At 46.2% G+C, this 121,896-nt stretch overlaps 2 protein-coding genes and 1 long non-coding RNA gene across 12 annotated transcripts; 2 read left to right on the top strand and 1 right to left on the bottom strand.

Moving 5' to 3' along the window:
- The first annotated feature begins 9,095 nt into the window (after positions 1-9,095).
- On the top strand, positions 9,096-71,921 carry MXI1 (MAX interactor 1, dimerization protein). Of its 6 annotated transcripts, none has more exons than XR_014227851.1 (8): positions 9,096-9,315; positions 19,884-20,016; positions 36,630-36,659; positions 61,862-61,976; positions 63,156-63,327; positions 64,715-64,884; positions 69,614-70,696; positions 71,832-71,921. XR_014227851.1 is itself a non-coding variant. In XM_082308613.1 (7 exons), exons 1-6 carry the CDS (start codon positions 9,132-9,134, stop codon positions 64,876-64,878), a joined length of 798 nt encoding a protein of 265 aa, XP_082164739.1. In that variant the 5' UTR covers positions 9,096-9,131; the 3' UTR covers positions 64,879-64,884; positions 69,614-71,825. The 6 variants fall into 6 exon arrangements, 4 of the variants coding, with proteins under 4 accessions (XP_082164739.1, XP_082164740.1, XP_082164738.1 ...); XR_014227852.1 differs by lacking the exon at positions 71,832-71,921 and adding an exon at positions 67,320-67,393 and having other exon boundaries at positions 69,614-71,825; XM_082308613.1 differs by lacking the exon at positions 71,832-71,921 and having other exon boundaries at positions 69,614-71,825.
- Positions 71,922-72,024: 103 nt separating this feature from the next.
- On the bottom strand, positions 72,025-84,662 carry SMNDC1 (survival motor neuron domain containing 1). 5 transcript variants are annotated; one of them, XR_014227853.1, is made up of 7 exons: positions 84,523-84,662; positions 83,699-83,818; positions 79,670-79,812; positions 77,597-77,758; positions 76,557-76,710; positions 73,856-75,795; positions 72,025-72,198 (listed from the first exon to the last, which is right to left on the bottom strand). XR_014227853.1 is itself a non-coding variant. In XM_082308616.1 (6 exons), exons 2-6 carry the CDS (start codon positions 83,816-83,818, stop codon positions 75,658-75,660), a joined length of 717 nt encoding a protein of 238 aa, XP_082164742.1. In that variant the 5' UTR covers positions 84,523-84,662; the 3' UTR covers positions 73,089-75,657. The 5 variants fall into 5 exon arrangements, 3 of the variants coding, with proteins under 3 accessions (XP_082164742.1, XP_082164744.1, XP_082164743.1); XR_014227854.1 differs by having other exon boundaries at positions 74,659-75,795; XM_082308616.1 differs by lacking the exon at positions 72,025-72,198 and having other exon boundaries at positions 73,089-75,795.
- Positions 76,718-79,663, top strand: LOC309588872. Its single transcript, XR_014227855.1, has 3 exons — positions 76,718-77,208; positions 77,652-77,785; positions 78,532-79,663. It is a non-coding gene; the product is annotated as an uncharacterized lncRNA (long non-coding RNA).
- Positions 84,663-121,896: the final 37,234 nt, after the last annotated feature.

Here is a 121,896-nt window from a genome sequence, read left to right as displayed (position 1 = left end):
GTGGCATGGCTGTGGGCGGCACAGCGGGAGCCAAGATGCCGCCACTTGCCAGCGGTGCGGGCGAAAGGGTCAGCCATGTCTGGGGCGAAGGCGGGGATGCTGGGTGGGATCAGCCTGGGAGGGTGCACGATCCTTCTCCTTAGTTACAGCGGGAGAGGGAAGCCCCAGGGAAATACTGGGGAGAGAGAACAGCTTTTAAACTGCAGATAATATGTTGGCACACGAACAAATGGGTATTAACTGGTGGGGGCTGCTCGGAGGCTGGGAAATTTGTGACGGGGATTATATGACGTGGCTGCTCAGAATAGCAGAAGTTGGACTAAATGACCCAGCAGATCCCCTCCGGTTTCGCCCTCCCCTTACGACACCAAGTGCTCTGAGCAGCAGCAGGGCCAGTCTGTTTGTATTTGAATATTATGATGTCAAGCAAGTAAAGATGAGCGAAACTGCATCCAAACGCTGCTGTGCTTTTTCTGTTCTTGGGATGTGCCGGGAAACCCTCCTGCCTCAGCTCCTGGGGTCAAACCCTGCCTGCCAGCGCCCCGCAGAGGCACAGCGAGCCGTCCCACAGGCCACCCAGGCGCTGGAGGGAGATGCTGGTGAAAAATGAAGGAAATCATAAGGCAACCGTAATTATTCTGCGAGACTCACGAGTTGTCTCTCAATGCATCGCTCCCACATTAACCTGGCAGAGCCGGTGGCTGGTGGCACCGGCTGCTCCCCAGGTTCCTCCCGAAGCGGAGCTCCTCCCAAAAGCGCTGTCACCTCCCAGCCACATGCTCCCTTCCCCAGCCCGTCCCCATCACCGCAGCCGGGAGCTGCCTTTCCCCTGCCCACCATGGCCTGGCAGTGGGGCCAAGAGCATCCTTGTGTCCCCGGCCCCCAAAACCACCCCAGCAGCCTGTGCTCATCAGGCTCCTGCAGACTTTCGCTGGGCACTGACCCCTTCTCCTGGCAGCAGGCAAGGAATAACACCAGGTCTGGGCATGACCCCTTTAGCACATGACATTTTTTCTAAAATTTAATTTATTTTAAAAATTAAACCTTTGAAGGGCATCAGGTAATTTTTCACTATTATTTTATTGCTACCATTACTGGAGTCAAGTATCGGCTGTGCCCTGATGGATTTCCCCACCTTAACACCAGCCCCAGCTATTGCAAAGCCCAATTTAGCCACGACATCCGAGGGAACTAACTTGTCTGTGCATACGCCGGGATCTCCTCTTTGTACGGACTGTGCGATGAGTCCAAGCTCTGAAAGCTTCGGCAAAGCAGAAATAAGGTATTGCTGAAGGGACGGCCCTGGGGAGGGCGAAACCAAGGCCCCATCCCTCCGAACCCCTGCACACCATTTCCATGCGCCCCATCATCTTGTGGGAGAACAGCTGGAAACCTCCCAGGACATTTCTCCTCACAAAGCCACTGCCTTTCTCTTCCTCTAGGCTTTATTTTCTGCAGCCAGCTCGCCAAGACACAAGACCCAGCAGGGGTGAAAGCAAAAAATGAGGCACCTGAGCAGCTAAAATTTGTGCCCGGTCCCAGGGATGCACGGTTTCATAGCTGTCAGCGCCTTGGGAAGCCCGTCCTGAGCTAACACACCAAAACACAGGGGGATCGGGAGGTTATTTGCTATGAAATCAGTTAAAAATCCAGCTGGGGGGGACAGAATGACAAGGGATTCAAAAGCAAGAAGAGGCTCAAACTACCGTCCATTGGGAGGTGTGGGTCCCTCTTTCCGTGCTCTTCCCCCAGTGCACCCTGCAGGGCAGGGCTTGTCCTACTGGCCCCAGCCCAGAGCACAAATCTCAGCAACATGTTGGATGTCACAGATATAGAGTTTAACATAAAAACCCAAAGCCAGAGCATGCAAAATTGCACACTGCGAATATTACAAGTTCTTCCTGCCTGGAGGAATGTCAACCAACCTTCTCTTTGTCCGCAAGCCTAGACTCAAGGATCAATCGGTGTATTCCTAGGAGCGGTGCAGTTTTCAGTTCAGCAGCCAGAGAACTAGATCCTCCTCTTGGCCCATTCCACCAGGGACACGCTCCGGAGCCTTTCACCGCGTCCATCCTCCCACCCGCCTCGGCAGATCCCATCCACTCCTTATAGAGCCACACAGACCCGCCGGGAATATTCAGCAGTGAATCCACCCACCAAGAGATGTGCTTTTTTCTGCTAGCACAATGCAATTTTAGACCATATGTGTGCTTTCCCTTAAGGGTGGGCAAGAAAAAATTCTTTATTATTTTTATATCAGTACTGTGTAGCAACTACTGTGAAAGGCCAAGCACGAACGGCGAAGAACTAGTAAGAGCCAAGAAGAGCTTGTGCCAGCTCACAGCCTCTGAGACAGAAAACTTAAAATTGCAAAGATGGAGGGCGAGGAGGGCAATTAGGAGGCTGGGGGCGAAATTAAAAAATGCTTATTGTAAAAGGAAAGATCATAGCTCAGGTTTGCTTAATGAATGCCGGAGGAGATGGGGAGGCACCACATAGGTAGCTTGTAAGGAGGGATTTAAAAAAAAAAGGAAGTAGAAGCTTTAGAGGTACTAGAAGGATGAAACTGCAAATAGTAGCAGCATAAATGGATCTGAGATAAACAGTATGGCTGGGCAGGGCAGGAGCAGGCAAGAGGGAACATCAACACCATTTCTAGCTTAGTTATTTCTAGCACACAAAAAAAGAGCATCAAACGACAGATCGCAAAGGCAATGCACCCTGCCCGCTGCCCGCTGTGCCCGCTGCAGCGTCGGGCAGCAGGGGATCCGCCAGCGACAGCACCGTGCTTCCCGAGCCCCAGCAAAGAGCCGCCAGGACGGCTCATCAGCCTAAGGAGCAACCCCATGCGTGAGGGCTGCTGGAGCAGGCACCCGAAACACGGAGAGGTGTCGTTCTCCTGGGGCACCTCTAAGTCATTCTGATCTCTCGTTCAAATTCAGGGAGCACTTGGGGAAGCGAAAGGTCATGGTAACGATGGCTTCGGACAGAAGGCTGGATGCATCCCCCCGCTCCGGGTCTGGCCAAGTGAGACTCGGGCTCTGACAGCATCTCTAAGGAGAGACACAACCCTTGGCTGAAAACATCTGCCTGCCTCGCAGAAGGACGTGTGGCCCTGCTGCACATCCCAGTCCCGTCTCACGCCTCGGGACCGGGGACAACAGGCGGCAATAGCAGGTGACAGCCAAGGGCCCGGCAGGAGAGCCTGCAGCCCATGCCGGGGAGAGTTAGGTTTATTAATTACTGACTAGCGAAGGATAATCAGGAGCAGAAATACTCACAGGCCATTAAACATTGCTCACAAAACTTCCCTGCTGACTCCTTGCAAAATCCATGGGTTGAACTGGAAACTTTCATCTAAAAGTTTGAAACAAGTCAGATCAATATCATAGAGGAATGAGAACAGCAGCACTCCTCCTCTTCTGCCTTTCCTCTTCCAAATGAGGATAGGTGTTTGAGGGCCCATGAGGTTTATCGGTGCTTTGAAAAAGTGAAAAAAAATACTCTGATTGGAACATGAAGAAATACATCTTCTTTAAACCTCTCCTCAAGTTTTTTTTCTTGCCATGAGCCTTTTCCCTTTTTTTTTGAACAAGGGAATATTTGATCAGTAACACTGGATTCTTCCCCATAAATAAACCATCGACAGAACGAGTGTCATCAGGAGAGAGGGAGCACTGGACGTGTCCAAGAGCTGGCCGGGTCCCCAACATCTAGAGAAACGCTGGTGCTTTGATGGATCATTGCACCCACACCCGGGGGCTCGGGAGCTGTTTTATGGGTGTGCTGTGGGCGCGCAGGGGACAGAGGCTGGCGGGGAAGCCCAGTGCTGGTGACCACTCCTTCCCTGACCTCCTAAAGCCCAAACCTGTTGGCAGCCAGACCCCAAGGCTGGGTTTGGCTACCCTATAGAGACCACACTTTGGACCTGTGATGGTGGAGAAGACTTTCAGCAGTGGCCTTAGCAGAATCATGAATTGTCTCCAACGAAGATGGGAAACCAAAAAAATGAAATACAAGATTTCACTGACCTCTCTGCATCGCTCTGTGCTGGCAGATTTCTGTACCCCAACTAAATCGTGCCTGGATGCCTGGGTGAGGAGCCAGGCGCGACCTCTGCTCACCGTCAGGCTGGGGCCGCTTGGCTGACCACAAACAGCGATGCTAGTAACACATCTCCTGGGATGGAGCTCATCTGCAAAGCAAGTCCCTACGGCCTGACACACCGCTGAGTGCCAAGTCCAGGGGCTGATTTTTTTGCAAACCAGGTTGCAAATGAAAAAATGAGCGCCTGGATATTTGGAAGTGAAAAGGCTGGTATCAGAGCAGGAAAAGACATGCTGAAAAACGAAATGCTCTTCCTCGTAACCGTGCTTCTTAGCAGGGATGGAGGCTTTCTGCTTCCCTGCCGCAATCCACAGCGTGTCCCAGTGAAGGTGGCGGTGCAGGAAGATCCCAACCCACAGACAGCAGTCGCTGGGGCACTGCTGGGCATCCCACATGGGTGCCCAGAGGGGCTGCGAGGACAAATGGTGCCCGCTCACGCTGCTGGAATAACCATCCTCATAGCAGCAGCTGCTTCTTGGCTCGGGCCTGAGCTCATAAACTTCCCGGGTCCAACAGTAAAGTCGAGTCACCCAGAATTCATCAGAGATCTGCTCCCCCTCCAGGGTACAACTGCTCCAGACCAGCTCTAGCCCACCACCACCACCACCACAACTGTGTCCATAAAAAAAAAAAAAAAAGAGATGTGATAGCCCTCCAAACAAATTTTTAATATATTGATATCACTCTTGCGCAGTGAGAAATGCCTGCCCTTGGCAGATGGGCAGTGCAATTATTGCTCGGAAAACAGGTTCGTCCTTCCAAAAGGGCAGCAGCAGACTTTTCAAGGCAGGTGAAATTTTATAAAAGGATTACAATGGAATTAGCCAGAAAGGAGAGAGAGGAGGTGTCTCTGGGAGCCTTTGCAGACCAAAATCCAGAGTTGTCCTGGCCGCCACCCTTTCAAACCCTCTCCAAACCCTGTCAGGTTTGTCCCAGGCCTGATTTACACTGGTGCTGCCACTGGAACAAACTGAACAGACACCACCTGCGATGTGGGGAAATAGCGGCTGTGAGCACATGAAACCACCAGAACAATGTCAAAATACACCCACCAGAGGGGACTCACCAGTCGTGCTCAGGGCACGATCCGATCCCAGAAGGATGGGGTGGATATTTTTCCCACTTCTGTGAGTGTGAATTTGGCAGCAGCACCACGGGCACCCGACCCCGCGTGCCCAGGCCACGCTCCCCTCGCCGTGCCATGCTGTACCGAGGGCAGCGTGTGGCCACAGGCTGCTGATAAAAGGCCCGGGGATCTCCCACATGGTGAGCAATGCTTTGGCGACGTGCCCGGCAGCGGCGGCCGTGCCGACGGCGTGGGCAGTGGGGCTGTGCCAGTGGCTCGCCCCGGCTCACCCCATCTCCCGTTCCCATGGGCCCAGGGAGCTGCACTCGGTCCCTCCACTTTTGTCCGAGAAGGAGCTCCACCATTGCCTTGCAGAGAAAAAATTGACCGTAAGACTTCAGGGTGAGCTCAAAGGTTAAACAAAGTAAAAGAGAAGGCAAATAAAGAGAGCACACCCTTAACTGGCCGTATTTAGAAGGCTGCGGTGGATGAGGGTGCCAGACCACAGCTGCTGGACGTGCAGAGCTGGTGATACTGCAAAACCTCCGCCCTTATCGCTCCTTCTGTGTTGCCTCTCCGATCTGTGTGCTTTCCCCTGCCCACCCCTTTTTTTGCAGTGCACCCCCCCAGCCCATATCCCCTAGAAACCCCATTTCTTCTGAGCCAGTTCCCTTGCAAATCCTGCCCTTGGGCCATTCCCTTGGAAATGCTGCTGTCTCCCTACCCCATTCCATAGCAAATGCCGTAACCCCCCACCGTCCCAGGAGCAGACAGGACAGGCAAGAGCTCTTGCACCTCCTGGCATCACCGACGGACGAGAGCCCGAGCTGTGCCTTGCCCTGGGCCACCTCTGAGTGCAAACCTCATGGGACAAGGACCATCCCCATGGGAGGCCTCCAGGCACAGCCTCCAACACTTCTCCCCCAAGGACCCAGCCGTGCGCGGGCTGCCGGCGCTCAGATGGGAGCTGCGATTTGGGGCTGCTACAGCAAAGCACGAGGACGGCCAGGCCAATTCAGCGTCCTGCCACCGGCGGACAAGGATGGACGCCCAGAGAAAAAATGTTAGAAGAAACAGAGCACCAAAGGGTGCGGGGCATGGTCCCCTCCCAGACAGGAGCTCTGGGGCTGGCAGCAGGGCTCAAAGCTGGGCCAGACCCACCACGGTTCTCAGGGGCATCTGGGACATCCCGCAGCCCGGCCAGCCACGGCAGAGCTGCTCGAACCCTTCCAGCACGAGCTGTTTGGGGAGACTTATAATTCAGATCACTTTTCTCTGTGATTTTTTCACTTTAAAGAAAAAAAATCTCAGAATTAAGCTAGAAGGGAAGGGAATCAAAATTATGATTATTCTGGCTTCGAACCCTGGGGATTCACACTGGGAAAAGCAGCACCCACTACCAACAGCTGAATCAGCACCGATTCACACAAAGCATTCAAAAAAATCCCAGAAGGGTTGCACAGGTGCATGAGGAGGATCAAGAAATGCAGTGGGTAAGAGAGGATGCTGCCGTTAGGCACGAGATCCACAGTATGAACTCCAGATGACCATAGGCATCCTCAGCTGCTTCTGGGAGAGGGGCCGAGATTTTTAAATCATGTGATTTTTAAGCAATCTGCCTTTGACGTGTTCTCAGTAACGACTTCTTGTACTTTAAGCTCCAGTCACGGAAAGTCTTCTCCCTGTTGGTAAGCAGGCAGAAAGATGCCCTCAGCACTACACCGAGCTGGGCACCCGCTTGTGCTCGGTTTTCTGGTGAAAGCAGAGTCACGTCCCTGGCTCGGTCTCGGTGCAGTTAGAAAGCCGTAGACTTTCTGCCTGACATTTTGATGGGAGTGTTTGCCAGCGCACACTTGTAAAGCGGGAATCGTGTCTTATCTCAGCTAGTTAGTGGAGTTAATAAAAGCCAAGTACACTTTGAGTCCTTTGCTTGCCTGAATGTACTTTATGGCTCAGCCTGGCTCCTGCCTCCACCCCTGCCCTGGTCAGCCCCTGCTCTTCCAGCCAAAATCCTGCTCTTGCGGATGGCCAGACGCCTGCGGGTGCTGAGCACCCCCAGCCCAGCAGCGGCGTGCCATCCTGCTCTGCTCCCGGCACACCAGGCTCCCACCTCTGCCTTCCCCACTCTTCTCCAGGCCACGTCTGAATCCAGCTGATGTTTTGTGCCCCTCCGCTTCCTAATTTTCCAGGGACTTTCCAGCTCCGGGCGCTGCCGGCCCATCCTGTGCCATCCATCAGCCCATTTCGGGTGTCAGTGGGAGCACTCTGCCAAATGCAGCCATGGGACAAGTCGTGGGATCGTTGATGCAGCAACAGCCTGGGAAGAACGAGTCGGCCACAGGGTGCTGCTGGCACGGAGGTGCCACGCGGCCACGGGAGAGGCTGGGCTGAGCCGCCCGGAGAGCCGGCCCGGCTCCGACATGTGCCCTGGGAAGGGCGTGTGACCGATGACATCCTGCAGCCATGCTTCCCAAAAATAGCCTGCTGGCCCCCAGCAATTGGGAGCCGGAGGGACTTCATTGCATGCGCTGCCGTCTGGGGCATCGTCCCCTCTCAGTGATTCAGGTCCCCGTCATCGTCCCCTCTTGGGTGATTCAGGTCCCCGTGGCACCGCAGGCTCCAGGTACCAATTAACACTTACTAACACGGCATCTTTTAAACACCACCACGACCTCTCTTCTCTCCTTACCTCCAGCCAGTGCTGGGCCCTGTGAGGCCGCTGAGCCCAGCGAAGGCCCGCGGAGCCCCACGGCAGCCGGGCATTAGCAGGTCCCCGCACCCCAGCACACCTCTGGGGCGATGCTTCACCCCGGCCGCTCACACGGGGCTCCTCGGCGGATCCAGACCAACCCGACCGGCCGGGCAGGAGCGGGGTTTCACGCTGCCGGCGTAGCACCGTGGCTCGGGCGTTGCCACCACGGGTGGAAGCGGAGCCAGGAGGGTGTTGGAGGGCACCCGCTGCCAGCCCAGTGCCAGCAAGGTCCCCTCCTGCAGCCCACTCAAAACTCACGGGCCTGAGATCGCAGATGGCTTGTGGAAGTGCGAAGGCTCACCCTCCTCCACCTCCTGCTCCCCAGGCCAGGTCAGGTCCTGCGCTCTCTCCCCGGGGCGCAGGAGCTCTTTCTCCACCTGCCCGGCTGCAAAACAAGGGGGAAATAAGGATACAGCCCAGGCGCCCTGTGCCCGGCCCTGACCCCGGGCCTGCAGGGGAGGACACGGCGGGGTGGGGGAGGCTGGCGCATCCCCTGCCTGCTCTCCAGCTTTTATTTGCTTTGGAAAAAAATTAATTTATTAATTGCTTTTGGAGTCTGAACCCAGAGAGGGCTTTCTGCGGGGGCACCGCTCAAAAGAGGAGGAGTGATTTGATATTCAACCGCTGGCGCTTCGTGCCGGGGGCTCTGCTGGGGCGGGGGGCTGCGCCTCCGGGGCTGGGCGCAGCAGAGCCCCCCGGCCCGCCTGCCACCCCGGAGCGGGGAGGGACCCTGCGGCAGCCGCGGGAGGTGACACGGGAGGTGACAGGAGCACCGCGGGCCTGGCTGCGCCCCTGCGTGCTGGGTGGGGGTGCAGCGGGGCCCCCACCGCTAGCGCCGTGCCACCGTCCCGGGGGGGGGGGGGTGCCACCACCGCCACAGCCCCCCCGTTTCCAGGGGGTCGTTTGCCGCTGGGGGGGGGGGTGTGCGTGCAGGACATCCCGGGGCTGCGGGTGGGGGTCCCGCCGGTCCCCCCCACCCCGGGACAAGCCCGCCCCAGCCCCGCCGCCCGCTCCCCCCCCCGCTCCCGGCGCAGCCGCCGGCGCTCGCACTCCGCAGGCGCGGCCGGGCCGGGCCGCCCCGCCGGGGCGCGGGGGGGGCGGGACGGCGGCGGCGGCAGCGCTAGGACCGCGGCGGCCGCCGGGCGCTCCGGCAGACGGACAGACGGACGGGCAGCGCCGCACGGGGAGGCGGCGGCGCGGCGGGGCATGGGGAAGCGCGGGCGGCCGCGGAGGGAGCCGCGGGGAGCGGGGGAGGCCGGCGGGGCCCGGTGCCCCCTCGGGGACATCTGCAACACGGGCCCCGCGGCGGGCATGGACACCTTCCTCTACAACGTGCAGGTGCTGCTGGAGGCCGCCAGCTACCTGGAGCGGATCGAGAAGGAGAATAAAAGTAAGTGGGGGCTTGTGGCCGCGGTCGCGCGTGTGCGTGGCCGGCGGGGGGGTGAAGGGGGGCGAAAAATAATAACCCAAACTTTTGGCTGGCCGCAGGGGCCGGGGGCACGGTGACAAAGAGCGCCGGGGCCGGCCTCCCCCCCCCCCCCCCGCCGCGGCGGAGGCAGGCGTGGGACCCCCCCTCCGCGACCACGGGGGCCGGGGCCGGGGGGAAAGTTTGGGATGGAGAGCGGAGCGGGACGGCGCGGGGGGCGCGGAGAGGGGCCGGGGGGGCGGCGGAGCCGGTGGCGGAGCCGGAGCGGCGGGGGAGGAGGCGGTGACACGTCCCCGCTCCCCCCGCCGGGGCATGGGCAGAGTCACGTAGGCAAGCGGCAGCGCTCGCCAGGTAGCCGGCGGGGAGGGCGGGGAGGGCAGGGCAGGGCGAGCGCCCGGTGCGGAGCGGCGGCCAGCCGCCCCGCCGGCCTCCTGCTCCGCGGGCGCGGAGGCTGCGCGTAGCCCGCGCCTTCCCCCCCCCCCCCCCGCGGAGCGGGTCCGCCCGAGCGGAGCGGGGGCGGCAGCGCGGGGAACGGGCGCCTGGGGAACAAAGGGGCCGCCGTGCCCCCGCGGCGGGGGCTGCGCGGCCGCGGAGCCCCAGGCGCGGCGCGGAGCGGACACCCGCGGCCCCGCGCCCGCCGGCGCCCCGCCCCCGCGGCCACATGGTTCGCACATGGAGCCGGCCCGCCGCGCTCATTGGCGGCGGCCTCCCGAGGGGCGGGGCCGCCCGGGCCGCTCCGCCAATGCGCGGCGTCGGGGTCCCCCGTGTGACGTCACGCGTTGCCGAGCGGGGCGCGGAGCGGCGGGGGGAGCCCGGGGCCGCGCTGCCCCGGGCCGTCCCCCGCAGGCGGCCCCGGGAGCCCCGGGCTGCGCTCCCCGGCGCTGGGCCCTCGCTTCCCTCTGGTGGTCTTTCTTCTAGTCTTTATTTGGGGCTCCTTTATTTTCTCTTTTTTTTATTTCTTTTCTTTTCCCTCCTTTATTTTTCCTCTTTCCTCCCCGGTTTTGGTTTTTGTTTTTTTCCTTTTTTCCTCCTCTTGACGGAGCGCGCGCTGCGTTTTCCTCTTCGTTTAACTTTGCAGAGGGATCAGCGAGCCCCTCGCCACGCGTCTGCGTCGCAGCGTCGCCCCCTCCTCGCCGCTCACCCCCTATGGCACCTATAGGTGCCACGCAGGTGCGGGCGCAGGGCGCCCGTGTGCTGCGGGAAGGGCTGCGGGCAGGCGGGCCATGGGCCGAAAGCCCTCGTTCTCCGCTCGCCCAGAACAAATCCAGGCTGTTTTGGTTTTTGTTTTGATTTCCAAAGTTGAATTCATGTGGAGGTGTTGGGTTTTTTTCTTTTCCCTCACGTGCGAATTGTTGTTTCGTAATGAATCTGCAAAGCCGTGCGTCTGCGGAGCTGAGCGGCACCGCGGCCGGCGGCCGCGAGCAGGAAAATGACGGGAGTTACCAGCAAAAATCGGGCTTGCGTGTGAAAGCAGCAGCACCGCTGCTTGGGAAATCAAGTGTGAGACCGCTGCCTGCGTTCTGTTTTTTCTTTAAGAGCGCTCTTGGCTTGAAGAGGAACTGTCAAAAGCGTGGGTTTTTTCCTGGGCGGGGGGGGGGACAGCAGAATTTTTCTTGCCCTTGAGGTGGATAGTATCTGATCTTTTATACGCTGCACTTAAAAATCCATCATTTTTTGCGGTTCCTTGTTTGGAACCAGAAAATGGGCTGACCAGTATCACTTGCTGGCTCTCCTGCGTAAGCAGGACAGCAGGATACAGGGGTTTTTTATTGCTAAATTTTGAAAAGAGGTGTTTGCATCCAAGCAACTCCATTCCTGAGCTCTTGTTTTCACTGAAGCTTTCACTAACAATCGTCGTGGTCATAGTACTGAAAATCCTCGCTTTTATTAGGCAATTCTGCAAAACCTTTCAATATTTTAATTTGCCATCAGGACATTTTAGGTTGAAAAGTCCCATTTAACCAAAGGCTCAACTATTGAACGTGCTGTTCAGAATGTGACCGTCGTAAACCAGGCAGCTTTTACGTGTCGCTCCCAAACAAAGAAAAATGCTGCTGGGATTGGAAAACAATCTCTGAGCATTACGGGCTCTGTCTAAACTGAGGAATAGCTGCAGAAGCGGGAGGGCTATATCCTAACGTATAGACGTAGTTTTACCGGGAAGAGATTTGCATGCGGAGCGCAGGTTATTGCACTAAGAGGATACCATGCCCTTTCGCCTGCCAGTGCAGAGGTGATTGCTCAGCGCACCCCGTGCTGGTGGCTTGGCAGAGACGCTGGTAACGACTCGTCACTCCTCGTTACAGTCTCTGGCCTGGTAATTAGCAATAACAGAGGAGACCGGCGCAAAAAAGTTTGGTGATGGAGACTGCAGCCGAACTCGGTCGCAGACAGGCTCGGTGCTCACCTGCTTCCTGCAGGATGCCCAGGTGGTTTGTCCTCGGTGTTACGCAGGGCTGTAACGAGCTATTTTGGTGTTACTCCCATCAGGAAGGCGGCTGAGTCACAGCCCTGTTGTGCTAGGTGCTGTACACGTAGGGGAATGACAGTGCCCTGCCCCAAGGAAACGTCGTCTTAAAAAAAACCCAGAGGTAACAGAGAGGTGTTTGTCTCCTCCTGGCCAGGACGGGGGACGGGGACGGGGCTGGGTGGAGCGCCAGGGTGCTGGCTGGGATCAGCATCACGGCTGTGTGGAAGCTGAAGGGCTTCGGGAGCCAGAGGCAGGAATTTAAGGAAGGGCTGCTATGGCTGGGTGAGCTCCAGTGGTTTTCCTCGTAGTTTTACGCAGTTTCTGATAAACCATGGTCAGCATCAGCGTTCATTCTTCCGAGCCCTTGGTGGCCGTACCAGGTTTTTCACCTTTTTAAAACCCTGTCCCAAGCAGGAGTGGATACTGTTTGGTGGAGGAGCCCCCTGAGAGGTGGAGGCGGCCCCGTCTTGTGTGGGTCCAAGCTCTTGGATATCCCAGAGTGTACGTGTCACGTATTCTGGTGGCAGAGGAGCAGCTACAAGGCCCTTTTCAGCCCCCAAAACCCACCGGTTTCCCACCTCTGCCTGCACGTCAGTGGTGTGAGGTGGGTGGTGGAGCCTTCCATGTCTAGGGCAGGACTTTCAGTTAAGGGAGGAGTTTCCTGGCTGCTTGGTGCCCAGGGAGAAGTAAGGAGATGATTTTTTTTTTACATTTATAGGTCCCACATCCCATCGTCGTGGTCGTGAATAATAGCAGAGGGGCCATGGGTTGGCTGGATGGTGTGGAAACAGAAGCACCGGGCTGAGAGCCACGGAGCAGAGTAGGATGTACCGTCGGGACTATGGCAGCGGGAGACTGCACTGCAGCAGTGCCCTTTGAGCACCTCTGCCCAGCAGTGAAACCACCCTTTTCCTGTTCACTCACCTTTAAAAAAAATTGCAATAAAAATTGTCTGTCTTACAGTACAGTGACTGGGGAGGCTAGAGTCCTGTTACCAGACTGCTTGGGTAAACTGGAGTGTTTTAGCTACTGAAATATAGCTGAATTATTTTTCCAGTTGAGCCTCTGGAAATGAGTAACAGTGCTGCCTGCCTGCTTGCTGCAGTTCTCATGGCGAGACCGCAAAACCCAATCCCAACACACCTTGCTAACTGACATGTACAGGTTTCCAAATGACCTGTTTCTAGAAATTTAAGCTTGGTATCTAAGGAATAGAAACGTCACATGAAAAAAATTACAGTGGCTGTTTTCAGAAATGAAAGTTGTACTGAGGGCAGCTCGGTTGGTCTATCTGTAACCTCTGCAAATGCCACTTCATGAATAAGCCCGGCTGGAAATCTGTAGCAGCTGAAATGTTGGAGTTCAGAAGATGTTGTTAGAGGGACCTGGAGTAAACTCAGCTGAGGTTTAGTATGTGCCAAGCATCCCCTGTGTGTGTGTGGACTCACGCTTTGTCAGTAGGAGTTGCGTAAACACATGATGAATTCTTCGGATATGATGACTTATCTGTAATAGACATGGTATGTGATATATACTGATCTCACTACAGATACAGACCTATGTTGCCATATCCTCTTCTATAAGCATGAAGGCAAGCAAGCCACTGTAACAGCGGTGTCCTTATTCACAGCTCTAGTAGAGGTGTGCATGCATGGGGCAGTGGACTTTGGCCCCTCACAGAAGACAGCTAGATCTTCTTCAAGTGCTGGCTGTGTTTATTGACCTTCTGACCAGGAATAACAAATGAGTGACCTTAGATTTGTCTCTTGCTCCTGAATAATCCTCTCTGAAGGAGAGAAAAACTGAGCCTTGAGGGTGAGTCAACAAGTATCTTCATCATGTGGCTCCTTCCATTGTTTATGTGCTGTTTGGGGTCTTTTTTTGACAAGCCGAAGTAAAGATGTATCAGAAACCTATAATTAGCAGAGGGCAGAAGGAGACAAGACTGCCTTTAGTCTGTGTGCTGAGCTCCCATTGAATCAATGAGAGCTGAACATGTGGCTCAAGGTCAGTAGAGATGGTCGTGGATCTTACGGTGATGTGATATCTGGAGCAGTACAGGGCTCCTTTATTTATATATTTTTCGTCCAGCTCACAATAAACCCCTTTCATTCCTCCTGGTTCGTGACCTGGCCACAGTGACTCACATGTTAGCCACTTCCAGGTTGGGTTATTTTGACTCACGCTGTTTGGACCTCAGCATAAAATTCAGAAGGAAGCCACAGCAGGAGGAATGATAGGGCAGAGGTAAAAACTGTGGGACTGTGCCAGGAGCGCTGCTGAGAACCGATCGCATCCTTTGTCAGCAGAGCATCCTGAGAGCTGGCGGAGAGGCACCTTCTGCTGTTGGCTGGAGAATCCTACCTTCTTATTTCGCTGAGGGACCCCATCCTGTATGTGATGTATTTTTTTCTCGTGGGAGGTCCTCTTACTTAATTTTGCAGCCAGGTCAGTCAAGTGACTTGACCAAAGTCACAGAATAAGTCACTGACTCAGAATAAACTGGGGCACAGCGCAGGTCTGAAAACAGAGCAACACGTCTCCCAGAGGAAGGGAGCAAGCAGCCTGAAGAGCTGGTGCATCTGTGGCTTTTGCCTTATTGATTGGCAGAGCTTGGTCTTTGAATCAGAGTGAGGTATACAGCATGCGCTTCATTCCTGTTCAAGCTCTCAGATATCCAGGTGGTCTGGCTCTGAGAAACGTCTGTCCTCACCAGTGGAAGGGTTCCAGGCACCAGTGGGAGTGCTGAAAGGGATTATCTGATGCCTTGCGAAAGAATGAGGCTCCCGGACGAGAAACGAGGCCATGTCCTGTAGGCAGTGTAGGTCCCTTGCTGAAGGCATTGCAAGCATCGGAAGGGTGTTGAGTAGGTGGGACTTGGGGTGTTCTCCAGCCCGCTGCTGCAAGTCCTCCGATGCTGAGCTGTTACTCACGAGTACAAGAATGGAGACCTGCTTGTTACAGTGTGTGTTGGTAGGTGGGATATTCAGGTGTGCCAGAGACAACGTTCCCCTGGCTAGAAAAACAGGAGTTTTATGGATCTGCTGTCCCCAGCAATTCGGGGAATGGGTGAATCTTTTCACTGCTTTGAGAGCAGCAGAGGATGGTTCCTACCAGGGGTCTCTGTTCATGCCTTGGTTGCAGGAGTGTCAGGTTTCAAGGCTTTGAAAGCAATATTAAGAATTTGCAGGGTTTGTGCAAAGGAAGCTCTTGCAACTGTTGCCATCTTTATGTTCCTCCCAGAGGTTGCAAAGAGTTGGGCACAGGAAGATTTTAGAAAAAGCCAAAGGCAGGATGGAAAACTAGGCAGTTTAGCCGAAAGGATTGCCCTTATTGAAAATAACTTCCACGTTGCAAAGCATTGTGTTATTTCTAAGCCTTGTGTTCAAAGCAGAGGGTTGGGCATCTTGATTCGCGAGCTGTGTTCCTGTTCCACCTCTAGCTTCGGGTGTGTCTTCATGAGAGCGATTATGCTGCTTACACCTCAGTTTCCCTTCCTGCAGAGTGGAAAGGAAAGAGCTAAAGTCATTGCAGGTTTGAGAAGCTTAAAACATTACTTTCTGGAAAGCTCTTAGAAGATTTCCCTGATGGAAGATGCTGGTTTAATGCTAGTGATGGTGGTGTTGGTGAAAAACAGACCACATCTGTTCTGCTTGATTAAAATAGTACAGCAGCGTTTCAGATGTAAATATTAATTGATTTCTGCACTGCAGATTTCTTCTTGGATATTTAAATTGTTGCTAAGGAGGAGGGAAAGGCTATCAGGGAGATTAACAAATCCATTATTAAGGCTGGAAATGGAGGGCTGCCGAAGTGCCATTTAATAAAATGTAAAAAGCCCTTTTCTAAAGGGCGAAGCAGCAGAACACACAATGAAAGTGAATCACAGCTGCCAGAAGGGATGCCAAGCAGCAAGCACTTATAATCAGAAAACTGTACTTACAGATCATTCGGAGCCACTAAATTAAATGATCTCATTCTCCCCTAAAATACTCTTCCCTTAGCCCCTCCCCAGCGTTGCCTGTGGATTGCTCAACCACATTTTTAATGTGACTTTGGGGGGTTTTTGGTGAGCAGTTGAATAGCATCGGGCCTCTTCGTGCCATTCACTTTCCACCCACTTTTGTTTCTGTCACATACGACTCTGGCATTTTGCAGGCTGACCTGCCCACACGAGCACTTGGGATGGCAACTGAAAGATTTTGCTGTGGCTCTGCAGTCGGCTTGCCTGCCTCTTCAGGGCTCCTTCTTTGGGAAGATGTCCCACAGCTTACTCTCAAATTTGTCTTTGTTTCACACAGATTTTTTTTTTTTTCTAATTGTACATTGTTTACTTCAGAAACAAAGACTTGGAAGCTGAGCTGATGTGTAAATGGAAGAGCTGATCCTACATCATCTCACACAGAACTGATCCTGCTGTTACTTCATTCCAGTGCTTATTTAACTCACCGTGTCTATCAGCCTCCCCTTCCTTCACGCTCTCTTATTTTCTGTCTTGAACTTTAGCGTCAGGAGGCTGACACTTTGACATGCTCCTAGACTATCCCTTCGTTTTCCAGCCGTGGCTTTCCCCGTTTCATCCCTAGAGTGGCACCACGTACCTCCAAATGTGCCATCACAAAAGTTAGTGCAGTGGAGGCTGACAAGAACCTGGCTTGCAGTGATTTGGGGGCTTCATCTTGGGGGTTTTTTTGAGGGGGGGGTGTGGGGGTGGTTTAATGTTTAGTATTGCTAATCCTGAGAGGCAAATGGCTCCCTGGTTGTGGAAGCAGGTTAGAGGAAGCACCGTTAGAGCCCAGAAATGCTCTCGCGTTAACCCTGCTGTTGCAGAGAGGTGCGTGCATCTGTGTCCCGTTCCCTTTGTGAGTAATCCAAGATCATATAAGTAGTCCCTGAGACTGCTCAAATTTGAAACTTTCCATGTGGTTTTAACAGTCTGCTCTATCGGCAGTTTCCAGTGTAGAAAAAACAGGTGGGGAGAGAGAGAACACTGCCTTCCCCTAGTTCTGCCCCAGACAAAAGCCAGTCTTTACACGTGCTGTGATCTGGCTCAGTGTAGGTACGTGAATGGAGGCCGTCCTGCCTGAGCGAGGGCTGGGGCTTGCTTTTCCTCAGTGCAGAAGGAGGGAGGTATGGCCCTGAAGGTGGCCCAGCTTCCTTTGGTCTTCTGCTATCCCATCTTAAGAGAAACAAACCAAATCAACCCTTTGAGATTCGGAGATGAAAGGGGCTGTGTAAGAACTGAATAGTGGTATTATTTTTACCTCCATCAGCTGCAAGCCTGCAGTTTTCTGAGGAAACCTCAGAAATGGTGAATCAGCGAAATGTGTTTAAAGAAAAGTTAGCTACCCTGAATCCGCTTTTTTCCAGGCCTTCTCAAGTTGAGTGCTGCCAACTCTTGCAACTTCATCACGAGTCCCTGATACTTTGTGCTCTGCTTAAAGCTCTTGCTACCAGACACAAGCCATTAATTGAGGGTCTCGGCTTTTCTGGGGTTTTTCAAGGTACTTTTCCAGCTCCCATTCTGATGGAGGAATGCTTGCAAATGTAACCAGTCACAGCCTAAAGGTTCAGACCCATGAAAATAACCCCAATTAGAACTACAGAACAAACCCTCCTACCGCTGCAGGGTTTCTCAGTCAGTGTCATTTTGAGATTCAGACTTTTACTCTGAATGTTCTGATTCTGATTTTGAATGTTCTCTGATTGTGCCCTTTTCGAGAGTAGATCAAATATTTTAGAGGCTGGTATCATACGATTAAATGTTAACAGGTTTTTAAGCTACATTCCAGCAAACGTTGGAGCTGGTAAAATTCAGAATCACAGAAGTGATCTCGAGGGTTTGTGCCTGTATGAAAATCAGGATGTGAATAGAGCTGAGAAGAGTGATCAGACTGCAAGGTATAGGTGTGGCAGTATTCGTTCAAATGTTGAGATGGTCACCATTGTTACTTGTTTATGTGCTGCTTCAAATATAGTGAGATTGCTGTCTGTGGCATCTTTTGTCTATGATCTCAAAGGGCTGTGTTCACATTAAAAAATGGATTTTGCACCTCTGTCTCCCATCAGAAGCCCTGTAACAGTCACTCCAGGTGACTTCCCCGAGCCTGGCACCTTGTCTTTAGCTACATCTCCACAGGTGAGGTGTGGAAAGCTCCCACCCTGTGGCTGCAGCTTTTTCTTTTGTAGCCTGTCTTTGCTTTATTCTTGCCACAGTTCTGGCACTTCCACGTGCGGAAAGCCCTGCTCTTTGTAAGGAGAGGGATGAAGTGGCTGCAGGTCACTCCTGCCTCCTGGGCGATGTCCGTCTCGCCCCTAGCGCGTTGGTGGAGTGTGGAGCTCTGGCCTGCAGGCTGCTGTGGTGTGGCAGCGGCTTCCCCAGCCGGTGGTGGTGGTGGCCCGGGGGAAGCCGTGCCCACTCATCACCTCAGGGCCTGAGTGGGCAAACAGCCATTGCCTCACGGCCTGGCCACCATCACCTCAGGGCCTGAGTGGGCACACGGCCATCGCCTCAGGGCCTGGCTGCTGCCACCTCAGGGCCTGGGTGGGCACACGGCCATCGCCTCAGGGCCTGGCCACCATCACCTCAGGGCCTGGGAGGGCGCCCGGCCATCGCCTCAGGCGTGAGGGCACGCAGCCGTTGCCCGTGGAGGCGCGGGGCCCGGCGCTGACCCCAGGCAGCCGCCGTCCCGCCGTGCTGGGCGGCAGCCGCGGAACTACATTTCCCAGGCAGCCCCGCGGCGGCGCCCGCCCCCCCCTCCCGTGAGCGCCGGGCAGAGGTAAACAAAGTGGTGCGGGGCGGGGCGGGGCGGTCTGAGGGGCCGGTCCCGCCGCGGGGCTGAGGGGCCGGTCCGGGCGGGGGGCGAGCCCAGGCGGGGGCCGAGGGGGTTGGATCCTGGCAGGGCCCGAAGCGGGGGTAAATCCGGGCCGGGACCGGCGCGGGGGGGTGGCTGCGGGCCGGGCCGGAGCGGGGGTGGCGGGTAGGGGCAGCGCTCGGCCGGGTGTGGGTCAGGAATAGCTCTCGCCTGGCCGCCTCCCCCGGCGGGAGGGTCCCGGTCCCGGTCCTTCCCCCGGCCTTTCCTCGCGTGTTCCCCTGCCACCCCTGGCCCTCCCGGGAGAGCCGCCCCCCCACCCCGGGACGAAAGGGCTGTCGGTGTGAGGAGGCCCGGGGGCTGGGGAGAGACGGCGATCCCTCCTCGCTCCTTCCCCCCGCAGCCGCCCCCGTTTCCAGCGGGGGAGCCGGGAGCGTGGGGGCGGAGGGGGGCCCGGGGCTGCGGAGTCCCCCGGCTGCCGGCCTGGGGGCCATGGAGCAGGTCCAGATGATCAACATCCAGCGGCTGCTGGAGGCGGCCGAGTATCTGGAGCGAAGGGAGAGAGGTAATGGGGGGAGGAGGGGTGCTGGGGTAGCAGCCCTCGGGGGGAGCGGGGTTGGGGTCGGAGATCCCGGCGGAGGGGCGAGAGCGGCCCTGGCAAAGGGGATCGGAGCGAGTGCTGGCTGGTGGGGCATCACCAGAGAGTGAGGGGTTTGGCGAGGGGCAGGGCTGACAGGTCCTCTGGAGGTGGTGGCCGAGGTGGAAGGTTTTTTGCAGAGAGGGGGAGGTTGAGGTGAAGGTGTTTTCTGGCAGGAAAAGTGAAAGTTTCCCAGTGGGCAGGAAGGATGGCGGTGGGTGGCTCTGGCGTTGCAGAGAACTCGATGGCACAGTGAAATACGCCTGGTTTGCCCGGTTCAGAGAGCTTGGACAGGAGGAGAGGGACGAGGCGCTCTCTGGGCTGTCATGTTCTCTTTTGATGTTTTCAGGTGTTTGAGTGGTGTTGTCCTTCCTCCAAGGTTGGCAGAGCCTTTACACTCCCCTTCCTCTCTTTTCTCCACCTCCCAGTCCACTTCCCTCTAAACACATCATCAGTCATTTCCCTGAGCTGTTGTGCTTAAGGGCCTCCCCAGCTAGGCTGACGGGTTAGCGGCGAGGCCTGCCTGCTGACTTCTTTTTTTTTCTTTTTTCTTTTTTTTTTTTTTTTTTAAATGACCCTTTTTTTTATGCCTTGCCTGTTGATTCTCCTGCAGAATGTGAACATGGCTATGCCTCAACCTTCCCCTCAGTTCCAAGTCCTGGACTACAAGACCCAAAGCCCACGCGGAGGCTGAGCCGGGCGAGGAAACACAGCGGCAGTGGCAGCAATGCAAGTATTGCCAACAGGTACGATACGGGCAGGAAAGCGTGGGGTGCAGGGCTGGCTGGGAGGATGAAGCTGAAGAGGAAGGCTGGAGGCAGAGGAGAGAAACTTACCCTGTGGGGAAAAAGGGAAGAGTCTTGAGTGCAGGGGGATTCAGAGCTGGGACACACAAATACAGCATCCCTTCTGGATCCATAGCACTGAGAGCAGAGGGGACACAGGGGAGCTGTATCTGAAGTGGCACTGCCAGCTGACTCTGTGCCAAGGCTCAGATGCTGCAGAGGGAAGGGGAATAGGGAGATCTGTTCATAGGGTTCAGGGAGGAGGCAGGCAATAGCTATTCCCATTATACACAGCTGATGTCTTTCCAACCCAGAAGTCACTGCTTTTAAGGGATAGCGTGCGTGCAGCCTCAGTGCTTTGGGACTGTAATGACAGGCATGATTTGAGGCAAGGAAATGATGTTTTGAAATGGATCCCCTACAACAAATGGGAGAAAGGGAGATGACTGGCTGCTATGTACAACGTGTTAAAAATTCAGTTCAGGAAAACGAAGCTGTCTTTCACTCTGCCTTCCAGGGCAGTGGGATTTCCCAGCTTTCTGATTGCTTGGTAATTGTAGAACTCCATGTTTTTGACACTTCTCTCTTTATACAATGCCATATTTCTTGGTTTCTTAAATCTAGAAGAGACAACAGGATTAAGCCTATCACTTAATGCTGTGATACGATCTGCCTCTCCCCTCGTTCCTGGGGTTTTTTTTATTTTCTTTTGCTCCCTTCTGTAGAATTGTTCAGACCTTGTTGAGACCTTCTGGGATAGAGAAACTTTGGAAAATAAAGTATAATTTTGAAGAGGCAATTGCAAGCTTGCTTTTACTGCAGCAAGGCCTGTGCAATCCATAAAATGGTGGCAGGTGGCTCAGGTGATTAAAGCTTTCTTAAGGCCATTGGGAAGGACCTGAAAAGGCCTGGGGGAAAGGTGCCTTTGCTTGCAGTGATTCTGCTTCGGCAGCACTTGATAATAAAGGTTGTTTGAAGTGATGTTAGGACACCTTGCTGTGGGGAAGTTTTCTTCGTGAGGATCAGCATATCCTGAGCTCTTTGTATGCTACATATTTACATTTGCTTCCCTCCTTCATCCAGCCTCTCCTGATTTCAGGGCAATTGTAGCCCTTTACTGTTTCCCATGAACCAAAGTCCCAGATTCCAGTGACTTTGTGTTGGGAAATGATGGCAAATGCTGAATTGAGATCTGTATTTTTCCCTCTAGGTTTCTCACATACTATTTTTCTATCCCACACCTCTTTCTCTCAAAGGCCTTTGTCATGGCAACCTGCCCTTCTCCAGAGGAGGGCTGGAAGCACATCCCCCTCAGGAGCTCCTTAGCACCGAATCCAGCAGCCCGTAGGGTAGAGAGGGATGCAGAGCACTCCCGGTCCCTGGGGCCTGGGTGCTCAGCGTGCCCTGCCGGCACAGAGCCCCCAGGCACAGCTCTCATGGGGCACCTTTCTGTGCTGAGACCAGCCTGCTGGGCTGTTTAGCATGACAGGCTGAATATATTGATGTGGGGGGAAAGGCAACAGAGCAGCAGAAAAGATACTTTCTAGTCTTATTTAAAACCTTCATTATACATGAAATACTGAGGCCAAATTGAACCTTTAAAGTGAGTGTGTTACCCAGTGTGTTGCCTCCCATACTTGTTTCGGCCTCAGGGAGTGACCAGCGTCAGGTCTGCTCCTGGCAGAGACCAGAGCGGTTCTTTTGGGGGAGCTCAGGCCTTACACACACAGTTGGAAATGGAAGTTTCTTTTAGCGCAAGTCGTAGCAGCTTGCACTTGCTGTAGGAGATGGCAGGCCCTCCAGATGGCTGCAGTGCTGGGAAGTGACAACTGTGAAGTTCAGGGTGCCTCCAAATTCACTGCAGTGTGTTTTGTGTGACGCTGAGTATAGCATCAGCCTTGTTTAAGGAAGGCTCTGTATCATCCCTTCCTGTTAAAATCAAAGAGACAATACTGTAAGTTCTGTCTAGTGGAGTTTGAATGGACTTTGAATTAAATATCAAGCCCTTGATGAGGGGCAAAACTTACATTTCATGTGTGGACAAGAGATTTTCTTAGATTACTTTTGTCTCAAAATATTTAATTAGTGTAGAGAAATTATGCATTAAGGTCTCGTGCAGATCTTGTCATTTAAAAGCCTCCTGTAAAAATGTCTTCCAAGCAACCTCGGCAAAGTGCAGTTGTTTTCTTTTTTTCTTTTTTTTTCTTTATTTAAACACTTTTAGAAATTGACACATGTGCGTTGTTGCTGATCTTTATTGAACCAAATAATCCATGATTATGTGATGCAGGGTCTTTACAGAGCCTAGATGCTCTTTAATTCATAATTTAAATCCAAGTATTCCCCTTCAGCATTTGCAGCCCTGACATGACAGCTATTTCTTCCCAACAGGCTCTGTGCTGTCATAGCACTAACACCCAGAAAGTTCTGAGGAACAGGCAGTACAGCTCTGGATGGCAATGGTGGAGCAAATCTTATTCTTACAGAACTACGATGGTCTCCCAGTCCCAGCAAAATAATTTTTTTCTACCCCACACAGGGGTGTACAGATGAGAGGGAAAACATTGATTCATTATTTCTAATTTACATGAGGCATTTTTAAAGGATGTTTTGGCTCAGGTTCTCTCTTCCTTCATTTGTCTCAGTTGTGCAACCGACAGCATGCAGATTGCAGCAGAGGGGTTCCCCTCTGCAGTCCTCAGGACATTATCTGTATGTGTAGTGTTTTGCATGGGTATTTTAAAGACCTAATGTTGCATGCTGTGAGTTAAAACCTGAATATATTTAAAAATATGCAGTCTTGCTTTAGTCAGGGGTATTTAGGCGCTGAAAATTAACCACCTGCAAAAATATGTGGAGAATCACAGTCATTATGACCTGGAGTTCATAATAAACAGGGGAAATTTTTTTTTTTTTTTAAATCCCATTTAACACATAGCTAAAAGCAAAAAACCAAGCAAATCAATTAGCCAAGCCATATTAAATTAGAATTTAATTTTGCCTCTTTTTTAGTTTGCTCTTGACAAAAGTATCTTCTGGTTTTTGGACTGGGATGAAAAATTAGCAGAGATTTGTTGTAACATACAGCATCACTTATTTAATGTTTGTTCCTTCTGAAGACATTTCTGGGACAGAAGCTGGGTTCTAAAAACTTGCTAGAGAAGTGAGGTAGTCCATGCTGGGAGTACAGTTCTGTGGGTACATTAACTTGCATTTGATGTCACTGGAAGCTGCTCTTAGGGACCCTACATAGGCAGTTCTAAATAGACCCAGTGATTTGAAAGGTTCATTATAGTTAGTTGGGATTAGACTGGTTTGATATTTATACATTTTGGAAAATAATTGAGAAGACTTTTTAATCAATTTAAATCGTTGTGTCAGCAGGAAATAAAATAAACAGCAGGGATGCTAAATGATATCCCCTCCCCCCCCATAATACAATCAGTTTAATGAAGTTAAGATTTATAACGGAATCTGAAATTATGTTACAATATTAGATTGTCATTTGTGTTTTGTTTTTATTTAGATTCTCGGGCATGTAGAAAAGCCTGTTATTTTTTGGTCTGGTCCTGGGGAAATGCCAAGCACCCTCCCAGCAGCACTAGGAGCCCTCAGCTCTCCCGGGAGGCCCATGTTGTTAAGGGCACTCAAAGAGGCTATTGCTCAGTTCCATGGGGGAGGGTTTGATCTCCATCCAGTTTCTTTTTCCTTTCATTTTCCTCTCTTCCCATTATCCTCCCTTGTGTCTGAGGCTGCTTCCCAAAGGCCTTTCAGACATCTACAGTCCGGTAGCAGGTTGCCTGCAGAGCTTGGAATCAGCAGCTGTAATGTGTATGGTATGGCATTTTGGACATGGTGTCTTGAAAATCTGGGTGTCTGTGTTTCTTTGCCCTTCTGGCTATTCTAGCGGTGCAGCTCCTCATTTTTTTCTGTTGTTGCGCTCTCCTCTGCCCCATTTGAAATTTTTTTTCCACAGTTCTAAATCCCATCACCTGGTTTTGTGCTGAATCTTCTTTGTAGCCCTCCAATCTCATAACCTTTAAAGCTGTTTTTTGAGGGTAGGGATGGGGGCTACGTTATTGAAACCCTCAGGTACTCTTGGCTTTAAGCTTACTTTGCTCACAGCATCCCTGAGGAAGGATTGGGGGGGCAGGTAGGTGTGCATTAGGTACCTCATATGCCTCAGGTGATGGCTTCACGTGCCACAGGTTCACAAACACGGGCGCAGAAGCTAAAAGGATGTGGCGTGTGTAGCTGCAAGTCAACCTTGGCTGTCTGGTGTGCAAGAAAGCCTGATTTACCAGAACAGCAGTGCTGTGCAGCTGTACCTGGCTGTGCAGGGGAGGAGTAGGGGGGTTGGTGAACACTTGCTTAAGCACAGTTTTAAATATATTATATCTTTTCTGTCAGAGGTACATTGCCCCCGCATTGCGCTGATGACTGAGTACCTGGCAATTTTCAGTCCTTCCTACAGCCTCTGGAGTAAGGACAGTGCTGTAATTCTGATTTTATTGGAGGAGAGGAGGTGCAGGGGGCTGAGTGGTTTGCCTATCTTGTGTAAGAAATTCCTGAAGTAGATCGCTGTGTCAGCCTGTGTTGTTCTACTTTTCTGCACAAAGCCCCTACCCCTTTCCTCACATCCCAGGGAGCTGGTCTCTGAGGCTTTTTCTTGACAGCTTTGCTGCTTCCTAGCCTCTATCAGTTGGTATTTGTTTCTGGATGATACTTTGTTTATTTGTTTGGGGGCTGTTGTTTTTTTAGCCGCTTGCGCTCTCACTGGATCGCACCTTACTCCACAGCTAGTGGGAGTTGAGTTTTGACTCGCTGTGTGTAGGTGGGTTAGAATCAGGCCCTTGTGTAACATGCTGGGGATAGAGACTGCTTTCTGTCTCAAGCCTTGTAGTGCCAGGGAGCTCTATTCATGGCTCAGGACTTGGCTTTGCTTTGTCTAGTACAAATCCACATGTGTAAAACAGAGAGTGGATGAGATTTGCTGTGCCGTGTTTTGATTTATGCCCCATTTTGATAATGTACAAACAGTGTGATTGCTATCTGGAATCTTCATGCTGCTGTTGAAATTTTGTCTAGAAATAGTTGGAGATGGAATCTTGCCTTCCAGTAGAGAGTGTCCATGAATATGCTAGTTAATTTTTCAAGAAAGGAAAACTGGACAAGGCTGAGCTGTTAAAGATTGCTTCTCTGTTAGAGATGTTGAGAGGGACTGGCCAGCAGTGTTGACTATAGTTAGGTGTGAGCATGACTTTTTTTTTTGAGAAAGCATAATGACAGTTTCAGTGTTAGACTGGGAAAATGGATTGCTGGTACGTGCACGAGAGATGCAATCATCCCTTATTAAAATCCCACTATCTGCTGTAGGTTTGTACTGGAGTGCAGTTGGTCAGAGCAGGTTGGCAGGTACTCAAATAGCTCAGTTCAGCCTCGGCACATCGCATCTGCCCATTTGATGTAATTTGCCCCAGTGCAGTCTGCAAGGGTCAACAAGGAAGTCGTTGTGATGCTGGAGTTTCTGACCCTGCTGGCACTAAGTTGTGTGCCTTTCCTTGTCTCCGCTGATCTACATCAGAAACTGAGATCCTGCCAACAATTTGGGCAAAAAAAAATACCCCGTGTAGGTGAGGTTTTGTATGCAGTGTCTTCTCAGTGATGCTTGGCTTTGCAGTGCAACTGGCAGGTTACCAAGCAAAATACAGAAAGTGAGGGTGAACCCAGCAAATGGCACGAGAAGCATAAACCCTGCTCTTTAGCAAGGAATGAGGCCTCCAGAAGCACTAGGGCTGATACAGCAGTTTCCATGGGGGAACCCACTGTGTTCCCCTTTGTCACCCTGTTTATTTTATAGCCCTCCAAGTGGGATGGTCCCGCAGAGCTGCAGTTCCTGCTTTCCTGCGTGTATTAGTAATATAGCCATGCATAGGGAGATCTATGTGTCAGGGATGCTATGCAGAAACCCATGATTCTGGACTGAATTTATGCTTTGGTACCTTCAGTAGGTGTAAAATGTAATTTGTGGTCTCTTTAGAGTGTCCAAGTTGTGCGAAGAGGCCTTTGTGTCAACTAGAAGCAGGTCCGGTTGTTGATGTTATCTACAACTTAGCTATAATTCACTGCTGCAGCATCTGTCTGCCGTGAATTGTCACTCTCTGTGGCTGAAGGCTCACGGTCCCTTTGTCCTCCCAGATTTGGGGGAAGCCTCTACAGGAGCATGCTGTTTTGCAGCAGTGGAACTGCTAGTCAGGGCTCATGCTGTTCATGTTGCAGCACTTTACCCAGGTAAGGCTGTGCTGCAACTGCTGTGGGCTGATTTGCATCACTGATAGCAGTGCTGGCGCAGTGACAAGAAACTTCAGATTTTGGTGCTTAGGCTCTTTTGAAACGTGAAGGTTGTTAGCCCCAGCTTCTAGAGAGATTTGGTGCCCTGGGATGGTAGGGAGGATATTTGGGCTAAACCTGGTCATCTGTTCCTGGAATTCCCTCATTTTCTCTTCCCGTTATATTCCATGTACAGTCAATTCCCTGGTTTAAGTAGTATTCCTTGTTTGTCAGGTGTTTGGGTATTTTTTCGCCTCTTGCCACGTTTGTGCCCTTTTTGTATCTTTTCTGTGTAATACCTCATCCACAACACATGCAGGGATTTATCCTTCGTGCTTTTGTTTAACCTGACCTGATCCTTTGCTTGACAGTGAATTGGTTGTCACCTGTAGCATTGTTTCCATCTGCTCCCCTGTTTGTAGGTAAGACTGACCTTTTCCTTTCTCGCTCCTGGTTGAGCGTTCAAATCCATTTCTCTTTCTGACCAAAACAGACCAGTCCACGTCATGCCGCTGGATTTATTGTCTTGCTTGTTGGAGTTCCTGCTGTTGATCATATCCTGAACCCTCCTGACAAACTTCTGCCCAAATTCAAAGACTGGCTTCTGTTTGTTCTCCTCTTGAGAGTGTTGGCTCCTACCTCCTACCCCCTTTGAACCAACAAAGATAGGATTTGTTTTTGTTGACTATTTTGGGCTCTCTGGATCAGAGGCTGTGGGTCTCTGGGGCTGTGCACTTGGCTGGCCTTTGCCTGGATCTCTTCTCTATGAGACACTGCCTTGTTGATCAGCTCAGAGGGAACAGGCCTGCTTTTTCCATCCTGCTGGATATATTCCCATCTCTCATTTCTGTGCTCCCTACTATACTTCCATTCTCTGATATGAAAGTGATTTCACTTCAGTTCTGTTGCTTTATGAATCCAGTTTGAAGTAGCCTAGATGATTTCCAACATTATCTTAATTACTTATTTATACTTTGCTGCTTGCTCTGTGACAAGCAGGCATGTGGCAATTCTTTTGCTTCAGTTTTGATTAAAGTTCCTCTGCGTAAACAAGTCGATTATTTTCTGAACACTTCTCGTTTATCTCCTTCCATCTGTAACACCACCAAGAAGGGAGAAGTTATGGGAAGGGACAAATGACATTGGGATTGCTGTTGAGAGTGTTACTCCAGTCGTAATTGCCCAGGTGCTTGGGCAGCCGTAAAGCAATGTATAGATATGGTAAGGTAACATGGCACCAGTTCTGGTTTGCCTTTAACAGTTAGGCTACAAACCACAGCAGTTCACGAACTGCTTCACAAGTAACTTGGCCATCTGGGAGCAGTGGGAGGTAGCCACCTCATTGCCTTCATGTTAGTTGCCGCTGCTTGTGAGCCAGAACTGTAAGAACAGAAGAAATCAGAGCTCTTATGTTTTTCTCAGACTTCCTTTTTCATGGATCTCCCAGATGATAGATGAGTATGTCCCTGTTGACAGAATACAACCCCAGACATCAGGACACCTGGGTTCTCTTCCTGATTTTCTTACAGCCCGTGTAAGTCTTTGTGCCTCAGTTTCCCTAATAGAATGTGTAGCTAACAATAGTGTAATGTATTTTCCTGTTTTCAAGTCTTATTTCCTCTCCCTTCACCTCCAGGCACAGTATTACAGCAATATAGTTGTAACATGAGAGATAACTAACAAGTCTAAATAGAAGTGAAGAAAGCCTGGCCTGGCCCACAGCCATACAAATGCCATCAGTTTCTTTTCAAACAAAGTGTGTTTCAGTCAGGTGGCGTTTACTCAAAAAGCCTCATTTTCCCTAGTGCATCTGAAGGCAGTTTCTTTAGGTCAGAAGATGGGTGTTGCAGAGAAGTACATGTTCCCCAAACAGACTGTTCCTCTGCAGATGACATTGCTGAGGCTATTTCTGGATATGACCATCTTCCTCGAAAGGGTAATGTTATGTGTGGGAAGAAGTGTGGTATAGGGCAAAGGGCTGGCATGCTGGGGCCTTGGATCGTTTCCTGAGTCTGCTGCCGAAAGGCTGCAAGATCTGGGCAGGTCAGATGACCTACATGGGTCCTACCATCTGTACATTATGTGGTTCCCGCCATCTGTACATTGGGGTAATGCCCACACTTTTCTAATCCTGTTTTCAGGAAGCAGAATTGGTGTTTTGGAGTTTGTGGCTGTTTGAAAGAAGACGAGACTTAGGATCCTAAGTTTTCTAGGTAGATTTGAAAATTTCCTCCTGTGTCTTTATTCTCTTTCTGTGAATCACTGTGATCTCCCTGCCGTGCAAGTACCTGCAACTACGGTACTGGTTCTGGTGTGGCCTTGGAAGAGACTGAGTCCCTGACCATGCAGTGAGACTCATGGAGCCTGCTGGAAGTCAGCGGGGCAGGGACCGCATAGAGCTTTCTGCAGTGTCAGGCCTTACTCTGCTCTGCGATACACTTGAATATTCAACAGAGAAAATTTTGTTAACGGAGATATTAAGGTGTTAGCAGGGGATGGATGAAGTCTGTGCCTCATTCTACTTAAATAATTAATTTTGCTTCAAATAATCTGTTTATGATGATAGCGTAGGGAGGTTGTCCTTCACAGGTAGCACTTGGGAGAGACCTGGGGAACAGTGAACACCTGACGTTGGTGTGAGGAAGCATCTGTATATTGCTGTCCTCGTTCTGTGCCGTGCTCTTCTCTGTTCATGGGGGAACTTGGAGGTGCCATGGTGAAGCCGCGTGATGTTTCTCCTCACCAGGCCCTGAAAAGCATGGGTTTGTTGATGTATGTTAAAAAAAAAAAAAAAAAAAAAAGTCAAGAATCCGTCTACAAGAAGCTCAAACTCCCTTGCATCATGGATCATAGACAGGAATCTTGCCTTGGGGAAGGCAAGGAATATACTTTTTCCTGACCTGTGAGAGTCTATCTGAATTTGGCCAAGTTCTAAATCATTATAGAAGATGTCAACTGCTGTATGTCCAAGAGAGGTGGGCTAGGGGGTTTCTCTACTGAAATGGCTAAGAAAGATACCTCCCAAAATGAACGTGCATCAGCCTTTGTGTCTGATCTGTGTGCACCAGCCCCTTCTGATGTGGTTAACTGTGGGCTGGGAAGGGAAGGAGGTGGTTTCGGTAGGACCTTTGCTCACTTGTCACAGAAGTTAGAAGGCAGATGAATGGCACAGTGAATAGCACATGGGAGAACTCGCTTCACTCCTGGCCCCTGTCAGCAGCCCTGTGTACATTCAGCAAGTTCCTTTCAGCCTGGCTTGTCATAGGAGACCCCCAAATAGTCTGTTCCTCACCTTGTTATTTTCCAAGATATGAACCTGGGATCAGAGCTGTGGAAGTGCTGATGATGCGCAGCCGCAAGGGGCATCAGCAGGAGTTGTGCTTTGAACGCGTAAAGTGGCCCAGAAAACCAGGCCCTTGGGGGTCTTCATAGAGGCATCCAGAGGGATGAGAAGCTGCAACTCTGATTTCCCTGTTCCTTAGCTTCCAATTTGGAAAGCGAGGATGCTTGACAATAAATGTGCTTGTGAACTGCCTAGCCGCTGCTCTCGGTGAGCCTGTCGAAAAGCCTGTAAGGAAACCACCGGTTCTGTATTCAGAGCAGGGCTTGGCTTGAGGCCACACGTTGAACAATGAGGAGAAAACAAAATATTGAATAGCTGCTTGTTCAGCAAACCCAGTTCCTCTTGGCCATGCAGGGCCCTGCGTAAGGGAGCATGTGAGATGGGGCAGTTTTCTCTTAGCACTTGGGGCTAGAAACAGCCTCTGTACGTAGGGTCTCGGGTGGTACAGGAGAAGGCCCACACCAGCACACTTGCTCCCAGCCTGTATGGTAGGGAGGGAAGCCAGCTGGGGACTTCTTTGCTGGCCCCAGTTTGCAGCAGTGAATGCAAAACAACATTCTTGCTGTTGCGTGGCTTGGCTTGGAAAACCCTTCCCCTGCAGAGTGCCACCTTGTGCTGCTTATTGGGGTGTTGCTCTGGTTTTGGGATGCTCAGCTCTGGGACTGGAAGAGACTTGCGGTGCTCAGCAGGGATGAGCTGTCTTCCTGCTCTTTCTTCCCTTGTGCTGAAAAAGCAGAACATGCACCAGCAGAACAGCATGCTTTGTTTGGGACTGCGGCTGCAGTTCCTTCCCCACCTGAGGGTTATGCCTGATGTGTCTATTGGATGAGTTTTATCGGTAGACTAATATTACTTTGCTCTTGGCTCCCATTTTAGATTCTTCTCTGGCACCTCATACAGTGGTGTCTGAGAGTAGGGTTGGCTCACTTGGCAGCCGGTGGGGGAGACATGAGGGCTGGTTTAGGTTTGGGTTGTTGTTGTTGGTTTTTGTTTTTTCCACTTTCCCACTTGCAGCTTACAATGATTATGTCATTTTTTGTCTTTGACCCAAGAATCAGATGGCACAAATGTCCCTGTTAGATGTCTCTCTGGGATGCCTGAGAACAGCAACCAAATGATGCAAGCCTTATCCTGGGGCTCAGGGAGCCCAGGTTAAGTACCCTGCTCTGCCACAGGCTTCTTGTGTGACCTTGGGAAAATCATTTAGCTTTTCTGTTTGTTGGTGTTGTCCCTCCTGCATAAGAAGTGTTAGGGAAGAGTTAATTTCCAAAGTGTTACAAACAAACAATGATTTTGAGGAGTAGGTACCAAACTGAGAGGGGCTGCGTAAATACTGTAGGTGGCTTGGAAGACATTTACTTCTTCAAGGGATGTGTGCAGTTGTTTTTGACTTGAGAGTGTTGCAGGAGGCTTTCAGGATACTGCATAGAAACCCAGGGGTAGGTGACTTTCTGCAGTTGCAAACCACACGAAGGAGCTCTTTTCCCCTTGTTGAGCTGAAAACTGGCTGTGGGGCCATTCCTCCTTTTCCAAAGATGAATAAACACGAACAGATGCCAGTACGGCTGCACCCCTTCTCTGTTGGAGACGGAGAATGTGAACTTTGGAAAGCATCCGGCTTGATCCTGGGAAAACAGCTTTGATCAGAGCCTTGGGAGGAATCTGATACCGTGTCCGTCTAAGAGTGACAGAAAAACTAGCCAGAGTTTGGGGCCAGGTTAATCTGGTACATCTCCACTGATGTTGGTGAGAAGGTGAAACAGTCTGTTCTGTCTCCTCACTTCAGCTCCTCACGGAGAAGCATTTATTCTGGACCTCAAGGCCAGTGTAGGGGGATCATGGGATAGTAATGGCAAAGATAACTTCTGTCTCTAGTATTGCTTGGAAGGAAATGGTTTTTTAGATTTGCTGATATGCAAGGCTGAGATGAGACTCTTGTTGGACTTGAGGCTGGTACTTGCAAAGGGCATAAGGATGGCAGCAGGACTTCTGCTCCAGCTATGCCATCTCCTGTTCAGCTGCATCCTGCTCCTCACTGTAGGAGCTCTTGGCAGCGTTGAATACTATATGACCTGTCCAAGGGTCCTGTGCAGCCGTCCAAGAGCCAGGCTCATGGGCCTCCCAGAGGTGGGGTGAGTTCACAGCTCCTTTGGAAACTCAGCCCTTGAGCATCTCCATCTGGGCAGGAAGATTTGACTCTTGCACAGCTATCATTTGTCTTACCATTGGGCTGAAAGCCTCACCCGTTGCTAGTAGCGGAGCTTATCTGTAGGCTTCCCCGACTATGGCTTGTGCAGTTGGTTTCATAAACTCCTTACAGTGTTGATCCACTGCTGCTTGAAACCCTGGCAAAACAGTGGGGTTCTTCAGCCAGTAAGCCTTGTTTTGTGGGCACAGGTGGATTTAAAATGGAAAAAAGTTGTTGATCACGGCTCCTTTTTGTTTGTTTTGTTTTGTCATTTGGCTGTTTCCAATAGGAGTAGTTTCTGAGAAAGAACTTGCATAAAAGAGAAAGCAGTAATGTAGTTCGCTGGTTCCAGAAGGGTGGTTGATCTTGGCTTGGGGAATGGAAGAAGGTGTTTCCTGCAGGGGAATTTGGTGGCCAAGTGAATGGGTGTCAGCAGAGCCGGAAGGTGGGGAAGGTCTGTAAAATGAAGAAGAATGAGATTGTATCTGGTGTGATGATGCATAAGCAGCAGAGGTGGCTGAACCTGGGCAGAGAGAAGTAAGCCAGAAAATGGTTGGCCTGGGCTGTGGATGGATGTTCTTGCTCTTTTGCTAAATGTGATTCAGGTAACCGTGCCTTAGTTTGCATAAGCTGATGGAATATTTCTTTCCTGATTAATCTCTTGCTAAAGCAGAGTGGGGTGAGTGAATTTGGAGAAGTACTGGCTCTGTGTTGGCATTAAGGACATGTATTTGCAGAGGTGATTTTTATTCCACCCCACTCCTTACCTGGCAGTATGGATGGCCAGCAGCACCTCCTGAGCCACCTGTATCTCTGTTGTGGTGGACATGGAGCTCTTGGAGTCCTGGGATCCGGGAGCTGGTGCCAGATACAGACAGGAGGGTGACCAGGTACAAGGAGATGAGAGGGTCATTGCGTCTAAATGCCACCTGTGTATCGTGTAGGACAAGGACTCTCGATTGCTGAATTTTCCCAGTAGAAAATACTTACCTCACTAAGAAGTCAAACCAAAATGCAGCTATGCTGCAAATGCATTCGTTGGGCTATTTATCAATATTAAATGTGTAAACCAGAAAGGTCAGCTGTGTTTAATGTCATGTGGCAGCTTTGTGATTTTAATTACAGTAAAAAACCCAATGACAAATGAATTCAGTGCTCTTTAGAGCTTTTTCCTCCCTGATGCAGTTTGTTTTGTTGGCTTACCTGTGCTCAGGGAAAGTTTGGCTGCCTCTACCGTGGTTGGAGGGATTTTATTTAAATAAAGAAAATGGGATAAAGTAATACATTATTTACAATGTCTCCTTCACTGGGGGAATTCAGTGTAGCTTAATGTTTCAGCAACACCCTGTTACAGTGTTGGAATAGCAAGGCAGAACCACAGTAACTGGCAGAAAAAGGTTGTTGCATCTGACCTTAGAGCGACTGACAATTGCTGCTTCCCTGTTTCTTCCTATTTTGTATGCAGTTTCAGGTATCTGGGGTAAAGAGGGATAAACAGTTTCTCCTTTTCCAGCTTTTTGTTGTTTAAAATCGTGATGGGGACTGCTCTGCTGCTTTTTGCTGTTGTTTGCTTGGCTCCTTTATCTTAAGCTTCTAAAACTCTTTCTTGATCTTTTCCCAAGCTGTTTTCAAAATGTAGTTAGCAGGATCCTCGTCCTTATATAACATTCCTTCAGTTTTTAGGGGTAGTTATCAGTTTGGATGTTTTAAATTTACTGTTAAAGAGCTGACTGCTGTAGAAACCTGACTTCTAAATGAGAGCCCTGCAGATGTTGTGCTTGAGCTACTTTTCAATTGCAGCTGAGGTTTTGAGCAGCGGCGGTGAGTGTGCTCGGGCTGTTGTTTTCCTCTCTGAGCATGTCCGTACCTGCATGGCCGTGGTTTCAGCGTTGTAGGTGCGGGCAAGGTCCTGCTTGCCCTGTCCACCTGACAGCGGGGGTGTGAGCTCCTCTGGTTTGTGTCCTTATTTCACTGGGTGACACGGGCTGCGACTATCAACGGCAGCAACGCAACATCGCACTGAGTGCACCAGTTCCTTGCTGTTGTGCTGTTGTAAATGCAGAGTGTTACAAGTAACCCTGAAAGAGCTGTGGTGTTCATCCTGTACCCATCAAAAAGCTGGCGATCGCATACAGGGATGGAGCTTTGATTTCAGTCTGGTGATACTCTCTAGGTTCTCAGTTGATGATAAGACCAGCTCAGTTAAAGAGGTCCAGTTACATTTGTTTCTGTACCTATTGAAAAGATTTTATTTTTTTCTGAATGTAGAGGTTCCTGTACATTTTTTCCACTTCACTAACAGCACTGTCCTTGTTTAACTCCAAATAAATCTTAGTAACATGTGCAACCCAGAGACGAGGGGAGAAAATTAATCTCTAGATCAAGAGCTACAGAAAATGAAATGAATTATGAACAGAAGAGAGAGAGGGTTTTTTTCTGTATCTGTTGTCCAAGCAAAGGGAAACTGGCACAGAAAATAATACTTAGTGGTGGTAGTGGGGTGCTGGGTTTTTTTTCCTAAATTTAGATTAAAGGAAAAATTAAAACTTTTCCAAATGTCCCCAGTAAGACTAAGCAAAGCATAGGCAGGTAGGAGAAGTAACATCCCCATAGGATTCATTCAGCATTGCTGAGATTCTTTCCTTTGCATTCAGCCTCAGTGGGAAAGTGTTGGGGGGGTTGGGGTTTGTTTTTTTCCTTGCAACCGATATGGTTAAAAGTCAAAGCATAAATTTCCTGACTTGGTGAAAAGCCTGTGACCCCTCTCGGTTGTCTTGTTCATCAGAAGGCAGATAGGTAATAAAGAGTCTCCTGTGTGAGAGGAGTAGGGAGAACCTGCTGTTTTAATTTTGTTCACAGCAGTGGGCCAAACTTTGTTCTTTCAGTGCTGGCCTTGATAATTGGCTCGATATAATATAGGAATTCAAGCCATTGCATATCTCTGGTTTTATAACTGCTAATGTCATGGCCAAGAAGAGTGCAAAGTCTCCTGCAGGAACATACAGTAAATAAGAACAATAAGCATGTTCCAGAGAACATATGGGCAGTGGTTTTAAAGGGCCTCAGCTCAGCCCTGGTGGGTTAATTTGCATCCGAGTTGCTTGGACAAATGGATTTTGCTGTTTTAAACTCCATGGGTGATGTGGGTTTGATTTGGGAGATTTTCTGGACTAATACTATGTTCGTGTCTCTGATTCCTGGCAACCAGACTTTAGGGATCCTCTCTTTTCAGGAGGGAAGGATTTACTTTGGGAGTTTCCTCCACTTCAGGAGTTTGGCTATAGTGTGCCTTGCCTTTAGGGTATCCCGTATCCTGCTGTGCAGGGTGCCTTGCACAGACATACGGTAAAGTTTTGTTTTTCCTCTGGCCACCGCAGCTCTCAGCCATGGCTAGCTAAGGCTCATTTACCTTGTTTTTTGCAGACGTCCGCGGTTTATTCGTCATCTTCGGTGAGGTTCTAACACCTGTTAAGTGCTCCTCCTCCCTTTTTTTGGAGAAGCATTTAATTATGACAGGGTTTCCCTTGGAGCACATCCTCCATTCAGTTCCCTAATTGTAGAATTCTCTGTGGGATTCTCCAGATGGGGGATAGAGGATAATCTTCTCAGAGCTCCGGAAGAAATGTGATGCCAAATTACAGAAAATAGATCCTTTTTATTAAGCTCTTGGGCTCCTTTTACTCTTATTTTAAGGTGACCTTCTATTAAAGAGAAATATTGGATAAATGGCTATCCTTTTTAAATAATCCTCAACAGCCTTACCTGGGTTACTAGTAACATCGTTAGATTAGAAATCCCGAAAGGATTTAAGCTCTTTTTGCCACTCGTGCTGTCATCACGGAGACAAGGAGAATGAACTTGCCTGTTTCCCTTTTGTTTCTAGTTGGTCTCATTTTCAAGCTGCGAGCTCTAAATGAGGGAGTGCTGGCAGCGTGCTTGGCGTGGCGGGCAGGTATAAAGACAAAGCCCCCTCCTTTGTCGAGTGGTCACAGTGCCACTTCATGGGTCACTTGCTTCGCTGCAAGCTAGTGCTGTGGCAGTGCTGTTTCAATCCCCGAGGGGTTTCCAGGCATCCTAAAAGTGCTGCTCAGCACCGCTGATGTTTGCAAACATGGCAGTACTGGCCATCCCATTTCGTGCCCAAATGCTGGCCATATCTGGAGTTCTACTAAGTTTGCTAAATCTAGCATGTGACTGCTGAAGGGCTCCAGGGGTTGTCCTCACAGAGCCCATTCTGCTGGAAGGTTCCCATGTATTCGATGTGCATAAATTAATACTCCACGAGCTCCTGTGTTAGCATATGACAGCAATATTTTTACAGGGTGGATGGAGAAACTAAAGCACAAAGAAATGTAACTGCAGTCCTGTACTGAGTTGGTGACAGAGCCAGAAGTAGCCTCGAAATGGCTGACTCTGGTCCTCTGTTTTAATCATTGCCTCTCTTTGGGATTTGGTGTGCGTTTAAGTCTCTAGGGAACGTTTTCTGTAGCACCAGTAAGAGTACCAGCTTTGCACGTAGGAGGTAAATAGACTTAGGAAGGGAGGGATCTCTTGTCAGCAGGGAGGCTGAGGTTATGGCTATAGATTTTAATGGATGTAGTTGGTTGGCTTTACGCTGAGATATGCCGCTGGGGATGTGTACAGCTTGCAGCGATTGAACTTTGGTGCTGAGAGGTCAAAGGTGGCTAATCCAAATTTTTGTTTATCTTCCAGGTCTACGCACAACGAACTGGAAAAGAACCGGTAAGTAGCTAATGAGCTGAATTCTAAGAAATGCAAGCCTAGTGAGTGTAATGTGCTTTAACCTTACACATGCAGGTGCTGTTTGATCAGCTTAGACAGCTGTGAATGACCACACTGCATCACGTAGTTTTAAAAGTTGGAGGGGGGAGACACAAAAAGATCTGAAAAAGAAGCCTTGGTTTTGGCTGTTTTTTTCCCCCTCTCTGAAAAGGCAAGAAGTGACCCAGTTTTGTGACTAATCTGTATGCAGAGTAAATACTGTTCTTCTCCTGACACAGTGAAATCTGATTGGGGCACTTTCCATACATGAGGTTGCTACGGGATCAGGTTTCTTGGGCCCTGGGTAATACGTGTTACCATGAAACGAAGAGCAGAGCCCTGTGCTCTACACCCTCTCCCTCCCACCCCTCCGCTGGGCTGTGATAATCTCTGCGGTGCAGAAGCAAATACCATTGTCCAGAGGCTCAGCGGTCTGGCTACCAGCGCTCCTGTGGAGACTCTCTCTTCTAACCTGTTTTAGGATTGTGCCTGTTTATCCTTGAATCTGAAGTTTTAGCAAGCCTTGCAGTTTTGTTACTTGGCTAGCTCTGCTATATGACTCAACCCTTTTGTAACAGGAGTTAAAGTAAGATAAATACCATTGAGACAAGGGGAGCTAGTTCACACACAGATCAGATTATCGCCTTCCATTCAGGATGCTATAGTTAAGGTTGTGTCAGGGTTTCCATTATAAACTTATCTTGGCTCTTCTGTGGGATTTTAGGAGGGCTGAGGGGGGGCGTCTGTGTTTTTTGTGGCTGCTGGAACAAAGGCAGTGCTCTGGCCAGCTGCTCCTATGAAGAAACCTCCAGGGTGGGAAAGCTGAGTCTAAATAGGTTGATTGCCTTCTCTTCCTTCTTAGCAGCCATCATTTAACAGGGGATTGGAGCGCTATAAGGATGGCCAAAGATACATGGAGGCTTCAAGCCAAGTGTGTGTTTCCATTCAGACAAGATCTTCCCATGTAGCTTCAAGGGAATCGGAGCTGAGCACCTTGTGCATCACATTGCCCTCGGTTTCCCCCACGTCTGTCTCCCCCGGCAGCAGCAGTGCTGGGAAACAGCTTGGCCTTTGCATGGTGTGCATGTTTTCTTCCAGGCTGTGCTTCTACCTCCTGGTAGCTTTGAGGATCTACAGAGTTGTCCTGGCCCTGCCTTTCTGGGGTGATGCAGAGAGGTTTTTTATTTGGGTTATGTTGCTTTCTTGACCCCTCCAAGTCTTAACCTTTCCAGTCCCAGGTTCAGTTGTGTTGAGAAGTGTTTGCTCCTGGGTTTTCCAGTGCTCGCTACAGTTTTATTTACCAATGAGGGAAAGAAAATGCAGTGCTTGGGTCTGACCCAGAACGGAGGGTGCTTTTTTTCTCCATGACAACAGTAAACCGTCACTAATTTTCAATGTGCTTATTTGCATATCTAATTGTTTCTGCAAACGCTGCTCGCCCTCAGTACAGCTTTAGAGCAGAGCTGTCTCCATCTTTCCCTGTACCAACCTGGTCTTCTCACGTTGGCCAAGTTTGTGTGGATCTGTGACCATCTTTTTCTACCCTCAAGCTTGTGGGGCAGGCAGTGGAGCTTCAGAACCTCTGTGGGTGAGATCTCAGCAGCTAGCAGTACATACTTATTGTCCACCTAAGGGCTGGCAAGTATTGATGGGTTTAGGATATGCCTGATACCAACTATTTGTGTGAGTTGAGGAAGTTTCTGCCTTGATTCCCTGTCTTTAACTGAGGCCAGTAGTACTGGCCAGGGGATGAGGATATCCTGAGGATTGACTACTGTCCAGCACTTCGTTGTGTATGTTACTAGTGAGAGAAGTATTATTACCTGTGCTTCCCCTTATGCCACCTTTTCCAGAATGTTGACGAGCTGTTTGCTTGCTACAGAATTTGTCTTCCCATTCCCAGTTGGTGTAATACCATCTCTCTCTCTCTTCCTCGCCTTCTGTCTCAGTTGTGCTCCCTACTCCCTACCTGTTCGAGGTTGAAGACTCCTAACCATCAGCCCTTCTCAGCAAGGTCTTTCCTTCAGGGCTTCCCATTCCTGAGGCACTGTATTCCAGATCTGTGTCCCAGGCGTGATTTTACAAGCCCTTGGTTTTCATCTGTCTGGGAAGAACACACGTTTGATCACACTGGGTGGTCTGTGCAGGCAAACTCCTATATCTGGGATCTTTGGTCAGGAGCCTGCTGCTTCTGGTTTGGGATTGTCTGTCCCTTAATGCAGATGCTATGGCCTGATCAGCTACGCACATCTGCAAACCCAGCTAGACCCTGTAGTGGCCCTGCTGGGTTTGCAGTGTTTGTTACCAACGATTGGGACAGTGAGTTTCATACTAGAAGCATTTATTTTCAAACTGCACAGCAGTGTTTTCTGAGTGAAGGGGATTGCTTCCTGGTTAGATTTTCACCATGTTTTATTTTCTATGTCGTTAAGTTTGTCAGTGTCTCCAGACTTAACTGTTGCAAAGATAAAAGCCCTGATACTAATGGCTTTGTGGCTGGCAGGTGCTCATTTTCCCTATTATTTGAGATTATTCCTTTGAATCTCACTGTTATCTCCATTATTGACACACACTATAATTTTCAAAATTGTCCACTATTAGGTCTCTGACTCTGGTTTTTCCCTTCTTGTCTGTGAACAGCAGCCTTCTTATGTTCAGTTAAATTTTGTTTTAACCCATTCAACAATTACACAGAGTTTCTTTCAAGCAGTAGCAAAAGAGTAGTAGAAAAACAAAATGCTCTCCTCCTCCTTTTTAAATACACGATTTAGCTTGGACTCAATATTGCAGAGCTGGTGATGTTTCAGTGTATCGGGATTAAGAATTTTGTACCCCTTTGATGTTGAAAAGTAACTAAAAATATATTAAAAAAATTAAAGTGATGTTTTAAGCTCCACTCCTTTTCTTAGTCTTGAAATATTTCATGAACACTCCAGTGGTTCTGCTAAGGAGCTGTTTGATTTGGTACTGAATATTAACTGTAATATTTAAGTGACTTCTCTTTCTGCTTTGATTTGGTTTTTTCATCTGAAAAGATTGCAGTGACATTTATGTAAGGGGCTTTGTTTGATTTATAAAAGATTAAAGTTAATTTATAGTTATTATCTGTCATTAATCCTCATGTTGGAAAATTGTTTGTGTTTTTTATTTAATGGGTATGTGTTTCAGTTTATCTCTGTCCAGGATGAGTCATAGCTTGCATTTAAACAAGAAACCAGTATTCTGCTTCTCATCTGCTGCAAGGCATAACTAAAACAATACTTTTTAATCCTATAACACGCCTCCCAAAAAACGGATTTGTAAGCAACACCCCATCATTTTCTAAAAGAAAATGCAGTATAGCAGATTTAACTGTTGTCTGTGAACCTTTTAGACACATACCAGTTTTGGAAGGATGTGGTCAGTGTGGTATGAAGAGAAGGTACGTGACACTGAGATGACTTTCCTGCTGCTCTGTGAAGTGGCAGTTCTGGTAGACCAACATGGTGGTGGTGTCTGTCAGAAAAGTTACGTCTCCTGATAGAACAAAATATATGTTTGTAAAGCTATTGATCAGATTTAAAAAAAAAAAAAAAAGTCTTCTTTATATCCTAGGTTGATCTATTTGTTTTTGGTGATGATTGCATTGTAATACAGCAGAAGGAAGGAAAACAAAACTGAGTAATTGGGTAAGGAATGAGTTATTAGGGCAAATTTTTCTTCTGGTAACAATAATTTAGCTCAAACAAAAGATAGATCTGAGGAGGGAAAGAGACCTTGGGAGAATCACTGAAATCAGAATTTTCTGAAGATCTCACAGAATTTGTGGCTTTGCAAAAATGCCGTGTTTAAAATGGAAAAGGACAAAGTCTAAAGGAGACAAAACTACTTCTAAACCAAGTTGTTGAAGAGTTGTGTTGAGTGTAAAAGCACGGAGTGAAGTGATGTAAGATCCTTTCTCTCTGGTATCTTTTGAGATGATCAGAAACAAACTGAAGAAGACAGACGCATAGCAATGATCAAGTACTCTCGTTTTTAGCCTTTCTGACTCTTACCAGGATCCCCCATCTATCTTCTGTGATTCCCCACCCATTCTCTCTTTAACGTGAGAGACTGTTTATTGCGGAGTGTTTCTCCAAAACGGTTTCTCACGCAGAGCTGACTGTTATGCTAGGTTGCATATTTGAGGTAGCAGATGAGATAAAGGAGAAAACCATGACCTGGGTCAGCTTGCAGTGAAATGTGGGGCCTTCTGAGGCTCCACAGAAATCACAGAGTTTGGTTCTGTTTCTCCAGGACAGGGGCTTGAGTGTGTCTATTAGCAAAATGCAAGAGAAGGAGGAGGGGAAAGCATTTAACATAGGGCATTTAAATAGTTCTGGTGCTAAATAGTGCAGACATGCTGTCTAGACTGGGAAAGATAGAGGGAAGGGGAATGAAAGTATAGTGAATCCTTGCTACTCTGAATAGACATGGATGATTGTGCTTTTGTAGTGCTATCTATACTTGCCAAGGCAATCTGATCAGTGTTTGTCTTGAACCAACTAATCAATGTGGTGTTGAGTTCAATGCTGTTTATCGGGACAGCTGGAACAAGAAACTAATCCAGTAAATTTCATTTGTTCTCTGGAGTGGGCTTTGTTTTCATGTTAACTTCATGTAGCAAACGTTGACAGTACATATTGTTTTCCTCATTAATAAAACTTGGAACCTGTTATGTTCCCTGCAGCAGTCAAACCATGGCCAACACAGCTGAGCATGCAGCTTTCTTTGACAAATCCAAAGGTCAGAGCATGCAGTGATCCAACTTGCTCCTTGTGGGAACTGCAGCTAAACCCTCCTGTCTCCGTGGCCAGTGTGGAATAAGAGCTGGAGGTAGCTAGCTGTCTTCGACTGTCGCTTGGAAGACAGATGCCTGCATTTTCAGCTGGGACTAACAATTGTCAGCAGAGCTGAAACATGTTCCTCTAGGAGATCTGGATAGCTATTACACTGCTGTGCCTGATTTTGCTTAATTTGGAGAGAGTGAAGTCGCTAGTTTGTGGAGCAAGGCTATCGGAGAGATGTTCTTTCTGGATACATTCAGGGTCAGCTGTTGTTGCTTAGTGTCAGTCTGCCTTTGCTATGTTGTGGTTATTTCTTTGCATTGCTTCGGGAACTCACCAGTCAGATGCTGTAAAACTATGATCTGGTCTCTTTTGCTGACCACCGCACTTGTTCGTGCAGAGTGCCTCCTTGTGCAGAAGCAGCGTTTCGATTCACCCACAATCGAAAGTCTGCAAAGGCTTTGTTTCATGTTGGCTGGGCAGCAGAACATTTTGAACTCTGAGCAAAGCTGCTGAAAAGGGACAGTTAGTCTCCATGCCAAAATTTGAAGGAAACAAAATGATCCTCATTTTGTTGGAAGTCCTTCAGTACTGCTCATATTGGAATTTCTAGTTTCAATGTGATTTTTTTTTTTTTTACATTTTATTCAAAGTGATGCAGTGAAGAATGAAGGCATGCCTGCCTTTCTGCTTCTAGATCTCTGTACCTCCCCTATGAATCTAATAGAAGTTGGAGAAGGAAGAGGAAAAAGAACAATACTATTATTTTGGATAAACTGTTGCAAAGCAAAATGGTTTTGTTTCAACAATGTTGCACAACAAAATCACTGTTATAAGCCAGTTTTCAGAAAGAGATATTTATCATAAAACACTTCTCAACTAAGATGTGTTTTAGGGACACTTCATGATGTGTTTTCCTCCCATAGTGCAGAAAGAAATGTCAGCGTGATCTGCTTGGCCTTGGCATAATGGCGGGATGCTGAGAATCCTTTCGTCGTCTTGCCTCCCAGAAGGGAGACTTCAGAGGAAACCCCCATCTTAGAAAGAAACATGCTCTGCAGTCAGGTCTCCCCACTTACTGGCTGTGTTCTTGCATTCAGCATCCTATATTTAAGATTTCCAGAGCAGTGAATAGAAGAGGTATCAAATGGTGTGTTACTGGTTATGTACTGCTTTCAGGGAGCCAGAAGGAGGTCTGGTAGCTGCTGTGGATGTGTAATGAAAGCAGTCCTATGTACTTAGATGGTATCTGATTTGGAGTGCGTCATTGCCAGCTTTGGTTCCTGAATCTCCTCCCAAACTTTCATCCTCGAATTTCTACTTGGGTGTGTTGCTGCAGTTTTCTCTCAGGCTGACCGCTCTCCAGTTCTGTATGTTTATGGCTGTCCTGAAAAAAATAAAGACTGTTCAAATCCCCTCTGTGATCAGGGAGCTTGGACTAGGGAAGAATCCAGCCCCAGGTAGGAAGTCAAGCATTCAGCTTTCCTGGCTCAGTTTTCAGCTGTGTCAGGGCTCTGTACTTCCCATCTCTCTCCCAAATGCATCTCTGGAGACTTTGCAGGATTTTTTTTTGTCTTTTTTTTTCCTGGGGTGCTGTTTGTTGAAGTACCCAGAGCCAGAAATTGTTGCAACAACTTTCCTTGTTCAAGTGACTAATATTGCTCATGGGCCTGAAAACATTACTAGCTAAAAGCCACTTGGGGAGTTGCTGCCTTAGAGAAGATGAGGTAATAAGAATATAATTTTTGAGACAGATTACCTGTTAACTACAAGTTTCAGGACTTTGTACTCATGGGGCAGAAGCTGGAGTTGTGTGTGCTGATTTATATCTGGTACGTGTGTTGAGGGTACTATAGTAACGTAACCCATGCAGGCTTGTGATAACCAAAGGAAATGCAGCATGGGATAGGAAATGTAGGTAAGAAACTTTCTCATTCTCCTTTCTGTATATATGTGACCCATTTTTACCAAAGTATCACAACTTTGAGAACCTATAACTTTATGATATGCCAAGGAAGGGTGGGAAGAGTCAGACACCCCCATTTAACAGGTGAGGAGCAGAAACACGCGTGGATCCAGTGCCTGGAGTAATGGGCACGTAGGAATAAGTTTGCATGAACCTGCTCCTTTGCTTCTTTGATCCACATCTCCAGCCGGTTGCTTGCTTTTTCTCTCCTTCACAAAAGTTTCCCCTTTCCCACCTCTGCTTCCTTCAAAACGTCATCCTCACTCCCTGTGTCCCCCTCGGTGTTCTCCCTGTCAGCGTTGCCCAGGGCCAGGAGTTGCTGCATGACGCTGCCTTGCTGCCCTCGCACCTTCTCCCATCTGAAAACAGAAGAGGGGCACAAAGTGAAGGTACCTTTGCCGCTGTGGGTGGCTGGTGGGACTAAGCGCAGCATGGTCTAGCCCTTTGTTTTGGGCGCTGTGGTGGGTAGCGCAAGTGTGTAACAGGCGTTCATAGCCTTGCCTGGGAAATGAAAGCGAAGAGCTTCATCTCACAGCGGCTTTGGTTGTTGCTTGGCTGCAAACGGTGCTGGTCACCCTGAGCAGTTTGCATCGCTGTGGGCAAACAGACCAGGCAGATTTCCTCCCAGCCAGCGCATGTGACAACCATAAAATGATTAAATGGGCAATGTGCAAGCAAGAGTCAGGAACTCTTTTCCCATGAAACCACTGGGTATTGTCGACAGGGCTAAGTCAGGGCCATGGCATAACATAGCGGTAGTTGGTCTCATCTACCTGCCTGCCTTTCTATGTGCCTTGGGAGTTTGAATTTGCATAGAAATACAGATCATCTCTGCCTAGTGCTCTTTGTGTTTCCTCTTTGGTAAATCCTCACAGTGCCTTTGCAAAATTGGAGTATCCCCTTGTTCAGAGGTGGTGCCTGAGTCTGTCAGGTGCAGGCTGAATCTCATATAAAGGTTTTGGACTTGTCCGAGTCTGGAGGAACGCAGAGGAATCCCTGGATCCCAGAGCAGTGGGATGAGTCAGGTCTTCTGCCCGATGTTCCATTAAAAAAAATTAAGGTCTGTCTTTTGAAGGTATCCTTTACGTGTACACTGCTGCCTGAGCATTACTTCCCATTAGCTGTGTAATAAGATTTTCTGTCCCTCTTGCCTGTTAATTATTTACCTTTGAGAGTGCATTCATAAAGCAACATGACTTATTTAGGGAAAAATTAAAAGCTTCTGCAAAGGATGGATGCTTTTTGCTCTTATTTTTTTGCCCGGGGTTTAAGTAGACTACCTTAAGACTCAAAATTATAGAATGGTTTGGATCGGAAGGGACCTTTAAAGATCATCTAGCTCAACCGCCGATGAAGAAGGCATTGCTGTGAATGGGAGATTTAGCAAATGAGCATGTTCAGTTTGTAGAAGGTGAGGCAGGAAAGGGGATGCAGCAGTTGCATAGTGATCTTGTGACTGCCCGTGCAAGGGTTTCTGCCCAGGAGGGGCTGAGGGAAAGAAGGAGACATAACAGAAATTGATAGAAAAAAGCTTACGCATTGAAACCTCCAGTGGAAACAGGACGTGAGCTTGAAATGCAGTGTTACTTTCATAGAAATAGACTCTGTGAATGGTATCAGTGGGTTCACGCATGGTCCAGACTGATAACAGTTCCTATGATAAGGGTGTGGTTTTTATCATGGTAGGTAGTAAACAGCTGCACAAAACTTAGTCATGCTTGTAAAGTCAAGTGCAGCCTGCTGTCTCTGCGTTGACTGTTTGCTGAGCTAGGGTGGAATATCTAAAAGCATCTGAATCATTTAGGAGCACAGCTCTTAATGACTCTCAGATGAATACTTGCTCCTTCACTTGGGCACTTGTCGCTCCCGCTGCTTGTCTCTACAGCGCTGTAGTTGTGCCTGGTCATTTGGAGAGCGGTGCCAAGTGTTCCTGCACCAAACAGCTTACTGTCCAGGACAGCGAATAATGCAACAGCGAGAGGAGGGCATTAGATAGATGCCACTCTTCATGTGAATAAGCAGGTGTCTTTGTTTGCAGAGAAAGGGCACAGACCCTTTTACAAGCATGAAAGCTGGCAAAGCCACACGCCTATCGGGGGGATATGTGGAAAGGAAAAGGAAGTTGATGCCAGGCTTGATTTTGCTGCTTATTTGTGTATGGGTAGATCTCCCTGTGAGCAGCCCGGGAGAGAAAAGAAACAGAACAGAAGGGTTCAGAGGTGAGATCAGCCCTGAGGAGCTCACTGTGGCTGTCCCCAGCCTTGAAGAAGAGCCTGGTCAGCCAAGAGTGTCTCAGGACCTGAGAACAGGCGGCTGCCGGCATTTCCATCTCCTACCGCAGTTCATTCCTCTGCTCTTTCTGCTCCGAGCTGGATTGTGCAGGAGGGATTGCTCCAGCTATCCCAGGCCTTGAGGAAGTTCTGGGTGATGTCTCCTCCACATTTTCCTCCCAGGAGGGACTTTCCAATGTTACTCTAAAGACACAACCTGTTGAACGCTTGGGGTAATTCACTGTAAATTCGCATGGCCAAAGTCCAGCCCTTAAATGGGAAGTGTTCTGCCTCTTCTGGAAACTCAGTGAAATTCTTCAAATGAGTTGTTCTGAAAGGGGGAGCTGTGTAGCAGGTTTATTGTGGAAATCAGAGGTTAAAAAGAAGTTGATTTGTATCTCCCATGTCTTTCATTCCCACCTATTTGGCCTTGTTCCCTGGGGTGGGTTGAGTTGTGGGTTGCCCAGTCTGATTTCGCCCAGCCATATGGGAATCTTCCACACAGCTTGGAAAATACCATTCATTAGCTGCACGTTGGTAATGTCAAGAGGCCAAATGTGGGGTGAGTACTTGCATTTGCACAGATGCACACAGTTACGTGCAAGCACACACAAAGAGCTTGCAGTTAAAATCTACGTGCCCGTCTCTTTTTAATAGGGGAAGACAGCCCCAGCTGTGTATACAGCCTGGTGTTTCCCTTTGATCTGTGTTTGTTTCCAGTGTTTCTCGTAGACTGGATCCTGGTGCTCCTCAGAGCTGGCTGCTCTTTTCCATGTTTGCAGCTGCATAACTGCATACAAAGAAGCTCACTGGGGTGACTGGAGTGTAACTGGTTTGAGCAGCTTGGGGCGGGGGTTCCTCTTCCTGCAGCCCCTCCTGTTGTTTGCTTTGCTCCTGTCCTGTCCTCGCCAACCTGCAGGGCAGAGGATTGTCTCCTTCTGGTAGTGAGGCTGTGCCTTGCAGATGCCTCAGGATCCTCCCTTTTACTTTGCTTTACTGCTCCCACACACGTGGCATTACTGCCCTTTTCCAGCTGCACGCAGCAGCTACAGCTGCCACTCTGGAGCAGATCGCTCGCTCTGTCACCAGGGTCATATCTGAGAGGCAAAATTCCCCTTTGCTTTCCAAAGACTCAGCACACTGCCCCTGCCACTGCCTTGGGCCCTGTGCCTAAAGGAGGGCAAGAAACTGTACTCTTCAGACTTGGGTGGTGTTTTGTGAAGCTCTCAAAGATGGGCTGAGAGGGGCCTGCGGCGCTCATTTGGTCTGTCCCCTCGCCTCAAGGCAGGACAAGCTCTGTCTAAACCTTTCCTGACAGTTGCCAATCTAGCATGGCCTTAAAAGCGTTTGACAGCAGGATTGCCCAGGGAGGCAGGGCAACCTATTGCCCTGATTAACTGTTGTTACCGCTAGGAAGTTTTTTTCTAATGTCTAACTAAGAAGAAAATTATTTCAGTGTTGTGCTGGGGGAGAAGAAAAGCCGTCCAAAGTTGAGTGCCTCTGTGTGTGTGAAGGGGAGAGTCCCAAATGCTTTCATAGCAAGAATCACTCTGTTAGACCCCAGAAGTATGCCGAGGAATTCTGGCTGAGATAAGGAAATTGGGGGAGGGGAGGGGGGGGAATATCCATCTTTCCTTTTCCCAATGCATGTGTTTGCTACTTCACCTACCCAGAAAAGCAACTTTGATGCCAAAAGAAGTGGGAAACCGGATGGGAACACTTTGTCTCCGGTGGATATTCTACGTAATGTGACCCTCTTCGGAAATGCGCAGAGCCTGTTCTCTGTGGCGTGACCTCTTTTAAACTTTTCTTCGCTTGGAAAGGCAGCTTACAGGCTTGGTGTTCACTGGAAAAAGCACATATGGGGATGCGTTTCAGCAAAGGGATTGCAAAGGAGGAGAAATCTTATATCTGGTGTCATACACTTCAGGAAAATATGCAAAGGCCCTCTGCAGTCATGAGTGTCTCTTGGAGTTTCTTTGACTTGTGGGTTTGGTTTTTTTTTAGTTGTCTCTGAGAAAAATACATGTGGTGGGGAAAGAGCAGAGTGGGAAGGGGGTTAGACTGTGGGTTGAGCACGTTGTAAATGGTTAGCAGTAGTTGGAGCGGAAACCTGTTGCGCAGAAGTTGGGGACTCCCGTAAGCCCCCCAAGCTGGCTCTCAGGTCTGTGCAGACAGCGCTGCCTTGCGCTTCCCCTCAGCCATCCAGGGAAAGCAAACGGAATTAATTTCTTAAAGGTTTTTCTTTTTAAAGGAACATTTGTTAGAACTGTTCTGTTATTTAAAGTGAAAAATATCATTAATCTTGCCAGCTCTTGTAATCTCCGCTGCAGTTCTGGTGATGTTCTGTGACTCTCGAATCCCAGCACCCGGAGTGAAATGTTTCAATCCCCCACACAAACCCACTGTATAAGCCAGTGTAACCTATGTGTTTAAAAAAACAGAAAGGGGGGGAAGTGTCCTATGTAGATGTTTGCTTTTTTTAATCAATGTCTGAGCCACTCTGGTGTTGTTTTTTTTTTTTTTATGGGTCCTAAATCGTAATCTTTTGGACATATCAGATTAACAGTAGAACATGAGAAACTAAATGTTTTAAAGAAATAAAAAGTTTTATGACTGCTTGATTGCAAAGTCAACAATACAGCCTTCATCTTGCGGTCTTGATTCCAACTAAACTCCTTTGAACTTTGCTGAAATTCCATCTTGGGAATTTCTTGGGACAGTGGTCAGAAGGAACCTCAGATAGTTTTTACTGCACATATGGGGGAGAGCAGTGAGGGGTTATTGGTCCATTTTGAGAAACGTGGTGATCTTGTACTCTGGGCATTATTAACTAGCAGGGAAAGCTGAATGAATTAGCTTCCCAAGTGTCCTGCTCTCTAGGCACTTCACATACCAGTGTCATTGCTGAGCTGCATGAGCACCTGAAAACCAAGGGTGGATTTAGCTGTGCAGTACTCCGTGAAGGCATTAGGATTAGCTCCATTTTGTGGATGAGCGGTGCGTGCTTCAGTTCCTCATGGGATTTACCTGAGGTCATGCAAGCTGTCTGCAGACAGGTCTCCTGGCTCTCACTTAAAGGTCTTGCCTGCTGCCTAACCCTTTCCTGCTTGTGGGGAGAGTTGAAATGTCAGCTCTGGTTGCTGCTTCACCCTTCCTGAAAGTGTATGCAAACTCTGCAAGCTCCTGGCTAGCAGAGCACTGGGAAAGTCAAGAAATCTGTGCTTCTGGCTTGCCATTTGACTCTCATTTGACGAGGGGATCCACTGCAGCCTCTCCCCTGGTGAATGGTTTGTGGTGAAAATTTTTTTTGTTTTCTTTTTCTTGTTTTTTAATTATTATTTTTAACACCAGTGATTTTTGAAACCAACAAGGAGTGACCCCAGGGTGGGACACTGTATAGAAAATATCTGACCATGAAGCAGTGATTTATCTTGCCTAAATTCATGAGTCTCTGTGAAGGACATAAGCACTACAAAATAACAGGGGAGGAGGGGTGTGTTTGTGATTATTATAATGCAGTGCCACTGCAGGTATTTCTGTAAGCTCATGTGGTTGTTTTCTTAATATTGTCCTGATAGTTGAGCAAATGGAAACGAGTTTCCACCAAACTAGAAGACTAAGTCCTCGCCTTTTTTTTTTTTTTTATTATTATTATTATTTTTCTTTCCAAAACAAACTATGAACCTTTCAGTGTTTGGTTTATTCCCAGGTGGGATCCTAACCCTTTTCCTGCTGGGAGAATACAGAGCGAGCGGAGGTAGTCCTCCCACAAATGTTAGTTTACTCAACTACAGCTGTTCTTGGTTTGGAGGAATTAGAATTGTACCCATTTGTGTCCTTACTGACCCAGGCAGGGGTTGTAATGATCTTCTCCAGCTGATCAAGAGTTCACTGAGTAGAATGTCCTGTGCTTAATATAATGACTTTTTGAGCCCTGTTGGAAGGGTTAAGAGTTTTGTAGTTGAGCTGAAAAAAGTCGAGCAATTTTCAGGTCTTATGGATACATTTTGTCTTGCTTCCTGCCCAAGGAAATGGTTTCCAAGTGGCCGGCTTCATGCTTTTTCTGTGTTTGAGGTTTGAGCAGTCTTACATCTCTTGGCCTTCACGCATGCCCAGAGGAGAGAAAGAAAATGCAAGGAAGGTGTCAAGGGTAGTTAAAAGGAAAGGGCAGGACAGGGGGTTTGTTTTGTTGGTGGTCTTTTTTTGCCCTGAAGTTTACATTGTTTTAATTTTCTGGGTGATAACCCCTGCTCCTCTTTGGAAGAACTGTATTGGCAATGAGTTTGTATTAGCACATCACACCAGTTAAGCAGAAACAAGGTGTGTTTTCACACTATCTGGTACCTCCTTTCAAAATCTCTTTTTTTCCTGGTACCTCCATATGTCTGAGATCAGGACGTGACTCATCTGCTGTGACGGTGCTGGGAGCTGTGCTTCTCTGTTCAGGTTCCCCTGCTGAGTAACATATATAGTTAACTTGAGTTAAAACTGTCCCTTAATGTTAGCTAACTCCTAGACTTTTGAAATACAGTGTTAGTGTTCTTTGTGTGCAAAAATCCACTTCCAATAGGAAAAAATAGTGCTAGGATCTCTTAAGTTCTCCTTCCTAGTGTTTTTTTTTTTTCCAAACATACATCCAATAGTGACCTTGGCTGGTATTTCCTTTTTCCTGGGAAGTTTGAGGTTAAATTTAAAGTAATTTTACAAGGTGAAATTACATGCACTGCTTCCTCTGTTCCAGATGTATGCCCTCTGTACCTGAAAGGTACAGTAGATATTTGATGACTCCTTAAATATTTCTGACAGTGTGGAGAGTACTAAATGAGGAGCACATGCTTTCCTTCTGGCATAAAAGATTTTGTGTAAACAAGTATTCCAAATGGTCACATTCTTAGAATATTTTTTCATTAGGAATTATGATTTTCTTCCATGAGGTGAGGAAACTGGAATATTGCTTCAGAAAAGAAATGTATGGGGTGGAAAAACTCTATCCTATCTTAATGAACAGTAAAAGTATCTTTTAGTAGTAACAGTTTATCTGTGTAACTTTAAAATTATGTTAATGACAAAAATAACATACAGTACCAGATCAGAATGTATTCTTGATATCGGCATATTCCCCACTCATTATTTTGAAAACAGGAAATACGTTTTTCCAAATAACAAGTTGGTGGCATCCTTTACTCTTTCATTGATGGTCCATCTTACGAAGCAAGCGGTTGCTGCTTTTGACTGGTTAGTAGCGTTACTAGTTTAAAACCTGACTGTATTTAGTAGGCACCAAAGTCCAGGGTCTCTTTCAGTAGCATTACGAAGAAACAGAGGCTCTGATCTGAGGTACTGTCTATGCCTTTACTGCTGTGACACCCTGTGGACCCTGGGTATCTTTTCCGCTGTATCCAGTTGAGTGGTCCAGGGGCACTCTCCGGCTGCCTGCTGGGAGGCTGCCTAATATTTCGGGTTCTTCCAGTGTCAGTGCAGGCAGGTGGCCTTCAAGGGTCTCTGCAGATCCCTGCTAATTAATCTCTTTTCTGTTGTGCACCATCTTTGAGTTCTCCTTGAGAGGCTGCAAGGACTCAATGGTAGTAGATCCGAACTGGAGAGCTCTTCCCGTTGCCTGGCAGTTTTAGAGGCGGTTAAGGATTATGGGGCAAGAGGATCCCTAATTCTCGGTGTCTGACTGCAGAAACCTTGCAGGAGCCTGAAATAACGCCTCATTCCTTTTCAAAGGCATGGTGCTTAGCAAGGAAGCCTCTGAACAGAATAATCAAGAATAGCTGGTGAGTTTGGAAAATCTTGGCTATCTTTGCCGGTGACCTAATTCTAGCAGTAAAGCTGAAAATCCGTAGGTCGCAGCAAAGCAGGTTACTGCCTCCTCTTCGGCGAGGCAGGTTTCTGATGAATGGCACAGCTGCTTTGCAGGCATGTTGGTGGCGTGGAGGAGGATGCTGCGCGGTTGGAGCAGCGTCGCCAGACTTTGCGGCTGTAAGCACACTGTGTATCCCTAGAAGGATAATTATAATGGTATTAGTGAGAACGAGGGCACAGGACACTGTTGGCTATTTAAAGAGCAGGTCTATTTTTAACCACCTTTTAATAAAGATGGAGTTTTTATTAGACTGGGCTAGTCGGGGCTTTATAATTAACCGGCCTGGGTTGCACGGTGAAGTTTATGGCTTGCTTTGCATGTTCCCTGACAGTCAAAGGCAGGATTGTAACCGTATCTTATTGCCAGGGTAGCAGAACTGCAATACCTGAGTGGTGGGCAGTGAGCATGATGATTGAAAAGTTGGTGCCAAATGATCTTGTGCAAGAGGTATCTAGATGTGACCATATCGGCAGCAACTACGCTATGTTTTTAGGTCAGACGGAGAACGTGATGTAGAGCATTTATGGCCTGTGATAGCTATAGGGTTTAGCATGCTGTTGGAAGCACAGCTCAGCCTAAAATGGGTTTAGCTGGTAACGTTGTGTATTGTGCTACAGTAAATTTCAGTTAATTATATTCACCAGGGATTAAAATACTTTATGGCTAATTGCCAAGATCAATAATAGATCCTCAATATATATTTTTAGGGGGGATTAACTTTGATAAATAATAATAGACTCCACTCCAGGGCATCTGTTGCTATTTGACATCTCTTAACAACTGTCCAAATTGCTTTCAAAGAAAGGCAGAAAGCCACAGAGGAGCGGGGAGGAGGGAAGAAAAACTGATGAACGGGCACTCAGAGCTCAGTGCTGGATCTGGATGAAGATGAAGGGGTGAGAGAAAATGCCAGACATTGATTGACTCCGTTCCTCTGCTGGGCAGATGGCCACCTCTGCTGCTCTCATCACCTTTTCATTGTGAAGCACAGGCTGTTATATTTGATCTTTTTCTACTGAGTTGAAGTAGCCTGTCTCATTGGTGCCTCTGAAGATCAAAGGGGTTAGGAAAGGATGCAGAGTCACGTTACCGAACAGCTGTGAGGTTGTTCTGGAGGAGGCACCTTCCAAAATGGTATCATTTTTATTACTGTGAGCATCAGTATTCAAATGTTTTTTTGCCATTCCTTTAAGCATCCTAGTTTTGGAAGTCATGGGATTACAGATGGTCTCTCTTTTTTATTATTTTATACATTTAAATGAAGCTTCTGCATTCTCGCCCTCTAATTCAAAGAGAAAAACTTAAATATATACAACAAAAAGGACCCAAAGGCCAAGAAGTTACTGTGTGAATAAAAATAGCCCCAGGTATATCACTCCAGCTTCAGAATCATAATGTTGCTTTAGTCTAATGGTTTGGGACCTGCTTGATTTCTGAGTGCAGTGACAGGATCCTGTTTAGACCTCAGTGTATTGGGCAGCTGTATTCTCCTAAAGTGTTCGCAATACAGTGTCGGAGAGGAGGATAGAAATAAAAACCTGAGCAAGACGAAGGATGAAGGCTAGTGATAACAGACTGGAGCAAACGGTCCAGCCTTTGCCGTGCTGGTCAGAGTGACAAGGAAGGTAATAGAGACTCAGTGTGAGATGAGAGCAGTCCTACTCCCTGAAGTGCTTTCTGAGATGAGAGTAGGACCCCCGAGTCTTCCAGAATTGTCCTGTTCACAGCCGTGTCTGCAGTACTGTGGCCTTAAATCCGGGAAGTGGGAACTCTCCCATGTGTCTACGTAACTCAAGGTGTTTGTAGGCCAACCCCTGCACCCACTGGACATGATTTACACTGAATGTCTGCACAGTGGGGACAGACTGAGCAACCTTTAGGAGATATAGCCAAAAGTGTCTATTATCTCTCCATATTGCAGCCCAGGAGACACCCGTCCTGCAGGACAGCCAGATCTTTCAGCCAGATCCCCCATGTTTCACCAAGGGGTTGGAGACTGCTTGATTTCCCTTCCGTTCCTCTTTTTTGATTTTGGAAAGCCTTGACGGAATTTGTTTGCTTCCAAAATCGTCATGAAATTAGGAAAGTCCTCTCAATAACATTCCATTTTATACTTAGAGGGATCTCGGGAAAGGGAGAGACCTTGACAGTTGTGTGACAGAGAGAGCTGGGGAGAGCACGGCTCCCTCCTGCACTGGCAGCTTAGAAAGACCCATGTTGGAACTGACCAGTGGTGGCAGCAGACGACTTGGCACGAGGTTTGCTGGTCTTGCAGCTTCTGTTTGCCAAGAGCCTGAAGCTCTTCCAAAGTTGAAACCGGTGATGAGTCTTCCCATCTAGGAGAGTTGGGGGTAGAAATAATTTCTGTGTGCCCGTGGGGGTGCGCTTGGCCATATGTTGACTCTGCGGTGGAAGGCCGTGCAGCGCTTGGGGACAGTCAGGGCAGGGTTTGTAGGACAGCCTCTTTCAAGGTTTACAATGCAGAGTGTGGGCAGTGTATTTCAAGTTAAAATCCTTGCTTTATGCTTACCTTAAGGCTTGTAGCTTCTGTTCTATGTGCAGAGGGGTTTGTGTGCTACAAAACTGGCCATTTTTTCCAAGTATTTCAGTTGTTTGGTGAGATGCTTCCTTTCTGAGTGTACCTTGCCTTGGTTTTGTGACTGAGGTGGCCTTTGGACAACACGCTGCTGTTGCAGAGTGCATCAGTACCCTGCTGTTTGTATTTCATTTCTGCTTATGGGCTTGAATCAGGATGCTGCTTTCCTGAGCGCTGTACCACCAGTTACCTCCCTGTTATGCAGCTTGAGACCAGGCAGAAGTGCATTGATTTGTGTGACTTTGAAAAGCTGCATTGCCTTGGTTTTTTTGTTTTTATTACTATTATTGTTCTTACTATTGTTTAATCATGAGTCACTTCATTTGTGGTTTGTTTTTCATCTGCCCTTGATTTGAGAATACAGTTGGGTGCGTGTTCATCTTTAACTTTTGCAGACAGATCTGCTATGGTTAAGATCAGGCTGGAAACGTTGCCCGTAGAACTGTTTTGTTCCTTTAAATTCCTATTCATAATACGTTGTCAAGTCTTTTTATTGTCGGTCCCAAATTTTCATTTCTTTGTTTATTTTAAACGATAGAAAGGCTTAAAAAAATGCAAAGATCTAAACGCTTTTTTTTTTTCTCTTCAATTACTTTTTCATGGTACATTTTATTAGCATTTGGAATACAAATACTCCTACATGCCAGGGAGCCATCGGTAGAAATTGACTGGAAACAAAGAGGCAGATGAGCAAGTATCTCCTTCAACTGGGAGCAAATGCAGGAAAATAAATAATCGTGAGAAGAGACCTGATTTAAAATCAGAAAGCAAGGCTTGTTCTGAATGATTTCACAGCTCAGGTGGAGAATATTAACTTTTAACTGCATATTTCTGAGCCAGATTTCCTTCTACAACATGTGTCTCGTCTCTGGTGTCCTGTGGAATTGGGGTGAGCGGGTGCGAGTGTGTTTATTGCAGGCTGGCTGGGCGCCACCGCAGCTTCATTGCGCGTGGCTGGAGGGCTCGCAGCAATTGCATAACGCTCTGCAGCAGAGAAGGCACGGGCTCGCCCCCAGCGCCCGCCTGCCTCGCCGTTCCCCATCCAGGTGCTTGGCAAAGCCTCTTCCGTCGCCGAAGACGCGCGTTCAGTAAAGCAGGGGGTAGATAGATACCGTTGCAGAGAGGGCTGGGCTGGGGGTTAGAGACAAGAGTAAGGAAAAAAACACCGCGTCGTATGAGGCTGTTAGAGATAAGCACGTCTCTGACCTGTGAATTGCTTTTAGAAAGAAACCATATTTCTCCCTGTTTTCCCTGCCCTGTGGTTTTTGCATGTGTTTCTCATTACTTTTATCTCAAAATCATTCTCATCCAATGAATTATTGATGTGGGGTCACTTGCATTTCTCCAGGAATTGCTTTCTTTAACCAGTGATCCCTCCTGATTTTTTTTAAGCAATCTCTTAGCTCCGAAATCCAAACAAAGTTTCTAATTTCAGGGTTAAATTAGACTCGACTTTGAAACGGTGTAGAGGGAAGAGGAGGAAGGCAGAGGGGAAGGATGATAATGTCCTTTTCCATGCTAGGGTCTTCCTTCTGCTGGTTCTTTTGGTGGTTCTTGTTTGGTTTGGTTCTGTTTTTTTAACATCTCTTGGAGATCAAGTGTCTGATTTAGCCTCATTGGAACTTGAGCATATTCCTAATGTTAAGCACATGCTTAAATCCGCTGTTGAATTCAAGCCCTATAGACCTGCAAGCATAGTACAAAAATATCTGGGAAATGCTTTTCTTTCCCCTCAGATGCTCCCTTCTTTCAACATACAAAAATCAGAATTCAGCATTTTGAAATGCTGCTGGAGGCGAGTTGGTCATTTCCTGCTGGGAGGGAGGCTTGATCTTTTAAAGATGGGAAGAGTGTGTGTGTCTGTCTGTCTGTGTGTTTTGCAGATGTTCAGGCCTTGATTCAGCAGTGTCTGACTAGGGGACAGTGCTGAATCTGGTAAACCTGCTGCTTCAGAGCTGAGTGTGCACGTGTATTTGACCGACTGACTCCTCAGCAGAGAAAGTTTCTTGTCTCAGTTTCCATCGCTTCTGCCCATGGTGAGAGCTGGAAAAAAAACACACAAACCCAAAACTTGTCCTAGCAAAGAAGCTGCAGTCTTTCCAGGGATGTTCACATCCAGGGATGGCTGCCTGACGGTTGTGCCCGCAGCCATGGCTGCAACGTTCGCAAGAGGAGGATGGGCCCGAGCAGGGGGGGGGTCACCCACTCGGCCAGGGGTGCACAAGGGTTTGGCTGAGCCCACCAGGACCCAGGGAGGGAAACTGCTGGTGGCCTTCCAGCCCTGGGCTGGCCTTCGCAGGGGGCTCCTCGGGTGTTGAAGGTAGGTAGGTTTCTAGCCCCTGTGTAGCCCCTTAGTGACCAGCAGACGCAAGGCTTGGAGCCACCACCCCAGATCCCTCAGCTCTCTTGGGACTCCTCAGGCAGGGAAGAGGCTGGTGGCTTTGTGCCCAGCTTGCTGTGGTGCAGAGTGATGGAGTAGGTTGATTCCTACACAAACCCCTCAAAAATGTCCTCAGGGGAGTGGGGGAAGGAAATGGGGAATTTTTTTTGCACCCACACCTTTTTCTGCACTGCAGTGCAAAAGGGAGCCCAGTTCCTGCAGTGGGATTTGGGTGCGTGTTGTACAGTGAGACAGCTGAAGCTATGAGCAAAAAGCACGCATAAATAAAGGCTTCCTCGCTGTGCTTTATATAATCAGAGTGGATGATGTCATTGGGAGCCGGAGAGGAGAGCAGGCTGTGAAATTACAGCCCTCTGCAGCCAGGCAGAGCCAAGTGCAAGGAGGGGCTGCATGGAGCAAGGGCCAGGCTCCTCTCTGATAGAGGCTCAGGACAGAGGGCTTGGGGGCTCAGGCTCGGAGGGGAGCTGCGGGGGTAGGAGTAGCTAATCCAAATACAGTCAGAAGCTCTCGCACAGGCACAAAGTGAAAGGGGGGAGAACAGCACGTGCCCCTGTCAGTGGGGCTGCCGTTTCAGGGGCCAGCACCCCCTTCTTCCCCATGCAGCCACCTATAGCTTGTTGTGGATCAGCTGGGAGGCTATGGGGCTGCTGGCCTTGCTTGCCCCTCTTCTGCTTCAGTCTCCTGGCCCATCTGCTTAGAGACTGGCATGCCTTTTTCCACAGCAGCTCCTGGCAGAGAAGGGAGGGCATCCTCATTCTGCTTGCCCTCCACATCCCAGAGGAACTTGCTTCTAGGCTTCTCCTGGCACTGCACAGGGAGGAAGCAGAAGCAGCAGAGGGGCTCTGTCCTAGCCAGAGTTGCCAGGTGGAACAGGATAAAAGGTTGTCCTCAGCTCTTTGGGACAAAGAGGTGCATGCTAGGCTCTGGTTTTCCAAAGCCTCTCGGGTGCTTTGCTGCTTTTCTGGCGACCCTGATGCCCCACATGGGAATCTCAAACAGGAGTCTTCCTGCTTATCAGGCTGAGCAGGAGGGGGGCACCAGGCTGATCCCCTGGGAAAGAGGAGAGCCTGCTCCTTTCAAATCCTCCATGGATTCCTTCTTCAGCACATACAGCACCTACCGTGTGCTCAGGATGCTGCTGTGAGAGCCTGATGTTTTCCAAGGCCACTTAGGCAGGAGAAAGGGCTCCAGCTTCTCCTGTCTCCCCTGCAGCTAGCGTGCAAAGGCTTCAGCCTCAGCTGAAACTGGAACTCTCCTTCTGTCATCCTCTGTCTTCCCCGGGATCAAGGCAGTGAGAGGCAGCAGCCCTTCGCGCCAAGCCCGAGTTGTTTCTCTGTTATATAACAATATGGGCATTTAGACTTGTTTTTCCAGATATTGGCAGATGCGTCAAATATTGGCATAATCCATGGTTTACATGGAAAGCCGTCTGGCTCTGTCTGGAGCCTGCACAATGCTGGTATTTTCATTGAATACAAGAGCCTGCAGCGTTGTCAAAGCCACGTTGCAGCAGAGTCCAGGTAAACAAGGGGAAAAGACATTCATGTCATGGCTGACCCGTGGGATTACAGCTGTCCAGGTACAGCTCCAGGACTTGATAAGAAAGACTAATAGGTTTGTGATTGCTTTCTCTCTGAAATGCTCTTTTAGCTAGTTTGCTGTGATGCTTTTGAGCTCTGGAGTTTTATTTCTGGGTTTTACTGAAGCCACTCATCAGTGTGTCAGACCTGCCTGTGTGCTCTGTGGTTTAAGAACCCCTCCTGGTCTGCTTGGGGTTGTTGGAAGTTGAGAGAGGTCAGGGATTGTGACCAGGTTAGATTTTAAAAGTAAAAAGGCAAGGTATTGAACACTGTGGAGGGGAGAGAGCTGGGGAAGCTCTTTGATTTGATCTCTCTGAAGGAAAGCAACACGCTCGTGTGCCAGGATGGTTTGTCGGCTTGGTTGCTCTTTGCTATCCCAGCTGTGCTGGGCCAGGGAGCTCCCGAGCAGCTCTGCCAGCGTCGTCCCCAGCAGCGGGAGGCGACTGCTGGGGCTGAAGGGCCTGGCTGTCCCCGGTCTGCACCAGCCTGCACGCCGAGGCTGGCCCACTGCTGTATGCTAAGGTAAAAGCCTTGCACGTTTCCCTCGGTTAGGCTGTGGTTGGAGATACAATGCACTTACGTTTGCACTGGCATCAAAACTCAGTGTGTCTCAGCTCTGAGTGCAAAATAAGGGGAAAATCGAACGGCAGCACAGAAGTGATTGCTTTGGTCAAACCCCTTCCAAATCTGCCTCAGCTCGGCCAACGCCACCTGCCCCTGCAGCATGCTCGCTGCCCGAGCCGCGCCGTGTGCCGTCGTGAGCTTATCGGCTCGCGCTGGCACCCTGTGTCGCAGGCAGGTGTCCCCTCCTGATGCCTGGTGTGCCGGCAGAGGCCATCGCCCCTGCTGCAGCCCACGGCCTTTGGCGACCGGCCAGCAGAGCCACTGGCAGGAGTGGCTTCTCGGAAAACTGTCTGCGTGAGCCTGGGCCAATCTTCTGGGCTTTGGGAGCCAATGTGGGGATCCAGAACTGGGGGAATGTCCCCTTTGGGGCCAAACATGCTGGGGAGGTAACTTTATGCCAGCTTTTCCAGTGTCCTCACGAGGACAGACCCTCTGACTGCTTTGTCTTCTCCCTGCCCTTGTCAGGGCCTGCAGGGCATGGTAACCTTCGATCCACCACGGTCCTGGGGCACAACGGGAAGTGTTTCAGTGTCCAGGGTTTTATTACCTGGGTGGATCTTTGCGTATAGCTTTCAGGTGCTTAACACGGTTGATCTCATCGAGTCTGCACATAACCTAGTTTTTGACGTGGCAGATCAGTGCCATCCTTTTAACCGCTGTCTCAGCAATCCAGCTGGTGCTTGCTTCTGCCCGAAGCTGATGGCTGGTTCCAGGAATCGCAGTTCCTGGTGCAGCGCCTTCCCCGGTTCCTGGTAAAACCTCCAGTGCTGAGACTCAGCCCAAAGGTCAGGCTGTAGATGTGTCATCCATTTCTCTCTGCATTTAGGAGGGGACTGTGATACGTTTGACACTGGTTAGATGTTGATTCCCCAAACTTTTTGTTTTCTGTTGCACAAATAATTCCGTTTTCAGCATGGGCTGGGAGCTGCCCTTGCCCAGCAAGGCAGCGGGGAGTCTGCAGTCCCTACCTGTAGCAGGTGCTATGTAGCAAGTCCCTTGTTAGGTGGAACCTCAGCCCCCAGATCTGTGCACACATCTTTAGCTCTGCTCGAGCTGCATTTATAACTTGGGCTGATTGCGTAGGTGAAGTGTATGGCTGGTGCTCGTACTCGCGCCGTGAAGAGAGGCGTGCTGCTCTGTGCTGCAGCTTGATGGCTGTGCTCTGACAGCTCTGACTCGGTGACTTGCCTCTGTGGCTGTTGAGCAAATCTGTGGCATAGCTAAAAATGGGTTCAAAACCCAGAATGTCTTTAACCACAAGATCCTCCGCCTCTTCCTTTCTCTGGCTGCAAGAAGGCAGTGTCCAGTCTCCCGTGGGATGACGTGAACTATAGTGCCAGTGTGAACCAGCAATGCTTTTTCATTGCTGGCTCTACAGGTCATCATGGGACATTGGGCAAACGCCTGTAGTAGGTGCACACAACTCCTGTTGATCAAGCTCTGCGTTGAAAATGGGCTTCCAGGTAGAAGAAATTCCCCCATGTCAGTCATATGGGTTTAATGTCAGCGGGCTTGCCCTAGAGCAAGCTGAGAAGTAAAAGATGAGATTGACGTGATTACTATTTTTTCAGTTTGATTTTTGGATTATGATTACCCTTTCCCCACCCGTCCAGTTGTTAATATTTAATGAAAAACACGTGTTCTTCAAGGCCCTTGCTGGTCATATGCAGCCCTGTGGCTGTTCTTGAGACAGAATGATGGACCCTTTGTAAAGAGATTTATAATAGAAACAGTAAGGAGCTCACAGCTACAGCACGGCTAGTGAACACTCCCCTGCGCTGACAGTTCATCAGCAAAACCCCTGACCCTTCCACCCTTAATCATCCTTGCTTGTCACTGACATAATTGCCTGATTACAGACTCCTCTCCCCCACCCCTTTCAAACTGGGCGCAATAGTGAATTTGAAAAACAAATGGAAATGAACTGTCCATGCTCTTTTTTCTTTTTTTTTTTTTCTTTTCCTTTCCCCTGCATTGAGATGGATCAGGCTAAGATTCAGTTTCTTTGTGCATGAGCTGGCTCTGAGGGGCTGGGATAGGCTTTCAGGACTCTTTTACACCGGTGTTTCTACCATGTGAATGGTGGAGCTGATGTCATTGTGTTATTGATTGGGATGACAAGTTTGGACATAAATCATTAATGTCTGGGAAAGAGAGAAGGAGGGGAAAAAGGCAACCCACACTTGATAGTTTTCCATAAATCTGCTGTTCATTCCTGCATACGTGATACAGAGGAGGAGACAGCAGGAACAGTTTTCCTGTGCAGCCCGAGGATGATGTGCTTTGCCACTGCTGCCTGAACCATTTTCCCCAGAACATCTTTACATATTCTGCAGAAAATGGCTCATATCATCAGCAACACTGTCGTGCTTGAGCCTGTCTTTGCAGACGTGAGCCAAGGTCAGAAGACTGCCCAGGGGAAGGTCTTGTGTTCTCTTGTTCCCACAGACCTTGCACCCCCAGCAGCATTTCAGACCTGGACCCAGGAAGGAGTTCTTGGGAACTGCCATCCCTCCAGCTCCTTTAACTGCCAGCAGGGATTTGGGGATTTGGGGCTGACCGTTTTTCTCACTGATCTTAATTTTGTGCAAAAAGACGATGCTTAGATCAGTTCATAGCAAACGTCCCCGAGCCAGCAATGCACAAGTGTGCAGGGGGTAGCAGTCATTCGAAACTGCTTTCACAAAAGTTCTTCTCAGCAAAACAGACAGCAAATAGCTGAGAGAGAGGAAACCCACGAGATACTTGTACCATTTGCCTGTGTGCCTTGCCCCTGCACAAAGTTCATCCAGATGAGTCAGATTATCAGTTCAGACAGCAAGAAAATAAACAGCATCTGTCAGAGGTTAGCAATAATGCTGGTATTGGTGAGCAGCTGATGTTTGCAGTGTAAATAGTTTAGTGGCAGTCTGTCCTGGTACCTGTGGGGAATCTTGGGATGTGTGGAAAGAGGGAAACGTGAAAACTGCCTCGTAGGAGGGAAGTAGAGAAGGGAATGACAGTCCCTTTCTGAAAGCATAGCTCTGATCCTCCTCTTCTCCCCTTGCAGCCGAGCTCACCTCCGCCTGTGTCTAGAACGCTTAAAAGTTCTGATACCGCTAGGACCAGACTGCACCAGGCACACGACGCTTGGGCTGCTCAACAAAGCCAAAGCACATATCAAGGTAAGAGCTGCTTTTCCCAGCTGCTTTCAGTCTGGGCTGTTGGCAAGTGCAATTCAGTCACTCACTCTTGCTGCCTGGAGGTAACTCTGTTGAAGGAGACTAACACCTTTTTTAAAAAAAAAAAAAAAAAGGCAAGCCTTGCCCCCTTGGTTAATCATTTATCATTGCTACGAGCCACATTGTTAGAAGAGTCCATAATGAACTCCGTTAACTACGGAAATGATTGATTTGGAGAGCAGGGGTCTTGTTCTGTATTGTGATTGTTCATTGACAGCTGCATCTCTTTAAAGAAAAACATACCTACTGTTGAATGACTGCATTTTGATGGGAAATGCAGGTTTTTTCTGATGTGCTAGTGAGTTTCCACTGCCGAAGCATTAGCACAAACCACAAGAGTGTGAGAGGGTTGGCTTGTTGGGGTTTTATGTGTGAACCTGCCAGCTAGCCCAGTGCTCTTCTAGAGTTGCTTTTGGCAAAGCGAAACACGAAAAAAAAAAATGCAGCATTGTCAGTATCTGGAAGAGGCTGAAATACTTCGTCGCAGGTCAGGATAGCAGGAGGGAGGATGGGTGGTGAAGGAGAAAAAGCACTGCCGAAGGGACAGGGTTAGCCTGAAATGACTCCTCCTTATGCAATGTGCTTGTTGTAGGAAACAAAGAACAGTGCCCTGGTAGATTTCCCAGCTGTGATCAAAGAAATCTGTAGTAGATTATGCAAATCGCTTACTGAATAGAAAACTGTTTCTGAGAAATCCTACTAAACGATGCAGCAAGGAACACAGAACTCCCAGGGCACGTTTTTATGTTACCGTGGATCATAACAAACCCCGAGTTGGTTTGGTTAAGGGAATTGAGGCCCCTTCGTGGACAGATTTGGTAATGCAGGTGGCTGAACCCATGTGGAACGACCCACGAATTGCTACAATTCAAATCGTTGCCCCTGGAGAGGCTCTGTCCTCAGAGACTTTTTATACTGATGTGTATGATTTATCAGGACTTGGGAGGTGGAAAAGATGTGAGGAGATGGCATTGTTCTTGGAGACTGCAAGGCAGCTTGGTTCAGGGCTCTTCTGCAGCTTAAATCCTTCTGGGACCTGGGGAGGTCTAAGCAAAGCAGTGGAGGTGGGAGGGAAGGAGAAAAGGATGAAACTAATTATTGAGTCATATTTGATCATGTCAGAAACTTGAAGAGGCTGAGAGGAGAAGCCAGCACCAGCTTGAGAACCTGGAACGGGAACAAAGATTCCTAAAGAGAAGACTGGAACAACTACAGGGTCCTCAGGAGATAGAGCGAATACGAATGGACAGCATCGGATCTACCATTTCCTCAGATCGCTCAGACTCGGAGCGAGGTTGGTGTCGCTGAACTAACACTGGATCCCCAGGACTCTGCGAAGCGAGGGCATGAGATTCATCCATTTCTTTTCTCTCAGCTACCCCCTTCTCATGGCCTTTGGTATTTAGGCTACTGATTTTTCTCGCGCACACACACACACACACACATATAGGAAGAGTTTAATATTTTGCATGAGTTCTAATTAAGTCTGGAAGAAGTGTTGTTATTGTCAACTTGAGCTGATTCCTGTGGCATTTAAAGTGACCTGTTTCTCTGAAAAGCTCTCTAAAATGCCAAAGCATTGGTTAGGAAGGATGGTAGCTAAATACCTGATGGTAAAGTTGAGATATCCATTGTGCTCTTTGGTCTACGGAATCTCTCAGCAGCACAAAGAGAAAAATCTAAGATGATGTTAGTGGGACTGGAACGGATGTTGCAAAGCAGCATCCAGCTTCTCATTCTGTATTTAGGCCACGGTATAACCAAGTTACCATGGTATAACCAAGCAAACAGAACCAAGCAAATTGCCTCTTCAAATTTCTGGAGTCATTCTACACACCCCCCCACCCACCCCCCTTTACTTCCCCCCCCCCCCCCAAGCTTCCCATATTGTCCATCTCCTCAGTTAAAACTGGATAGAGGTGAACTGAATGGCTAACTGAATTCAGATAGTTTTCTTTTTTTAAATACCTCTGCTGTGGAGAGATATTTAGGCACAATAGATGGTTTGATATTTACTGACAGACCCAAAGATGCTGTGTAGTTTGGGTGTGAGTCTGTAGTTTTTAAAAAAAAAGAAAGATCCTTTTGGAAATTCCTAAACGATATGGGAACGAAGATATCTGGTTAACTAGATCTCTGCTTTCTAAGTCTTTCTTAAAAATAACATTTATGTTCTAAAGTCCACTGAGCATCTCTGAGAGTAACCCAGATCCCCATGGTAATGCATAATAATGCCCTATATGAGTGGTCCTGGCTTTGGCAACGTAATATCAAGCAAGTAGCATGTTTCTGGGTAACTTCATGCTCCATTTTCTCTGTTGCCCTCTGTTTTATCTGTTTCTTTTTATTTCCAACACTGGGGTAGTAGAGCTCCAAAGAAAGAGGTAGAGGAACAAGTTCAGTGCGTGGGGTGGCCCACCTATGCTGATAGTGTGGCCTGCATGCTGGAGAAGTCAAACCCTTTTGCCAAGTCTCTAAGAAAAATAGATACCCAGCTGGTATCTAGTCTTTTTATAAATCATGTCCGCAGCCCATCCCATTCCAGGGAGAACGCTGAAAGTCTTCCTGCCGGACTGCTGCTTCATCCCTGACGGGGGGAGTCCCAGCAGCTCGCTGGCTTGAAGGGAGCAGTTGGGTCTGTGGTGCTAACCTGTGTGTGTTTCTCTCATTTTCCTTTTTAGAAGAGATTGAAGTGGACGTTGAAAGCACAGAGTTCTCCCATGGAGAAGTGGACAATATCAGCACAACCAGCATCAGTGACATTGATGATCACAGCAGCTTGCAGAGTATTGGGAGTGACGAGGGTTACTCCAGCGCCAGTGTCAAGCTCTCGTTTGCTTCCTAGAACCAAGTGAGACAACAGTGCAGGGCGAATGATTTCACTGGGGTGATCAAACTGGGTCCTAGATGCCAGTATCCTCTTTCAGAAATGACATATTGACAGCTAGTCCTGGAGAGACCTGTATATAAAGCTTTTTGGGTAAAGGAAGCCTCCACAGAAACCCACATGTGTTCATTTGGTCATGTTACCAATCCCAATTCCTGCTGGCAAAAAGTTAGACCAAACACTAGTCCCTTTGAAGTCAGTGACATCCGTTTGTTTCTGTGGGACCTGGATCTAGACCTTAGTGGTGAAACACTTTGTTTTGAATTTATTTGTTTGAAAGAGGATACTAGAGACTCATCCCTCTCTTTCTGTCACGAGATCTGAGAAATGTCAGAATTTCTTATATTGCATTCAGGTTGAACAACCTAGTTTAGGCCCTTCTGAAGAGCTTTCGTGGTCCTAAAAGGACCGTGTCCTACAGTTTATCACAATCCAATGCTGTCGTAATGTACTAGGAAATCTAAGAAGGCTTATGTAGCCTAGGAATAACAATGGCGATAATGATTAAGGTCTCATTCTGTGCCCAGAGAGAGAGGGGCAGCAAAGAGAGATGTTCAGGAGAGAACACCATTCAGCTCAGCTTTCTGTTGGACATCATTTAAAAAGCAAGTACCTCTGATGCGCGGCTAAAGCAAGAGGTACACACTCGTAATCTACCAGCACATCGTGGGCTGTGTCATGCCTCAGGCTGTGACACTGACAGCAGATCTCCCGGTAGATGCGTGCTCATACGCAGGCACACAATCAGCCGAGGACAGAAAGAAACCAGCACATACGAGAGGTGATATTCCAGAAAGTCATGCCCAGATACTGAGCCACTATGACCTTTTTATTTGAAGAGATTTTTTGATAAACATTTGTAAATGTGTTGGGAGGGAAAACACCCCAAGTCTGATGCGTCTTTTTAGAGCTTGTCCATATGAAACCTTAGATGTCTTTTATATGAATTTATGCCATGAAAAGATCTCTGTTTTGATGAAGCACTTGACCCAATGAAATGAAAAGATGCTTTTTGCCATGCACACAATGGATGAAGGCTGTGGTAGCTGGAAGAGGCCAGGTTTGGTGGGGGTTTCTTCGGTTTTCTTTTTAGAATCATTCCCTTTGCTGACTTTTGAAGTTCCAGTCCAGTAGTTAACTTAGTTAAGCTCAGCACGTCTCTCATGTTAACGTAACGTTTTGACTGCACGTCCTGTTCCCAAGGGCCTTGCCATCTTATCTGTGCAGGTGCTGTTAAGAGCTATTATAGCGAATGTTTTCTAATTTTCTCGGAGACGAGCATTCTAACCTGCACTTTGAGGGCTTTGCTTTTTTTATTTTTGTCTTTTTAATGGCCAGGATTATTTTGTTTTCCAAGTTTTAAAAACCTTAATAGAGTCCTCACCTATGGCATTGTTTGAAACTTTGTATATCTTTAAGTAATTTAACTACCCCTCATTACTAAGAAAAAAAAAGAGGAAAAAATGCTTTATAAAATTCATAACTTATTGCTGATTTGAATGGGTTGTTAATTTCAGTCCTTTAGATTTTATTTTATTGTTTTAGGTAGGGTTGGGCAAAAAGAGGTAAAATAAAATAAAAAAATGAAGACAACCATATTTAGCAGTGCAGTGGAATTGTGTTTAAATGTTAGCATATGGTCCCCATTAAAGTAGCACTTTAACGCCATTAAACATTTCTGTATCTGAAATGAGTTGTGTTCTTCCATCTTGGTCATTTGTATCACTTTAGCCGACTCTTTGTTCTTCTTGTGCCCTTCGACCCTGCGATGAGAAGATCCTGAGCGAGTCTGCTGTAGAGTTTTGCATTATGATAAGTTGCCTGTGTTTAAATATTCTGATGTTTCCCCCGCTCTCCTCCAAAATGTGTCATCCCCTGTAAGAGGCACAACACACAGTAATCTTGCCATGGCTGTAATGAACGATTTCTGTTTGTTCTGGGTTTTTTAAATTCGCTTACTGCGACTGGATCAGGTTGCTGTTGTTAAATCTGTTTTCACTTGTGTGTATGTAATCTGGTGGCTCAGTACATCTGTTCGTCTTCCTTCTGAGAGGTGACCTGGCAGGAGCAGGAGTCTGCCACAGACTGAATTGAGCTCTAGGTTAAAAAACAGGGCCCAAAGGTTTTCAAAGAAGAAATGCTGCTTGGATTTACGTTTGGGGTCCATATACAAGGTCCATGACAGAAGGTTTGGGACAGTCTTCTGGGTGGTGAAAAGTGGGAAACTTTAGCTCTAGCAAGGCCTGATTTATTTTATATTTATTCATTATTATTCTCCTTGAAAGTGTTGACCACTGGCAGCCCTGGTGCTGAGCAGTTGAATACCGGTGGGATTTATCTATTTATGACCCTTTTTCTGTAGCTGTCACAGCACCTCCTCCTTCCTGTTTGTTTTAAAGGGCCACTTGGGAAAGAAATATCACAGCTGAGAAGTCCTGAAGTTCAAGGGGTGGGGAATGGCTTCGGTCTCCTGGTTGGTATAAAACAGTGACCTGTCTCTGGTTGGAATAAACCTGTCTGAAATGTTTGTTTGTATGCTCCAGGGCCAGTTTGGTACCTCCTACCTTTTCTATCATTGTGGACTCGAAGGGGTCTTGATATCAAGTGCAAATACAATGGGGAAAATAGAGCAGGAGATGAGCTTCTCTCACCAGCCACCTGCCTGACCGCTCAGCTAGCAGCAGTGGTCCAGCCAGGGAGAGGACCTGGGAAAAAACAAATTTAAGAGCCTTTATAATAACTGCTAAAGATGTGGGGTTGGTTGCTCAGGTGCTGAGGGGTTCTTCGTGGCAGGTCTTAGCATGTTTCAGCTAGAGTTTGGATAGTTTCTTATGTGATGGAAACATTTCTCTGGCTTTTTGAGGTTGTTCTGCACTGCTTTATTACTGTGTTGTGGACTCCAGCCTTTTCTGTATGCTTGCACCTCACACGGTCTGTCGCACTCCTCATGTCTCCGTTGGTCTGGTCTGGTGCGTTGAAATGTTCAAGATGACTGATTTGCTCAGAGAAGTTGCTGTAAGTAAGTTACTTTGAAATGATTGTACAGGCCAATTCTTACGGTTATGCAGGACATCAGTTAGTTAGATGATCATAATAGTTCCTTCCACTTAAAAACGCGTGAATCTCTTCAGTTGTCCCTGTTGTGGCAAGCCAGAACAGTCCCATGTGCCAGATCTGCTTTACGGTTGTGTCACTTTTCAAAGTACCATCAAAGTTTCTACTAGCCACCCAGAAATCTTGTCAGAGTGAGTATCTGAAGGTGCAGATCCAAACCCTTGAGGGTCAAGTCTCTCCTACCCTTTGGAAGCTAAGATGGTCCCTCACACTACTGAACTCTAAGAGATCCAATAGAGCAAGTCAAATTTACTGGTTTTCCTCAGAAAAGTGCTCACAGAAGCTTACTGTCTGTTTTGCCTGACAAAAAAAGAGTTCTTTTCATTCACCCCAAAAGATAAAGACACTGGAAGGATGTTGCTGTTTGGGTTCCCAACTCTAGTATTTTTTAAGGCACACCTATGTGGGATTTGTGCTGCTTCTGAGGCCTCGTTTTACTCCTCTGCAAGTAGAGAGTAAAGTAAACACTTCACTCCCAGTCTTCTCCTCTGTGGCCCTAGGTGTCTGCCCACCACATTAACTCTAGTTTCAGCTGGAATAACACTTTATTCTCGCCACGTGGTAATTTGGGCATGGAATCATATTTTCCTTTCACATTTGCAAAATTGTGTGAGGGTTTTTTTATGGTTTTCTTTATGGGTGCTATTGTTTTTCTGCTTTATTTTTGTGTTTGTAGAGTAGCAGAAGTCCTGAATCTATTTTGTGCTTAATTTTACAAGAATACGGTGACTTTTGCTGTAAAAACAGAATTGGATGTACTTTCCTTAGGCAGCTTGCCCACACAGTAGAGCCACATGCACGTGCGCGCACAGCTCCCTCGTAAGCTCACTCTGTCAAGCCCGCCCTCTGTAAGTTAGATCCCTGGTGGGTCCTTTTGCTATGGACAAACCCATTAAAAAGACCATCCAGCATTTTCCTTCTTCTGACACAAGCATATTACAGTACGTCATCTCGTGTCTGCAGACAAGGTGGAGATGACTATCTGGCTGCATTTGTCATGGTTATCCTGTGGCGAGTTGTCACCTGAAGGTCATTTTAATGTCCATTCCATTAGAGGCATGTCAGTGACGAAGGTGGTCTCAAATCCGTCTGTCTCAAGAAATCTGTAGGTTAATAGAAATGGGGTTAACTACGCAGACCTACATTTTCCAGGTTTCCTGGTTGTGTTTTCCTTTTGTTTGTTTGTTTGCTACCATCTGTTTCTGGATGGTGAGCTCCAGCCTCCTGCTTTTCTGCTCGTTGGTCTCTTGTATTTGCTGCTCCCTGTTTGTAGTCTGTATTTCTGTGTTGCCCTGTTGAAATGGATGAAACATTTGGCTTCAGTGGAAGTGGGATCAGTCGTGTGCACTAAATGGAGAGTGTCTTTTTTTCCCGCAGGATCGTAAGCTTTTGTTGTTGCATATTTTCTGGCCCCAGCCACATGTCATTGGAAAGAGAAACTGGGGTCGCTTCCTGGAAGATAATGGTAAAAACCAGGACTTTGTTCTGAGGGTAGGGAGGTGGTAATATTAGTAATGAAAAAGAAGTCCATAAATAACAAAGACTGATGCTTTTTCCTGGGGCTTTGTTCTGCGGACAGATTCTGTGGCGAGCGATACATTCTGTGACCTGACAGCGACTGAAATTCCTCCGCGTGCGCGATGGTCTCTGAACTGTCCTGTGGGACCCTCGGGGAAGAGGAGCGCGTCCTTCTTCCTCTCTGTTCACCAGCCTGCACCAAATACCTAGAAAATACTGATGCGCTGTCAAATCTGCTTGAAATCGGCCAACAGACCTGGGTGATGTTTGAGAGGACGAACAGGGGAGAGGAGAGCGGTTGTCTGCATACACAATGTTTTCCTTTGGAGCGACCTGTTACAGAGAGGCAGGTGGTTTAATTGGGGATAAGACATCAGCACTGACCCCTGCTTCTCTGCTCATTGCCTCCTGAAGAGAGGACTGATCCCTTTAATTATTAGGCAGAAGCAGAAACAAGGAGTCTGTGGGTATCGGTACTATGGCTCTGGTACTAAATGTGTAGTATTTAGGGTTTCTGTTTGGGGTGCTGCTGTGTTTGACTAAAATTAAAGCATTGTCTCACAAGGAGGGACGCTCATGTTGAGGCCCCTTCAAAAATTCCAAGGATCAGGAATTGCTGAGCAGCCTCTGGGAAGGGTGGATGAGTCCTGTGAGGCAAGAGCTCATACAGGGCTGGCAAGTGGGTCACACTGTGCCGCTGGCCTGACTGATGCACGTCAAAGGTGTGAAATGTCACTTTCTTCAGAAATACCTTCAATGTTAACCATGCTGTAAGGGCTGTGGGTAATATGGTAATTTATTTTTACCACAGTGAAAAAATCAGCCCCTTAGTTTGTAGCACCCCGATGAGGCCCAGAGCAAGCCGGTGAAGCAAGCTGGTTAATTTGGCCTTGAACAAGTCACTCGTGGCTTGTAGTCCGCTGTGCTGCAGTCATGCGCTGAAGCTTCATTTTAATACAGCGTTTACTCAGAGGAAACGAAGTGCTGCAGAGGACTGATGTTGGTCTTCAGCGGGTCAAGGAAAGGCAGCCGTACGTTCCCGGGGAGCGCGGGGTGGCCCCGGCCAGTGCTTTTAAGGCCATGAAGGGTATTCACGTACTGGAAATGTGGTGGTTCAGAGGAATCGGGCAGAGAGGAATGATGAGTAAGTGGCTCCGAGCACCAGTAATGATGCTAATCTCACCTCGGGGAATGCTCCTGGGTTGGGATTTTCTGCAGTAGGGTCCCCTGGGGTGTTTCGTCATACAGATCTGACTGCAGCGTGTCTGGGGCTGGAGAACACTGGCATTTCTTGCTGCCTTCCAGCAAGCGATAGCTGTAGCGTGCCTCCTCCATGAGTGAGAGTTACAGGGGTGGTTTGAGAGAAGACAGATGTAGCATTCATCTGTTCTTCCCCCTGTGATTCCCACTGAAAGAAACGCTAGTGAGCCAGAGAGCCACTCCGTGCACGGGCAGTCAGCTTTGGGCCAAATTCCTCCCCTTCCGTAAGGTCTCATCGCGATCATCAACGTTGCAGCAGGGCTGCGTTTCAGCAAGGATTAATTTTGACCTTGAGGGACATTGCAGCAAAGCGGGATAAACCATCAAAGGAATTTAAAGCATTTTGTGGTGGTTTTAACGTTGTGGTTGCCAGTCAGAACGTACACAGACCTAGTTCATAACTTGACTTGGGCTACCAGTGCCCTAGCTAGTGCTCAGTTTAGCTAAGGCTAGGAAATGCTTTCCATTTAACCCCTTTTCAAAAATACTTGTCTCAAAACAATGAAGTGTTTTGGATCTCCTCCTGGAAGGCTTGATGGGGAAATAGAAAAGCTCTTTCCTCTCCCGGACTGGTGGACAACTGTAGAAAATGGGACTCATCGCCCCAGGGAACACGAGCTTCAGCAGGTCTGCTAAAAATGTGAGGTTTAAAACTTAGCATTGTTTGAATTCCTCACAGAGAACTAACTTACTTACTTCTCTTTGGGAAGCAACATCACCTTTCAGTCTAGGTGAGAGCAGGACATTTTCTGTCAGCATCCATCATGGGAAAGCTTTGCACCTCCGTAGGGATCAAGGCATCATTGCAAGGCGAGGTCAGCATAGAGGGGTAATCGCATTGTTACAAAAGGAAATAACGTGAGTGGGTTTGTGTAGCAGAGCCTTCAGCTCCGCTCTAGCGGTTTTGACATGTCATTGAAGTTGCTTAATCAGGTCATACGTTCACAGGTTGCTAGCTTGGGTCTGTGGCATGGACGTTTACCCTAGTCCTGATGCAAACGTCCCTCCTTATTTTGCAGTCTGGTAAGTGACGCTTTTTAGAGCTCAGACAAAGACTGAACAAATTGCAATGCGAAGAGCAGCACCAGCTGCAAGGCAGTGATACTTCTCTTGGGCCTGACTCAGGAATGTTTTCCGTAATGCCAGGCTTAGCGTAAGTGTTGTGAGACACGCAAGTGGTGGTTGTGTCACCAGATGCTGCCACAGTGCTGATTCAGGTGAGTGGAAGAACATCAATGCTGTTGTCTTCTAAACACCTACCGGTTTTGCCTACTAAACATTTCCAGTGTTGAACTGCAGTATCATCTTCCAAGTTTACGTCCTTTTTTGTACTTGCAAACCTCTGAGCCCAAGCATCTGCAGAATAAGTGAAACAACACTCCGACTCTGGCATAAAGGAAAGCAAAAGAGAAATGGATTGCCATGACCATGAAAATATAAAGTTGCTACTCTTAAGACTGCTCTAAATACTTAAACTGACTGGTGCAGTCCCAGATTTGTGAGTCAGATTTGTGGTGGTTTAATTTCCCCAACAGATGGAAGTTTGCACGATGTTGAGGCTGTACTAGATAAACCATTCCCTGGAGTAACTTACTTACTTCTGAGAGGAAACGTGTAGCCCATACTGGTCATCTTGCACAGTATCCTTATCTAAAAGGAACAAGTCTGTTCAACAGGTACCTTTTCCGTAACGTCTCCAGCTTAGTGGGTTTGCACTCTACTTTTACGCTTAACTAACTTTCCCTCTGTCATTTCAGTATTTCTGTCTGCTTTACAGCAGGATTTGCTGGCACTGGGGTGGGTACTTCGCTTGCTGAGGGGCCCAGAAGTCAGTGCAGAGCATGGCTTCTGAAAAATCAAGTTTCTTATTGTTTAGAGCAGCTAATAAAACTGGGAAATAAAAAACAAACAGACAAAACACTTTCAGCCGCACATTTCAGGTCACTTCAGTGTTTGTAAAATAAAGAACTTTTTGTTTGTTTGTTTTGGCAACTACCAGCATTGCTTAACCTATGATTTATTTTGTCTATGTGAATTTCTCAAGACCCTTGGCTAAGGCAGTGTCCCACAGCCCGACTACACATGAACCCACCCCGGCCTGCAGACGAGGAAACAGCATCACAACCAATTCAGGTGCCACAAGGGCGGGCTCTGGGGCCAGGATGGCAGGTTTGGTGTTGATTTATACAAGTTGTCCTCAAAATGTTCTCTTCCATAGCTGAGACGCCCCCAGCCACAGTGGTACCACTGGGCCACTGACTATTCCAGGTAAGGCAGTTAAGGAAAAAGCGTTATCTATCTAAAGTTTTTCAGCAGTGTTTCTTTGCAGTGCCCAACAGACACGTTACAGCCAGCTTTACCAGGCAGCCCAGACTGTAAGAGCTGACTGATAAATATGTTACTCAAAGGAAATGTTGGCATTACAACCAACTATGTACTAGTTTTGCTAAATTTTTTCTGAAGGGCTCAGCAGATCCCAAGCAGCTCGTTTTAACTTGGGCTGGACTGCCTGTTCATGTAGGGGAGGTTCTCGCACCCGCTGCATTCTGATGACTCAAGCACAAAGTTCTCTTCAGGACTAGTGAATAAACAGTCCTGTGATAGACCATTTATGACATTTATTCAAACCAAAGTCCATGTCAGGCATGGTTTAAGTCTCTTTCTCCAAAGCCTTTAAAAAGTTTGATCAGGTGGAGTTAGTTAAGGAAAGGCTCACGTGGCCTCCTGAAAACTCCAGTTCTGCCTAGTTTTTGTGTGTTTCTGTTCTAACTTTTCCAACTGTTTGCTCCTTTTGGATGCTGCAAGTGATGCAGTATCTCTTTATCGCAGCCATCTGGTCACAGATGGTCACCAGGTGACAACAGGTGACCTTCCTCAACAGTCAGCTGTCCACCTTGCAGGACTATCACCTATTTGATGTCACTGCTGAGACATGTCCAGGGTGCAGGCTGCAGTACAAACTCCCTTTCCAAAAAGGAGCGAGCTCTTCCCTCAGATTATCTTATAGTAAATTAAGAGGTTTTCTATGCAAAAGAAAATTTACCCTGCCTGCTGCCAGTGAAGACGAGGAATTAGGCAACATCCACTTCATCCTGCAGCAAGCGTGAAGTACTTCCCATTCACTTTTGCATGTGATGTTCCGTCCCGCAGATTCTGTACTTCCCACTTCCCTGATCGTTTACTGCCCCCCCCATATATACTCCCACTTTGGCAAATGTGTCCAGCAGATTTTAAACACTTTATTTAATAAAAGTTAAACATACAAAACTGAAATTAACACACTTTGTATTCATAAAAATCACCTTCTCCCATTATAGGGAGAACCTTTTTCTATGTATGGATTCTAAACTACCAGTTGTAGCGTTTAGCTTGAGTTGTGACTCAGGTAACTGATGGACAGCGCCACCAATCAGTGCATCAACAATTGCTGACGTGACCTGATCTAGGTAACAAATTACAAAATGAGCTACATTAACATAATATACAGGGAAATAATGGTCAGGGTTAATGGACAAGAAACACCCTTTAATTATTTAATGGGGAAACAGCTGATGTGCTCTTGTCCATTAACTCAGCCCTAGATTTTACAAAAATAATATCTACATTGTATACAGGGCTACCCATTAACTTCTTTAAACACATCAGGGATTCAGAGATGGCACCACTACTGTAAGTGAGGGACAAGTAACAGAGGAAAGCAAATCACATAAAATACAAGGAAGCAAGAGCTTTTACACGTGGTTTCCCGAATAAAATGGAAGGGGCTCAGCAGCACTGTAATACAGCTGAAATTACAACGAACACTAGGGCCAGGCAGTTCTTCAAGGACAGAAACCTCAGACTAACCTTTACTCACTCACGACTAAGCGGGATCTAGGCATTCGCATCTGCCGTGCTGCAGTTCTACTTGACTGGAGGGAGGAGGCCCAGACACAAGCGGCTACTGTCTATGCCAGGTCCGTGACCGTACCATCAAACCTACAAGGTCTGCAAGAGGGGAAAGCACAGCCATTTATGTTCTCCAACTCTCTGATCCTTGGGGAGGGGCGGGTATTTTTAAGTACAGTTCTCTACTTTGAAACTGGAGTCTAAATACCTTGTCCTATGGTCTTCTGGTTACATTACAATAACCTCCTATTAAAATTTGATGAGTATTTAAAAAAAAAAATCTCCTCTGCCTAACTTCTAGCACAGGAAAATCGGACTGGAATTAAAGTCAGATTTATTGTTTCTAGCACATGAATCATTAGTAATAAAGATCCTATCGATCGGCCCTGTTCTGCCCTCATTTACAGCTGTACAAATCGATCTTCGGTGGATTTGTAAGGGAGTAATTTAGAACTTCCTTAGCAATTCCATGTGACGTATAAGCTATGATGGAGTCCAGCTCTCTCTCCCAGAGCTGCAGTGGCTCTGTAACGCTGAGCTTGTCGCTGAGACAGCGGACAGCACTGTGACTACAGAAACGAGGGAGGCTGTTAAGGTGCCATTTTTATACTACCACTTTTCTTAAGGGAAAAAACCCAAAACTTCTCTACTAGTATGAATGGAAGATTCCAAAGATCAGAGCTGCAGATAACTACTGCTTTCAGAGTAACAAGTAACAGCAGTTCATGAAAGCATTTACCTGCAGAACATATTTTAATGCAACTACAAAAAGTTTAATGATTAGGGGGGTCAAATCAATAGCTGGAGATTTAAGGCTCATATCAGCTGAAGCCAAAGTGATGGTGACAAAATGGACTACTCGCTATGTGCCAACAAATAATTTACTTTTAGAAAAATATAATGATAAAAAGATAAGTGTAAAGCCCTGCAGAGATGAAGTTCCACCTTTTTCCCCTGTTACTGAGGCATCAAATGCCTGACATTATATTTAGAGGTATCTTGATACTGTGTCATAGGTTTGTCTGCAATTCCGCATGTTCCGACTCCAACCTTGCCAGTTACGCTCTCAGGGGAAGCAAAAATACTCCTCTTTACCTGCAAATGAAACAGAAAACACCATTTCTGAATAATTACTAACTTGCTCTTAAAAAACCAAGCAATCATTACCATTTGAAGTGTTTCAATATCCTCAACTTCTTACTCCATAGCCAGGCATGCTTTCTAAAGGCTAGCTCATCTGTGGCCCATTATCAGCGGGTGAGACAACAGAGCTGGGAACTCCTGGCACCTAAGGGCTGGATCTGACTGCGGTGCTCCGGGCCTCGGCTCAGGCCAAAAATGAATAAAATTAAACCTCTCCCATACGATGATCTTTAATAATTGTTCATAAGGAAGACTGAAGTTTTACCACTATGTCTGGCAGCTCTTGGTCAAGCCATGATAAAAATGAAATAAGGCTTCAAAATGTCCTTGCTTACCATTTTTGCACTATGCTTGCTATTCCAGGGCAGTTACTTAGTGCTGTGTCTGCCGGGTCATAAACACAGCAAGAAGTCGGGCTTGGAGGTTTAGACAGGCCCTCAGGTCCTAAGCTCCAGCAAACACTATCTGGCAACTGAGAGCCCAGCTCTCCAAGCTAAGTGCAAGCTCAGCCTCTTAAGAGCAGCACTCCTCCAAAATCATCCAGTACAAAAGCAGGCCTTTTATGTGTACAAAACACCAAACCGCACACTTCAGAATCCCAGAGATGAACCCCCCCTTAAATCTCTTCAAAAAACACTTCCTCCTCTCTCCCAAAATACTGCACAGAATTCTATGCCCTGTTGTTATTCACGTACTGACAAAACCAAACCAACCTGGCCTTTTTTGTTTTTAGAATAGGCTCTGTTGTTAAACTGTTGCCACTTGACTTTCTGGTCCTCTCGTTCCTGTTCAAGTTCTTTAATTCTCTGAGCTTTTTTCAAAGCCTTCTTCTTTTTATACTCTCGTTGCTGGGCTATCATCTCTTTTCTGGAGAGAAGGAAAAAAGACATTTTATGTTTGTGCCTTTTCCTGTAAGAAACTAAAACTCTGTAAGACAGACATGCGCAATAGTTTTCCATAAGTAAGTGACAGAAGACAAAGCCTGCAAATATTCTCCACTATTTAAATAGCCCATTCGAGTGAAAAGCCCAAACTTTTCTGGAGGTCTGCAGGACTCTGATGCTACCAGGTATTGGACAGGGATGGAAGGAAAAGAACAAAGATGAGTTACTCAGTAAAGATAAGGAAGTTCAAGGAGTCGATCTATGCCGCAGAACGATCCCTTAGGGAAGGGATCATTGCCTCTAACAAACTCTGAAATTCTACCACTTTTTTTCTTCCCCCAAAAAATAAGTTTTCAGCCCTTAAAAATACCTTTCTGTGTTAGACACGGTAGGAGACTGAGTAAAGCACATCTCCCCAGCGACAGGGTCAACACAGCCATCCTAACACAGGGACGGGGCAGACGCAGAGTCCTTCAGACTGGTAAGCACACTCTGTCGTGAGCCAGAGCCTGCACTTGATCTGGGCTGAAATTTGTAGGCTCTCTGCTGTCAATGAAAGAGTACTATTTTTTTTTTTAATCTACTGCTTACATACTTGGTATCCTGAGATAGCATAATCTTGAGTAAAACAAAGTCTATCATGTTATCTTGCCAGGATACGTAACACATGATAGCAGCCACAATAATCTACCAAACATTATCTGCTAGATTGATTTACGATCCTTTTTCAAGCAAACGTGAAGATATTAAAGATACGTAAAACTTCAAAAAAAGAGAGATTCTATTTCATTAACCAATTTTTATTGCTGGGGGTGGGGGGGGACCAACATCCAAAGCAGCTTTCAGACTTCTGCCTGCATATTACTTACTTGGACATGGGTTTGTTGCCACTGTCCTCTTTCGCTTTTCTTCCCTCTTCCACAGGCTTGAGGTTGAACAGAGGTGTAACTTCAGCATTGCCATATCCAGCAAATGTCACCGCAGCTGTTCCATTCTCCTCATCTATTTCTTCAATCTCAGCTTCATAACACCTGTAAAGATATCATGGCTGTAAGCATGTGAGTAAAGCTTTAATACTCAGCCCTTCAACACCTACACTGTCAGCCAGCTAATGGCATTAAGTAAAAAATTTGCAAATATCGGCCTTCATTTTCAGGGGCAATACACAAATCAAACAAAGAGATTATTTTTCTTAAGGTCAAAGGGACACAAGTACGAAGACTGGAATCTGCTGTATTTGACCTTTAGCATCAAGAAGCAATGGCCTCACAGTTCTCAAAACTAATGATTAATGCTGGGGCCAACCTAATCAGATACCCTGCTTTGGTTCTAGCTCGGGCAGGTCATGGGATTGAAAAAAAAAGAGACCCAACAAAATACTGCGTTCAACAGAACACAGCTTTCAGGGAATTCACTGAGGAGTTCTGGAAAATGTCAGCTCACAAGAGCAAAGCTTTGATTCCATTTTTCTCCATATGAAAAAGAATTAAGAAAAACAGAAGCTTTCAAAATATTCCCCCTTCAACACTGAAAAGTTTTCTTATTGGTTTAAAACAGCAATTTTGAAATTTTAGCAGAAATCAGTCCACTTCATATTTATGCGTACGAAACATTTTGGTCAACCAAACTGACCTCATAATGGGAAAGGGGAAAAAGGACAAGTGACATTTCCAAAAATATTTAAAATTGAGTCTAAATTCAGAGCAAAAGGATATATCTAAAGCAAACAGAGGAATAAAATGAGATGTTTCATAGGCAATACTCTAGTTAACGTTTACTAAATTAATTTCTTCTGTGATTTTAGTGGGCCAGCATCATCTTGAATTGAGCTAGATGAAAATACATGGAAACCCAAACTGCATGAGGTAAAAAAAATATTAAGCTCTTCATGAAACACCGGTCATTTCCGGAGTGTTGCAACAGAAGCAGGGGGTGGGAGAAAAAAAAAAAAAAAGGCAATACAATAAAGTCCAGTAAGCTCCACTTCAGTGGACACTCGGGCACATTCTTCCCCAAGCTCTGATCCTCTAACCCAGTGATCAGAGCAAGAAAAATGACCCAATGGTGACCTAAGACAGTAAGATTCAATTTTTAAGTTCTTACACAAAAGCATTTTACTCATTAATAATCTGTGACAGAAAAACTGTTTATTTTTAGGTTTGTTTTCCACCTAAGACATCAATAGCTATACCAAAATCTCTGTGTGGTTACCACATTGTTGATAGAACCACATTCGTTGAACAAAAGAGCTTGTCTCTAAGTGGTAATGACTGGGGTTTAGTTCCGCACAGATAGTAATTTTAAAAAAGCTGCCACAGTTATACATTTTGCAGTATGGAAAGTAATTTTAGAATGTTTATTTCAAAGATTATGAAGTCAGAATGAACTGCTTGCGTTCCCAGAACTTCACAGGCTAATGTAATGGAGACTGAATCCAAAAAGTTGATTAATTCTATAGTTACATTACACAGATAGTTATTTCATAGCCAAGAAACAGCATTTCCAATTAAAAATTGATTTCCAATTAGTGGCATAAACTGAGATACAGCAAGGATTTTTCTTGATAGCCATCAATTAGATATATATGAATGCAATGACAAGTTATGAATTATACATCCTGAAATCTTTATGAAAGACTGCTCTGACAGATCAATTCATGAAAGTCTGCCGCTTATTACATTAGCAAATGGTAATTTACCAAAGCTACCCTACTTCTGTAAGGTTAGTGACAAACAGGGCATTCCTAGACAATGACCCCACATCTCTGTGCTTTTTATCTAGAACACTGACCTTTATTAAAGAGAGTACAAGAATATCCAATATCATATTTCTTTCCAAATTTATTTTTGCGTTTAGTCACCCTAGGGGCAGTTCAAACTGAATGAAAGTCTCTTACCATTGAACTATTTCATGTAACCGTTAGAGAAGTTTTCTACACTTACTGTCCATCCTCACTCCATATCGCCATACACCTATCCCCAACCTTCCAGGAGTGACTGGGCAGAGCAGAAGCAGAACTGTCAGAACTTGCAAGAGTTTCCGAAGGTTGTGTTGAAAGGAGATCTTTGGTTAATTCTATGACTTCCTATAAAAGACAAAAAACCCACAAAGAATAATTTTTCAAACTCTGTTACCATGCATATTTTTATCCCAAGCTTATTGGTTTGGATTTTTTGAAGTGACTGTATTAAATTCATAGCTGACGTAAAGCGGACTAAGTTTGGTTTGGTTTTTTTAATCATTTAACTAAACTCACTCGTTGCCAACATAGATAAAAAGATGTATGGTCCTCACTGTATTGCAGTAAAGCTGCCCATGCCCTCCTCAAAATTTCAAGAAGTAGCCTATTATTTTTATAGCATTTCTTTCTAGGTGAATTGTTTATCCTTAGGCACAAAGACACAGCTAGACAGTCTCAAGAGAAGAAACAAAAAATCAACAGTGTGACTCTGTACACGTGGCTACATGTGATGTTGGTTATTGACCAAAAATCACACAACACGTGGCAGAGCGAGTATTCAGCAGGCCAGTGCTCTGAAGAGAAAACGTGCAAGGATGCAATGCTTCTATTCTCTCCCTAGCCAGCAGTTTCTTTCATCCCTTCCCGTTTGGCACCGGCTGGCTATATTATATATAGTTATCTATAGGACAAACAACAACTACAAGTGCAGCATTTCTAAGTGACAAAACATTTTTCAATTTACTCAAACATTTGTGGGTTGGCTGAACCGAAGCACCCAGAGCCAGGGTGGAAGAGTGCCTTCCAAGACTGCCACTCTGTATAAGCCCTTCCCTTTATAGGAAGCACTCAGGTGCATATTACAGAAATTGATTTCATTAAGTCATTTTGATGTAAGTGTTTATTTTTCTCTAAATTCCCTGACCTCAAGATTCCAGGTCAGGCCTTCCCTTGCTAATCCAACAAGACAAATAACAAAATAACAATTTTTTCCAGTTGCTTTAAATATTATTCATTCACAGACAGGAGCATGCAAAACCCCCTCCCAACTTCCTGTCAGTGTTCTTGTCTTGTTCTGCCCAGTCAAGACCACTGGTTTTCACTAGTGTTAAAAGCCAGAGCCAGCACCTAAAAGGTCATTTAAACTTTCTGTATAAGGCAAAGCAACTCTGCAGTCCCTGAAGAAAAAAAATCTTAATTTTTTTGAGTATCTCAGCATGAACCATTGTCAACTCTCCTAACTAACAGTAAATATTTAAATTAGGGGAGGATTACAGATAAACAATGTTCAACTGAGGCTCAGTGGAGTCTGAACTTTCCTCCCAGTTTCACATCCTAGTTCAGCTATGGGTGTACAAAGACTAGCTCAGGAAAAAGCAGTAAAGAAGCTGTTCTTCATTCCTCAAGAACCTAAAGGGTCACAAGCAGTCCCCAAATAAGAAGTTAATACAACATACACTTACATGCACTTTTATCCAATAAACTATACAACTGGCATGAATGGCCTAACACCTTGTTTCTGTTGCAGCTGTTAATATCTGAATTTCCAACACTTTCCTAACAAAAATTCTGCTCTTTGTTTTAGAGGAGCTGCTAGTTAGAAAGTGCAACAGTAAGCACAATCAGCAGCAACCGTAAGCACAGAAACATGCTTATGATTACTTCTACTACTTTGGTCTCCATTTTCTGTAATACTACAGCTGAACCAGAACAGATTTTGATTATCAAGTTACCTAATTTGAGAGCGCTCTGCAGAACATACAGCATTAGCCTGATTTTCCCTCCCAGATGCAAAATCCCAAACTATTCCTCCACATGCCGACAGTTATATTCTGCAAATCCAAGAGGCATGATGGTTTGAAATGGGTATCTTCTCTCAGCAGGTCAAATACAATATATCGCGCACAAGCTACCTGAAAGTGAGCATTTCAGCTATGTAGACTACCAGTAATACAAAACTGTTGATTTATTCTTGCCACACTCATAGATGGCTTATTGTAGAACTCAAATGTGAATAGCTTCAGACAAGTCTACCAAGGGTTCTTTGAATTTGATAAAAGTCACTCACACACTGGACTATAAATAGCAAACTTTTGGTAAAAATCTTCATCTGATATCCACATATCACAGTGCTAAGCACACAAGACAGAAACATTAATTTTATTGCAACCCATGAGACAGTTCTAAAGGCTTTAACGGAATAGCTCGTTCAAGGAAAATTTCTGAGCACGAGTTAGACTACCACAGCAGCTCAATACGGCCAAGCGGGTTGAACACCGTGGCTTGCTGCCACGTCCCCGTGACACGAAGGTGTGACCCGCAGAGAACACTAGTTAGAGTTTGCCAAGATTTTTCCTGACCAACTGGTCTTTACAAAGCCAGAGAGAGATCTACACTCCAGAACGGAACACCCACAGATATCATCTCCAATGACAGGAGATGACAGCTGCCATCAATTCTACTTGATACAAAAGGTAAGATTGGTCCTTGGGCGCACAGACACTGTCCTAGAAGCGCTTCAGTGAAACAAAAGGTGAAAAGCAAAGCATTTATAAAAAATTCTTGTAATATTTATTTTAATTTTGTAACTCAGGAATAACCAGAGTATACGAAATACAGTAGTGCATCACTACTTACGACAGCAAAAAAAAAAGTTTCAACTACATTGTAACAATCTTTTTGAACTAATCTGACAGCTATTTAGTTGGGATACTGAAGCATCGAACACATTTTTACAATTCTTAGGTTGGCATATATTAGATCTGCAAAACATTATGTCATTTTCAAGGTGGAACATATGGATAGCAAACCTTTTGGGGACGAAAGTGTAAAGATCTTCCCCATTCTGTGCAGAAAGCTTTTATAAAAAAGTTTGCAAGTTGTCCTTTCACATCAATGATCTCTGCATATCAAAGCCGAGGTCGTGTTGGTATCGGAAATATCATCCCATATGGGTTTTGCTGTGCATTTTAAAAATATAAAAATATACACATGCTTTTAACGGTGTACAATGAAGGACATTAAGATGATCTATAAAGTGCCTTGTGGGCACAACGCCTTTGTAATTTAAAAGGAATTCTAAAGATCACAGATTTGAGGCACTACTCGTATTTTGGTTGAAGCATCATTTTTATCGCTGTTATATCCATACAGAATAGCGGTTACTCAATCTTGTACTCGGTAATTTTATATATTTTTAGATCTGATGGATAAAGCAATCCACAACAGAAATGAAGCAGCATCTTGCACTCTCTTGACAAATTTTAACAGTACTGCTTTTTTTTTTTATATGCCAATGTGTCTTTATATGCACAAGAATCTAAAAGACCACTTATCAACTTCAAATTAGGCTGGTGGTCTTTCTGTCACTGAACAATACCCTCAGGACCAGAAATGGTTTTCAGCTCTTAAGAATGTGGTATGCTCTCAAATGATTAAAAAAACTGCAGGTGGCAAAAGAACATGACTCTCTTCCTTTCTTAGATAAAAACCTTAACACAATCAAGGCTTAGATGTACAAGAATACAGACCTACACTCTAAAGCTTTTATCATTGCAAACACGTGCAATGAATAAACAGATTATGGATCAAATGATTTGACAACTCAAAAATAAGCAGAAAGGCATAATGTTAAGCCCAACCATCAGGCTTCAGCTTAGTAAAAGCAACACAAAATAATCAATTTCTGAAAAATGCTTTAAAAAAAAAAAAAAGAAAAAGAGACAGTAAAGACAGCACTGGCATATCTTTCATCACTCTGGCTAAAGTTTTTAGCAGAAGAGTTTGCTGTATAAATTAGTAGATCTTTTTTACTAATCTACAAGACAGGTTTAAAATAGGCCACACTTTGTGTTTTTTCAAACCAACCCTACCATAATCGTATCAAATTCTGTGAGAAGAAAGTAATAAACCCTCCAAGCATATATTTTTGTTGCAATGCAAATACTTAGCAAAGATGAAAGACCTGCTAAAGACCCTAAAGTTTCAGCTACTCGTACCCTCAAGTTCTCACCTGTAAGTCTTTCTTCAGTTTTAGTAAATCTTCATTTTCTGCGTTCCCAGATAAGGCAGCCTCAACTTGCTGAAGCTGAGCTTTGTAGCTAGCTAACTGCTTAGCAAGGTCTTCCGACATCTGCAAGAAACATACACACACATAACACATAAAAACAACAGCCTTGCTGCTTTTTAATCATGCCTCGTGGTGCAAGTGAAGTGAAACTGATAAATAACAGGAAAAGCTATTAGTAAGATATTAAAAATACAACTCGCTAAGTGTCAGTAACGCACTGTTTGACTACAAAGAGCCGCTCACCTTGGGTTTTGTACTGTTCAACTACTCCCAAGCAATTTCTGAAAGAAAGCTTAAACACGGCGTGCCCGTGTGCGCGCACAGGGACAAGGCATAACTCACGGTACGCAAGCAGCGGGGTCCTTCGGCAGCCCCGAAATCACCCACACCTGTAGAAAACCGCCGCGCACCACCGCGTTTCCCCTCCGGCTGCCACAAGCCGCGGCCCCCGCGCTTACGGCAGCGAGACCCCCTGCGGCGCCCGGGAGCCGGCCGCTCCCGGAGCACAAGGGCAGGCGGCGGCGAGCCCGGCCCAGGGCCGCCCGCTCCTCGTCGGAGCCAGCCGGGCGACTCGGGGCGCGGCGGAGCAGCGAGGAAGGGGAGCCGGGTCCGTGAGGAAGGGCCCGCGCCGGCGGGCAGGCCCAGGCCCAGGCCCAGGCCTAAGCCGAGGCCTAGGCCCAGGCCCAGGCTCCCTGCCAGCGCGCAGGACCGGGCCGCCGAGCGGCAGCGGGGAGGCGCGGGGGCGGCGAGCAGGGGGCGGCTCTCACCTCGGCGGGCGTGCGGGGCCCGGGCCGGGCCGGGGGGAGCGGGGCGTCGCCGCTCTGGTCCCGTCGGGCCGCGGCCGCTTCCGCCTCCTTCGCCGCGGGCCGGGGGCAGGGGCGGGGACGAGGCCCAGCGCGCGCCGGCGCTCGCGAGAGGTCCCCGCCGGTCACGTGCCGGCGGCGCGCCGGTCGGCCGAGCAACGCGGCCGCCTCAGGCGGCCTTCGGGTCACGTGGAGGGGGCGGGCCCGCAGGCGGGGCGGGGCCTGGTGCGGCCTGGTGCGGCCTGCGCCGCGGCCGGGCGCTGGGCGCTGCGGCCCGGGGCCGGGGCCGGGGGCCGGGGGCCGGGGGCCGGGGGCCGGGGGCTGGGGGCTGCGGCCCGCGGCCCGGGGCCGGGGCCGGGGCCGGGGCCGGGCGCTGGGGGCTGCGGCCCGCGGCCCGGGGCCGGGGCCGCGGGCTGGGGGCTGGGGGCTGCGGCCCGGGGCTGGGGGCGGCCCGTTCCCTTCTCCCCGTGCGGGTCCCGCGCACGGAGAGGCCGGCAGCACCTCCGGCAGCACCGCCTCAGGCAGACGCCCGTGGGGCGGGGACGGGACCGCCGTGTCACGCTGCGGCGGCCGCCCCGGCGGCCTCCAGCCATCAGCTGCTAACGGCACCGACATCTTCCTCCCTCGGGCGAGGCGCGGCCCCCCGGTCACTGCGGGCAGATTGCAGCTCTGACCGCCCGCTGCCGTAGGAGGCCGCGGGGTGTTTGAGGCTGCCTGCCCCCGAGGGATGCCCCCGCTCACGCCTCTGTTCCTGGCCATGTCAAACACAGTGCCGTCTGGCCACTTGAGTGGTGACTAGAACCGTGCAAAACTTGGTACCAAACAATTTAGAAGAGAGTAAGTTTCGATATCTGGTCCTACAACAGGAGAGGAAAGGGGGAGAAAAAGCTCAGCGGCTTCTTCAAGCCTGTCACAGGAAGAAAAACAGTATTTCCTGGTGGAAATCCGGTAATTAATTTGGCCTTGAGCCTGTGAGCCAGGCAAATGAAGCAGGCGCCTGAAAGTTTCTTAGTATTAGCGGGAGGATGGGTGTCTCCTGCAAACAGCCCGTCCCCCCGTCAGCACGCAGGGCTTCCCAGGAAGATGACTGCACTTGGGCTCTCTGGGTTTGTTTATATACTGAGGGGGAAATACATGTACCGTGTTCTGCAGGGCTTGGTTTGTGTCCTCGGAGGGTATCCTGACCGAGGATAAAACAGATTTCTGTAGATCGGTATATGATTTGATAATTAAAATACAGAAATTATTGGGCGCTGTTCACAGACTGATGAGACCAAGTGTTACAATGAAGATAACAACAGTAGCATCTTTTTTAGTATTTTTATTAATAACCTAGAAATAGATACGGAAAACATTTTCTGATAAGACTTTGTGGACAGATCAGTGACTGTTGAAGACTTACAAATTTATTGATACAGAGCAATCCTGATGACTGTGAGCATACCTGTCAGTTAAAAATGCACATTAGTACAATCAATTTCAACTTCCTCTCTCAGCACAAGAAATCCAGGCCATATCTGCAGGATTGAAGTGACAGAGAGGGACTGAGGAGGCACGTAGTGTTCAGGTATCTCCAAAGGCAGCAACAGTAAAAAGGAGAACATTTCTGTGATTGCACCAGCAGAAGCGAGCATAAAGAGAGATTTTACTTCGATGAAAGTTTTGGTGAGACTTAATACTGAAATGGTATATATGGTTCTAGAGTCTGGAGTTTTATAGGGTCTGCAGACTTCTAAAAAGAGCCACCAACATTATCTGATGGCCGGAGAAAATGCCCTTCTCTCAGTGAAAGGCTGAAATGTCCAACCTGTTTAGCTCATAAAGGAAGACCGGGAGCTGACATGATTACAACATGTAACTAATTTGAAAGGAAAATAGCATAATGGACTCAAAACATAGAAACATTGCAACACCCAGTTGACTGAAAGCTGAAGGTACAATTACCTTTAAGAGAGAGTTTTTTTCTCTTGGTTTCTTCAGATTGGGATAGTGGCTTTTTAGAAGCTATTTCAACACATGCTGTCGTTCAAGCACATGCTGCTACATACAGGAAGACAAGCCAGATCTTGAAACCACTGATCTTTAACTCTCATAGATTCTCATTAATTGCATCCTTAAAACTGAATTTGTCTTCACCCAAAACCAGAGATTTTTTCCCTGTGTTTGACAGAAGAAGCTCCTTTATACCGTAGTGAGGAAAACCACGGTAGAAGCAGGACTTCTTCCCGCTGTCTTACAGATGACAATTTTTAAACACTATGTTTTACAGTTCATGAAATGGTGGGTGCTTGGAGGGGTATCTGCATAACACCACGGTAGCACTGTTTAAAACAATGTGCATCCAGTTGTCAAAATTTTGTTCTTTCTGTATTAGGAGGTCAAAGCAAGTTCAGGTATGTTTGTGCTGTATCTGAATGTTTCTAACTGCATCTAATACTTGCCTCTTACCCATGGGTAGCAGAGTAGCTACCAGAACTGTATCTCTTCATAAATCCTTACAATTTATGAGCTGTTTATACATTGTAGCACGGTATTACAGTGTATTCATAGAATTGAGCCATATTATTTACAGAGTATAAAGTTATACCACAGTAATATCATTATTACAAAGTAATTGATACTATGTTACTGGAATTTATCTATCACATATTATCGTATATGATACGTAGAATTTTAGTGCTGTCGCCAAATGAAGGCATGTAAATTTAAGACAATTCTTCATCACAAATGCCGTAGAATTTGTTTCCCTAACTTAGTAACAGAAAGAAAATGCAACTCGATCAGCTTTTATCTAAGCCAAACTCTCTTGCCATGAGCATTGGGGCTTCCATCTGTGATTCCTAGTGGGAAGCTGTCTGATGGATGTGACTGTACTTGGGGAACAACCGGGGAAAACTGGTGTAACTGGAGATGTTCTCGCCATGCTGGTGCTGTGGGGCAGCAGTTAGCACAGGGGTAGCGGTGATGCTCTGTAGTGAACGGCAGAGCTTGTTGGGAGGGTGAGGTTTCTAGCAACCAGTATAGCTGGGCATGCCCTGGGGCTCATAAAGGGGCGGCCTGTCTTCAAGGCAAATTAATTTACAGTTGGGAGAGACACTGGCGCGTCCTGCAGCCGTGCTGGGCTTGTCCAGGAGGTGGTAGTGGTGCTGCACAACACCTATCACCAGCCGTGTTTAACTAGCAACGCAGGAAACTTATTTTGTTGTAGGTCCACAATTATGTCTCTTTTTTAGTTTGCTGCATTATTTTTGTAGTTAGAGCTAATGGTAACATATATATGAAGCTATTTTTGAAGATAGCTGGGACTATCCAGTCTTTTGAAATGTGTACGAGTTAAATAAGTATGCTTAAATCATCAATTTTCTGCATTCCGTCATGTTAAATCCTGAAGCAGCTAAGGGTCAGAGGTCGGAGTGCTCAGCAGCAAACAAAGCCATAAAGACAATTCTGTCCAAATGGTTTAATGTCCCTGTTTTTCAGCTTTGTCTGGATGGATGGATTGTTGTGCTCAGCACAGGGACATAGTCACTAGCAAAAAATTGGCTTCTGCAAAAACAAGACAGTCTGTCCTCATGACAGAAACTGCAGTCCAAATCTAGGCCAAAATGGAGACACTGGATTCTTTTTTAGACTTTTCTGGTAGGCTGCCGGCCTGGCAGGCATTGCCCTATTAGTAGGGCAGTATGTCAGGCTTGAAAGTCTTTGGTATATTCGTTGGATCAAACCATCAAGAAAATATTGTATTAATACTTCGATTTTGAGGGTTGTTTTCCTGAATATGTGGGGTTTTTTTTGCTTTCAGTTGACCTGTGCCTCTAAGCAAAATTGGCTTTTTTTTTTTTTTTTTTACCATTTGTCACCATGGGCAGAGCTGTCAACTTTGTCCATAGTTGCAATTATGCGATAGTTCGCATTACGAAGCATTTTTTTGTTGTTGCTCCTGCAAATTTTTTTTCTGTAGGCTGAATTTTTTTTCTGCACTGGCTCTTTGGTTCTGGCTGAACTTTGGAAAGCTTCAGCAGTTTGACACCTAGAAAATCAAGTTATAGAAAGAAATGCTGATTGGCCAGGCACATGATTAAAATATACAGCTATTCTGTTGAGAGGTTCAAGGGCCTCTTCGTTTTAAAGCACAGGCTTGAAACTTCATGGGGAAGTTCTGCTTGTTTTAAGGCTTCACTTTTTGATGTTCTACTCTCCTGAAACTTGGGCTAATTGTAAGTTTTTTAAATACCTGTTCACACAGAAGTTTGTGTGGAAGTGAGGTCAGTTAGGTAAGCATGTGCACATTTCCGAACATAATTTAACTCTCTGCAACCCTGGTAGCCAACACGGATTGTGGTGCTAAGCAGAGACACTGAGAGCTCAGCCATGTTGTGTGCTCTGAATGATTGCAGCAATTATGCTCCATCAGTGAAAAAGGCTCGGTGACTAAAACTGAGGAGGAAAAGTGAATCAGAACTGGATGAGGAATACGAGCCAGGGTGGGGCAGCATGGAGATAAGGAGAAAATGTCAGAATTGGGAAGAACGGACCGAAAGCTTGCGTCCATTAGGACGTCATCCACTTCACAAGGATCTGAGGCTCTTGGATCTCCATTCCCCTGCAGCTGAGGGCTTGTGAGAGCTGACAAAATGCCAGCTTGTGTGGGAAATGACAACCTGCCAGTGTGAGCATTTACTTCACTGGCACAAGCAGCAGGTCCGTTTGATGGGTCTTAATCAGGCCTACCCAACATGCAGTTTGTCAGATGGTATTTTCAGCTTAACGTGAGTCTTTGGTTGGGAGTAATATGCCAAGTCAAGGTGCAGCTTCTTTCTCCGAGGCATTCTGCCATCTGCGTCAGGGAGCATGTCAGTGCTGGAGGCCTGGGGACTTCAGAAGGAGGCAGCTGGAGATGCTGGTTCTTCTTCTCAGGAAGTCTGTTGCTGAGACTCCTTATGTCCAGAAGGGGTTTGAATGGCAGGAAAGTTGAGAAGATGAGGGGAGTTTGGAAAGTAGGGAGCAAGGGCTGTTGCAGCGGGCAGAGGAGCCTGGGAGGATTAGGAGAGGAGCTTGGAAGCAGCGAGCCAGCAGTGTGGGAGGTTTGGGAAGCAGGAACTCGAGGTTAGTATGGGAACAGCGTGGGGGTATTTTGTGTTTGTGTGTGGGGAGGGACCGGGGAAGTAAGGAACAAGGCGGACTGCTGTGAGGGATTGTGGGGTTGCTATGGGGGAGAGGAGACCTAAGTCCTGCAGTAGTGAGGGTAGACAGAAGGAAGGGTATTGTATGCGCAGGGAGAGGGAAACTTGTAATGAGTGCATGAAAGGAGAGGGAAAGGGATATTAGGTGCAGCTGACAGCAGTGACGACTGTGCCTTTTCCCCAGTACTGGGTTTCTGCCAGCCACATGCCATGCACTGGCTGGGTTTGTGGCAGCCGGTTAGCAGTCACCCACAGAGAGCTGGGTGGCCGCTCTGCGCTGGGGAGCCGCTCTGCTGTGTCCCGCAGCTGCAGCTCAGTGCTGGCAGTCAGTCTTTGGTGGTCCACCCACACGGGAGCCGCACACTCCTGGTCTAAGCACTCTGTTCAGAACACAGGATTTGCAGTAATTGAGGATCTCTAGTTAAAAATAGGTTTGTTTGTAGGTCCTATATCTCTGTTTGCTGAATTTTAAAGGAAAGTGAGCTGCAAGAAGACAAAGAGAATTTTGCAAGAGGGCTACTGAATACCACTATAAAGATCTGGATTTACTCTCCTGTGTAGGAGTATCTACATAGTATGAGTAAGGTAGACCTGTGTGTGGAAAAAAAGAAAGCTCAGAGTGTAAACTGAGCGCTAATTGCCCCATGGGACTTGTCATTGAAAACTGACCAAAGCAGCTCTGATTCAGCTGGAGGTAATTTTGCAGCCACTGGGGCATGGTTAGATTGCTTTTAGGAGCTGTCATACATTCCTAGGTTTTGAAAAATCATAGCATCTTGGCTTGGGACAGCTACCACTCCTAATCAGTGTTACTTAGGCCATATGAGTAGTTCTTTGGGGGTGATCAAAAATAGCAAGAAGGAATTTGAGACGGTGGTACTTATTTATAAAGAAAGAGGGTTCTGATTATTTGCTGCCTCTCCTGAAGTTAACGAGATCAGAACTTTAATTAGTCGCTCGGACATCTTTGGACCTCTGTACTTCTGTGTCTTTGTCCTCCCATAGAACAAGGGATAATAAAGCTACCTTATGTGGTAGAAATGAATACTTAAAAAATGCTGCGACATAGTACCGATGAATGTCAAATGAAAGCCAGTAAGAAAATGAAGAAGTCTGTCTTTAAAAAAGAATTTGAGGGGTCCATAGCAAATAGTGAGTTCTGCTGACACAGAACCAGATTGTGAATGTCTGACATCAGGGCAGTATCAAGGACTATTGAAGTCTGACTTTGTCATGCCATGTTCTGCTTCCATCCTGTGAACTTAGAAGTTGCCCACAGTTAACATTTTTAATGCTGAACGATGATAAGGTTATTTTTGTTAACTACACTGTACATGAACCTTTAAAAACATTAACTATGCTATAGTAGCTGCAGAAGTCACGTGCATCAATGTGCTTTCTTTACCAATATAAACAACGTGTACAATTTGCATAAAATGCAAAATATGCGCATTGCTGTTCCAAACTTTTCCATCCTTCATTTTACTGACAGACTTTCAGACACATTTTCCTAAAGTGAGAGAATTTCTGGAGAATGCAGATAGCGGTGAGAGATGGCAACCACCCATCCTGTTGCGTGAACGAACTTGTTAAATGTTCCTTCTACATCATGTTAGTCACTACTTGAGCAGCGAGACGGCTTTCATGTGGTTTAGCATCCTGTTCCTGGTAATCAGAGTGTTGTCTCACGTCCTACAGCTGATCCAGTGCTTAGAGAAACTGAAAGTCCTTCTACAGATGTTTCCTCTGAAAATGAAACTGAAATGTCTCTTAGAGTCATTGTCTTGCATGTCACTGCAGCTGTCTCCAAATGAAGCCAGTTTGGATCCCTGGCCAGCAAATAGCGTTTTGCAGAGGCTACTAATAAGAGTCTATCAGATGGGCACTTAGAACTCTCTTTCCCAATGTTTCTGTTTATATGTCACTCGAAAGAAAAAAATGTGGAGCTACTGGTTGATATTTCTTTAAATGCTAAATTTCATATAAAAAATATTGTGGTATTCATCTTAATGTGATGGGGAACCAAGGTGACAGGTTACCAAGAGCATACTAAGATATAGGAGATTTGGAAGCCTAACTACATGATTCTTCTTCACACAGAGGTATCAACACCATGTTTGGGCTCTAGGATAATTTTTACTCTTTGTGTATTGGCTAAAAATCTATGGGAGGTTTTTGGTTATTTTTTTTTAAGTTTTCTTTCAAGTTTTTTAGCAATTTCATCTTACTATTCTTAAGTGCAGTGCTATCTACATCCTTTACTTATAAAGGAGGAAAGGTATAGTTGATACATTGTGGTGTTTCATGCACTGGATTTTTTTTCCATGAGGATTTTGATTCCCCATGCTATGCTTCCTTTGTGAGAAGGTTTCAGTTCTTCAGTGTAGTTATAGATCCAAAGTCTTTCCGAAGATTTAGAGCTGCAGGAGCATTTAGAACTTAGCTTGGTACTTTGTTGACTCAGAGACAGGTGATGGATTCTGACTAGGTCCCCTGAAATCATGGGGATGTTTGTCCTCAGCTTGGTCAAGCCTATTCACATAATTTGGTGAGAGGGTAAAATATGCTGTTCGATGGCATTCAACCCTGTACTGTTGCCAGCGGAGAGAGCTTAAAACAAAAAGCAACCAATGTCAGTGGGAACAAGATGATGTTTATTGTCAGTGACCGTTATAACGGGTATTATTTGATACTATTGCAGTATCTTTTGAATTAGGCAACCGAGCCTATAATCACACTAATTATTGAGATGCAGCCTGCTTTTCTCTGAGTTTTTAGTTTCATGACAGGTCAGTAATGTACTGAACTTTTCCAGGAGAGGTGCAGGCAAGAGCGTGCGTAGACAAACAGCTGTTCGTCCTGCGTTCGGCAGGAGGATTTGATGTGTAGTTTTTAATTGAATATGGGAAGGCACAGTGTTTTACAGCATAAGTAAGGATGGTCAGCTAATCAGCTGAAGTGCAGCTGAAAGCTGAGCCTTCTGAGTTTGAAGACTTGGTGGGGTTTTATGTTTGCTTTTTTTGGGGCATCAGTTTCAGAATCTCCTTGGGATTTGCCAGTCAAGCAAATAAACATAAAAAGCTAAATATGGATCCAAACTGCTGCAAGTAGTGCTGATCCATAGATTTTATCTGGAGCCACAAAGTGGATGTCCCATGCGTCTAACTTTTTTTCCTTTTTCTGGTCTCCCTCCCACACCTTATGAAACTATTTAGCTTTGAAATGTTGGAAGGCCACATACCTGAAGCGGCAGTGGGCTTGTTTAAACATCATTCTCTGGTGTTAGTTTTAGAGATCCAGATATGACTAATAAGGAAGTTTCTTCATTCAGTGTTCATAGATGACCAATTTGTACTAGTATGAGGAACAAAGCTGGTATGAGGAGGTCGTGTCACCCAGGGAGCAATTCAATCCCTGGAGTGAGTCATGACACTGGTATCTTAAGCCACAGGGATAAAACATGGTAGCAAAACTCAAACATAGGGTTTTTATCTTCTGCCTTTTTTTGAAGATATTTCCAAGCAGGCTTATTTCACTAACACTCGTGGTGTTAATATGTCTAGATTTAGGGCGTTCATTTGAGCTCTCCACCTCCCTTTTATTGTACCAGAATGAAGACAGTAACTGCCTGATAAATCAGAATCGTGAGCATAGGAAATACCATTTGCATATCTCTAGATGAGTTTTCATAGTACATTTCTCCTTTTTTTAGTCACTTTGGGGATTCAAATATACATTGCAGCAGTGGAGAAGGTAGAGCTTTTTGTGGTGTTGAGTTATGTTTTTCAGCCAGAGATGGTGTTTCCTTTGGAGCTAGAGAGCAGACACAACATAGCACAATTATTATATCAAATTATTGCACATCTGAAAATCCTGTTGATAACGTTAGTGGGTCTAAAGGCAGTACCGTCTAAAGGTAGCTCTGATGTACAAAGTGATGTACATAGGCAGGCCCATTCTATATCAGAGACTTCTCTACAGTAGAGTTGCTGTGTGCATGGCGGGTAGTTTGCTCCACACTCTTATCCCAGGATCACTGCTTAAAACGGAAGGGCAGGATATTTGCAGCTGACAAATGCTTTTAGTGGCGTCTTCAATTAAGTCAGTAGATCTTTCCTAATTCCATTTCCCACTGCACTAAAAACTCCCTACCAGTAGATGATGATGCTTTTCAAACCATGAAACCGTCTTAAAAATTTAATCTGGATAATATGTAAAACCAGTAACAGAATCAGAGTACAATAAAATATAGACATGGTTTCAGACGAATGTAAAACAAGGCCAAATTAGGCTGTGATATAATTTTAAGGCTAACCTTGAGGGAGCTGTTGTCAGGAACTACGGTGCAGAGTGGTTGAAATATTAGATCAGCTACGTTAATCCTTTTGTTTTTTTTAGTGAAACCTCTTGGGAAATAATCTTTCTAGATTTCTTTGGAGCATCGGTATAGATCTCAGCAGGGAAACACTATTGTTTTTGAAACTTTAAATCACTGGATAATTCTCTGTGGACTAGTCTTATCATCAGTTGTATTAATAATATAAGTGATTTTAGTATGGTGTTCAGTAGATATCGATTCACTTCTCTTTTGGAGGTAGTCAAGCTTTCAGATAGTATATTTGCATTTACATGGTATTAAAGGACTCCGTGTGTCCAGTAAGACCAGTTAAGAACCTTCTACAGCAATTTGTTGATTGGAGAAATTGTTGAAAGTGAGGAGGAAGATGTTGTCATAAGTAGATGTCAGTATCCTTAGCACAGAAACAGGAAGAGAGGAAGGAGAATATCGAATAATAGAAGGAAGGAAATTAGGGTGGTTTAACCTACAGACGAGAGTTAACAATTTGGGTTCTGCTGCAGAAAGAAATTTAAAACTGAGTCAATGTATAGCGCATACCACATGGACATGCTAAACTGAATAAAATGTATATTCACCTCACAAGAAACAGAATAGTCTTGTGGAGCTGTTTGTTTTCATTAGGCAAATTGGCCTACGTATTTGTCTTTGATGCTGTAAACAACGTAAGGCAGCACAGAGCAGCTAAGTGCCATCATTTAGACTTCACTGTCTGCTTCACCGTGATTTGCTTTTGTGTAAAACTTTATTTAACAGAGACTGTAAGTTCATTTAGGGGCTATTCCTGTAATAACATGCTGTTTAAGTGCAGTTTAAATAATTTTTACTTTACAATTTTCTCTTTTCAAATGTTTCTCCATTAAGATAGGCTTCCATTTGAGGTAACGTCAAGTGTGTCTGTAGTTCACGTGGTTGGGGACAAGTCTCTGAGATGTCCCTTGGGCAGAAAGTGAACTGCCCATTGAGAAAGCAGCATCGTTCACACAGGTCATGTAAGGATGTGGGCACCAGTGGAAGGGCTCTCCATGTCTAAATAGTGCCATGTTTAAGATATGTGTAAAAGCTGGATGTAAGGTGCAGAAAAGCTGGGTGCCTTAAGGTTTCAAAGGGAAACCTTAAGGTTTAAAGGCTGGCTACACATTTAAGCCATTTAGGAATCCTGCGTTTCTGGTTTCGTACTGTTGCTCGCGTGGTTCGGTTTGATCTTCCTTTTGCTTCGTGCAAGCTTCTCAAAACAGAGGACACACAGCTAACTCATGCATGCACCCGTGTTCAGATTTTGCTCAAGCTTGTGAGGAAAGGTAGCTGAGACAAGGTGCCTGGTGTTTGTTTGGTGACCTGATGTAGGCAGTTATTGACACCTCTCATGGAAGAGCTGGGCTTTGCTAGATCAGATCTTCCAGGCAGAGGATTCTTAGGGATTACATGGAGAGGATGACATAAACCCTGGGGACCTGGGGTGTTGATAGGGTTTTTTTCTGCCATGGATTTTCAGTTTAACCCTGGGCAAAGTTACTTCTCTCTTATCCTTGCTCCCCATCTGCAGAGTGGGAATACCACAGGGTAGAAGCTGACATGCACGGAAGTACTGCCGGACGCTCAGACTTCTCCACTGGAGCATATAATGAAAGGAGGGTGCTTGGTCGCTCATCTAAGTCATTCAGTTTACCCATTGCTGCTTAAAATAGTGTCAAGCCAGCGTGACGCATGCTCTCCTCTGTTGTGGCCCACGTAACATATGTTGATGTACAAGCTGTGAGCCCTCCATTCCTCTTCCCCAACACGGCCGGTAGACATCGCCTTCCTTCTTGCATGCTATCGCAGTTTGACCCTTGTGTTCGAACGGCGCAGGTGGAGTGTGTGGTGACGTGGAGGAGATGACGGAGCCAGGAGCTTCTGAAGCACACAACTTCAGAGAGTTTCAACTTACAGAAGAAATGAATATACATCAGGTAAATCTGTGGATGTAAATGAAACCTTAGGACACTTCTACAGCCGTGACTAATCCTGCGCATGCTGTGACTCAGCTAGTGAAGCATTTATCAGGAAAGGTCCCAGAGCACTCAGTTATAAACCAATAAATAAAAACATCTTGTTTTCTGTGACAAACAGAATCATTGAATCTAATTCCATCATCTCTTCCTTACCCCTTCAAACATAAGCCACCCAAATGTTTATAGCCATGCAAGAGAGGGAACATCATTTATAGTAAACACACCCTTTGCCTTAAATTCACATGTGTTTGCCTCCTGATTCTTGCTCTGTTTCCAGTTCAAAATCTTGAAATTCTGAAACCTGATTGACTCCATATTATTTTGTAAAAACATGCTTTTGTTCTGCTTTGTGGTTTATGAGCTGCATGATGATGAAACCAGATGTAATTCATCAGGTTTATATCATCGGCAAGCTGTGTATGTTGGCTGAGGGTAGTTAGAAGAGACTGTAAGACATACATGTTTTTGTGATGGACTTGGTAACAGAACTTAAAATAAGTATATTATTCATAGTTTACTTACCTCATAATAAAAAACCCCACAAAATTCTAGGCTGAATCCAAACTTGACATCTGGTTTATTCTAAAACATGAACCAAGGCATGCAGGTCCAACCACAAATTTCTGCAAGGTTGTTAGGTTTATTATGCTTTTCCATATTTTATTATTTCAGGTTTTTAATTGGCCTTTGAAAATAACATTAACAAGACAAAAATGAGTTAGTCAAAAAATTTTAACAGAAATTACAGTTACAACCTGTTTTTGTTGGCTTTTTGGCTGAGTCAACCCCTAAAATAAGAAGTGCAAATTTTCTTTCTCCCTCCTTTCAGCTCAGGCTGTGGCATTTACTGCAAGTTAATATTTAAGGTTGCATCTTGTACTTTGGGGTTGTTTTGTGGTTTATAAACTGCACCCGTCCCAAGATTTTTGTGCACAAAATGTAGCAACCTCTGCTCCAGATGAAGGTACAGGGAGTGTTGCTGTTGGTGCAGCGGCTCTGATCTAAATGAGGATGCTTTTCTACAGCTCTTAAACAACTAAAATGTGGGATTGTCACCTCTCATGTCAACTGATACTGCCAAACTGGTTTTGTATATTACTTTGTATCCTGCTTGAGTCCAGCACTTTTTCTTCATATTCGTTCTTTCGTGATAAACTTTTCTTCTTTAAATAGAATCAGTGTCTTCAGAAATTGAGCATGTCCAATGTTTTAAGCCTATATGTTTTGTTCTCTATCCTGTGACTGGCTTTGAGGAGTCTGTTTACGAGAACTTTTAAACCAAATATGGCCTAAATTTCCCATTTTCTCACTGTTTTAAATCAGGAATAGGCAAACATCAGCCAAGTCTGAAGGCTGTGTTTGGCCTTTGATGGCTGCTTTATAAACAGTATTTCACATGTTCTGTATTTTTCCTGGTGCTTTAGTTATGGGTAGTGTGAATGGATAGAAATAACTTCTTCATTTTATACAGTGATAAAATTGGTTGCTGTGAAAATGTAATTACTTGAAGATGTCTCAGTTGTGCTTCTCACTTTCATTGAAGACACTGAATTAAGCTATTGGATGGAGTGTGATTAGTTGATCCTGGAAAACGAAATGCCTCAGGGTGTCTGTTCATTATTTAGAATATTTCTCCTTAGGCCATCTGGATGATTCCAGCTGGAATACCTAGTAGGTAAAATTTTACAGTGGGAGCCTTTTGCTAAACCTGAAACAGGCAAGCAAATCCCAGCCTGCATCTTAGTGGACAGGAATCTGTGTGTAAAAACCGTGTTAGTTTTGATGGACCACCTCATGGGCAGCAATAGTTCAGAGGCCAAAGCACTGGCAGATTGAGTTACACCAGGGCTGTTTCTGTGTAATGCGCGGGTATAATACACCTCTCTGTGTTTCCTTATAACGTCCAGCCTGAAATCAGCCTAGTTCTGTCTAGCAAAACTACTCAAGTTCTTAGCTGAGATATTGTAGACTTGTTCTTGGTGTAGATTTGTGTTGTCCGCATGCTTGGTGTGAGAATGCCCTGGCAAATTAGAAATACACCTGCAAATACATTTTAGAGATGCTGAAACATCTCACTGCTTGAAGTTGACACATATTCAGTCAATTTACCATGTTTCAAAGCCAACAAAATGTAATTGCAGGTTCTTTCTTCCTTTCGAGGTGTTCCTGCCAAGGAACCCAGCTGGGTGGGTTTTAGAAAATGGTACTTTGACATGTCAGGGTCCTACCTAGGGTTTGCCAGTCATGCAGACACCTTGCTTATCGGTTCTGCTCCCCCCACCCCTCAACAGCATTTGCTGTATTCACAGCTACCCACTTTTCAGCGATGGTTTGTTACAAGACAGGTAAGCTGGCAGATTTGGCTCAAGTAAAATGCCTTTGGATAGTGAAGAGATTAGTGGATACTTGAAAATTAACTTTTTTATTAGCATGAGAGGAAGAAAATGCCCTGTTTTTTTCCTTTAGAACGTCATGTCACTCTTGCTGTTTGCTTTTTGAATAGTGTGTCATATGCAAGTGGCATCTGCCAAATACCAAGCAGGCATTTGAGTTATTTGTGTCGTCATTCTCTATGGAATAAATGGAAGGGGCTTGAGTGAGAGCATACAAGGCAGTCTTCATACAGCAGCCTGTCACTTTGCAAAGCAGCTGTGAATTTAATGGGAGTATAAATGAAAAGCGGCTGATAATTAGGCTGCTGGGTGTTTTAGCATTATTATTGTTAATTTCTAAAAATCAATTAGGTAATCAAGAGAGTGCTATTGAGAAGCATAGATTTTTGTTTTTTAATATCCTAAGCAGAGTTCCAGCTGGGTGACATGGTAAGTCACAGCTCCTGGTAGGAATTTGATATCAGAAGGGACTCAAGGGTCCCACTGAGCCAAAAGGAAGGGGACTGTGGTGGGCAAGATGGTATAGTGAAGCATGATGTTTATTTGTAATAAAGGGATTGTGAAGCTTAGGTAAGACTTTTTTTTTTTTTTTTTAAAACTCTACATAGTGTTAGAGTAGCTTCTCTACCAGCTGGCAGGTACAAATGTCTAGCTGGAGATTTCTGCCATCTATGGATCATATAGTGATTTAAGCTATCTTAGATTTAGGAAGAAAATTCAGTCCTTATTAAGAAGTCTCATGCTAGCTAAACAGAAGATTAGAGTTTCAGAAATGAGTGGGGCTTCAGACAACTACAAAGGGGAACCAGCAGAAGAACTTAGTGCTTAGAAGAGCTTCTTGCGCAGGGAGGAGCTGGGGCTTTTCAAACTTCTGTCTCTGATGGTTGTATTATTATTGTAGAACTCTTATCAAAGCATACAAGTGTATGAAAGGGAACAGGTAAGGAATACAGGTATTCCTGCATTTCTGCAGTTACAGGCATACTAGATACAGTATTTATCAGTGATTTGGATTTAAGAGTTGTAACACACAATGACAGAAGGCATGATGAATTCTGTTCTTTCAATGTATGAGTAATTATTCAACTATCAAAACTCCTGTGTGCAAGCTAGAGGAGATGAGACCTCTTGGTATAAATCAAACTGTAAGACATATCTATATCTGAGTTGAAAACCTTACATCAAAAAGAGGGTCTGAACTTGATATAGTTGACAACAAATCAGCAGTTCTTTACACTCTGTTTGTTTTACATTGGTATGTGAATTTCCTGACATTCAGTTCTGAATTTGATTCATATTTGATTTATATGCTTGCATTGAATCACGTGACTTGCACATCTGCATGTTAGTAACTAAAGTGAACGCTCATGAAAACGCGGGCTTCTTCAGCTCCAAAGCCACCCCTTTGTAGTCAGGGACTTCAGTCTTCTCCTGCAAAGACCATGCTGACTTTTCCCTTTGCTCCCCCCAAATCCAATCATGCGATACTTACGTGATTTATTACTCTTTTATTACTGATGTGATTTATATATCTTTTATAGTGGTCATGAGAGCAGATATGAAACTTGATTTCTGTGGTGATCCAGTCTTATTTGTGCTTGGAGACAGGCTGTTGCACAGTGCTAGTTTCTCTCAGCCTTCCCCATTTATCCAGGCAACCTCTTCTGTCTTTCCCCAACTGCTCTCTGGACTACAGAACAGCATTCCAGATCTTGCTCTGCTTCCCATAACCTCCCTCCAAATCCCTTAGCCTTTTCTACAGCGTTCGCAATTAAACGCTAACAATGAATTGCATGGGAAAATAGTTCTGCATTACAGCTGAATGTTGTGCCAGGTCAGCAGGTTTGTGCGCGGCTGCCTGCGTATCCTTCCTCTGCCAACACAACAGTCGTTCTCTTTTTCTAGACTATGAAATACAGAGGTGGCTAAGTGCACTTACCACTGTGGGGTTTTGATTAGAGGAGGGAGATAGCAGTTTGCTGCAGCAAAACTGAAATTGTTTAAGGGGAACAGGAGCCTTAATGGTAAGAAAGAATCTCCTGCCTCTCGCACTCTGCTTAGGAGGAGCAAGCCCTCATTACCTTTGGTGGTTGCTTTGCTGTTTGGGATGCAGCAATAGCATCTTGAAGTACCAGATCAGGGACACTGCTTCTACAGCATTGCCTGAGATGAAAGAAAATGTGTAAAAATGGAGATCAATTCTTTGAGATTTGCCCTGCTTCAGCTGTGAATATAGCCCATGCATGCAGGCATCTCTCTAATGATAGATCCGACTTGGCATGTGAATGTGGCACTGAGTGACAGCTCTATACCAAGCACTGTCCAGATGGTGAGCTCTTGTAAAGCTTTGCTCTTGTTTCTCTCAAACCTAGTTATTAGGATCTTTTGTATCCTCATATGATCAGGCGTGAGAGCAAGTGCTGACTGACAGCAAGGTGAGGGGCAGAAGACGGGGGGAGGCTCCACAAGTGAAAGGGAAAGAGGCTGATTCTTACTGTCTTTCTCGGGTATCTGCCGGTAGGCACTGTCAAGAGCAGGATCCTGGTGTAGTTGGTCTTGGGCTGTTGTGGCTGAAGCAGAGATGCTGCCATAAAGAGAGACATCACACTGTGAGTGGGAGAAAGGGAAAGAGTGGTGCAGTGGCAGAGTGCTATGGATGGGCAAAATGTAGATCGCGGTGAGAAGTGGGAGGAAAGAGAAGCTGAGAGAGGCATTAATGGAGTAATACAGAGGTTAGGAACAATGAGGCCAAGGAAGTGACAAATCTATCTAAAGCTAGTTCTGTCAGCAGCCTGTTATGGCCGGGTAGTAGCAGCACATCCGTTTGGAGCTGAATATTGCCTCAGTCATTGTTTTCGTAAGCCTCTTTCTACTCTAATACTGCAAATTATGCAAATGTGCCAGGTGCATGCTGGGTGCAGGACGCTATGCAGAATCTCTTATGAGCATGCAAGGCTAATAGGCAGCTTTCGTCCGAAGCACAGCACTTCCATGTGACTCAGAGCACTGGCTGCTATTGTAAAAACCAGTAGAGTCTGGGACCTGCCAGACTTTTTGTTTCTCCGATATTTATCTAATAGCCAAACTAATCTAGTAGGTTCTTTGCACTCCAGAACCGATATGGAAATGTGCCCAGCTGAAGAGCCAGGACCTTATTTTCCTTTAATCATCTTCCAGATCTCATGCTGCCTGGCTTGATGTGGCTGGTGGAAGGATGGTGATCCAGGAGGATAAAACCTTAGCTCTGCCACAGAATCTCTTTGGCAAGTCATGACAACTTGTTCAACTAGTTGTACGGTGGGATCATCCTTTACTGTAGTGGTTTCCTTTCCACCAACGGTTAATTATTATCCCCAAGAGCATAACAAAACCATAACACCTCAGATGTTACTTGCTGGTAGCATGACAGATGCTGTTACTGTTGTGGTAATCGGCATGACATGTAGGGGTGGTGCTAGCTCACTAAAATTAGAAAGAACTGAAGGCTCAGCCTAAAGTACAAACATTGATATTATGTGACTTGCTTGTTTTTGGCTTTTAGCTAACAATTGTCCCATCAGAGTAAGGATAACGCACAGCAGATGAAGAGCAGTGATTTTGGTGAACTCTCCACGCAGGTGACCCATGTGTTGTTCTATTTGCTTTTTTATCGATTTAATTTATTGTAAAAGACCAGCTGCTATCCCGAAACATATAGAATCTCAGAATCATAGAATGCTTTGGGAAGCAAAGACCTTTAAAGGCCATCTAGTCCAACCCCCCTGCAATGGGCAGGGACATCTACAACCAGATCAGGTTGCTCAGAGCCCCATCCAGCCTGGCCTGGAATGTTTCCAAGGATGGGGCATCTACCACCTCTCTGGGCAACCCATTCCAGTGTTTCACCACCCTCATTGTAAAAGCTTTCTTCCTTATATCCAGTCTGAATCTACCCTCTTTTAGTTTAAAACCATTATCCCTTGTCTTATCGCTACTGGCCCTGCTAAAAAGTCTGTCCCCATCTTTCTTATAAGCCCCCTTTAAGTACTGGAAGGCTGCAATAAGGTCTCCCCGCAGCCTTCTCTTCTCCAGGCTGAACAGCCCCAGCTCTTTCAGCCTTTCCTCATAAGAGAGGTGCTCCATCCCTCTGATCATTTTTGTGGCCCTTCTCCGGACCCTCTCCAGCAGGTCTACATCCTTCTTGTACTGAGGACCCCACAGCTGGACGCAGTGCTCCAGGTGGGGTCTCACCAGAGCAGAGTAGAGGGACAGAATCGCCTCCCTCGACCTGCTGGCCACGCTTCTTTTGATGCAGCCCAGGATACGGTTGGCCTTCTGGGCTGCGAGAGCACATTGCTGGCTCATGTCCAGCTTTTTGTCTATCAGTACCCCCAAATCCTTCTCGGCAGGGCTGCACACAATCCCTTCATCCCTCAGCCTGTACTGATACTGGGGGTTGCCCTGACCCAAGTGCAGGACCTTGCACTTGGCCTTGTTGAACCTCATGAGGTTCACACAGGCCCATTTCTCCAGCTTGTCCAGATCCCTCTGGATGGCATCCCGTCCCTCAGGTGTGTCAGCTGCACCACTCAGCTTGGTGTCATCTGCAAACTTGCTGAGGGTGCACTCAATCCTGCTGTCTATGTCATTGATGAAGATATTGAACAGCACTGGCCCCAGAATGGACCCCTGAGGGACACCACTCATCACTGTTCTCCATCTTGTTGTTGTTATCAGCTCACCACTACTGCTCATCAGAGGGGGTACGCTTTCCTTAACCTTTCTTTTCTGGTTAATGTACCTGTAGAAGCCCTTCTTACTATTCTTCGCATCCCTTGCCAGGTTCAGCTCCAGCCGAGCCTTGGCCTTCCTGATCCATCCTTACACAACCGGGCAGTGTCCCTGTACTCTTCCCAAGGTACCAGTCCCTTCTTCCACTGCCTGTGCAATCTCTTCTTGGCCTTTAGTTTGACCCCAAGGTCATGGCTGAGCCATGCCGGCCTCTTCCCTTCCTTGCCCGATTTCCTGCACCTGGGGATCAAGAGCTCTTGTGCCCTATGGAAAGCATCCTTGAAGGCCTGCCAGCTCTGCTCTGCTCCCTTGTCCCTGAGAACCATTTCCCAGGGAGTCCTGTTGATTAACTCCTTGAAGAGCTGGAAGTTTGCTTTCCTAAAATTCAGGGTCCTCTCTATACTCTTCACTCGACCCTTACCTCTCCAGACTGTGAACTCTACCAGCGCGTGATGACTACAGCTGAGGCTGCCTCCAATCCTGACATCACCAGTGAGCTCACTTATGTTGGTGACCACCAGATCCAGTACTGCGTCCCCTCTGGCAGGGCTATCTATTACCTGGCTTAGGAAGTTGTTGTCTATGCACTCCAGGAGTCTCCTAGATTGCCTACCGCCTGCCGTGCTACTTTCCGAGCAGATGTCGGGGTGGTTGAAATCCCCCATCAGGACAAGAGCCTGTGAGCACAAAGCTTCCTGTAGCTGAAGAAAAAAGTCTTCGTCAATAGGCTCCCCTTGATCAGGCGGCCTGTAGCAGACCCCAACCACGAGGTTCCCTTTGTTGCCTCGGTCTCTAATTCTTACCCATAAACTTTCAACCTGCTCATGGCTATTCTTCAGGGATACTTCTTCCACACTCTATTCATTTCTTGACGTAGAGGGCAATGCCTCCGCCCCTCCTACCTCGCCTGTCCCTTCTGAACAGCCTGTAGCCTTCGATAGCTGAACTCCAGTCATGGGATTCATCCCACCAAGTTTCAGTGATGGCAACTAGGTCATAGCTTTCTAGCAGCACGGTGGCTTCCACCTCCTCCTGTTTGTTGCCCATGCTGCATGCATTGGTATAGAGGCTCTTCAGCTGGGCTGTTGTCCATGTCACCTTCTTGGAGGAACACCCCTTGGTTCCTTTGAGGAATTTCTCTCATATTGCCCTGTTGGCTCCTATTACTTCAAAAGCACCCTGCTCATTCCCGTAAGACTTCAGCTGTGCTGCAGTGTCTCCAGCACGCCTCAGATCAACAGGCTGAGGGCCCCGGCTAGCATCCCACCCCCCTGCTAGTACCCTGTCCTTCTAACCACGGCGTGCCATCCCACCCCTTGTCACAGGCAAACCTGGTGTCAACCCCCTCCCCCTTCAAATCTAGTTTAAAGCCCTGTCAATGAGCCCCGCGAGCTCTTGAGCAAAGACCCTCTTCCCGCGTTGGGAAAGGTGAACCCCATCGGACGCCAGCAAGCCTGGTGCTGTGTAGGAAATATGCCAGGGCACATGAAAGTGCAACGGTACAAAACTCTTCCTTTGGATTGTTTCAAAATGTTCACTCACAGACAGGTATTGCTGCTGCTTTGGTTTGAAGAGTTGACTTTACCTCCAAACTGATTCACTCTCATCTATGATGAGAGGCATTCAGCTCCTCCATTTTCCTGCTTCTCTGTTCTCAGTGAGTAACTCCAGTGTTTCTTTGGTTAATTAGAGTTTACTGCAGGAGGAGCAGGAGTGGGTTGAGAGCACTGATGAAGAGATGACTAACAAAGTAATCGGCATGTGATTAAAGTGTGGGCTGCCAGGCACAGATTAGCCCTCCCTGGACTCTGCTTTTATGTTAGCTCCATGTTTTGAAATAATTCTGTGTAATAATATATAGAATTTCTATCCCATCTAGCTTATCACATTAGAGCAAACTAGACAAAATGACTCAATTTCAAAAGGCTCTGATTCAGCTCAGGCTGCAGCCACTCATTGCAAATGTGAAGTTAGGTGACTGACTCCTCCTTTGTTTCTTTCAAATTCTTGCCCTGTGGGAAGTTTAAGGGGGAGAGAGTTGGTCAGAGTGGAAAATTAAGGTGGCATTATAAAGCCTCGTGAGATGCATCAGTGACGATCATGTCGCAAAACTCTATGTGAACTGGCAGCTGCTGAAGGGTGGGGAGGACACGGAGGTTTGAGTTGTGGATAAATCACAGAGAGAAAAATAAAAAGTTTTCCCAGAGGGAGAGCTGCCACATACGCTTATGCAGAAAGTTGTTTATTTGCTCCCCGCAGTGGTTCTTACGTTTTTTTTACCAAACAAAACAAAACAAAACAAAACGTTTTTTGCATTTTTTTTCTTCTTAAATGAGAAATCTTGTTGGGTTACTTACACCTACCTGATGCAAGAGGACAGAAAGACCTGCTATAAACATGCTGTATTAACACTTCCTCTTGCTACTCATATCCTTTTCCCCCTATATAACTCTAATATCCCGTGAGTCTAATACTGAGGCATTAGCTTAGCTGCTCTGCAGTTAACAAAATAGTGATTTGAGGGAAGCAGAGAGAACAGTGAGATGTCCGCTCCCCCCCCCCGATTCCTCTATCTGCTGCTATGGCCACAGTGAGGACAGTGTTTGGAAACTGGAAGAGCGAGCATATAAGCTGAAGGTAATTGAGAACCCGGCAGGGAAGGGAAGGAGAAATCCTATGAAGAGGTGATGTCCGTGGCACGGCAATGACACAGAGGCTTCTTCAGCAATGACCGCCGTAAAGTGCCCTGCTGAGGTGCTCATCCCATCACAGAGCACAAGCAGCAGCATCTGAGTTGCCGGACCGGCTGCTGCTGGAGCGGTACACTTGGAATGGGGACATAGATAGCTAGGAATAAAAGAGCACAAAACTCTTCACCATGAAACACGGAGGTGGTGATCAAGAAAGGGAACTTAAATCACTGAATAAATTATTCATGGATTATTTGTAGATATAACCAGATTATTTGTAGATAACCCCAGATTGCTGGAGAGTTCAGTAAAGTTTTAGTATGACATTTTTCTCTGTGCAGAGCTCGCAGTGGCCCAGTACTGCCCGTTCTCAGGAGCTTTCTGTCAGAAGGTGCAAAGTTGCCACTTCCAACAGCTGGGGATGTTGAGGAACCATCAGGAGACTGTCAGTGCACTGCCGTCTAGAATAACAAATAACTCTTATCAAGGAATGGTTAGCACTTCTGAATAACTCATTTGTAATTGCTGCTTAAGACAGCTGTGACAATCTGCATTTCTTTGTCGAGTCAATGTATATCAAACTAGTCTTAATGAATTGGTAATTTTTTCCTCTTCTTGCAGGGTAGAATTGGTTTACCTCTTTGATTATAAAATGCTCTTTTAAAGGAGTTCATTTGTGATATACTTAAAGCTGTCAATTGAATGTTTGTTTTAGAAGAACTTACAAGTTAAAATAGTGTCTTAATCAGGTTTCTTGGCGCAGCACTTAATAATGCTCTCTTTAAAGCCAAAATAAAAAAAAAAAAAACCAACAAACAGGGATGCATTCTTTGTAATGTAACGTGAAGAAGAGATTAGATGCTTCATGCCATAATGAAGCATGGGTAAGCTTGCACGTTAGCGTAACAATATCTACAATTTTCTAAGTTAGTTGTTGTCTCTATACAGAAAAACAAAGTAAGTCCCAAAAACACAAGGTCTGCAAAAGTCATTCTTGAGACAGAAATGATCTTCAGGTGCACCATGCAGCTAATTTTATGAGTGTCATGTTCAATTCAGTGTGAAGCCTTTGAAATTGGTGCAGCTGCAACCCAAGCCTCCCCCTTCTCCTGTTTCAATTCTTGTTTATTTAAATATGGGACTTAAGGGAAATTACTAGAAAAACTAGGTGTTAAGCACTGTGATGCTCTTCGCTTAGAATCATAGAATAGTTTGGGTTGGAAGGGACCTTTAAAGGTCAGCTAGTCGAACCCCCATATCTTCTTTATCTTGGTAGAAATTGGAGCCTGAATGTGAATAATAGACTAGGGTGGGAGGGTGTTTGGACAGGCTCCATCCGCCCTTGTTCTTGACCAGGCTTGAGGAGGGAGCAGCCCCAGGTTTTAGAGATTAGAGGTAACTGGAGGGGCATGTTGTGGGCTGTTGTTTGTAATTCTGAAAAAATCCCTCTAAAAGCCTGTGAAATCAGTTAGACTTTCTGAATTGGTTTGTTGGTGGTGTTTCTTTTTCCCTAAGCTGATTTCAAGACCATTAGTGGCACTCTCATTTTCATCTGGAAGCCAGATGAGTGGTTAAAATACAAAAAAAAATAAAAAAGATTGTGAGGGAGGAGATACTGCCTAATGCAGAGTTTGAACTGCAGCTTTAACTATTTTGAAAATTAGCTAAAAAAAACCCAAAAAAACAAAAAAACAAAATTAAACAACTTCCTTGCTAAAGCAGATCATTTGGCTGTGATTTTGCTTTTTACAGCAATGTTGCTGAAGTCATGTTAACCAGCTTTCATGCCAGGTTCCCCATGATGCTAGCGCAGCAAAAAATACCCTTTTTTTTTTTGCATCTGGATCAGTTATCCGGTCTGGTTGCCAGTGTGGGTGTCCAAACAGTCATGCCAGCTCTGGTGGGAACGATGTGGGATGTGAACTGCTACTAAGGAAATTCTTGGGGAACCACATTCACAGTAACTTTTGAACCAGTAACTCACTACTGTAACGGTCCTGGGTCTGGCCATCCTGATGAGCGACTAATTGGCCTCCGTGGAATGAGGAGGGGAAGCAGTTCCTGGCGTGTGGGTATCAACTGGCAGCTGGAGATAGACAGGTGATATGAGTTCCCTCTTTGTAGGGGTTTTTGTAAGGCATCAGAGCACCAAACCACCAAGTAAAACTTGTGCGGCAGGCGCTGACCTGCAAACAAAACTGCCCTCCTTTGCATCTGGCCTGCCAGAAGATTCCTGTGGTCTCTGGAAACTGCAAGATGACTGGGGGCTCAGCAGGTAGCTAGATTCAGTTTTACTTGTTAGTCTCCCAGCTTAATGCTCTGTTGTAATATTTTGTATTTCTTCAATCCTGGCTGTAAAATGAATGCTGCTTTGCTTAATGGCAGTGAACATGAAACCATCTATTTGTCTATGCAGCTGTCTTCAAAGGTGTCAATTTTGGTTGTCATTTTCAATGCTGGTGTATATGCAGCTTGGTCTCTGCATGTTACATTAGACTGTAGGAAAATCTCATTGAGAGAAAACTGGAGATACCATCAATGATATCACCAAGGGAGACAATGGTGAATAAAGACAAATTAAAGACATAAAGACAAATTAAAAGAGCTGAAAGTTGTTTTCAAGCTTCCCCTTTACTTGTCCTGAGTGAGGGAAGGGGGAAGGAAGGACCTGCTTTTTGCAGATGGTAGAATGATTCACCAGTTAATGGGATCTTAATGCCTGGCAAGAAAAGATGTCATTAGCTGTGCTGAATCTCTGCGATACGCACATTTGGTCCAGCGTATAGCATGCTTCTGTGCGCTCGCTCAGCCTGCTGCTCGCTCGCCGAGTTCCTCTCTTACTCCTCTGCTTGCGCACATCAAATGTTGCTCTTGATAAGCTCTGATTTATGGGCAAGTGACTTTTTAATGGAAAAGTGCTCTCATCTGCTAGGATGACGAAGAGCTACTCTTTGCTTATTAATAGTGGCTGAAAAGACAAACTGCGGGTTAATCAGTGGCGAGATACGCAATTGGGTTGCATTTTTTTCATTTAAATCCTCTTCATTTGAAATACGCGATAACATGAGACATCATTATGGCAACTACTGTGGTCAGAACCTCTTGAAGTGAGTTAGAAAATACCATTTTTATTAGTACCTTCGATATTCGTTAGCCTTTCACGGCTAACTGACTTTCAGGCTTCAAGAATATTTGCGCAATGGGGATTATTTCTTAATCTGTCACACTAAAACTGATGCGCAGTGGTCAGCCATCATAGGATCTTAGCCGCAGCTTTTCCCATGACCACAGTTCATGGGATAGGCTTCTACTTTACTCATGGGAAGTTGAACAAAGGAGTAAAAAAGGTTTTAAACTTTAAATGAACCAGGCTGTCACAGGTAACATTTGTTTTCAGGTTGCAGGTGAGTTATTGACCAAGAAGAGAATTTAGTTTCTATGTTACAACACTTAGACTACACCATTTTAAAGCTGTTGATATTCCTAAGGGGAGCAATGTTTTGTTGGTTTGGTTTTTGTTTTATTTTTAAAAAAAAAAAAAAAAAGGAAAAAAGAAAGACTGTTTCTGTTTTTAATAGGGAAAGGCTTAAGTTCTTCAGCTGGAGAACTCAGTATGACTGCATCAGTCAGCTGAGTGACTCAGTGTTGTGATGCTAATGTAGGTCTGACTCTGGATTGGAAGCCTAAATTTATATAACAGAGAAAAAGTCAGCATAGTTTAGGTTGAGAGAAGTGAGTAATTTTTGTTTTCTTATGCATAGCTGAATTTAAAAGCTTTTCTCCTTCTCCATTATGTTTCCCTCCTCTTCTGCTCTTACATATTTGTTCTGACAGGCTACCTCAGAAATAACTGTTCCTCTCTTTTTCATAATAGAGAGTTGTGTTTTTTCTGAAAATCTGAGGATTTATCTGCACAATATTCCATGATAATTTAATGTTTTAATATTTAATAATAATTTAATATTTTAGAGAAATGGTATCTCCTTCAGTTTAACTTCTTTTACTTGTAAGTCAAATCTTCAAAGAAGGTAAATCACAGCAGTTCTACCTTTATTCTGGATTAAGTTTGAACACCAACTTGTTCAAAGATTACTGTTTTCTTTAAGTCTCATCTATCTTATCTAAATAAACTTACAGTGGTAGGTAGGTCCTTCCTTTCTTCTGCATTGTTGTAAATTATAAGAGCAAGGATGTGACTAATTACCTTCACTGTAGAATTATACAGAGCTAAGATTTGCTTTCTTTGGCCAGCTGCCTTACCTGCTTGGTGTGCGTGTTATATCAGAGAAACCAGCGTGATTCATAATGGGGAAGAAAATGAAGTGGTAGAAATGATAATAGGTGTTGAACAATACCCGTTTGTAAGGTGCTCCTGTTGTATCTCAAAGGGTTTTACAGCTGCTGTTTGACTTCCAGCTGTCTACTACTAGAGATAATGTATTCAAAGACCGTATTATGTATTCCATAGGGGAAATTTGCTGACAAGGTTTCCCTGTAATGAACTGTGGGATTTGGATGTGCCGCTGTAGTTTATTTGCCCTTATGCAGTTGGTGTACAGCAGGCAATATTACGCTGGCAAGGGACATGCTTTTTTTGCAAGAGAGATATCCTGTACTAAAAAAAAGAAAATCCCTGTTTTGTTGCAGGCTCTCGTGCTGCAGCCTACTGTCAGTAGCAGCCCCTGAAAACGTCTCTGCCTGGATGCCACAGACATCCACGGTTGCCAGCTGTCTAGCACAGATAAGGCTAGAAAGAGATTTCACTAATACTGTCGTTCAACGATCTGGGGTAAATACTTCTTTAGTTCTGTTCTGGAGAATGTAACTCAAAAGTGGAAGGAAGGGAAACCTTTGGGTTCAACTAAAAAAGGTCTAGTAAATTATCTTCCAGGAAAGCACCTCTGTGCCATCTAGGCAATGAGGCTGACAGTGATAACGTGGCATAACTGATAACATGGCATAATTGACCTGCAGTGCTTAATAGGGGAGTACCTTATCAGGGAACAACGTTAAAATAGTTCCTTTGTATTTCTTTTCCTGGATTGTACTAACATGATTACAAAAAGAACTTACCAGCAAATACGTTACTTTGTGCAACACTATAGTACTTTATAACGATTAAAGCTTTTTATAAACACAATCAAATTATTGCAAGACTGCAGAGATACAACATCACTTTACAGGCAATCCAATGGACCCAAGCAGGGAGTGACAGGTTTGGGGTAGCTGGAAGTTGGAAGGGGGGCGCTAAGCCTTGGCTGTCTCTCGGAATAAGCTGCCTGTACCAGCAGTATGCCTGGAATGTGCCTGGAACGGTCTCAGCTTGCCAGCACAGGCTTTCTCTTGACTCACTTTATGCTCTGACAACAAGTGAAAGGGACCAGAAATACAAATGCTGGCTTAGCAAAACGAGGAGAAGTTGGTACGTGCCCAGACGGGCCATCAGTCCAGGATATCGGCTTGAAGGCCCTGGCCAGAGATCTCGGAAATGTCAGCTGGAAGTCAGACATCAGTTCTTTTCCTGTCCTGGTTTTGGCTGAGGTAACTGGTTACCAGTCTGGTACCTTTTGAGACCAGCTGTGCAAAGCTGAGCACAAGCTGTGGCCAGATCTTTCTGCAACAGGGCATCATTTGATTTCTTGTTCCTGGCATTCTCAGTTACCTTTCTAAACTGTGTGATTTGAGGGGAGGTGGGGGGGAAAATGTGGGTTTGCTGCAGTGCAGTGTAATATACATGTTGTTATATGCAATACAAAAAAAAGGAGAGGGAAAAAAAAAAGATAATCAACTCACCCAACGTTGGAATGTGAGCAATTCTCTCCTATTACCGAGGAGCAGTCACCTCAGGAGCTGGTTATGTGTAATGCACCAGTCATAAAGCAGTGGGAGTATGTTAAAAATCAAGGAATGGAGTGGAAGGGGGGGCTGGGAGGTAGTCTTGGAAATGAGTAGTCCTCTCCCACTCAGCAAGCCAGCTCCATTATCTGAATTAGTATAAGAATACCCACCCACCCTAAGGAATGCACTAAGTCACTCCCTCCATGCCTGATTGAGAGTAATTGCTTGCTTTTGACGGAGCCCAGAGTGGATCTCCATGGAGTGCTTGAGTAGGAGGTGAAAAATCAGTAACTAATGTGATGGCTTCTGTTTTGGTTTTATTTATTCTGAAACTGTTTTTCAAGCCCAAACAGCAGCCTGCCAGGGAAGGTGTCTTTGCTTGGGATTCATTATAGTTATTATCAGTGGCAACATGCCTCTGGCTAATTACGCTTGGTTTGTGAGTGACAGCCTTTGATTGGACAGTATTGCTTCCCCCTCCTGGGGAAGGGGATACTTTTCAGGTCACAGATTAAGTCATTGCTAGATGATAATTTCATGGTATGTTATGGCAGCGCATGCTTGAACTAAAGACTGCTACTGCTTCTCTCAAGCTAGCTTTTTCACACATCTGCTGGAAACAGGAGACAGGGTTCAGATCTTGTGTCTGAATATCTGCCAGTTTATAGCAGCATGAAGATCTGAATATGCCACTAACGGGAGGTGGGTATAGAGTTCAATTACTTAATGCAATGATGTCCAAGTTGTCCACTTGGATGCAGGGACAGTGGAGGCAGATTTATGGTGGGGAGCTTCAAGATGAGGCACTTCAAAGAGCAACTTCTCTGGATATTCTATAGGCTTAGGGTATGATTTCAGGACACTTAGGAGCTCTGAAAAAAAGTGGCTGCTGTCAATAGTAATTAAAGCATCCCCCTTTGTTATTCAGTCTGCTGGACAACGTTTCTGACAAGCATTGCTGCAGACCCTATACCACCTTTGACACTGAGTGTGGAGCATCATTCAAAGACCCATCTGCACATTCATTGGTAGCTTTTGGTCCCCTGGTCTTAGCTGAGGCCAGTGCCTTGGAAATGACTTGAGGAACGTGCCACTCCCGTAGTGGTTTGTGTTTGCTATTTGAACTGAGCTGCTTAAGGAACATACACAGCATTTTGCTGATGGGTTTTAACTACCATCTGCAACCCTTAATGAACCCAGTGTCTCTCTGCTCGCCCTGGCATTGTTTGTAGCTCTCATTTTGCACTATTGCTGATGTGGAACAATGATGCAGATAGAGAGAGTAATACTGATGGCAGGCTATTAACTCTGGAAGTCTTTCTTGGCTGTGTAGAACGGTGGGGCTCTCCCCACTCATTGCAACACTTGACATGAAAGCATTTTTTATGAATCTGGTTTGAAATGCATCAGCTTTTGTTCTGAACTTAAATTCTTGCTTCCTTTTGCTTAGGGGAAACCTAACACCACTTAAATAACTAAGCAAACGACACATCTCTAAACAAGTAAGAAAATACTGCTTGTTAGAAACGACTCTAAAATTTCTACCTAAAATCATAGCCCTTTGCGTGTGTAAGGCTCACAGCAGTTGTCAGTGGTGTAATGGTCAAAACAGGAGTGGGTGGTTTGTCCCTGCATTCCTCAAATGAAATGGAGAGCGGGATTTCAGCAATGATGAGAAGTATTAGCAATACGCATCCCACAGAAGAGATTTCCCTGAACTGCTGTGGGGAATTGCCTCAACTTTGGCATTTAGGATGGGCTGGGTTTCTCCAATAGAGGGGAGGTGATGCCCTGGGGTCAGCTGGGTCTCTTCAGCAGCTCCATCACTCCTAAACTTCCTCTGCTGGGTCTCGTTTGTTAGAGACAGACCAGCTGCTCTGAAAAGTCAAAGGAGAGTCAAATCTTTTTTCCTGGAGGGTATGAGAGTTACGGGGAGGCGAGAGAGGAAGGCAGGCAGGGGAAACAACTGGTCTCTTCATTGCTTTTTGTTATTTCTGTTTTCAATGGGGCTATAAATGTCACTTCCCTCCTAATGTATCTGGAGGTTGAAGCACTTCTGCGACTGAAAAGGTTCATACGGCTCTAGCAGCAATGTAATTTTTCTCTGTGCTGTTCTCCATCTCTCTTCTTGAAGGAAGCATCTAAGGGCAGGATAGGTAGGTGTGTGTATCCTTTTCCTATTAGAAAGCCTGCTTTTGAATGCCTCCTGGATTAGTTTTTTGTTTTGTTTTTTAAAGATAATCTAAAATAACTTAGTGGCCTTCATCGAGTTCCCTGTAATAGGCAGGGGTCTGCCTCACACAGAGTTCTTATTTTCCTTCCCCCTCCCCAACTGTATCGCCTTAGCTGGTAGTCTTAGGACAGAAAATGAGTGAATGAATGAATGAATGGATGCATTCTTTCCTGCCTTTCCTAGAGGGTTCTTCAGGTTGATGTACATTGTGTAGGAGGAAAATTGGCTTTGTGTTTGCCCTTGGACTGCTTTGTAAGTAAATCAGGGAATTCAGCTCATAGAGATGTCAGTCAGTTTGGTTCCTTTTGCTTGCACGGAATTCACTTAGCTTTCTTTACAGAAATATTTATGAAGCTTTAATTAAATTTGAAGTACTCTAGTGAGCAGAGCTCTGAGTGCAAGGGTTTAAACAGCTGAGGCAAATGATACTACACATGCTTAGAAAAGCATTTGCAAAATGCTTTGTGAAACGATGAACTTTGCTTCCCACTCACACCTACGTTTGATGCATCATGCAGTGTCTTCCTAATGAACTCTGCGGTGGACTGGAGCAGAGGCCTCTCTTTAGAGGTGTGCTACAGAAATAGAGGCAGAGGAAGGGGAGTTTTCTGGCTGTGTCTGTCAGGTGCTGGCTCATCTTAAGGATTTATCTACCCCAATTTATTTGTTGTGGGAGAATCTCTGATTTCCTTTCAACTTCAGCATGACAGATAGCAGAGCTTGCCACCAGCTCACATAACTCTTGTAGACACAGTACAAATAGGTGAGAGATGGGAAACTGAAATGCCTGTAGGCAATACAGGTAAAAATACAGCTGAAGCAACATATACTTCACAGCTTCTTGCTTCTCATGTTTGTAATGGACATTGTTGGCTGTAAACAGTAATGCCTTATCTGCCAGGCTGGTATCTCCATTTGACACTCTTTTCCCTTGAGTGATTGATTTTTTTTTTTAATTTTTTTTTTTTTAGTAAAATCCTGTATGAGGGTCAAATGAAAACTTTGTGACTAATTGTGGCAGAACAGTACAATCCACATTGTATCCCACTGTGCACATTGACCCTGTCTTTGCAGCAGCATACCTGAGTATGAGGAGTGTCTGCGATCTGGCATCATTTCTATGGGGTGAACTCAAACGCAGTGGTACTTGTACCATGCAGATGTTTTGCACATACAGACTTTGTCATATGCTAATGCTTCCATATCTGAGCATGCTTGCACACGCTGATGAATGAAATTCCTCTGCAGCCTCTCTTTTATCAGAGGAATGATTTATAATTTTTGGGCACCCACAGTCACAGAGGAAGCTGGGAGCAGACTCCGACTCTCAGTTGACTTAACCACAGAACCATCCTTCCTCCCACGTGCTAAGAGGGTTCGGATAAGTGCAGGGGGGTTGACCTGGCTGTTTCTCCTGAAGACCAGTATTTCATTTCTGTCCGGAAGATGATGGGAGGTGGGGAAAAGAAGTTCAAAAATATAACTCAAATCTACCAATCTGAAAATGATAAAGTCAGTTTTGCAAGGCTCCTTTACTCCCTTGCCAACCTGAATTTCTCCTGGGTCAATTCATCTGCCTTATAAATGGGACAATTCCAGGCTTTTGATAGAAAATTTCTGCTTACATCTCATCTGCATATAACCTGTTGTTGCTTAAAAAGCAAAAGATGTGAAGTCTTATCTTTCTGATATGAGTGTGAGAACTTAGTGTCTTTCTTCCAGAACTGTCTTCTGCCTAGAAGATGCTGCTTTTCTGTCTTGCCAGGTTACTGTTTCTTTTATACAGAAACTTTTTGCAGTTCATTATAGCTACATCCCTGCAAAAAACCTAATTTATGTACATTTAGTCTTTTAATCAATAGTTAGGCACATGGAAGCCGCTTGTGTTCAATGTCAACTGTGTTTTCCAGCTGTCTCCGCTTGATCAATAGCTTTGTAACTGGGTTACTTTGATGAGGTCAGAGTAGTTGAGTAATGCTTGCTATGTCCTATTAATCTATGTAATTTTATCAATGCTTCATATTCTTCCTCATGTGATGACAAGAAAGAATTTTGCTAACAGCAGTAATCTGTTAATAGGACTTGGACTATGGCTCATTTTAAAGAACTTTAACAAAGCACTTAGTGAAATTCAGGGAGTATTTGGGTTCCAGAATGACTTTTAATATTTTCAAGATTTAATGTACTTGGCTGTGATTTCTGGTAGAAAAACTGTTCTTTGTGCAAATAATTGTTTGTTTTAATTTCTTTTATAACTGAGAATAAAGTGGTGGATATTCTGAAAACATGGGAGAAAATAGAGAGGAACAGAGATCAGCTGAACCAGTCGGAAGGTGGCATAGCACTGCACCTTGGCTTGGCAGACCTGAGTTGTCTCAGGTGTCTTTGGGCAAATTATCTGACCTGCTCTGTGATGGGAACAGTATGACTGCTTCCTACCTCAGCAGTGCTTGTGGTAATAAATACCTTTAAAGATTATGAGATGACAGAGCTGGGTTAGTGTTGCACAAGTGCTCTTACAAGTAGAAATGAGGGCACAGTGATAGTGTTGAGTCTTCAGCAGCGTTGTTTTCTCTCTCTGCCCCACTGCTCCAACTCCAGCACAAGCAGAGGGGGAAAAATTTTTCAAAAGCACCAGCAGCAGAGCGTTAGGAACTGAGCAGCAAGTAGGCAGGCTAGTGGGACATCAGTCACATCAACTAAAGTCCGAGTAAGTGATATCAGTGATATTATCAAGGGCAGTGGTTTTTTTTTTTTTTTCTTCTTCTTCTTTTTTCCCTAAGGTGTAGTTTCAGTTTTTAATTGTGACCTTCACTGCAAATTAAAAATGAATCAACGCCTTTTCCCTTTCCTTTTTCCCACTTGTGCAGGGAAAGCCTGAAAATATTGAATCCAATGGAGCTTTTCCCTGCAGTGAATATCTACGGGGAGATCAGAGACCCGTTCTGCGTTGGTCACTGGTCTCTAAGTTTCTCTGCCAGTGCCCAGTGGAACGAACAAGCTGTTTCTCCAAGGATCCTTTGATTCCAACCACAGTGGAATAACTCGCTTTGCTCTCCACTCTTGTTTCTAAATGTTTAACACCACCACGTTTTCTGCAAGTTGTGGTGACAGGAGACCAGTGAAAAAGGTTGTCGTGTTTCTGGCTCTGCAGCAGAGCGCTGGGCACCCTGTGTCACCAGGCCCTAATAAATGCAGACCAGAGGCTGTAACCATAGTAGAAAATCTCATGAGGTGAATCCAGCAGCAATTTGAACTTGTGTTGCGTGGCTCCTGCAGCTACCTGGAAGATGGACATACTCTGTAGTCTGTAGAAAGGCTAAGGAATAGATGGAGATGCCAAGGGAGTACAGGAGTTGCTGCTAGAGAGATGCTAAGAGAAGTTTTGGAGCAGGATCAGGGCTAGCAGGGTTCTCCCTTGCACAGCACAACCCACACCAGCTACAGAGATGTAGTATCACACAGTACAGTGCTGCAATCACGTACTTGTAATTTCCTCATCTGAAGTTCCAGGAAGGGAAAAGAGGCTCCCTTTTGAGTACAGCTTTTCTTATATCTATAGCAAAGATTACTACAGCATTCCTTCTTCATCTAACGTCTTTGCAAGCTTTCTGATCATCTCACCATCATCTTTCTTGTGTTTTAACTGCATATCAAAAATAGCCATGTTAGGAGTGAAGTTGTCACGAAAGCCTCACTGAAATTACTGTAATTTGTTACTGTAAACAGATGATCTGTATGTCTTCAATTACATTTCAGGCAAGCAGTGTCTGAAAATGCAAATATGTGGTTTGGTGCGGCATGGGCTGCAAGGAGGAGGAAGAGGTGCGTAGGAGGGCCTTTTACTACTGCTTGATTTCATGCTGCTGATGGTAATTAGCAGAGGAAAGTATAGTTTATTAAAATGTAGATTGTAGCAAAAAGTGTAACTAGGGACAGTGGCTGGCTGAAGAGAGGTTTACAAAATGCAAAATCTTTCACTGCACAGCTGTCGGGTTCAAATAAAGTACAGGGTGTTTGCTGGGTACTGTTGGATGTTGGATTTTGTATTACAATACCAATGAGAGGCCCTGTGCAGGACAAGGACACAAGGTGTTAAGCACAACAAGAATGTAGTCAACAGTATTCATGTTCGAAGAAGCTTGCACTCTTAATACATTATTAAAAAAAAACCCAAACCAGGTTCAGATATACAAATGCCAGTTTTGGCCTCATGAAGCAGGCCTCCCTTAGACTTCCCCTGTATTCTTGCAGCTGCTCCGTGCAGCTCAGAGGTTGCTTCTTGGGATTCTCATATTCCCTGTGGACAATCTGTGTAATTGATATCCTTACAGCATGCTGGGTCTGCAAAGTAAGCTGCCTTTCTCTCTTGACAGTGGTTCTCATGGCTGGAGACTTACACCTGCCCTCTGGCTTTCCCTGCTCTTCCTCAGCAGCTCCGTTGAGGTGTTAGCTGGGCTGACTGGAAAGGCCATGGTTGTTCTTCTCACCTTAGATTGGGTCCCCAGGCTCCAACACCAAGCACTGTGATCAGGTCAGCGGGTTAGCTGCTGACCTTTAATGCATGGCATTTAATTACCTGACAGTCTTGCCTTTGGTAGCTGTGATCGGTGGTCTGGAGTGACAAAAGCCCTGAGCTCTTCAAAGTACATATGGCACAATTTCAGCAGAAGAATAAAACGTTGCAAGAGAAAAGCTTTGCAAGTAGAAAAACTAGAAAGTGGTTTCAGCTCCCATGTCTCTGGGACCTCCAGTTCTTCTGTTCCCTGTATATTTCACTCCCATCAGCTGCTACGCTTTCATCCATTCCAAGTTTTTGTTCCAGGTTATTTTCTGCTAGGGATCTTCTCATAGCATAGAAGGTGGGAGCTGTTGCCCTTCGTTTCTTATTATACCAGTAAATGTAAGGTCTATCTTTAGACTGTTCCCCCTTTACCCCAGTAGTTCAGCAAATCCCTAAAACAGGGAAGCAGTCCAATAATAATGGGACAAACAGATGGAGAAACAGCATCCATGATATCTGCAGTAGTATAGTATTTCTTGCCTCTTCCTCATGTCTGGAATCTACCATGTCTGGTAGATGCTGTTAAAGACAGGATGCTAAAGTCAATGAATTTCAGGTCTAATTCAAAATACAGGAATTTCCCCGTGCATTTCTTTTGTTGTCTTTAGGTTTTGCTTCTTTGTTTTATGGGTTAGTTTCATCCATCACACATCAAAAGTACATACAATTCAAGGCAGGTTCAGTAATGAAAATACGTCAATATGAAATCCAAACAATATTGTAAAGCTCAAACTGAGGCTTCTCCATATGGTATGTTGATATTGCCAGCCAAAAACACAACATGCAACTTCCAGAGCTGGGTTCGGTGAACTTTAAAATCTGTACAAAAATAACTGGCGACAGCTTTCCTCAACGCAAAATTCTTTCTACTCTCTCCCAGAAAGAGCTGTTCCCCTGCCGGTTTTCAGCACCTCCTCCTCCCCGTCTGCTTGTTCCTTCCTCCCTCTGTTCTGCTTTTTCCCACGTTTGTATGAATATCCTCCATCCCCAGTTCTTGCTCTTGTGACAGAGGACGCATCAGAGCTCTCTGCCCGTCTTGCTTTCCAGAGACGTTACATCACCTGCTGCTGAGCAAAGCTGGTTCCCTGCAGCTTTCCCTTTCCCAAACACGGTCTGTCTTGGATCAGTCCAGTTGTCTGGGTGTATGAATCGGTATTGCTGACCAGTCTCCAAAGGCTGCTGGTTCCCTTGCCCTCAAATTTCCAAAATGGACCTGGAGCAGAACACAAATGTGTGGCTGAAATCTCAGCTCAGCCTAGGCTGAGGAGAGAGCGAGCTGTGTGGTGGAGCTCACCCACCATGGGCTGTGCGAGATGGGAGGTCAGAAACTCCCCCGTCAAAGACCTGCTCTCTTGAGGGTCTGCAGCCTATGTGGGAGTGGACTGGATGTTGCCAGTCTTCCTCTCTGCTGCTGTCCCTAGCTCTGGGAGGCTGCCATCCCTGTAGTTCACAGAAAGAGCCAAGCATGATGTTAGTGTGCAACAATTTACCTTCCCAGTGTTGTAGGTCAGCGAGAAGTGGGGGTGATGCCTTCAGGCTTGCTTTGTAGGTCACCACGATTTTACTTAATTTTTATCAGGAATTCTTCCAATATTTTGTATGTGGGCATGATATCTAAGATGTCTTTCACAGATACGATATCCAGGAGAACCGTGAAAGACCTCTCCATCAGAAGCGTTGGTGGGAGCAACATACCTCCTTGCAGAGTTACGATCAGAGCATGAAGTACATTTACTGAAGCGGGAAATCGGGGAGCAGAGTGCTGAGCTAGTGACAGTGCTCATGGCTGCTGATGGCAGTGAGATGAGGCCGTAAGGCGATTGCAGGACAACAGTAGGTGACAATATAAAATGTTGTTTTCCTGTTGTTATTTCCTGGGCAGGCTACCTGTCCTCAGATTGCTGTTGTCAATGGTTTGATTCATCTCTTTTCTGTGTCCCTAAATAATGCCTTTTTATCACATCCTACTCTCTCACTACTCATTTCAGGTCTGTTAAGTACCACCTGTTATCCACTCATCTATCTCATGTAAAGAAACTCCCTGTGTTAGTGCATTGCTGTTCCTTAAGGCAGAACCTATTGGGTTACTCTGGTTTCTGGTAACAGCCACACAAGCATGGGTGTTCATGTGTTTTCTGCCCAAACCCATGAAACTAGCAAGGACAATGACTGGCACGAGTAGGTTCAGTCAAACATCTCCATGTAGCTACTTGTTGTGTTCTTTGATTAGGTCAGTTACCCCTAAAGCCTCCAGCTCCGAGGGGCGAAAGCCACCCTCGGCGACCCTGTCACAGGAGGGCTCGGGGGCCAGAAGTGGTGTCTGTCACACGTTTGTGCCCCGTCTATGCGCAGCATCTGTGCCAGTGTGGCTAGGCCTGTGTACGCGTGGGCATATCTGCATGGTATAAGCCTTCTGGTAACAGGTGTAGTTAAATGGGAATAGAGGTCCTTACGTCAGTAAGACTTATTCCTGACATATAAGCACCTTTTTAAAGCTTACATTTTATAGACATTTCATAGAGAAATGGCTCAACTTTAACCGGTAAAGTTACACAAGTACAAAAATATGCGTAGAACAGTACTGAGTGGGAATGTAGCGAATTAAAAAATGGTGATTAAGGACATCCAGCTAAAGAAAGGCTCATATTCTGGAGCAAGAGAGGTCTCCTCTGGTTTTGGTGGGGGTTCTGATGAAAAATATGTCATCACAGAGTAACCCAGCTCACATGAGATCAGTAGGAAATCCCTTTATTTTCTATCACTGCTCTCTTTCAAACCTTATCTGTCTGTCATTGTGGAAGGGAAAACACATCATAATGCTGTAAGGCATGAATTAGAAATGACAGGACAGATAATAGTGGACGTCACAGAGATGAGTCAACGCTGAAAGAGGTGGATGAACAGTATGAACACCAGAAGATGTTCTGAACGGCTAGCACCAAAAAAGATGTATTTTTATGCTGTGGAAAGAGCCTGACGTATCAGGGGTGGGAAAGTAGGCTGCAATGAAACCTCAAAAAAGACATGTAAAGTCCAGGGCAAGTCAGGAAGTTAAAGGCACATGTGAGAATTTTAATCAAACTAAAAAGCAAGAAGTAGAAAGATATTGTTAAGTTAGCCTGAGTTAGAAAATCACTTCATAAAGAGAGAAAAATGAGAAGGTTTGCTTGTTGCAAAATCTGATATTTTCTGTGTCCCAACAGACATTGTAGACCCCATTTCTGTGAAAGCAAAATAGTAGCAGTATCACACTTGCGTTAATTATTTCTCATTTTATGGACATTTCATTGGAGTACTTCTGTGGAAAAAATAAATC

The sequence above is a fragment of the Platalea leucorodia genome (genome assembly GCF_965183815.1).
Source record: "Platalea leucorodia genome assembly, chromosome: 4".
In the NCBI taxonomy this organism is placed as follows: domain Eukaryota; kingdom Metazoa; phylum Chordata; class Aves; order Pelecaniformes; family Threskiornithidae; genus Platalea; species Platalea leucorodia.
The sequence above is the reverse complement of the archived record's forward strand: the minus strand, read 5'-3'. Positions and strand labels throughout refer to the sequence as shown.

Excerpts from the sequence above, each read along its gene's own strand:
- SMNDC1 (XM_082308616.1), bottom strand. The coding sequence starts at position 83,818 with ATGTCGGAAGACCTTGCTAAGCAGTTAGCTAGCTACAAAGCTCAGCTT. Across the intron at positions 79,813-83,698 it reads AACTGAAGAAAGACTTACAG|GAAGTCATAGAATTAACCAA; the intron begins GTGAGAACTTGA and ends TGTCTTTTATAG. Across the intron at positions 77,759-79,669 it reads ATATGGAGTGAGGATGGACA|GTGTTATGAAGCTGAGATTG; the intron begins GTAAGTGTAGAA and ends ATATCTTTACAG.
- MXI1 (XM_082308613.1), top strand. The coding sequence starts at position 9,132 with ATGGGGAAGCGCGGGCGGCCGCGGAGGGAGCCGCGGGGAGCGGGGGAG. Across the intron at positions 9,316-19,883 it reads GATCGAGAAGGAGAATAAAA|AATGTGAACATGGCTATGCC; the intron begins GTAAGTGGGGGC and ends ATTCTCCTGCAG. Across the intron at positions 36,660-61,861 it reads AACGAACTGGAAAAGAACCG|CCGAGCTCACCTCCGCCTGT; the intron begins GTAAGTAGCTAA and ends CTCCCCTTGCAG.